At 43.9% G+C, this 144,179-nt stretch overlaps 1 protein-coding gene across 1 annotated transcript; it reads right to left on the bottom strand.

Moving 5' to 3' along the window:
- Positions 1-25,250: 25,250 nt before the first annotated feature.
- LOC137522274 (IgGFc-binding protein-like) lies at positions 25,251-69,746 on the bottom strand. Its single transcript, XM_068242303.1, has 10 exons — positions 69,666-69,746; positions 56,487-57,060; positions 49,529-50,124; positions 44,478-45,054; positions 40,983-41,182; positions 39,298-39,439; positions 35,374-35,720; positions 29,186-29,756; positions 25,351-25,755; positions 25,251-25,267 (listed from the first exon to the last, which is right to left on the bottom strand). Exons 2-10 carry the CDS (start codon positions 57,031-57,033, stop codon positions 25,251-25,253), a joined length of 3,402 nt encoding a protein of 1,133 aa, XP_068098404.1. The 5' UTR covers positions 57,034-57,060; positions 69,666-69,746.
- Positions 69,747-144,179: the final 74,433 nt, after the last annotated feature.

The raw sequence follows: 144,179 nt of genomic DNA, 5'->3' as shown, positions 1-144,179 counted from the left end.
TTCAACTCCCTCCACAAACAAAAGAAAGATTTAGGAGGTGCAGGTCTGGTCTTTTGTCCCCCTCTATTACTACAGTCTTTTGGCGGGTAGCTAGCGGTATTCATATCGCCTGCTACTATTATTTTGTGGGCCTTAAATTTCCTGATCCTCTCTAGTATCTCCGCATAAAACGCCCCATTCTTAATGGAAGGGGCGTAAAGGGAAACAAGCAGAATCTCTTTGCCATATATTTCTCCCAGGATCATTAGTATCCTTCCTTCTTTATCTGTGTATTTGTCTTTCATAATAAATGGAAAGTTTTTATTGATAAGAATAGCTACTCCGTTTTTTTTTTAGTAAATTTTGACTTCTGATAGGTAGATTTTTTATCCGTAATTAAGCAAGTAACCACATTAAAAAACATTTTTCCTATTATAGCTTTAAAATTTATTTTCTCAAAAACTACAAGATCTTTATGAAAAGAAATCCCCCTTGGTCCCTCTGTTCTCTCTAATATACCTACCAAATTTGGTAATTTAAAGTGGGATTCGAAAGTTTGGTCAACCTTGTTAATCGTCATGATTTTCCTGTATAAATCGTCAGAAAGTTTGCAATAATTGTTTAAACAAAATTAGGCAGGTGCATACATTTGGGTATCACAAAAAATAAATTAAATCACTATTTAGTAGATCTCCTTTTGCAGAAATTAAAGCCTCTAAACACTTACTGTAGGTTTCAATGAGAGTCTGGATTCTGGTTGAAGGTATTTTGGACCATTCCTCTTTACAAAACATCTCTAGTTTATTCAGATTTGGTGGCTTCCGAGCATGGACAGCTCTCTTTAACTCACACCATAGATTTTCAATTATATTCAGGTCTGGGGACTGAGATGGCCATTGCAGAATGTTGTACTTGTTCCTCTGCATGAATGCCTTAGTGGATTTTGGGCAGTGTTTAGGGTCGTTGTCTTGTTGAAAGATCCAGCCCCGGCATAGCTTCAGCTTTGTCACTGATTCGTGGACATTGTTCTCCAGAATCTGCTGATATTGAGTGGAATCCAAGTGTCCCTCAACTTTGACAAGATTCCCAGTCCCTGCACTGGCCCCACAGCCCCACAGCATGATAATAACCACCACCATATTTCCTGTAGGTAGCAAGTGTTTTTCTTGGAATGCTGTTTTCTTTTTCCTTCATGCATAACACCCCTTGTTATGCCCAAATAACGAAGAAAAGGCTTCCTCTGTATCACTCTCGCATACAGCATCTCCTTGTGTAAAGTGCACCAAATGGTTGAACGATGCACAGTGACTCCATCTGCAGCAAGATGATGTTTTAGGTCTTTGGTGCTGGTCTGTGGGTTGACTCTGAAAGTTCTCAGCATTCATCGCTTCTGTCTATCTGAGATTTTTCTTGGTCTGCCACTTCAAGCCTTAACTTGAACTGAGCCTGTGGTCCTCCATTTCCTGAATATGTTCCTAACTGTGGAAACAGACAGCTGAAATCTCTGAGAAAGCGTTCTGTATCCTTCCCCTAATCATGATGGTGAACAATCTTTGTCTTTAGGTCATTTGAGAGTTGTTTTGAGACCCCCATGTTGCTACTCTTTAGAGAAAATAAAAAGGAGGGAAACTTACAATTGATCCAAACTTACAATTGATCCCCTTTAATACTTTTTCTCATAATTGGATTCACCTGTGTATGTAGGTCAGGGGTCATTGAGCTTACCAAGCCAAGTTGAGTTCCAATAATTAGTTTTAAAGGTTTTGGAATCAATAAAATGACAACAGTGCCCAAATGTATGCACCTGCCTAATTTTATTTAAACAATTATTGCACACTTTCTGTAAATCCAATAAACTTCATTTCACTTCTCAAATATCACTGTGTGTGTCTCCTATATGATATATTTAAAGAGACTCTGAAGCGAGAATAAATCTCGCTTCAGAGCTCATAGTTAGCAGGGGCATGTGTGCTAAAACGCCGCTATCGCGCGGCTAAACGGGGGTCCCTTCACCCCCAAACCCACCCCCGCAAAACTTGGTCGTAGATTTAGTCGTGATTCATTTCTTCCTGGAGGCAGGGCTAATGGCTGCAGCCCTGCCTCCAGTCACGTCTATCAGCGGTGCATCGCCGCCTCTCCCCCGCCCCTCTCAGTGAAGGAAGACTGAGAGGGGCGAGGGAGAGGCGGAGATACATGCTGACAGATGCGCACGGGGCAGGGCTGCGGCGGTTAGCCCTGCCCCAATGCGGAAGCGCTGCCCGGCTGTACGGAGGGGATTTGGGGGTGAAGGGACCCCCGTTAAGCCGCGGGATAGCGGCGTTTTAGCAGGGGCACACATGCCCCTGCTATCTATGAGGTCTGAAGCGAGATTTATTCTCGCTTCAGACTCTCTTTAATGGTCATTTTTTATCTTAACACCCAACGATTTATAGAGGAAAATCATGACGATTAACAAGGTTGCCCAAACTTTTGCATCCAACTGTACTATTAGTCACTAATAACAATCAGTGTCGCTTGCAAATTTTTTGCCAAAGTCATTTTCGCATTCAAAAATCTTATTTTCAATTCGAGAGCCTTTTCACAAAAATACCAGGACTATGTTTACCAGGACTATTTTTCCACAAAAACATGAAAAATCTATATTTTTACAGTTAAAATATGCGAGAAACGCGAAAACCGCAAAAAATAATAACACTTCTTTTTAATAGAATTTTTACTCGAAATTCAAATTGAACATAATATTTGCGAAAATTAATGCGAAAAGAATATTTGTATTTTTGCTCATCACTGATTATAATAACAATAATAACAAGAATAATAATAACAGATTAAAAAACAAGCAACCATACAAAACCTGATCACTCACACTAGGGCCACCTGCATGAGGCTGAAATTGCAGTGGTTCTAATTTGCTAACCTTTTAGCAGTCTTCCCTTTATTGCCATTTGACTGAGGCAAAGTCTGTCATTTGTTTCTACCTATGAATAGATTTCTTTTTTAATCTATAGTCCACATTTTCTGGCTAATTTCTGATGAACCAAGGGTTTATGGGTAAAAAGTATTAGAGGCAGAGGGGTCAGCAGGACAGCCAGGCAATGTATTGTTCAAAAGGAAAGAAATATCTCTCTCAGTGCAGCTGTGCTTTAGCAATCTATGGAGATGGCTTAGTAAATTGTTCTCAAAGAATACAAATGTATTTATCAAGGTAGCAAATATACAGTGTATTTATTATGCTAAATAAATAATATAAAATATATACTTTATTTAGTAGTATTTTGCATTATTCATCAAACCATTATTTTCTTTAAAGCAAACCTAAATAAAAAAAACTTGCTATAATGAATGTGAAGTACGGATAATGAATGGAACATTAGTAGCAAAGAAATTAGTCTCTTATTTTTATTCTGAGATATATAGCTATATTGCACTATTCTGTCATATTTGCAGTTTAAAAACCATGCTCTGTATTTTAAACTGTAAGGCTGCTTTCACAGTGGGACGTTACAGGCGCACGTTAGAGCAGCCTGTAACGCAGCCCAACTCACAGCAATGAAATATCAATGGGCTGGTCACAGTGCCCACGTTGCGTTACTGTGCGTTCTAGCGGCTTTTAAGCCGCGTTAGACTGTTTGCACATGCTCAGTATGGGTGTTTTTTTTATTTTGTGGGCGGAGAGGAGGCAGGGAGAGGCCGTTACGTAGCCAGGCACGTGGCTGCTTTATATTCACTGCACTTGCAGTGTTTACTTCCAGGAGCGCCAGCTAATTGACTGGCGGGACCACGTGATGTGGAGAGCTCCGCTCACGTGGTCTCCGCAGCGCATCTGACAGAGCAGGCGCACCAAGAGCTGCTTGTAACGCGGCTCTTGGTAGTGTCCTGCTCCAACACCACCAGGCGTTGCGTTAGGGGCACGTTATGCGCCCTATAACATCCCCTAAACACAACGTCCTGGTGGGAAAGTAGCCTAAAACAGAACAGAGCTCTGACAACCCTTTGAGTTTCCCTGCAGTAAAACCTTATCTCAAGCTGTCTCTCACTGTTTCTTGGCGGTTTAAGTGCTTCAGAAAACTGGACTGTGTTCCACCCAGCGGCCGGTACAAGAGCTCAGAGAAACTCATTTGCAATAGATAGCAACTTGAAGTTTCTTAACTCTTCCTGTACTGGAAAACAATATGAGACATTTTTTCTTCGCTACTAATGTTTTGTTTCTTAGCTGTACTACACAGCAGTTGATTTTTGCTTTACTTTTGTTTTAAAGGATACCCGAAGTGTCATGTGACATGATGAGATAGATATATGTATGTACAGTGCCTAGCACACAAATAACTATGCTGTGTTCCTTTTTTTCTTTCTCTGCCTGAAAGAGTTAAATATCAGGTACGTAAGTGGCTGACTCAGTCCTGACTCAGACAGGAAATGACTACAGTGTGACCCTCACTGATAAGAAATTCCCCTTTTTATCTCTTTCTTGCTCTCAGAAGCCATGTTCTGCTAGGAAACTGTTTTATAGTTGGAAATTCTTATCAGTGAGGGTCACACTGTAGCCACTGCTTGTCTTACTCAGAACTGAGTCAGCCACTTACGTCCCTGATATTTCATTCTTTCAGGCAGAGAAAGAAAAAAATGAACACAGCATAGTTATTTGTGTGCTAGGCACTGTACATATACATGTCTGCCTCATCATGTGACATGTCACTTCGGGTATCCTTTAGGTACAACATGTATCTTTTAGTTTGTTGATTTTTTTTTTCATTTACTTACGGCAGTTTCTTTCAGTCCTCCATGGTTGTATGGCAACACCGGCCGCTTGACACGCTGCTACATAGTTCTGAATTACCTGACATAAAACGTTCTGGTCTCCTGAGCTGTAACACATGTCCAACAAACAGCTGTTAAAGTAGTTATCAGGACTGATGATGGCAAAGCAGGGACTTAATGCCTCAGACTTCTTCAAGAATCCACAATACATATTAGACTTGAAAAATTCAATTTTCTTGGGATCACAGGGAGGACATTGTTTGTCGGGACTACCACATCCGTTGTCACAGTCTTCACCGGGAACTTGGACCCTCCAGCCTGATGCGAATGTCACCACATTAGAAGCTGTGGTCTTGTTAGGCAGCAGAAAATCATTTCCCTTAATTCCATTGTAACTGCCACAAAGACCGGCCAACTGCGACATATAATTTCCAGGAACCGTCACCACCAAGCCATAAACTAAATCAAAGCTGACTCGAAGTCCAAAATCTAGATCAAGGATTATCTTGTAGCCATGCTGAGTGGCTGTGATCTTGCCGTTGTCCAAATTCAATGGCAGATTGTACAGAACGCCATTGACCTGGGTAAAAGAGAAAAATAATTAAACTACATTAGTAAAATGTACAGTGATCATCACTTTCTAATAAGCTTCAAATTTGTGCTATCTACAACAGATTTAAAATACTTAAAAACGAACAAACAAACAAACAAAAAAACCTCCATGTGGAGGGACGTGGCATACCCCTGAGTAGCGATAAGCAGAAATGAAACCTATTTGTAATAGTAATTCACAATCGTTGCAGTTGGCCCATGATGCCACTTGACTCAATTGCGTCAGACAACATGGACCCTGGAGAGGCATTTCCGTCCACCCCCCTCCGCCCGCAGCCGCTTCTGGCCCCCTTGCTCCCACAACCGCCCGCTCCTGTTACCTTATGAGCTGACGGCTGCTTCCTCCATTAGTCCCCGCCAGCCCCCCTCTCCTCCGTGCCTGTGATGTCATTAAATCTCTCTTACAGCAGTGCATCTCGTGGCTGCTGTGTAGAGTCAGGAAGCAGGGTTCCCATGGTAAAAGCAATAAATACAGGTCCTTCTAAAAAAATTAGCATATTGTGATACAGTTCATTATTTTCTGTAATGTACTCATAAACATTAGACTTTCATATATTTTAGATTCCTTACACACAACTGAAGTTGTTCAAGCCTTTTATTGTTTTAATATTGATGATTTTGGCATACAGCTCATGAAAACCCAAAATTCCTATCTCAAAAAATTAGCATATTTCATCCGACCAATAAAAGAAAAGTGTTTTTAAAACAAAAAAGGTCAACCTTCAAATAATTATGTTCAGTTATGCACTCAATACTTGGTCGTGAATCCTTTTGCAGAAATGACTGCTTCAATGCGGCGTGGCATGGAGGCAATCAGCCTGTGGCACTGCCAAATGCCAAAATCATCAATATTAAAACAATAAAAGGCTTGATCTACTTCAGTTGTGTGTAATGAATCTAAAATATTTGAAAGTCTAATGTTTATCAGTACATTACAGAAAATAATGAACTTGATCACAATATGCTTATTTTTTGAGAAGGACCTGTATACATCGCCACTACAGGGAGCCACTCTCCTGCTATATACTGCAGCAACTATACTATCTATACTGGGACAACTATACTACCTATACTGTGGGCAGGGACAATTACTCATTGTAAAAGTTATTTTAACCTCCTTGGGGGTAACCCCGTGTGTGACACGGGGTAAGCCGCCGGAGGGTGCCGCTCAGGCCCTGCTGGGCCGATTTACATAATTTACATAATTTTTTCTTTGCTGCTAGCTAGCACTTTGCTAGCTGTGTGTGCATAACAATCGCCACTGCTACCCGCCGATTCGCCGAAATCTGCCGCATCACGCCGCCACTTCCAGACCCCTTACGCTGCCTGGCCAATCAGTGCCAGGCAGCGCTGAGGGGTGGATCGGAACACCCGCTGACGTCACAATTTCGATGACGTTGGTGACATCATCGTGATCGTCGCCATGGCGATAGGGAAGCCCATACAGGGAATCCCGTTCAGAAAGGGATTCCCTGCAGGGTAAAAGCGCTGGCAGCGATCGGAGGGGTGGGAGGGATAGCACTGCACTGCCCCGCTGGCGGATTTCTTGTACCGCCAGGGAGGTTAAATAGAAGATGAAAAATTATCTCCTAGGAGAAAACTCAGGAGAAAAAAATAATTGCGTATAGTGTCTGATGTGGCTGAATAGGGTACTGGTTAATGGCTCTGCATCTGGCAAAGGAGACCAACATTTGAATCTCAGCTTTCCTGCTCAGTAAGCCAGCACCTATTCAGTAAGGATACCTTGGGCAAGACTCCGTAATACTGCTACTGCCTATAGAGTGCACCCAAAGCCAAGGCCATGGGTTTCCCTCTCCATTGGTGGGTATTTGACTTTATTTTCCCCAAGTTACTTTAGCAATGCCCTAATGATTGAGGGCATATTCGGACGTTGCATTGTAATGCAACGTTAACCTTTTGGGGACCATGCAGCATAAATTCTATGCCGCACTTGAGGCTGTCTAAGCCTGATGCAGCGAAGGATTTATGCCACCTGCATTTTCGCTCCTGACGTGATCGTGCGCACTTGAGAGGGGAGATTGAGCTGTCATATGACAGCTGACATCTCCCTTCAGTGATCAGGAGTCATTGTGATTGGTTCCTGATCACATGACACTGGCGGATCATAGTGATCACTGTTGGCAGGGGAAGAAGAGGACGGGGACTCACCTTCCTGACGTTCCACCAGCGATCATCGCTCCCCTCTGCTCTGGTCAGCATCCCCTCTCAGTCTGTGTTAAGTTTCAGGTCCCAGGCTTGATGAAGTCATCAAGCCGTGACCCGGAACTTAACAGCAGTGTGAGTGAGGATGCGGGCCAAAGCGGAGGGTGCTAGATCTGCTCATCACTGGAGCCTGGGAGGTGAGTAAAGGCTGCTGGAAATATGGGGGACACTTGGCTACACTGGGGACACCATGCCAGCTAGCTATACTGGGGATCCAGCTGCCTGACCCCCACATGTGCCCCCCCCACATGTAAAATGGCCTGGTCCTTAAAAGGGGGTAAGGCAGCTGGTCCCAAAAGGGTTAAAGTCGCAATGCAGCATTACAACGCAACACAAAAAAAGAAAAAAGGTGGTAACTCACATTAATGCTGCATTACCGTGGCATACAGTAGATATAGTGGAGCATACAGGCAATGAAAAGTATGCCTCTCTGTATCTGTTTAATGTCTGCGCTTAGAGGTAACACACTGCAAGCAGTGAGTTACCATGATGCAACATTTACAACACTTAGGGCTTGATTCACAAAGCGATGCTAACTGTTAGCACGCCTGTGAAAATCCCCTTAGCACGTCTAAACAAGCTTATCGCGCATAAAACTTTACGCGCGCAAAACTTTATGCACATAAAACTTTACGCGCGTACTGCACAGAGCGCAGGGCGCTCCGCGCGAAGTACCCATTAAAGCCTATGGGACTCAGAGCGCGTAAAACTTTGCGGGCGTAAAACTTTGCGCGCGCAAAGTTAGTGCGCGATCTGATTGAGAAATCCGGTGCTAACCTACTTAGCACCCTGGTTAGCACGTCTAAAGACTTTAGACATGCTAAGTAGGTTAGCACCGCTTTGTGAATCAAGCCCTTAGGGCTCGATTCACAAAGCGGTGATAACCCAGTTAAAGACTTTAGGCGTGATAACCATTTTTATCATGCCTAAACTTTGTTTAGGCATGATAAGTTTAGGCATGATAAGTTTAGGCATGATAAGTTTAGGCATGATAAGTTTAGGCATGATAAGTTTAGATAAGTTTAGATCGCGCGCAAAGTCCCGCACGCAAAGCAGCGCCATTAAACTCTATTCAAAGTGCACCAGACTTTGCTAGCGCAAAACTTTTGATCAGCTGTGCACTGCGGTGCTAACCCAGTTGGTGCTTAAACTTATCACGCCTAAAAACTTATCACGCCTAAACTTATCACACCTAAACTTATCCCACCTAAACTTATCACACTTAAACGTATCATGCCTAAACAGAGTTTAGGCGTGATAAAGGGCTTTTCACTAGCGTGCTAACTGTTAGCACCGCTTTGTGTATCAGGCCCTTAATCTTCGCTGCATCACACTTAACAACATACTGTGACTGTCGCATAGGCTTAACGTTACAGTTTGTTAACCTTCGTTATAATGACTTTATAAAGCAGGAAAATAACGTCCCACTGTGAATGTGACCTGTGTCTTGCATGCAAATGTAGTGCAGTTTTGTATACAGCTTGGAATTTGGTCAAAAGAGACAGCTAAAGCTTTACACACTTTAAATTCAATTTTCACAAAAGTCAGAATAATCAGCTTTCTCGTTAAACATCAGTGTTGCTCGCAAATTTTTGCCAAAGTCATTTTCCCATCAAAAATGGCATTTTTTGATTTAGAGAAAATTTTCATGACATTATATTGTACTGTATTTTTGCAATAAGGTGAACATTTGCGAAAATGCAACCATTTAATTATTTTAACGTGAAAATTTGAGAAAAAGGCAAAAACTCCCAAACTTATTACAAAATGATTTTCGATGGCATTTTCACTCGAAAGTCGAATTGAACATTATTTTCCCTAAAATGAATGCAAAAATAATATCGGCAATTTCCCTCATTGCTGTTAACCATATTGATTTATGATGACTACATTGAAATATTTCAATGAACATTAGTGATAATATTCATATTTGACAAATATGTTTGTTTACATATTATAAGATGCATTTGAATATACCTTGATTTGGTTGGTCAAGTCGTACTGAAGAATTAAGATGTAGCCGTAAACGTCAACTGAAACCATCTTGGTGGTGGCCACTAGTCCACCGGGCAGTTTCTCATTTTTCACGTTGATGGTGAAGGGTATTAGATTAGCATTAGAGGTTACCGTTTTGACAAGTGTATAGGTGCAGGTGCCTTGGAGATCAAAAGCCTGGCCGTCAAAGGAGGTGTAGTGAGATCCACCTAATATAGAGCACTGAGAAGAACCTTTTGGCTGACACGCCCTAACACCAGTAACAACTATGCATTCTTCATTAGGTCCACAGGAGGATGCCTTACACACAACCAAAGTCGTATTTGTGCATTCACACAGCTGACTACATGAGTCATCAAGGAAGAATTTTTCACCAGTTTTATAATATATGCCTTGATAGTTGCAGCCACATTCGGCAATAGGGATACAGTCATCACCACTAAGAATGAAGTTGTCATCACAGACACAGCCCTCGGTGCATATCATGTTACAAAATACTGGTGAAGAAAGAGTGAGGCATGTTGAAGGACATTCAGGTCCACAAATGTCATAGTGCTTATTTACACCACATTTTGCAGCTAAAGGGAAAAGGGAAAGAAAAGAACATGTCAGAACTTTATAATCTTTCAACTGAATGTTGCTCTCCTCCGTGACATCTACTGTACCAAGTACTCATTCTCTAAGATGAAGGATCACACTTTGCAATCCGTAGACTTAGGACTTCTGTTGGGGTCATGACTGCTGAGTGGGACGCCACACTCAGTGGTGCTTAAATAGCCCCAATCATGAATTCGAGAGATCACAAATTTGACTCCGCCTACTTATGAATTGACTTGTGTTCATGATCACGAGTAGAAAGGGATTTTCAACTCGAGTGCGGTTTTGAGTCAAATAACCGCATGTAATCACGAATCACGAGTCGGTATTCGTAATTAAAAACACACTGAATTTAACGGGTAATAGCAAAGCCCCCTTACATGCTAAAAACACCAAATTTGCCAGATATGTTAAGGAGAACAGTGGGAACAAGAGTAAAAAAAAGTATATTCATCTAAAAACATAAGTTTGCATACAGCTTGCAATACATTTTCTAGTTTTTTAATAAATGTATATATTGTGTGCATCATGTATGAAATACTCAGGCAGGTATCACACTTAGAGGAAATCGCATGCATTTTGTCAAAATGCAAAATCGCACAGGGAAATGCAAATAAATGTTTTTCTTTGGACATTAACAGTCAAGCGCTAACCACTACCCACCCACCCACCCGCCCGCCATTTTATAACATCCTGTTGGCCCCTCTTAATGGACCACAGGATGTTTTAAAACATCCTCCGCCACTGCTGCCATGTCCTCACACCACCAACCCCCCCAACCCAACACACACAGTGGATACCCATTGGAACCCAGGGAGACGTGACTGGTGAAAGTGAGGAAGCATTCCCGAACCAATCAAAGTGCCTGTATGGCAAAGATCATGGCTTCAACGAGAAGCCAATGATTTTGCCGTAACAATACTGTAACTGTCTCTGTGCTTGTTCTAAGCACACAGACAGTGAGTGTGAGTACATCTTGTGGTTAAAAAAAACAAAAAAAAACATACAAATATAAAAAGTACACATTTTACACTTTGTAATACAATAATAATAATAATAATAATAATAATTATAATTATAATAATAATAATAATAATATCTCCTTCCTCCCTCCCCTGTCCCCACCAATACAATAATAAATAACAATTTAAAAAGAAGAAGAAAAAAAGACAGCATTAAAAAAAAATAGTTATGTTGGGGACTCCAGTTTTGTTTTGTTTTTCATTTTTTTTTTTTTTTTTACTATGTATGGCATGTTACTGTTATATTGTCATATATGGGCTTGTAATTAGTACCAATAGCGGTTGTCTGACATCCTGCTGATCTTTCTGGCCAGTGGGATCTGAGCACAGCTAAAGCACACCGAGGCCCATATGCTAATAACTTTTTCTCCTGAGTTTTCTCCTAGGTGATATTTTTACATCTTATAAATAAAATGCTTGGTAAACCACCAGCAAGTGATAAAATACTCACAATAATTTTGGTAGTACTTTTTTGTCTACTTTTCGGTAATTTTTCAGTAACAAAGTGCTGAAAACTTATTTGAAAAAGAAGTTGTAAAATTATCTCTTAGGAGAAAATTCAGGAGAAAAACTGAATTGCATAAGGGTCCTAGCGTTAGTCACACAACTGAAAAAAGCATGTCAGATTTTGGCAAAAACATCAGATCTGCATGCTTCTTCTAGGTCTGCGGTGAAAACCCACTTCAGTTTTCAATTTTCAATTTTCTCCGCCAATTCATTCCTCATTAAAGAGGAACTGTCATGAAATTCTTAAAATTTAAAACACATACAAATAGTAAAATATGTTTCCTCCTGAGTAAAATGAGCCATAAGTTACCTTTCTCCCATGTTGCTGTCACTTACAGTAAGTAGTAGAAATCTGACATTACTGACAGGTTTTTTGGCTACGCCATCTCTTCATAGGGGATTCTCAGCATGACCTTTATTCTTTATAAAGACACTGCCTGAAAAATATTTTTTACAAAGATGCTGTGCAGAGGATCCTTAAGTGGAGGGTGCTCAAATTCAAAAAAGGGCCCTCACTCTGAAAAGCACAGTAGTACCAACAAGTGGTGAGGGACATTCCCCTGAACCCCCTTGCCCTGCAGTGATGTGAGGTTTTTACAAAAAAAAACCAAAATATCTGGACACACAAAATTTTGGATGGACGAGGAGGAGTCAACAGCACACTTTTAAGAAAAGATGTGGGTGGGGCTAAAATGTGGCAATTATTATTAAGTATGTATATATAGCGCAGACCTCTTCTGCAGCACTTTGCAGTGTACATAGTCATGTCACTGACTGTCCCTAGAAGAACTCACACTCTAATCCCCACCATAATCATAGTCTAATGTCCTACCATATCATTATGTATTTATACGGCACTAACATCTTCTGCAGCACTTTACACAGTACATAGTCATGTCTCTGACTGTCCTCAGAGGAGCTCACAATCTAATCCTACCATAGTCATAGCTCCCAACTGTCCTTTTTTTGGAGGGACAGTCCCTCATTTATTGTACTTATAAAGCGCCAACATATTACGCAGCCCTGTCCCTCTGTCCCTTTTTCCTCCTCATGCGTCCCTCTTTCAGGACTGTGTCCCTCTTTCTATGTAAATATATATATTTCTCTACTAAAAAGGTGTTTGATTGACTCTAAACCTTATTCCCATCCTTTAAGTTTATATATTACTAATTTTAAAATGTTAATATGAAGGAAAATGAATCAGGATAGAAAGAACCAGTGTGGTTTAAGCTATAAAACACCATATTTTTCTTATGAAATCTTTATGGTATGCGTGACTAGGGTTGAGGTGGGGGCGTGGCCAGGGGTGTGACAGGAGCGTGGCTTAAATGTCCCTCTTTCTCATCTCTAAAAGTTGGGACGTATGCATTGTCTAATGTCCTCTCATAGTATTATTATTTACATAGCGCTGACAACTCTTGCAGCACTTTTCATGTCAGAAAGACTGATTGTTTGATAATTTCCAAACTGCTTCTGATAATTGCATTGTGTTTATCAGCCTTTAGACACCTAGGTAGTGTTGGATGGTAAGTTTGTCTTGTTTTCTGCTACAAGTAGCATTGGTTGTTGCCCTCAAACCTATGACAAATGGAGCCTCTGTGGAACCACGAGCCTTAGCATGCCCTGTCAGATCATCCTGAGGAGTTGCAGCTCATTCAGTTCTAAATATTAACTGTACTCTCAGGAACTGCAAGTCTCAGCATGCTCTGACAGGACTTGCTGGCCCATGTTTCCAGAGGCAGTTAGTATTTGCCTCTTGAGGGTTAAGCATGCTAAAACAAGTGGCTGGAGAGCTGACTGACCCCAGGTCAAGGCTAGTCAGAGGGACATCAGGCTCACATTAGCAGGCTCTCTTCCCTGCATGAATCATGTGTGATCTGTCCCAGTAGAGTCTCCTCTCCCAGCAGCCAGGAGCCCCCACCTTTTGTACTGCCTCAAGTTGTCAACTCACGAGCACGCTGTAAGTAACTTCTACTTACAAAACAGGCACGCAGACTTTAGAGAGGGGAGAGAGGAGGAGGAGGTTCGGGGCAAAGCATGCATGGTTCAGGATGACGTAGGCTGCTGTGTGAATTCCTATACCTGCTATACTGAGCCTCTTCCTGCACGTCAGATCACTTGACTCCAACAGAGAACAGAATCGCTAGGCTGCCACATGTGGAGGGAGGAGATATATAGTTTCAGAGAGAGCTCACAGTGCAACAAATCCAGGGCTGTAAACGAGGAGAAGGGAAAGGCTGGACTTCCGTGCAGTACCAATCAAGTTCTAGAATTCCTTGCTGGCTAAAGAAGAGGGGCTGGCACTTGGTGCCTTAGCTCAAATGTGAACATTTTCTAAGGGTGCATGTGTACTAATGAGGGACAGTAATGGACGGCCTGAACATTACTAATTTATACGGACTGCCAATAGAGAGAAGGGGCCTAGGGTAATTGGTCACAGGGGGGTGCTTGAGCACCCAGAGCACCCCCGTCTGCACGTGCCTGCTGTCCAGCCTCTGTGCTCACCATACACTTTTTTTGGCAGTTGCAACTGCCATTCACTAAGTGCAGTTTGAAAATAAAGAAATCCCTGTGAACCCCCTATGAAGAGATGGGCTAGTCCAAAATCTGTCGGTTTTGACAGATTCTACTACCTACTGTAAGTGACAGCAACATAGGAGAAAAGTAATTTAAGGCTCATTTTACTCTGGAAGAAACGTACTTCTTATTTGCATATGTTTACATATATTTTAAATGTAAACATTTTTGCGACAGAGGTCCTTTAACTCGCATAGAAGACTATCTACGCCCCTGGAGCAATAAGGCAGTGGGCTATATGCAATTTACTTTTTCCACCTGAGTTTTCTCCTAAGTGATATTTTTGTGATGCCCTGTAAACCACCAACAAGCATAGACTCAAAATAATTTTGACAGCACTTTTTCACCTGCTTTTTGGCAGCTTTTTCATTGTAAAGTGCCGAAAAGTTATTTTAAATCAAAGATGAAAAATTATCTCCTAGGAAAAAACTCAGGAGAAAACGTGAATTTGCATATGGGCCGCTGTGTCGTTAGGACAGCCAAGTAACGTGCAATGTACAAAAGCCTCCATATGTCTCACACCTCCGGTTCCCTTTATGTATGGTCAAATGATTGGTGTTGCCTAGGAATGCTCCTGTCATCAACATACCACAGAAGGTGTCTGTCCGCCATGGGTAAATGCCAGCGCCAGCTTCTTGACAAGACAAAGCATAGCTTGATATAGCTTTGCACAGAATGTCATCTTTTTCTCCGAAGATACAAACATCAAACACACAGTCCTTAAAGCGGCTCTCTGGATCCACCACAGTCTGACAATCACGGAAAGGTCCAGTCTTATCTACTATGATACCACAACCAGTTTTACTATTACGATAGTTTTGTTCCAGCTCTGCTCTTTTAGGGCAGGTGAGCTTATCTTCTTCAGAGCAACCAGGTATGATTTGCACATTCCAGCTTTTTCCAAATATGGTTGGATTGGCAGCTACTTTGTTATCCTTGGTGACAAACTCATTTGCTTTATTGCCATCATATTTGCCACACAGACCACAAAGTTGTCCAGCATATGTGCTCGGAACTGTGACAACAATACGACTGTCCCAATTGTAAGACACTCTAAGGCCAAAAATTGTTTCAAGGATAGCCCTGTCGCTTGATCGGAAGATGGACACAATATCTGTACCTTGATTAATAGCCATTGGAAGGTTATACAAAATTCCATTCACCTGAAAGAGAGAAAAGTCAGAAGAAGGAAGCCAGAAGCGTAAGGATCATTGAACTCCCAGTAAGTGTGGGTCATAAGCTTGCACACCTGTATAGTAGTGATGAGCAGAAATTACGAACATGCGTAATTACGCATCGTAATACGCAATTACACATTGTAAATGCAACATTTTGGGGGAATAGCATAATCAATTTCGTAGTTAATTTTTCTTTTTCGTAATTATGCATGAATTTACACGTAATTTTGTGCTAAATTTGGCGATGAATAGCAGAGCCAAAATTGCTACATATGTTAAGAAGATAGTAGGTACAATTTGCAAAAAGAGTAGTTCAAAAAGACCTTGTTGTTTTTGAGAAAATCGATTTTCAAAATACAAAAAAATGGTTTTTAAACTGTAATTTTTCTGGGTTTAAAAACCATTTTTCTTTGCAATTTTAAAATCGATTTTCTCAAAAACGACAAGGTCTTCATGAAATTTTCTTTTTTGACAATAGCATGTACGGGGGCTTTGCTATTTACCGCCAAAGTTGGCACAAAATTACACGTAAGCAATGAGTAAATTAATTTTGTAATTATGAATGATTATACAAAGTCAATTGAATTATGAATTTGTAATGACATGTATGTTTAATTGCAGAAAATTATGCGTAATTTCACGTAATCGTAATTAGCAGATTACGATAATCACTACTGTATAGAGAGACAGGTGTGGTCCTGTTATTAGGTAGATCTCTTCCCTACTACCAGTACAGAACTCTTTTTCAAATTTGAGCCCCACCCCCTTGAGGGTCCCCTGCTCAGTAATATATATATATATATATATAGAGAGAGAGAGTGTGTCTTCTGTTTAGTAATATATATATACTTTTTAATCTTCCTGCTTAATAATAATAATAATAAACTTGTGTAGAAAAGCCAGAAGAGTCTTTTTCTTTAACCCTCCTGGCGGTATAAAAAAATCTGCCAGGAGGGAGCGCAGCAGTTTTGTTTTATTTTTTTTTCCCTATATCATGTAGCGAGCCCAGGGCTCGCTACATGATAGCCGCTGCTCAGCGAAATCCCCCCGCCCTCTTCGATCACCTTCGGCGATCTCCGATCAGGAAATCCCGTTCAAAGAACGGGATTTCCTGGAGGGCTTCCCCCGTCGCCATGGCGACGGGGCGGGATGACGTCACTGATGTCACTGACGTCGGGACGTCATTGGGAGTCCCGGGCCATCCCTCGGCGCTGCCTGGCACTGATTGGCCAGGCAGCGCACGGGGTCTGGGGGGGCATGCGGCGCGACGGATAGCGGCGATCGGCAATCAGTGTGCTGGCGCAGCTAGCAAAGTGCTAGCTGCGTCCAGCAAAAAAAAAATTAAACAAATCGGCCCAGCAGGGCCTGAGCGGCACCCTCCGGCGGCTTACCCCGAACTACGTTCGGGGTTACCGCCAAGGAGGTTATTTATTTATGCACAATCAGTTTTATCACTTTGTGACCGCTGTTCTAATCTGCAACTATGGCAAACATTTTTTAATGGTTTTTACTATGAGCTGATAATACCTGTTTTTCATCATAAACATGGTGACAATAAATGAGATTGTGGCCTCTTCTTCTCTCTGGCCCTTATCTAATGAATCGTTTTCCTGAGTTTTCTCCCAAGAGATACTCCATCATCTTATCTACAAAATAACTTTACAGCACTTAGAAATTGAAAAATTACAGAAAAGTAGGTAGACATTTTTGTGTGTGATTTCTTACTTGGTGGGGCCTTTGAATGTATTTTATTGGTAAAGCTTGAAGTGACCTCATTGGAGAAAACTCAAGAGTGAGATTAATAGGACAACCCCTTTGTTACAATTAGTGAAATCAGCTTTCTGTACTGGAGCATTTTTTTTTATTATCTTTTGCTTTTGGGAGTGTCCTTTCATCTTGCTCACAAATATTTGTCATGTTACAACTCATACTTGGTGCTATAGTGGAAAGTAGTGCCGGGACAAGGTTCCCCAGCAACAGAGGCAGAGATGCCAAGGTGCACCCCCTCACATTGTTCCCACCCCTATATAGGTAGCTATATGGGCTCCTAGTATTATGTAGCCACCTCCCAGTATAAAGTAGCTACCCTCCCCAGTATAGAATAGATAGCCAGATATGCCCCCAGTATTAAGTAGATCCCCTCAGTATAGATAGCTAGATGTGCCGTAGTATAAGGTAGTGCTCCTCCTTGGTATAGTAGCCAAATGTGCCCCCACTATTAGGAAGGCACCCTAAGTATAGATAGCCAGATGTGCTCCAGTATTAGGAAGGCCCCCTCAGTATAGATAACCAGATATGATGCAGTATAAGGTAGTGCCCCTCCCCAATATAGTAGTCAGATGTGCTCACTGTATTAGGTATGTCCCCTTTCCCCTCAGTATAACAAGATGTGTCTTCAGTATTAGGTAACACCCCCAGCATAAACATCCAGATCTGCCCCCCCCCCACCCCAACATTTTTTTTTTTATAAATAGTCAGGTGTGACCCTTTTATTAGGTAGGGTGCCCCCAGTATAGACAGCCAGATGTGACTTTATTAGGTAGATTCCCCCCCCCCCCCAAGGTATAGAGAGACAGGTGTGCCCCTGTTAGGTAGATCTCTCCCCTCCTCTTACTGCCAGTACCGACCCCTTTTTTATATTTGAGCCCCACCCCCTTGAGGATCCTCTGCACAGTTATGTATATAATTTTACTTTTCAATCTACCTGCTTAGTGACTGACACAGTAATTTGTATTAATTCCTTATTTACTCAGTAAAGACTGTTAAATATTTAAGAATATTCTATTTAAGGCTGTGTACCCATTGGGCGATACTTGTGGCAATGTTGCCTGTTACCCCCCGGGGTAATCGTTAAAGGGACACTATCAAACAAGGTGCTCCAAAATGACAATGTACAAATAATGAATAAGTAGCTGTGCAAATATTTTTCTACTTTTCATGTTAAATATCAGAGGCACAAGCTTTAATTCATTGGGCTCGATTCACCAAGCGGTGATAACCCAGTTATCACGCCTAAAAGACTTTAGGCGTGATGACCTTTTCACCACTGAGTTTTCACCGCTTTTTCCTGCTCTTCGCGCGAAGTTACCGCGCGAACGCGCGTTCGCGCGTTCGCGCGTGAGAGCGCGCGCAAAGTCCCATAGGGCTTAATGGGAGCTTCGCGCGAAGCGGGGACGCTGCGCGCGCACAGCGCGCGGTTGCGCGCGCAAAACTTTGCGCGCGGCAACTTCGCGCGAGTTTCTTCTTATCATGCCTAAAGTGACTTTAGGCGTGATAAGGGCCTTTTCACCATGGTGCTAACACTTTGCACCGCTTTGTGAATCGAGCCCATTGTGTGTAGGATTTAGCTCTATCGGAACAAATCATTCTTAAAAGGGGTGTCTGCTTCAAAGTACAGCAAGTGTTGTTGTTTTATTTATTTAATTTTTTTTGTATATCAGACTACAGAGTACTTTTCTCTGAAAGCAAAAAAAAAAAAAAAAAAGCTGTGGTGTTACAGATAATTACAAATATTTATAACTAGTTACATTTCCTCTGCTCTCTTCAGACACTTCAGTCAGAGACACAGGGTACAGGACTTTCTCTCACACACACGGGGTTTACAGATGCACTGTGAGGGAATCCCCTCTCCCCTCATGGCTCACTCTGACATCAGATTAGAGCAGACTTGCTGTCAGTTAAAAGTGAGAGAAATTTGATACAGTAAACAAAAGAGATAAGCAAGTGAAATGTATACATCATCATTTACCAGCACTTCAGGAACTCTCTCAATCCCAGGTTAAAAAAAGATGTTAATTGATAGTTCCTTTAATTGATGGACAGAGTGGTTCTGATCAGAAAGATCAGAGGCGACTAGCACAAAGTATCGCAATCTCTTAAAGTCTTGTTGCACGCGTCGCGTATAGGGATGGTCGGAAATGCCAATTTCCGATTCCGTGGAAATCCGCATTCCGCCATTGCCAATTACCGATTCCGCTTTCTGCTACCAATTTCCGCATTCCAATGCGGAATTTCCACCGGAAATCGTGGAATTTCTGCCCGAATTTAACATTGATTTTCTCAAAAACTATAATGTCTTTTTTTAAAACTTTTTTTTTGCATCTTGTTCACAAGATTCTGTTTAATAAACCCTGAAAATGTGCTGTTTCTAGGACTTATGGGGGATTTGCTATTACCCGTTAAAGTCGGCGGATTTTTACTGTAATGTAAAATGCAGAAAACAGGCAGATGCAGATTTTCAGCATTTTACATTACAGTAAAAATCTGCTGACTTTAGTGGTTAATAGCAAAGCCCCCGTAAGTCCTAGAAACACCACATTTTCAGGGTTTATTAAACTGAATCTTGTGACTAAGATGCAAAAAAAAGTTTTCCAAAATACCTTATAGTTTTTGAGAAAATCGATGTTGAAGTCGGCAGAAATCCGCCTACCGCACTTCCATTACCAATTTCCGCATTCCGATGCGAAATTGCAATTTCCGATCGGAATTTAGGGAATTACATTTCCACCGAATCCGAATTAGCATCCCTAGTCGCGTAACATTGCGCATACCTGACGGACGAAAGATGGAGGAAGATGGATCGGCAGAGCGCTGGATCAGCGCTGGATCCATCTCCCTGCATCGCAAGGTAGCCCATAGCATTAGTGTGCAACTCTGGCAGTTATTCCAGTGGCTCACAGCTGATTGGGAAGCCTTCACTGAAACTGAGCAGATGTTCTGTAGAAAAATAAATGGTGGAGACATTTAACTGGTTCAATTTTAAACAAGGAAGTTGGAAAGTCGTGGAAGTGCAAGCTAACCTTTTGAGGATCGCAGTGTTAAACCCGCTAAAGACCAGACCATTTTTATCAAATTGGGCCACTGCAGGCAGTTTTAAGGCCTCACTGTAGGGCCGCACAATTCAGCACACAAGTGATTTTCCTTCCCCCTTGTCTCCCCACCAACAGAGTGTTCTGCAGGTGGGGTCTGGTCGCTCCCCCAGTGTTTATTTTTTAAATAAATATATATCTTATTATTTTCTAAATAAATGCATCCTTTTTTTTTTTTACATTTTTCTCCCCAGCCCGCCCTCCCTCCCCTCGCCAGCCAGTCCCGTGATCAGCTGTCATAGGCTTCAGCCTATGACAGCCAATCACCCCTGAGCCTTTGGAGGAGACAGCGGCTGTCCCCAGTATATGATTAATTAATCGATAATAATAATCGATAGTGATATAAAATTAATTATTTTTATCTTAAAATCGTAATCCTGAATAGTGTAATGGTTAAGGGCTCCACCTCTGACATAGGAGACCTGGGATCAAATCTTGGTTCTTTCTATTTAGTTGGGAATTCTTGAGCTAGACTCCCTAACACTGCTACAGATTACTGAATGTGCAATATACTATAGTGACTGCCTTCCAAATGCTTTAAAGTGTACCCGAAGTGAAAATAAACTGTAGAGATAAACAATTGTATTTATCCTCCTTCTAAAAATGACCTTTTTTTTTAGATATCCCACGGTTTTATTTTACACTCTCCTAAAGGATTATTAGGAACACCATACTAATACAGTGTTTGAGCCCCTTTCGCCTTCAGAACTGCCTTAATTCTATGTGGCATTGATTCAACAAGGTGATCATTTAGTCAGATCCTACTAATATAATAAATGGGAAAGTTCGGATGTTTGGATGTTTGGATGTTTGTTACTCGATCACGCAAAAATGGCTGAACGGATTTGAATGAAAATTGGCATACACATAGTACATTACCTGGAATAAAGTATAGGATACTTTTTATTCCCATAACCAAAAAGGGGGCGGAGACATATACAAATTTCACTGGAAAATGTAAACTGCAGCCATTCTTACACTGTTAATGGTAGGGTTCTCAAACTTTGCACAGTTGGTCGCTAGGTGACTGGGATTAATATTCAGAAAGGTGGGTGGAGTCTATAAAAGCCAATCAAAATTAACCTATTGATTTTCAAGGGGAATATTTACATTGCTGCCATTCTTGCACTGTTAATGGCACAAGCCTCAAACCTGACACAGTTGATCATTGGGTGACTAGGGTTCAATTTCAGAAAGGGGGTGGAGCCACAAACAGCCAATTAGATTTGTTTCATTTCAATGCAAATTATAGATGAAAAACACCGCAAAGATCACAAACTTGGTAATTGAGTAATTGATTAATTGTGCGTTAGAGTTAGAAAAGTGGGCACAGCCAACACCAGCCAAATACATAAGCTGGCAACGCCGGGTCATAAGTAGGCGGAGACAAATACAAATTTTACTGGGAAAATGTAAACAGCAGCCATTCTTACACTGTTAATAGTAGGGGTCTCAAACTTTGCACAGTTGGTTACTGGGTGACTGGGGTTAATTTTCAGAAAAGTGGGTGGAGCCTACAAAAGGCAATAAAAAATTACTTTTAAAAAATTGGTCATTGGGTGACTGGGGTTCAAATTCAGACAAAGGGGTGGAGCCACAAACAGCCAATCAGATTTGTTTAATCTCAATGCAAATTATTGATGCCAAAGACCGCAAAGCTCACAAACTTGGTTATTGAGTAATTGTGTGTTAGGGTAAGAAATAGTAGGCGGAGCCAACACCAGCCAAATACATACCTGAATAATGTTAGGAAATAAGTGGGTGGAGAAAAATACAAATTTCATTGCGCAAATGTAAACTGCAGCCATTCTTACCCTGTTAATGGTAGAGTCCTCAAACTTTGCACAGTTGGTCACTGGGTGACTGGGATTAATATTCAGAAAAGTGGGTGGAGCCTATAAAAGCCAACCAAAATCCACCTATTGATTTTTAAGGGTAATATTTAATTGCTGCCATTCTTGCACTGTTAATCACCTGTACCTGGTACAGTTGGCTATTGGGTGATTGGGGGTTCAAATTCAGAAAAGGGTTGGAGCCACATCCAATCAGATTAATTTTATTTCATTGCAAATTATTGATGCCAAAGACCGCAAAGCTCACATACTTGGTCATTAAGTAATTGTGTGTTAGGGTTAGGAGAAGTGGGGAGAGCCAACACTAGCCAAATACATACCCGGGCAACACCGGGCGTTGAGGTAGTAAATAATAAATGAAGCCCAAAAGTCTACAAGTGTGCTATTTCAATGGCTTTTATTGTAGCAATGAAATGGCTAAAGATCAAACGTTTAAGACCACCTAGGGTCATTAAAGAGTATCTGAGATGATAAAAAAAAAAACAGAATAAACATATCTGGGGCTTCCTCCAGCCCCCTCAGGCTGATCACCCCCTTGCCATCTTACCAGGCCACCTGGATTCTCTGCTAGACAGCCTGGTAATCCCGTCAGTCGGTGCCAATCGGCACATGTTCAGTCCGGCCGTGTGCACTCCCTCATTGTGCACCTGCGGGGAGGAGCATTCTTGGCCTGCGCATTGGTACTGTGTGGTTGCAGAACTCTCCTGGTGATGGAGGTGTGGCAGGGGTGCTACTGGGTGTGCTCAGTACACGATGACCAGCTGCATTACCGCACTGAATGGTGGAGGATACATGCGGCGTAGGAGGAGAGTGAGGGACCAAGCAACCTGATGATTAATTAATCGATAGTAAAAATGAATTATTTTTATCCTAAAATCTTAATCCTGGATAGTGTAATGGTTAAGGGCTCCACCTCTGACATAGGAGACTTGGGATCAAATCTTGGTTCTTTCTATTTAGTAGGGAATTCTTCAGCTAGACTCCCTAACACTGCTATAGATTACTGAATGTGCTATAGTGGCTGCCTCCCAAATGCTTTAAAGTGAACCCGAAGTGAAAATAAACTGTAGAGATAAACAATTGTATTTATCCTCCTTCTAAAAAATACCTTTTTTTAGACATCCCATGGTTTTATTTTACACTCTCCTAAAGGAACACCATACTAATACAGTGTTTGAGCCCCTTTCGCCTTCAGAACTGCCTTAATTCTACATGGCATTAACTCAACAAAGTGTTGAAAGCATTCTTTAGAAATGTTGGCCCATATTGGTAGGATAGCATCTTGCAGTTGATGGAGATTTGTGGGATGCACATCCAGGGCACGAAGCTCCCGTTTCATCACATTCCAAAGATGCTCTATTGGGTTGAGATCTGGTGACTGTGGGGGCCATTTTAGTACAGTGAACTCGTTGTCATGTTCAAGAAACCAAATTTGAAATGATTCAAGCTTTGTGACATGGTGCATTATCCTGCTGGAAGTAGCCATCAGAGGATAGGTACATGGTGGTCATGAAGGGATGGACATGGTCAGAAACAATGCTTAGGTAGCCCGTGGCATTTAATCGATGCCCAATTGGCACTAAGGGGCCTAAATGTGCCAAGAAAACATCCCCCACACTATTACACTGCCACCACCAGCCTGCAACAAGGCATGATGGATCCATGTTCTCATTCGGTTTATGCCAAATTCTGACTCTGTCGAAACTCATCAGACCAGGCAAAAATTTTTTTAGTCTTCAACTGTCCAATTTTGGTGAGCTCATGCAAATGGTAGCCTCTTTTTTCTATTTGTAGTGGAGATGAATGGTACCCGGTGGGGTCTTCTGCCATTGTAGCCCATCCGCCTAAAGGTTGTGCATAATGTGGCTTCACAAATGCTTTGCTGCATAGCTCGGTTGTAACGAGTGGTTATTTCAGACAATGTTGCTCTTCTATCAGCTTGAATAAGTCGGCCCATTCTCCTCTGACATCTAACATTAACAAGGCATTTTCCCCCGAAGACTGCTGCATATTGGATGTTTTTCCTTTTTCACACCATTCTTTGTAAACCCTAGAAATGGTTGTGCATGAAAATCCCAGTAACTGAGCAGATTGTGAAATACTCAGACCAGCCCGTCTGGCACCAACAACCATGCCACGCTCAAAAATTGCTTAAATCACTTTTCTTTCCCATACTGACATTCAGTTTGGAGTTCAGGAGATTGTCTTGACCAGGACCACACCCCTAAATGCATTCAATCAACTACCATGTGATTGGTTGATCAGATCATTGCATTAATGAGAAATTGAACAGGTGTTCCTAATAATCCTTTAGGTGAGAGTATATTTTAACATTTACAAAGTAGATTGAATGATTTGTTGTCTATGCTCAATAGCAGTCAATTAAGAGTCTCAGGGTTAAAATACATGAACTATGGACCTTGTTCCATCTCCCTCTGTTCTCTGAAGTTGTGTTCTGCCAGGAAAACTTTCATGGCTGTAATTTGCTTCTCAGTGATGCTTATTATATTTCTGATAAGAAACTGTCACTTCCATGCCTAAAAATTATCTTTCAGGCAGCAAAATTAAACAAGTAAACTAGCCTGGTTATATATAGGTTTTGTGCTGTACATACACATGCTTATCTCATCATGTCCCATGTCACCTTGGGTACATTTAACTGCTTGCCGACCGTATGTATTTAAAAATAAATGACTTAAACATTTACCAAAAAAAAAAACATTGGGGGAGCGATCAGACCCCACCAGCAGAGAGCTCTGTTGGTGGGGAGAAAAGAGGGGGTTACTTGTATGCTGTGTTGTGCGGCCCTGCAGCTTGGCCTTAAAGCTGCAGTGGCCCATTTTAGAAAAAAATGGCCTGGTCTTTAGGGGGGTAAAAGTCTGTGGTCCTGAAAAAGGTTAAAGTCCGACAGGAGAAAAGCTCTACACAAATACTGGAAATGTGAAGTTTTTGTTATAATTTTAAAACATTAAAAAACGTACCTGGATTTTGCCTGGCCGTCTCCTACTAATAACTACAGAGATGTTGTATATGGAAACCCGGACTTCAGTAGTGAAAGAAACTACCGTACTACCTCTGTTTTCATTTTGGACATACACCTGAAAATCCACAAGATCTCCAGTCTTGTTACAGAGTCCTGTAAACAGGTAGACACATGTGCCCTGGAAGTCATATGGCACACCATCAAAGGTGTTGTAATGTGGATCTCCAGCTGCTGTGCACATTGCATAGGAGTTGGGGTAGCAGCCTTGGATGCCTTTGGACACTGAGCAGGTCTCGGTCGGCTTACAGCGAGTGTCTTTACAATCCACATTGTTGGTGGCGGGGTTGCAGGTGCACTGCTTTAAACACTTTGTGTCGGCCCAAAATTTCTCATTCGGGGCATAAACTTTTCCTTGAAAGACGCAGCCACAGTTGGCTTTGGGTATACATTTCCCTCCATCCAACACAAATCCATCATTGCACTGACAGCTCTCCACACATCCATCAGGACAAAGTCCTGTAGCGTTGATAGCAGCATCGTTACATGTTGGAGGGCAGGTTTTCCCACAGAGTTTATACTGACTGTTAGCTGGGCACGGCAAAACTGAAAATGAGGGAGGACATGGTAAAACATATAATGATCAGTAGACCTTCAATCGGGATTGCAGTCATAACATTCAATAAAATCATTTCACAATACCTCTTGGTGGTTACAATATAAAGTTGTCTCATGTTGCTTTGACCCAAGGTAAAGTAATCTGTGCAGAATTCACAACAACCACAATACAACAGAGTTAGCGCTGGCAGAAGCCACTTGCTTTTTTGAGGCAGCGTTATACTTTTTATGTCTACCAGTGGTGCTCGGATACCACTTTTAAAATCCGAACAGATCCGGATCCGGATACCCAGATATACGGATTTGGATCTGGATCGGATATCCGTTTTTTCTATCCGGATATCCAAATCCACCCAGATAGCACGGATAATGCGTTCGGATTTCCGTCTGTGCACAGCACACACACACACAGACACATAGCAGCTGCCTGCAGCACACACTGACTGTCATACAATGACATCAATCAAGCTAATTAATGATATAACAATAGTGTAGTGCTAGTGAAGGGGTTAATCACTGAACAGCTTATCACTGTGTACAGCCCTTGCTACTAGGCCCAGCAGCACTGGAGCACACACTCTGACTATCACACTATGACATCAATCAAGCTAATTAATGATTTAACAATAGTGTAGTGATAGTAGTGAAGGGGTTAATCACTGAACAGCTTTAGGTTTATAACTGTGTATAGCCCTTGCTAGGACACCAGCACTGGAGCATGTCTCTCAGTGAGCATTCAGCAAGCTAAGACGATATGTCTCATCATGGCAGCCCTCCTTATTATACAAGAGGGCTGGCCAGTGTTCCTTTCTGTGATTGGGTGCCAGGGTTTAGGCTGGGAGCCCTCTGATTGGCTCAATGAGGTCAGGTGGGGCTGGCCAGCGTTTCCCTCTGTGATTGGTTGCTAGGGCTTCTGCTGGGAGCCCTCTGATTGGCTCCAGGACGTCATCTCCTTAGTTACAGTATTTTGGATCTGGATATACGCAATATCCGCAATATCCCGGGTTATGCGGCCAAATATCCGCAGATAGCGGAATCAGGAATCCAATCCGGATAGCGTAAAAATGTTCGGATATCCGGATTAACCGATATCCGGAATCTGGATGAGCACTCCTGATGTCTACAATTCTATTCAGTGCAGTTTTTACAAGCAAAGTATTGTTAGTCCTATTTTTAAAACAGTACAGGGTGAACAGAGGTGTCTGGCTCAGACTGAGACCTACATTTGCTATTTACTGCTACCCCATTGCCTGATGAAGCAGGGTCATACCAGCAAAACGCGTTCTAAAGAACCTTGGAGGGTATCAATACATTTTCTATGTTTTAAACAATAATACATTTTTGTGTCTGCTTGGAGGAGGTAAGTCCACCACTTCCTCCCCATGTTTTAAAAGTTTAATCTATTTTTACTCTTTTGGTGCCTCTGTTCACCTTGTACCATGCGAGTTACTCCTTTCTTCTGATCTACGGAGATTGACTTCTTAATTCTGAGTGGGGACAAGCTTAATCTCCCCACCTGCATCTACAGTGGTTGCCTGAGTGGTAGCCCTGGCTCGTCAGTATAAGAATACTTATTCTATCATCAATTCATCCTTACCAGTACCTTCTATACTATATCAAGCTTTTTGTGCCATTCTCTATATATTCTTTAAACAGCCTTGCATGCCTCCGATAATATTTTACCCAAAGCACTATCAAACAATGTAGGTGCACTCTAGTAGTGGATAAAAAAGTAAAGTACAAAAGTATTCTAGGGTCTAAAAACAAGCAGTTCATTGTTAACAAAATGCCCCTACTTAGAATTGTGGCTTTTAGGACTTGCTGCCATCATTGTCATCAGTTTTCCATTAAAGAAAATATACTGTATATATAGTAGGAAATACATAAATGTTGAACTTCGCAATGACATTGTGACATTTTCTGTCTTATTAGCTCACCCATTCTTCAATCAACAATACTTTTTATTTTTTTCAAATTGGTGAATTTTTTTAATTTAAAGAGAAACTGTAACCAAGGATTAAACTTCATCCCAATCAGTAGCTGATACCCCCCTTCCCAAGAAATGTAAGAAAGGTAAGAAATCTTTACCTTTTCTCAAATAGATCATCAGGAGGGTTTATATGGCTGATATTATGATGAAAACCCCTCCCACAGTGGGATGTCAGCAACTAAGTACTGACATCCCACTGTGGGAGCCTTATTGCATTGTGGGAAATAACAGCTGTTTCCAACTGCCTAAAAAAAGCAAGCAGCAGCTACCACTGACATCACCTGCCAGCAGTAAAGATGTCTCCTGTGATAAATTTCAGAATGTATATATAAAGTGGACAATTTGGGGGCCCCATAGACGCTAAGGCAGATATCAGCTATTGGGTGCCAATAGCATAAATTTAGGGACCCAATATATAGCGGGCCCATCCAACCGAAATTTTAAATTTTTTAAAATCATTGTTTGTTGAAACTGATGATGAAACGTGTTTTTATGCCATTTAGGTGAGGTAGGGACATGGACGGGGGGACATGGAAGGGGGGGGGGGGGGCAGTTCAGGTTTGGCATCAGGAAGGGGATTTTAAGGTTAGATTTCTGGACTGTAACAATAGCTTGTTACTTACCTAAACTCGTTCCTGTTCTGGCTCTCCTGCAATGGCAGTGGAGGGTAACAATTGATCGTTACCCTACAGCTGCCGAGTCCCATGTAGCTCCATTCTGTTTCCTCCTGCATGGAGGAGGATGCCAGCCTGGCGTACATCCTGGAGCTGGCGTCCTCAGTTGCTTCATGAAGGGGTGTTTAACGTTAGGTGTCAGGAAAGGGGGGGTTTAGGGTTTGGCGCTAGGAAAGGGGTTTTAGGGTTAGGTGTCGGGCTTGGGGGGTTTAGAGTAAGGCTCTAGGAAGGAGGGATTTAAGGTTAGGCAACAGAGGGGGGAGGGTTCTGTGTGATTGTAAGGATAGGTTTAGCTGTAGTAAAATACCGGTAACATTTACCAATGTTTTACTATCGTCATAACCACTGTAAATATGTGTTATTTTTCATTTGGTGCCCAATTCAGCATGGTATTTATCATTTAGACTAAGACTTATATCGGTATCACCCTGCGCCCATTTCTCCTCACGCCGCTATTTCATGCACGCGTTTGGTGAATATCACCTTTTGTATGCACCCTTCAGAATGAATACACTAAAGCCTGGTACACACTTTCAATTTTGATTGGCCAATCACTGGCCTATTTTACCACCTCCATATAGTACTGAGGGTCAGCAGATATTGAGTACTATGAGCAGATTGTGTACGTAAACCCTCATACTACATAGAGGTGGTAAAATTGGTCAGTGATTGGCCAACCCTAACTGCAAGTGTGTACCAGGCATGCCATTTTAAAGGCAAACAATTCAAAAGCATTGCAGCAGTGCATACTTACCACATCCCGACAAGTCTCTCCATTCCTTGATGGTAACATTACTTTTTTGGCAAAGAGTAGCATACGTTGCCAGACTTTGGCATAAAATTTCCTTGGGTCCTCCATTAAGGCACACATCATACACACAGTTGTCAACATACGGTTTGGGGCCTATAATACTATGACACTGACTGAATGGGCCGTCAGGTTTGGAGATTAATCCACATTTGGTTTCGTCTAAATAGATGTTCTGCTGGTCTAATGGGCAGGTCTTGCATACCCCCTTACAATCATCCCAGCAAAACTTGTTTCCATCGTCCACTTTCCAACTTTTGCCAAAGTCGACTGCACTGGCTGCTTGGACTCCAGATGGTGTGGCAAAGTCATCATTAGGATTTTCATTGTAGTAACCGCACATTCCACACAGATTTTGAAAATAGCTGCTGGAGATGTATATCTGTAGCACATATTTCCAGTCGTAGATCACTTTTAAAGTGAAATTAGTTACAACATTCAAGTTGCTACCAGACTGATAAAGCATGACTTGCCCATTGGCCAGGGTGATAGGAAGCCTCTGACGCTGGTTATTAACCTGTAAGAAGAGAGATGATAAAGAAAGTAAAATGTATCTTGTAGAATAGAGCATCTATTTAAACAAGGCCTTATTACACACACATACACACCACACTTACACATGCGCGCACACACAAACAGTCCAAAAGAAAGTGGTGGAATAGCACCTGCCTGCCTTCAGTATAGGTAGGTAGTAGGAAGCTAGCTATAGGTGCTTTCAGTATAGATAGCTAGCTATAGGTGCCTTTAGTATAGGTAGCTAGCTATTGGTGCCTTCAGTATATGTAGCTAGCTATAGGTGCCTTCAGTTTAGGTAGCTAGGTATAGGTGCCTTCAGTATAGGTAGCTAGGTATAGGTGCTTTCTGTTTAGGTAGCTAGCTATCAAGGACCCCAAAGCTCATAAACTTGGTCATTGAGTGGCTGTATGTCAAGGTTACAAAAAGTGGGCAGTGCCAACAACTATTTTTTTTTACATGGCAGGGTTCCCAAACTTGACACAGTTGGACACTGGGTGACTGGGATTAATATTTAGAAATGTAGGTGGAGCCTTCAACAGCCAATCAAAATTCACCTATTGATTTTCAAGGGGAGTTTTTACATTGCTACCATTCTTACACTGTTAATGGCAGAGTCCTCAAACCTGATACAGTTGGTCATTGAGTGACTGGGGTCCAAATTCACTAAAGGCGGAGGAGCCACAAACAGCCAATCAGATTTGTTAGATTGGTTTCAGCCATTATGGTATTGGCAGGGTTCTCACACTTTTCACAGTTGGTTACTGGATGACTGGGATTAATATTCAGGAAAGTGGATGGAGCCTACAGCAGCCAATCAAAATTCACCGCAGCTTGCTGTCTTGTAGGTAGGTGCACTACTGAACAGGTATGCAGGGATTGGTATTATAAATGTGCAGCTGTTACACACACAGGTACCGTGAACAGGTGCAGCGAGTGACTGGTATATAATATAACACTGCTCACTTGCATAACGCTGCATTCCAGCGTGGACGTTTCTCCTTCTAGTGTCTGACGTGACTGCCTGTATAAACAGGAAGTCGCGTCAGAGGCTAGAGAGAGGAACATCCACTCTGGAGTGCACGGAAGGTATGTATCTGCAGCTGCCCTCCGCCTGCATACACAAAGTATTCAATGCTGGAGAGGAGCGCAGAGGGGAGAGACCAAGGCGAGAGAGGGGGGGACTGTCCCCCCTCCTCACCGAAGTGCAGCATGGCTTTCCCCTCATTCTGCGACTTCTCCAACCCCCCAAAATGGCCCCGAGGGGGGGGGGGCTCTTAGTATTTCTGCAGGGGGGCCCAGTGGGACCTTGTTAAGCCCCTGACACTGCTAGCAGTCATGTAGGTAGGTGCACTACTGAACAGGTATGCAGGGATTAGTATTACAAATGTGCAGCTGTCACACACACAGGTACCGTGAACAGGTGCAGCGAGTGACTGGTATATAATATAACACTGCTTGCGGTCACGAAGGTAGGTGCACTACAGAACAGGTATGCAGGGAGGTATTACAGATGTGCAGTTGTCACACACACAGGTACCGTGAACAGGTGCAGTGAGTGACTGGTATACAATATAACACTGCTTGCGGTCACGTAGGTAGGTGCACTACTGAACAGGCATGCAGGGATTGGTATTACAAATGTGCAGCTGTTAAACACACAGGTACCATGAACAGGTGCAGCGAGTGACTGGTATATAATCTATATATATAATAGAGTAAGTGCCTCAACCTTCGAGCAAGAAGAAGAAGTACTTTGCATGAGAAAATGTATGCGTGCTCAATCACCAAGTTTTAGGCTTCTTTTCCACGGACTGTTGAGCTGTGTGCTCAGCAAGCAGTTACCAGGCAGCAGCAAGCAGTTACCAGGCAGCAGCAAGCAGTTACCAGGCAGCAGCAAGCAGTTACCAAGCAGCAGTGAGCAGATACCAGGCAGCAACAAGCAGTTTCCAGGCAGCAGCAAGCTGTTAGCAGGCAGTAGTGAGCAGTTGTAAGAGTTTGAGAGGCATGTTACTGCCTATCAACTGTGCGTGGAAAAGAGGCCTACCCTAGCAAGTCTGGCTTTGCAAATCTGGCCTAATTGGCTATTCATGAGGCAATGCTCATGCAAATATGCATTTGCTTTTGCATGCCAAACTATGCAGGGTCAAAAAACCAATACTGCAAAGCAGTCGCCCTGCTACATGCCAGTGATGAGCGAAAATGCAAAAATTTGTTTCGATAAATTTTTACCGAATTTTCGCCTAATTTCGTTTTGACAGGCAAGTCATTTTCGCATTACTTGCGTATGATTGCGGACATTTTCCACATAAGGGCATTAGCGCCCGCATTCAGAGAAGTTTCTTGCGCATTATTACGGGCATTTTTCCGTATAAACGTCCGCATAGATTGAATTTCCATGCGGATTATTGTGGACATTTTTCCGCATAAGGGCATAAGCATCCGCATACAATGAATTTTCGATGCTGGTCGAAAACGCAAATATTTCTGAAGATTTTCGTGAAAATTCGCCCAAAAACGAAAACGGGATTTTCGAGGCGAAAATTCGCAAGCAACACTGCTACATGCTACATTAGCACTATCCAGGAGCGCCACGGGGAGGATTCCCAATGCCCCCCTTTCATACAACCGGGGGGACCACAGGGTCCCAGGCTCTCTCACTGCCTGGGAACCACAGCGACACCCCGGAGGGGGAGGCGCAGGCGACCCCCCCAAGCGTGGCCAGCGTCGGGGAGAGCCGTCCACACCCACCTCCCAATATTAAAAACAGGCACTTACCTTAACGTCCATTGCGTTCTGCTACATGCGCATTAACTTGGGGGCACCACATGAGAAAGGAGTGAAGCATGGGTCACCCCGAGCTTTAGAGCTCAGGGCTGGCTCACATACAGCACTCCAGAGGGGGGGGGGGGGGGGGGGAGGACAGGTGCAGACAACTCACTCCAGGGCTCACACCACCGGAGCAAGCCATCCACCACCTACCTCCAAAGGATACAAACTGCACAAAATGCTTTCCATGAGAAAATTAATGCGCATGTAGCAGAATGCAATAGACGTTAAGGTAAGTGCCTGTTTTTAATATTGGGAGGTGGGTGCAGACGGCTCTCCCTGGCGCTGGCCACGCTTGGGGGGGGGGTCGCCTGCGGCACCTAGCCTCCCCCTCCGGGGTGCCGCTGTGGTTCCTGCGTTCCCTCCGGTTGTATAAAAAGGGGGCATTGGGAATAGGGATGCTCAAATTCGGCTTCGGGAGATATCCGGATTTTTGCTATCCGGATATCTCCCAGTAATGCTGTGCGGGCTGGGCGGGGGGGGTCAAGCTTACCTCTCTGACGTCTTCTTCGGTCGTCCCTCGGCGCCTCCCACGATGCGCTCCATGCGCGTCACGTGATTACAAACACTTCCTCCTTCAACCCGGAAGGAGGAAGTGTTTGTAATCAGGTGACGGCCGCTTGGACCGCATCGTGGGAGGCGCTGAGGGACGACCGAAGAAGACGTCAGAGAGGTAAGCTTGACCCCCCCGCCCAGCCCGCACAGCATTACTGGGAGATATCCGGATAGCAAAAATCCGGATATCTCCCGAAGCCGAATTTGAGCATCCCTGATTGGGAATCCTCCCTGTGGCGCTCCTGGATAGTGCTAATGTAGCATGTAGCAGTGTTGCTTGCGAATTTTCGCCTAAGTAATTTTCGCATCGAAAATCCTGTATTCGTATTTTGGCGAATTTTCACGAAAATCTTCAGAAATATTTGTGTTTTCGACCAGCATCGAAAATTCATTGTATGCAGATGCTTATGCCCTTATGCGGAAAAATGTGCACAATAATCCGCATGGAAATATAGACTATGAATGTATTTTGTAGGTACTGATCTTTTGCAGGAACGGATCTTTTGCAGATAATGATCTTTTGAATGTGTACAGCAACTTTGTGTGCAGCATCTTGCAAAGATTTCTATCTAATGGGGAGTGCAGCTCAATAGAATAGACTGTGTAGGTGTGGCTCTGATACTACATGGAAGGGGGTAAAATTGGTCTGTGATCTTTCATTTTTCCAAAGACTTTTATCTGATGTGTGTACCCACCTTTATTCTTCTTGCTTCAAGGTTGAGGCACGTACTCTGTTAGATAGATAGAAGATGCGGCGTATGCTACGACGCGGGACGGCTAGTATAACTATATAAGCTTACTAGCCCAACACAAGAGCCTAACTAAGCTTTCCCTATGTCAGGTTCTTTCCCTTCTCTAATTACTGCAGCCACACGATTGAGTGAAAAGGCTGACGCTGTCTGCCTTTTATGGGGGGGGGGGGGGGGGGTTGGAGGGAGTGTAGCCCGATTGGCTACCCTGTGTCTGCTGACTGTGATGTAGAGGGTCAAAGTTGACCCTAATGATGTAGTATAGGGGGCGGTTCGAACTCGCATATAGTTCGCGAGCGAGCCACCTAAAAATAAGTTTGCGTGTGAATCGTTCGGGCCATCTCTAATGCCAAGGACCCCAAAGCTCACAAACTTGGTCATTGAGTGACTGTGTGTCCAGGTTACAAAACGTGGGCAGAGCCAAAAACTAATTTCACTGGGAAAATATAAACGGGAGCCCTTTTTACACTTTTTATGGCAGGGTTCTCAAACTTTGCCCAGATGGTCACTGGGTGACTGAAATTAATATTCAGGGAAGTGGGTGGAGCCTATAATAGCCACTCAAAATTCACCTGTTGATTTTCAAGGGGAATATTTCAATTGCTGCCATTTTTACACTGATAATAGCAGATGACTCAAACCTGCTACAGTTGGTCATTGGGTAACTGGGGTTCAAATGCTGGAGAGGGGCGCAGCCACAAACAGCCAATCTGATTTGTTTAATTTATATGGGAATATGCAACTCATTGATGGCAAACAGCCCAAAGCTCACAAACTTGGTCATTGAGTAATTGTGTGTTAGGGTTAGAAAAAGTGGGCAGAGCCAACACCAGCCACCAGCCAAATACATACAAAGGGCAACACCGGGCCATCAGCTAGTATTGTATATAACCTTTGAAAATATTATTTATAACAATGAAAAAAAAATAAGTATGTTCATAATAACCGTTGTAAAACATTAATAAATATTACTAGCATTTTACTGCAATTAAACCTAACCCTACTCTCACACAGCACCCTCCCTCTATCTATCCCTAACCTTTAGACCCCCCCCCCCCCCCCGGTGGTGACTAACTCTAAGACTCCCCTGGTGGTGCCTAAACCTAAAGCTCCCCTGGTGGTGCCTAATCCTAAATTCCCCCTGGTGGTGCCTAACCCTAAGACCCCTCTGGTGGTGCATAACCCTAAGGCCCCCTAGTAGTGCCACTGCCTAACCCTAAAACAGAGGAGGTGTGAAGGGTATCAGAGGAGGACGGGGGATCGGTGGATGTGCGGATTCGACTGATGCAAAATGGGGTTGTGATTAGAATCCACAAATCTTGAATCCTTTACAAGATTTGAGTGGTTCGTGGATTCGACCGATTCGTCATCCCACCCCTATTTTTTACCATATTTAACGAATTAGAGAAAACATTTCATTTTTTGTGTAATCCCACTTTAATATCTGAAGAAAACTGCTGACACATCAAAAACAGGAAGGCCACTTACCCGTACAAATCCATAATCAAATCTTACAACATATATCACAATGTCATAGAATTTAATGGTCAGATAGCTGACATAGGAGACACGGGTGCTGCCTCGATTCTCATTCGTAGCTTCGATGCTGAAGGGGGTGAGTCCAGTGTCATTGCCACAAGTCTTGACAATAGTGTAAGTACAAGTTCCTTGGAAGTCATAATATTTCCCATCAAAGGTCTTATAATGAGGGTCACCCATTGCATAACAATTGACTTCAGAGATTGGCACACAGATGGCAACTCCCTTGATTATTTGGCATTTTTCTTTGGCACGACATTTTACATTATCACAAGTAGAAATAGGAGCTTGAGTATCTGTAAACAAGATAAAATGTTAAAAAGTAACAATAAGGCATTACGTATTTAGTAAATTATAACACTTTTAAGAAAAAAATTTACCCTCAGCTGCAAGTAGTTACAATTGGAATTTGATCTCTCCACTTTGTCAGCACAGGGATCTCGGCAGTCCTCAGCTAATTTGTAAACACAGGATGTTAACCCTATGTCTGCTGCCATGCAAGCAAGAAGTAGACACACTGCAGATTTATTGCAGGAGGTCTGTGGGCTGTACCAAATAAGTGTTTTTTTTTTCTTTAAAGGTCAATATGCCGTTGCTTATATTTTAGAGTAGAGAGGAAGTTCTGAGTTTAGGTCAGCTTTAAATCTGAAATATTATCATACACATGGCTGGATTTGAAAAAAGGCCCCAAAGGCCATGACCTAGGGCACCAGGCAGCAAGGGGAGGGAAGTAAAATGTACAAATCTGGCCCTCAACTATGGGCCACATGTAAAAATGCATATATGTGCTTTTACAGTGTCTGTTTTTTGAAAATGCCCAACTTGCTGCATGATTTTCAAAAATGCATGTAAAACGCACATAATGGGCTTGATTCACTTACCGGCGCTAAGCCGGTTAGTGTGCCCTAAGTGTTAGTGTGTGCAAACCACGGCGTTAGGTGGTTTGCGGCCACACAGTTGAAATAATTCTGCTCACTGCGCACGCAGCGTGGATAATAGTGCATTGCTGGACCTTAAAAGCCGCACCCGAAGCGACGAAAATGGCGCATCGGGTGCCCGTTAGGGATGGCTGGAAATGCCAATTTCTAAATTCCGCGGTAAATCCGCATTCCGCCATTTCCAAATACCGATTCCACTTTCCGCTACCAATTTCCGCATTCCAATAAAATCGCGGGAATTCCGCCAGATTTTAACATAGATTTTCTCAAAAACTATAAGGTCTTTTTGAAAACTTTTTTTCCATCCTATCAAAATAAAAGCAAGGACCAGTGGCGCTGGGCCTGTTGTATAATATACCAATTTACCACTATTAAGTATACAATATCATTCAATCTGATAAAAATAATTTTCAATTTATTCAAAATGCATATACTATATAATATAACATATAGCAATCAAATGTCACATAAATTAGAACAGTTTAACTAGAACAATTTGTATAGTACAATGATTGTAACACATATATATGTATATATATATATATATATATATATATATATATATATATTCCTTGCGAGCTCTGTGTACCACATTCATATATTCACACTCACACAGACCTTCCAATGTGCATAAAAATTGATCATTATGAAAAAATAAAACAAATAAAAAATCTATATAGAAAGGAGTTTTTTCTTTGTTGTATAAAAAGATAAAAATGAAAAAATTACTTTAATTTGATTGCTATATTTTATATTATATAGTATATGCATTTTGAATAAATTGAAAATTATTTTTATCAGATTGAATGATATTGATTACTTATTAGTGGTAAATTGGTATATTATACAACAGGCCCAGCGCGACTGGTCCTTGCTTTTATTTTGATATATTGTTTTGTATGGGGTGAGTGGGTCCCCCTACTTTACCAGTTTGCAGCAGGGCAAGATAAGACACGTTTATATAATACCTACATAAGCGCCCTCCAACCTTAGAGATCTATTCTATTTTTTTTGCATCCTGTTCAGAACATTCTGTTTAATAAACCCTGGAAATTTGGTCTTTCTAGGACTTACAGGGGCTTTGCTATTAACCGCTAAATTCTGCAGATTTTTACTATAATGTAAAATGCAGAAAATAGGCAGATGCAGATTTTCTGCATTTTACATTACAGTAAAAATCCGCAGATTTTAGCAGTTAATAGCAAAGCCCCCGTAAGTCCTAGAAACACCAAATTTTCATGCTGTATTAAGCTGAAAAGATTTCAAAAAGACCTTATAGTTTTTGAGAAAATCGATGTTAAAGTCGGTTGGAATTTCCACGATTTCCGGCGGAAATTTCGACGATTTCCGGTGGAAAACCGCCTACCGCACTTGCATTACCGATTTCCGCATTCCGATGCGGAAATGCAATTTCCGATCGGAATTTCGGAAATTGCATTTCTGCGGAATCCGAAAGAGCATCCCGTGCCCGTTAGGCAGTGCTATGATGCTCCACTTCGGGGGCACCCGATGTGCCATTTTCATTGCATCGGGTGCGACTTTTCAGGGCCAGGGGGTGCAACATTATCGTAGCACCGCACACTAATATCGGCGCACCTGCGCTGCGCACGCAGTGCATGGGGCCGCGCGCAGAATAGGTTTGCGCACACTAGCGGCCAACAAGGATTGTTTTAAGATTCATTTTGGATAGTGAAGAGAGTAGTTAAAACCTGGTAAAAATTGTAATTGTGAAAAATTGTGCAGAATGTAATGTAATTATAATTATATGCATCATTTTCATGATAACATGTTTTCATAACTACAATTATTTTCGTAATAGTGAATTCATAACTATATACGATTTTACATAACTATGACCAATTAAAAATTGCATGATTATGACTGATTGTACATATATTATAATTCATGTTCATGTAATTGCACCAAACTACAAGTAAACACATATACACACAAATTAACCAGTTAACACAAAATAATGATATGACATTACAAATTATGATAAAATCACGAGTTAGCCAAAAATTCACGAGTTTGCCAAAAATTATGAATTTGCATCATAATTGCAAATTGTGTTGCAAAATTACTCCTATACAAAATTTTGGCTCGTCATCACTAAAGATGTTTATGACAAAGAAAAGGTCAATGACAAATGAACTGTCAGTTAGTTATTAGTCTGCCACAGCCAATAGAGTCAGACCACGAATATGCACAAACATCCGAGATCTGATGGATACTGTATATTTAAGGGCTTGCTGTCTAAAAAAAAAAACCAAAAAATAAAATATAAAAAATAAAAAAAAAATGGTATGATATTGTGGACAAGCGGAAAAGATCTCTAACAACTTTGAAAAAGAAAAAAAAACAAAAAACAAACATTGATTCAAAGAGAAACCACACATGTACAGTACATAACTCTCACACTTTACTAGAGAATTTTTTTCTTAGATATAGGGGAATTATCATTTAAAAACCACTTAGCCACAGGCTAGACATGATTTTCAAACAGATGTGAATTTTAGAATCCCATTGTAATCCCATTGTAAGATCAGACTTTAAACATGTGTAAATGAAAATGTTTAAATTAAGCACATAAACATATGATTGAAGATAAACAGATGTGGCATAACAGTACAATACTCACACACTATGGGCCATATGCAATTCACTTTTTATTCTAGGTGATACATCACATCTTATCAATAAATGACCTTTAAGCCACCAGTAAGCAAGACAATATGCCACAAAATTTTGACAGTCTTTTATCACCTAATTTTTAGTACTTTTTCAATTGCAGAGTGCTAAAAAAGTTATTTTAAACAGAAGATGAAAAACTCTGCTAGGAGAAATAGTGAATTGCATATGGCCCTCTGTGATCTGAAACGATTCTTAAAGTGGTGATTCAGTGTGGGATAATTAGTATAATAATTATTATTACCTATATTGACACAAGCCACAACTCCATTTAATATCTGGCACTTCTCATCGCTCTTGCAGCTGTATGATTGGCAAACCACAACACCATTTGGAGTACATGTGCAGACTTTACTGCAGTCACTGGATAATATTATTTCATTTTGCTAATTTTTAAAAAAATAAAAAGGAGGAAGAGTGGAAAGAGGAAGAGGAGGGGGAGGGGGCACAACAAAAAACGTGGGGACACACAGACACATAAGAGGTAGAAAAAGAGAAGAGAGAGAGAGGCAGAGAGATGGAAAAAAGGTGAGTATAGTGACAGAAGAAAGAGGGAAAAAGAGGGAAAAGAGGGGCTTGGACAAGGAGAAATACAATAAAGAGGAGATAAACAAGGATGGGAGGTTTTAGAGAATGGGAGGGAAAGAAAGAGGGAGAGAGAGAATGAGAGAGAGAGAGCGAGAGAGAGGGAGGGGGGAGAGAGAGAGAGAGAGAGAGAGGGGAGAGAGAGAGAGAGAGAGAGAGAAGAGAGAGAAAGGGGGAGAGAGAGAGAGGGGGGAGAGAGAGAGAGAGAGGGGAGAGAGAGAGAGGGGGGGAGAGAGAGGGGGAGAGAGAGAGAGGCGGGGGGAGAGAGAGAGAGGGGGAGAGAGAGAGAGAGAGTGAGAGAGAGAGAGAGAGAGAGAAGAGAGAGAGAGGGGGGAGAGAGAGAGAGAATGAGAGAGAGAGAGAGAGTGAGAGAGAGAGAGAGAAGAGAGAGAGAGAGAGAGAGAGAGAGGGGAGAGAGAGAGAGGGAGAGAGAGAGAGAAGAGAGAGAGAGAGAGAGAGAGAGAGGGGAGAGAGAGGTTGGAGAGAGAGAGAGAGAGAAGAAAGAGAGAGGGGGGAGAGAGAGAGAGAATGAGTGAGAGAGAGAGAGAGAATGAGAGAGAATGAGAGAGAGATGAGGAGATAAAGAAAGATGTAACGGGAGGAGCAAAGAGGTGTATAGTTATGGTAGAAGATACGAGAAGACAGGGTAAAACATGAAACATGAAAAGGAAGGGGAAAGGAGAGATAGGAGAGATTAATAATACATTTTTAACACAAAACATGTAAATATTAAACTAACAAGTGTGATTTTTCTTTTTTTTACCTTGTGTGTTATTAAAGTGAAACACCAGATATAAAATTGTGGGAATGAAAAGGTAATTATCTTAGCATGACTTTCCCCACTGCTACAAGGTCTCACGGTCTTGTCACAGACTGACAGCCAGCCAGTGTGCTATTGAGTAGAGCTGCAGCTTGTCATGTGAGAACATTACATAAAGCGGAGTAAATTGTCGGGTGTCGAGCGATTATTCCAAATCAGGGGGGGGGGGGTATTTAGTCTACCTCAGGTAGCAAAAAGTCTAAAAGCGGCCCTGAGCAGAGCTTTGGGGGCCCCAAGTACTAACCTTTCCTTCTTCCGATACAGGTGACTATAGTTCAGATCTGATTTTTTTTGTGTGGCTACACGTGATATGGGTGTGAAGATCATAATGGCCACACTTGTTTTAAGGCCCTTGTGAGATGGGCCCCAAGGCTGGGAAAGGCATCAAGGAGGCAAGGAAAGGGGTGTAAACATTGGGGGTGGGGACATCAAACATTTTCCTGGGGGGCCCCGGCACCCAATATATTTTACTGCTCAAAACTGCTCTAAGTCAAAGATATTTATATTACTGTGGTGCGTGTAACCTTATAGTATCTTCCATTGTCGAAGCAACCGCAGTTGTCCACAGTAACGCAGATCTTCCCATTGAAGAAGTAACCATCATCGCAGGTGCACCCTTCAGAACAATAGGCGGGACATCTGGTGGGGTCACTGATCTTGGCACAATGCGTGGTACAGGAACCAGAGCACAGGTTGTACTGACTCAAGGGAGGGCACACAATAGCTGTTTGAAAAGTGCATAAAATAATTGTTTCTGTTATTATCACTTTTGAGGGTTGTCATTTATTCAATTCAAGGTACATCCAAATAATAATAAAAAAAAGGTAAAGTAGCTTTGAATGGACAACCGTTTGTGTTTTAGATAATGGAGCAACTTCTTCAGTTCTGATGAGTTAAGGTGCGTACACACCTTTTGAGGGATGTCACCTGTTGGGGATCAGGACCTGATCTCCTTGGATGACATCGCTGGGCCAGGCTGCACACACGTTTGTCAGCTGTGTAGCTGATGATGCACTGTATTGCTATGAGGGGAAGGGGGGGGGCAATGGAGAGAGGATGAGCGATGTGTGGATGGCGTCACATGGCAGGCAGGAGAGCAGCATGAACAATGGGATTGTAGACATGGTGGGTGAGCAGATCCGCTGGGTGGATCACTCGCGGGTTGGGGCTACATTATAAAACACCTGATTATTGGCTGAGGCAGTTGTTATCGGCCTCCTCAGCCGACTTAAGTCAAGCTTGTGTACAGGCCTTAAAGGACATCCGAGGTGAAAATAAACTGTTGAGAAAAACATGTGCATATATCCTCAGTCTCCTAAACATTACTTTTAAGATATCCCACAGTTTAATTTCATATATAAATCTAGTTTATAGGTTTTTACTGTTTCATTGTCTCTACTCAATGACACCTTCATTGAAATATGCCAGAGCTCAAATCTATGAACAAGTGACCCTTTTTATCTCTTTCCTGCAGTCAGGAGCCATTTACTGACAGGAAAGTGTTTTATGGCTGTAATTATCATCAGTGAGGGTTATGCTATAGTTTAACCCAGTCCGACCTGGTCCTAACCCAGACAGAAACTGTCACTTGCTGTAGCGCTGGCTGTGATGCAGGCTATAAAGTGTACACTGAACATACGATAATTGAGGTCAGATCGTCAACTGAGATCATACACAATGTCAGAGATACAGTATGCGGTACACAGGGACTGAGGCAGAGCAAGGTCAATAACAGACAAGGATCATACACTGGTAATCAGATGGCTAAAGTACAGTAGGCTAAGACAGGTGCGACAACGTTACACAGTCCGAAGTCGTACACATAGGTCAGATGTCAGTCTTATTGAAAGGATCAAACAGGAACGAAGTCAGGGACAGGCCGAGTCATACATAGATATCAGATGGCGGTAATACAGAGGGGCTAGGCAGATTCGAGGTGAAGAGGCAGGCAAAGGTCGATACACAGAACAATATACAATATTACAATAATAGAATACTGACGGACTAGAATTCCCAACAACATGGCGCCGGAGTAGGACGCCTTGGCACACAGGGCTCCGGCTCTGTTAGATTATTTTCCCCATCCCTTTGTCGACGGCCGTTTCGCCCCTAAATCAGGGCTTTCTCTTTTGCTACTATTGAATGGACTATGTTATAATACCGGATGTTGCACCACCCATTGTGTATGGCTCATGGCATATATTGCCATTTGACTGAGGCAAAGTCTGTCATTTGTTTCTACCTATGAATAGATTTTTTTTTAAATCTATAGTCCACATTTTCTGGCTAATTTCTGATGAACCAAGGGTTTATGGGTAAAAAGTATTAGAGGCAGAGGGGTCAGCAGGACAGCCAGGCAATGTATTGTTGAAAAGGAAAGAAATATCTCTCTCAGTGCAGCTGCGCTTTAGCAATCTATGGAGATGGCTTAGTAAATTGGTCACAAAGAATACAAATGTATTTATCAAGGTAGCAAATATACAGTGTATTTATTATGCTAAATAAATAATATAAAATATATACTTTATTTAGTAGTATTTTGCATTATTCATCAAACCATTATTTTCTTTAAAGCAAACCTAAATAAAAAAAACTGCTATAATGAATGTGTAGTACGGATAATGAATGGAACATTAGTAGCAAAGAAATTAGTCTCTTATTTTTATTCTGAGATATATAGCTATATTGCACTATTCTGTCATATTTGCAGTTTAAAAACCATGCTCTGTATTTTAAACTGTAAGGCTGCTTTCACAGCGGGACGTTACAGGCGCACGTTAGAGCAGCCTGTAACGCAGCCCAACTCACAGTAATGAAATATCAATGGGCTGGTCACAGTGCCCACGTTGCGTTACTGTGCGTTCTAGCGGCTTTTAAGCCGCGTTAGACTGTTTGCACATGCTCAGTATGGGTGGTTTTTTTATTTTGTGGGCGGAGAGGAGGCAGGGAGAGGCCGTTACGTAGCCAGGCACATGGCTGCTTTATATTCACTGCACTTGCAGTGTTTACTTCCAGGAGCGCCAGCTGATTGGCTGGCGGGACCACGTGATGTGGAGAGCTCCGCTCACGTGGTCTTCGCAGCGCATCTGACAGAGCAGGTGCACCAAGAGCTGCTTGTAACGCGGCTCTTGGTAGCGTCCTGCTCCAACACCACCAGGCGTTGCGTTAGGGGCACGTTATGCGCCCTATAACATCCCCTAAACACAACGTCCTGGTGGGAAAGTAGCCTAAAACAGAACAGAGCTGACAACCCTTTGAGTTTTCCTGCAGTAAAACCTTATCTCAAGCAGTCTCTCACTGTTTCTTGGCGGTTTAAGTGCTTCAGAAAACTGGACTGTTTTCCACCCAGCGGGTACAAGAGCTCAGAGAAACTCATTTGCAATAGATAGCAACTTGAAGTTTCTTAACTCTTCCTGTACTGGAAAACAATATGAGACATTTTTTCTTCGCTACTAATGTTTTGTTTCTTAGCTGTACTACACAGCAGTTGATTTTTGCTTTACTTTTGCTTTAAAGGATACCCGAAGTGTCATGTGACATGATGAGATAGATATATGTATGTACAGTGCCTAGCACACAAATAACTATGCTGTGTTCCTTTTTTTCTTTCTCTGCCTGAAAGAGTTAAATATCAGGTACGTAAGTGGCTGACTCTGTCCTGACTCAGACAGGAAATGACTACAGTGTGACCCTCACTGATAAGAAATTCCCCTTTTTATCTCTTTCTTGCTCTCAGAAGCCATGTTCTGCTAGGAAACTGTTTTATAGTTGGAATTTCTTATCAGTAAGGGTCACACTGTAGCCACTTCTTGTCTTACTCAGGACTGAGTCAGCCACTTACGTCCCTGATATTTAACTCTTTCAGGCAGAGAAAGAAAAAAATGAACACAGCATAGTTATTTGTGTGCTAGGCACTGTACATATACATGTCTGCCTCATCATGTGACATGTCACTTCGAGTATCCTTTAGGTACAACATGTATCTTTTAGTTTGTTGATTTTTTTTTTCATTTACTTACGGCAGTTTCTTTCAGTCCTCCATGGTTGTATGGCAACACCGGCCGCTTGACACGCTGCTACATAGTTCTGAATTACCTGACATAAAACGTTCTGGTCTCCTGAGCTGTAACACATGTCCAACAAACAGCTGTTAAAGTAGTTATCAGGACTGATGATGGCAAAGCAGGGACTTAATGCCTCAGACTTCTTCAAGAATCCACAATACATATTAGACTTGAAAAAATCAATTTTCTTGGGATCACAGGGAGGACATTGTTTGTCGGGACTACCACATCCGTTGTCACAGTCTTCACCGGGAACTTGGACCCTCCAGCCTGATGCGAATGTCACCACATTAGAAGCTGTGGTCTTGTTAGGCAGCAGAAAATCATTTCCCTTAATTCCATTGTAACTGCCACAAAGACCGGCCAACTGCGACATATAATTTCCAGGAACCGTCACCACCAAGCCATAAACTAAGTCAAAGCTGACTCGAAGTCCAAAATCTAGATCAAGGATTATCTTGTAGCCATGCTGAGTGGCTGTGATCTTGCCGTTGTCTAAATTCAATGGCAGATTGTACAGAACGCCATTGACCTGGGTAAAAGAGAAAAATAAATAAACTACATTAGTAAAATGTACAGTGATCATCACTTTCTAATAAGCTTCAAATTTGTGCTATCTACAACAGATTTAAAATACTTAAAAACGAACAAACAAACAAACAAAAAAACCTCCATGTGGAGGGATGTGGCGTACCCCTGAGTAGCGATAAGCAGAAATGAAACCTATTTGTAATAGTAATTCACAATCGTTGCAGTTTGCCCATGATGCCACTTGACTCAATTGCGTCAGACAACATGGGCCCTGGAGAGGCATTTCCGTCCACCCCCCTCCGCCCGCAGCCGCTTCTGGCCTCCTTGCCCCCGCACCCGCCCGCTCCTGTTACCTTATGAGCTGACGGCTGCTTCCTCCATTTGTCCCCGCCAGCCCCCCTCTCCTCCGTGCCTGTGATGTCATTAAATCTCTCTTACAGCAGTGCATCTCGTGGCTGCTGTGTAGAGTCAGGAAACAGGGTTCCCATGGTAAAAGCAATAAATACAGGTCCTTCTAAAAAAATTAGCATATTGTGATACAGTTCATTATTTTCTGTAATGTACTCATAAACATTAGACTTTCATATATTTTAGATTCATTACACACAACTGAAGTAGTTCAAGCCTTTTATTGTTTTAATATTGATGATTTTGGCATACAGCTCATGAAAACACAAAATTCCTATCTCAAAAAATTAGCATATTTTATCCGACCAATAAAAGAAAAGTGTTTTTAAAACAAAAAAGTCAACCTTTAAATAAATATGTTCAGTTATGCACTCAATACTTGGTCGGGAATCCTTTTGCAGAAATGACTGCTTCAATGCGGTGTGACATGGAGGCAATCAGCCTGTGGCACTGCTCAGGTGTTATGGAGGCCCAGGATGCTTCGATAGCGGCCTTAAGCTCATCCAGAGTGTTGAGTCTTGCGTCTCTCAACTTTCTCTTCACAATATCCCACAGATTCTCTATGGGGTTCAGGTCAGGAGAGTTGGCAGGCCAATTGAGCACAGTAATACCATGGTCAGTAAACCATTTACCAGTGGTTTTGGCACTGTGAGCAGGTGCCAGGTCGTGGTGAAAAATGAAATCTTCATCTCCATAAAGCTTTTCAGCAGATGGACGCATGAAGTGCTCCAAAATCTCCTGATAGCTAGCTGCATATTGACCCTGCCCTTGATAAAACACAGTGGACCAACACCAGCAGCTAAAATGGCACCCCAGACCATCAATGACTGTGGGTACTTGACACTGGACTTCAGGCATTTTGGCATTTCCCTCTCCCCAGTCTACCTCCAGACTCTGGCACCTTGATTTCCGAATGACATGCAAAAGTTGCTTTCATCTGAAAATAAGTACTTTGGACCACTGAGCAACAGTCCAGTGCTGCTTCTCTGTAGCCCAGGTCAGGCGCTTCTGCCACTGTTTCTGGTTCAAAAGTGGCCTGAGCTGGGGAATGCGGCACCTGTAGCCCATTTCCGGCACACGCCTGTACACGGTGGCTCTGGATGTTTCTACTCCAGACTCAGTCCACTGCTTCCGCAGGTCCCCCAGGGTCTGGGATCGGTCCTTCTCCACAATCTTCCTCAGGGTCCCTCTTCTCATTGTGCAGCGTTTTCTGCCACACTTTTTCCTTCCCACAGACTTCCCACTGAGGTGTCTTGATACAGCACTCTGGGAACAGCCTATTCGTTCAGAAATTTCTTTCTGTGTCTTACCCTCTTGCTTGACGGTGTCAATGATGGCCTTCTGGACAGCAGTCGGATCGGCAGTCTTACCCATGATTGCGGTTTTGAGCAATGAACCAGGCTGGGAGTTTTTAAAAGCCTCAGGAATCGTTTGCAGGTGTTCAGAGTTAATTAGTTGATTCAGACAATAGCTCGCTTAGAGAACCTTTTGATGATATGCTAATTTTTGGGGTTTTCATGAGCTGTATGCCAAAATCATCAATATTAAAACAATAAAAGGCTTGATCTACTTCAGTTGTGTGTAATGAATCTAAAATATTTGAAAGTCTAATGTTTATCAGTACATTACAGAAAATAATGAACTTCATCACAATATGCACATTTTTTGAGAAGGACCTGTATACATTGCCACTACAGGGAGCCACTCTCCTGCTATATACTGCAGCAACTATACTATCTATACTGGAACAACTATACTACCTATACTGTGGGCAGGAACAATTACTCATTGTAAAAGTTATTTTAACCTTCTTGGCGGTAACCCCGTGTGTGAAACAGGGTAAGCCGTCGGAGGGTGCCGCTCAGGCCCTGCTGGGCCGATTTACATAATTTTTTTTTGCTACACGCAGCTAGCACTTTGCTAGCTGTGTGTGCATAACAATCACCACTGCTACCCGCCGATTTGCCGCTATCCGCCGCGTCGCGCCGCTCCCCCCCGACCCCTTACGCTACCTGGCTGATGTCACAATGTCGATGACGTCGGTGACATCATCGTGATTGTCGCCATGGCAATGGGGAAGCCCATACAGGGAATCCCGTTCAGCGCTGGCGGCGATCGGAGGGGTGGGAGGGATAGCGAATGGAGGGGGGAAGCATGTAGCTTTTTTTTTTAAAGTGCTGCGCTGCACCGCTGGCGGATTTATTGTACCGCCAGGGAGGTTAAATAGAAGATGAAAAATTATCTCCTAGGAGAAAACTCAGGAGAAAAAAATAATTGCGTATAGTGTCTGATGTGGCTGAATAGGGTACTGGTTAATGGCTCTGCCTCTGGCACAGAAAACCAGGGTTTGAATCTCAGCTTTCCTGCTCAGTAAGCCAGCACCTATTCAGTATGGATACCTTGGGCAAGACTCCGTAATACTGCTACTGCCTATAGAGTGCACCCGAGGCCAAGGCCATGGGTTTCCCTCTCCATTGGTGGGTATTTGACTTTATTTTCCCCAAGTTGCTTTAGCAACGCCCTAATGATTGAGGGCATATTCACAGTGGGACGTTAAGTTGTAATGCAACGTTAACCTTTTGGAGACTATGCAGCATAAATTCTATGCCGCACTTGAGGCTGCCTAAGTCTGATGCAGCGAAGGATTTATGCCACCTGCATTTTCGCTCCCGACATGATCGTGCACACTTGAGAGGGGAGATTAAGCTGTCATATGACAGCTGACATCTCCCTTCAGTGATCAGGAGCCATTGCGATTGGCTCCTGATCACATGACACTGGCAGATCGTAGTGATCACTGTTGGCAGCGGCGGTCTGAGGGGAAGAAGAGGACAGGGACTTACTTAACTGACATTCCACCAGCGATCGTCGCTCCCCTCTGCTCTGGTCACCATCCCCTCTCAGTCTGTGTTAGGTGTCAGGTCCCAGGCTTGATGAAGTCATCAAGCCGTGACCCGGAACTTAACAGCAGTGTGAGCGAGGATGCGGGCCTAAGCGGAGGGTGCTAGATCTGCTCATCACTGGAGCCTGGGAGGTGAGTAAAGGCTGCTGGCAATATGGGGGACACTTGGCTACACTGGGGACACCATGCCCAGCTAGCTATACTGGGGATCCAGCTGCCTGACCCCTCAAATGTGCCCCCCCCCGCATGTAAAATGGCCTGGTCCTTAAAGGGGGGTAAGGCAGCTGGTCCCAAAAGGGTTAAAGTCGCAATGCAGCATTACAACGCAACGCAAAAACAAAAAAAAGGTGGTAACGCACATTAATGCTGCATTACCGTGGCATACAGTAGAGTGGAGCATACAGGCAATGAAAAGTATGCCTCTCTGTATCTGTTTAACGTCTTCGTTTAGAGGTAACACACTGCAAGCAGTGAGTTACCATGATGCAACATTTACAACACTTAATCTTCGCTGCATCACACCTAACATCATACTGTGACTGTCGCATAGGTTTAACGTTACAGTTTGTTAACCTTCGTTATAATGACTTTATAAAGCAGGAAAATAAGGTCCCACTGTGAATGTGACCTGTGTCTTGCATGCAAATGTAGTGCAGTTTTGTATACAGCTTGGAATTTAGTCAAAAGAGACAGCTAAAGCTTTACACACTTTAAATTCAATTTTCACAAAAGTCAGAATAATCAGCTTTCTCGTTAAACATCAGTGTTGCTCGCAAATTTTAGCCAAAGTCATTTTCGCATCAAAAATGGCATTTTTTGATTTAGAGAACATTTTCATGACATTATATTGTACTGTATTTTTGCAATAAGGTGAAAATTTGCGAAAATGCAACCATTTGATTATTTTAACGTGAAAATTTGAGAAAAAGGCAAAAACTCCCAAACTTATTACAAAATGATTTTCGATGGCATTTTCACTCGAAAGTCGAATTGAACATTATTTTCCCTAAAATGAATGCAAAAATAATATCGGCAATTTCCCTCATTGCTGTTAACCATATTGATGTATGATGAGTACATTGAAATATTTCAATGAACATTAGTGATAATATTCATATTTGACAAATATGTTCATTTACATTTTATAAGCTGCATTTGAATATACCTTGATTTGGTTGGTCAAGTCGTACTGAAGAATTAAGATGTAGCCGTAAACGTCAACTGAGACCATCTTGGTGGTGGCCACTAGTCCACCGGGCAGTTTCTCATTTTTCACGTTGATGGTGAAAGGTATTAGATTAGCATTAGAGGTTACCGTTTTGACAAGTGTATAGGTGCAGGTGCCTTGGAGATCAAAAGCCTGGCCATCAAAGGAGGTGTAGTGAGATCCACCTAATATAGAGCACTGAGAAGAACCTTTTGGCTGACACGCCCTAACACCAGTAACAACTTTGCATTCTTCATTAGGTCCACAGGAGGATGCCTTACACACAACCAAAGTCGTATTTGTGCATTCACACAGCTGACTACATGAGTCATCAAGGAAGAATTTTTCACCAGTTTTATAATATATGCCTTGATAGTTGCAGCCACATTCGGCAATAGGGATACAGTCATCACCACTAAGAATGAAGTTATCATCACAGACACAGCCCTCGGTGCATATCATGTTACAAAATACTGGTGAAGAAAGAGTGAGGCATGTTGAAGGACATTCAGGTCCACAAATGTCATAGTGCTTATTTACACCACATTTTGCAGCTAAAGGGAAAAGGTAAAGAAAAGAACATGTCAGAACTTTATAATCTTTCAACTGAATGTTGCTCTCCTCCGTAACATCTACCGTACCAAGTACTCATTCTCTAAGATGAAGGATCACACTTTGCAATCCGTAGACTTAGGACTTCTGTTGGGGTCATGACTGCTGAGTGGGACGCCACACTCATTGATGCTTAAATAGCCCCAATCATGAATTCGAGTGATCACAAATTTGACTCCGCCTACTTATGAATTGACTTGTGGTCACGATCACAAGTAGAAAGGGATATCCAACTCGAGTGCAGTTTTGAGTCAAATAACCGCATGTAATCACGAATCACGAGTCGGTATTCGTAGTTAAAAACCCACTGAATTTAACGGGTAATAGCAAAGCCCCCTTACATGCTAAAACACCAAATTTGCCAGATATGTTAAGGAGAACAGTGGGAACAAGAGTAAAAAAAAGTATATTCATCTAAAAACATAAGTTTGCATACAACTTGCAATACATTTGCTAGTTTTTTAATAAATGTATATATTGGCTATCATTCATAAAGAGGCTGTCGGTAAGGGGAATCAGTGCGGGAAAACACCGCTGGCGGTATTTTAGACTTCTGGGTGGGCATTCACAGAAAAGTATCCATGTGCGGTAGCACTGCGGAGATTCCCCGAACTAGGCTGGCGATAGGCAGGCGGTAGGCAGGTGGAGACACGGAAGCTGCAGAGTTGATACATTTCTCCGTGTTCCGCTCTGCTGCAGCTGCCTGGGAGGTCTGTGTGTCTCCATTCACTTGCATTGGTATCGCCACATCAGAGGGAGCGGGACTTCCCGACCTGACACCGCTTGCGGTGTTCTTCATGAATGAACATTTTGCTACATTTGTTCCGATAATCACCGCACAAGGCGGTGATTTATCACTCTGCTCGTTAGTGTCATTTTTTCATGCGGAAAGAGCCTTTATGAATGCTGACTTTGCCGAGTGGTCGGTAAAGTCAGCTGTTTTTAGCATTTCCGCATGCGGAAATGCTTTATGAATGATAGCCATTGTGTGCATCATGTATGAAATACTCAGGCAGGAAATCGCATGCATTTTGTCGAAATGCAAAATCGCATGGGGAAATGCAAATAAATGTTTTTCTTTGGACATTAACAGTCAAGTGTTAACCACTACCCACCCGCCATTTTATAACATCCCGTTGGTTCCTCTTAATGGACCACAGGATGTTTTAAAACATCCTCTGCCGCTGCTGCCATGTCCTCACAACACCAACCCCCCCACCCCCACACACACAGTGGATACCCATTGGAACCCGGGGAGACGTGATTGGTGAAAGGGAGGAAGCATTCCCTGAACCAATCAAAGTGCCTGTATGACAAAGATCATGGCTTCAACGAGAAGCCAATGATCTTTGCCGTAACAATACTGTAACTGTCTCTGTGCTTGTTCTAAGCACACAGACAGTGAGTGAGAGGACATCGTGTGGTAAAAAAAAAAACATACAAAAGTAAAAAGTACACATTTCACACTTTGAAATACAATAATAATAATAATAATAATAATAATAATAATAATAATAATAATAATAATATCTCCCCCCCCATCCCCTGTCCCCACCAATACAATAATAAATAACAATTTAAACGAAAAGAAAAAAAAAAGACAGCATTAAAAAGAAAATGTTATGTTGGGGACTCCAGTTTTGTTTTGTTTTTCTTTTTTTTTTTTTTACTATGTATTAGTATTAGTAATTTTTTGTCTACTTTTCGGTAATTTTCAGTAACAAAGTGCTGAAAACTTATTTGAAAACTCAGGAGAAAAAGTGAATTGCATAAAGGTCCTAGCATTAAGTCCCACAACTGAAAAAAGCATGTCAGATTTTGGCAAAAACATCAGATCTGCGTGCTTCTTCTAGGTCTACGGTGAAAACCCACTTCAATCAGGACCAGAACAATTTTTTCCGCCAATTCATTCCTCATTAAAGAGGAACTGTCATGGAAATCTTAAAATTTAAAACACATACAAATAGGAAAATACGTTTCCTCCTGAGTAAAATGAGCCATAAATTACTTTTCTCCTATGTTGCTGTCACTTACAGTAAGTAGTAGAAATGTGACATTACTGACAGGTTTTTTGGCTACTCCATCTCTTCATAGGGGATTCTCAGCATGACCTTTATTCTTTATAAAGACACTGCCTGAAAAATATTTTTTACAAAGATGCTGTGCAGAGGATCCTTAAGTGGAGGGTGCTCAAATAAAAAAAAAGGGCCCTCCCTCTGAAAAGCACAGTAGTACCAACAAGTGGTGGGGGACATTTATGATCTTCCCACCCCGGTCATCCCTGGACCTCCCAGATGTGCAGGTCACTGTTAACCACACTACTATTCACCCTACCTCTCAAGCCCGCTGTCTGGGTGTCACCCTGGACTCTGCACTCTCCTTCACTCCCCACATCCAAAACCTCACAAAGTCCTGCAACTTCCACCTTCGTAACATCTGTAAGATTCGCCCTTTCCTGACCCCTGCCACCACCAAACTCCTCATCCATGCCCTCATAATTTCCCGCCTCGACTACTGCAATGCCCTTCTGTCTGGACTCCCTAAGACCCGAATAGCCCCACTGCAGTCCATCATGAATGCGGCTGCCAGAATTATCCACTCCTCCCATCGCTCCACCAGGGCGGCTCCCCTCCGTGAATCCCTCCACTGGCTTCCTATCCAGTCCAGAATCAGATTCAAGATATTGTGTCTGACCTACAAATCCATACACAAAACCTGTCCAACCTACATTTCTGATCTTACTCAGAGATACACACCAAGCCGCTCACTCCGCTCCTCCAATGAACTTCGCCTGACCGTCCCCAGGATCACCCAGTCCCATGCACGCCTCCAAGACTTCTCAAGAGCCGCTCCGACACTATGGAACTCCCTACCTCCACCCATTAGGGCAGCCCCCTCCTTCAACACCTTCAAGAAGGCCCTCAAAACTCACCTTTTCACTCTTGCCTACCACCCCTCACAATTGCTCTAAACCCACAGCCGAACTCTGGTCCCCTACCTCTCGTGTCCCTACCTCTCCCTCTAGATTGTAAGCCTTTGGGCAGGGTCCTCACTCCTTTTGTGTCCTACCTGATCATGCACCTCTATTACTGTGCACCCATGCTATGCATTTGAGTGAACCTAACTTGCCTAACTCCATGCTCCCATCCAGTGACTGACTAAGCATTACCTTGTACTCATACTGTGCTGTGTGATCTGGTTTTCTTGTATTCCTGTATTGTCATATTGCTGTTTGTCACCCCTAAATATTGTCTGTAACCTAAATTAATGTTCAGCGCTGCGTAATATGTTGGCGCTTTATAAATACAATAAATAAATAAATAAATTCCCCTGAACCCCCTTGCCCTGCAGTGACGTGAGGTTTTTACAAAAAGCCCCAAAATATCTGGACACACAAACTTTTGGATGGACGAGGTGGAGTCAGCAGCACACTTTTAAGAAAAGATGTGGGTGGGGCTAAAATGTGGCAATTATTATTAAGTATGTATATATAGCACAGACCTCTTCTGCAGCACTTTGCAGTGTACATAGTCATGTCACTGACTGTCCCTAGAAGAACTCACACTCTAATCCCTACCGTAATCATAGTCTAATTTCCTACCATATCATTATGTATTTATACGGCACTGACATCTTCTGCAGCACTGTACAGAGTACATAGTCATGTCTCTGACTGTCCTCAGAGGAGCTCACCATCTAATCCTACCATAGTCATAGCTCCCAACTGTCCCTTTTTTGGAGGGACAGTCCCTCTTATTAATTTATTGTACTTATAAAGTGCCAACATATTACGCAGCCCTGTCCCTCTGTCCCTTTTTTCTCCTCATTTGTCCCTCTTTCAGGACTGTGTCCCTCTTTCTATGTAAATATATATATTTCTCTACTAAGAAGGTGTTTGATTGACTCTAAACTTTATTCCCATCCTTTAAATTTATATATTACTAATTTTAAAATGTTAATATGAAGGAAAATGAATCAGGATAGAAAGAAACAGTGTTGTTTGAGCTATAAAACAACATATTTTTCTTATTAAATCTTTATGGTATGCGTGACTAGGGTTGTGTTGGGTTGTGGCCAGGGGCGTGGCAGGGTTGTGACAGGGGCGTGGCTTAAATGTCCCTCTTTCTCATCTCTAAAAGTTGGGAGGTATGCATAGTCATTGTCTAATGTCCTCCCATAGTATTATTATTTACATAGCGCTGACAGCTCTTGCAGCACTTTTCATGTCAGAAAGACTGATTGTTTATTCATTTCCAAACTGCTTCTGATAATTACATTGTGTTTATCAGCCTTTAGACACCTAGGTAGTGTTGAATGGGAAGTTTGTCTTGTTTTCTGCTACAAGTAGCATTGGTTGTTGCCCTCAAACCTAAGACAAATGGAGCCTCTGTGGAACCATGAGCCTCAGCATGCCCTGTCAGATCATCCTGAGGAGTTGCAGCTCATTCAGTTCTAAATATTAACTGTACTCTCAGGAACTGCAAGTCTCAGCATGCTCTGACAGGACTTGCTGGCCCATGTTTCCAGAGGCATAGTTAGTATTTGCCTCTTAAAGTGGACCCAAATTAAAAATACAAGATTTCAGAAATAAAATCTATTTTCTCAATTATAATAATAAATAGCAGCCTTTTTTCAGCTGCATGATGACAAATATAAAATATTTTACATTTATTGGAGGAACCCCTCCCTTCTTTTCAAATTGCCGGGATTTTTCCGGCAAGCTGGTGGAGTAGATGGTGTCTGGCAATGGAGGAATTGCTAATGGCTGCCCCCAGTAGAACCCTAGTTATGAAAAGAGAAGGGTGAAAAGCATGCACTGAAATGATCATAGGTTTGAAGAAGTGTTTATTTATCTTTGTATGTGTCAGAGTGGTGCAACTAAATATCTTTAATTAAAAAAATGTTTGGTTTGGGTCCGCTTTAAGGGTTAAGAATGCTAAAACAAGTGGCTGGAGAGTTGACTGACCCCAGGTCAAGGCTAGTCAGAGGGACATCAGGCTCACATTAGCAGGCTCTCTTCCCTGCATGAATCATGTGTGATCTGTCCCAGTAGAGTCTCCTCTCCCAGCAGCCAGGAGCCCCCACCTTCTGTACTGCAACAAGTTTTCAACTCACAAGCACGCTGTAAGTAACTTCTACTTACAAAACATTCACGCAGACTCCAGTGAGGGGAGAGAGGAGGAGGGGGTTCGGGGCACAGCATGCATGGTTCAGGATGACGTAGGCTGCTGTGTGAATTCCTATACCTGCTATGAGCCTCTTCCTGCACTTCAGTTTACTTGACTCCAACAGAGAACAGAATCGCTAGGCTGCCACACGTGAAGCAAGGAGATATATAGTTTCAGAGAGAGCTCACGGTGCAACAAATCCAGGGCTGTAAATGAGGAGAAGGGGAAGGCTGGGCTTCCGTGCAGTACCAATCAAGATCTAGGATTCCTTGCTGGCTAAAGAAAAGGGGCTGGCACTCGGTGCCTTAGCTTAAATGTGAACATTTTCTAAGGGTGCATGTGTACTAATGAGGGACAGGAATGGATTCCCTGAACATTACTAATTTATACGGAATGCCAATAGAGAGAAGGGGCCTATGGTAATTGGTCACAGGGGGGTGCTTGAGCACCCAGAGCACCCTCCTCTGCACGTGCCTGCTGTCCAGCCTCTGTGCTCACCATACACTTTTTTGGGCAGTTGCAACTGCCATTCACTAAGTGCATTTTGAAAATAAAGAAATCCCTGTGAACCCTCTATGAAGAGATGGGCTAGTCCAAAATCTGTCGGTTCTGTCAGATTTCTACTACCTACTGTAAGTGACAGCAACATAGGAGAAAAGTAATTTAAGGCTCATTTTACTCTGGAAGAAACATACTTCTCTTTTGTATATGTTTTTTGCGACAGAGGTCCTTTAACTTGCATAGAAGACTATCTACGCCCCTGGAGCAATAAGGCAGTGGGCTATATGCAATTTACTTTTTCCACCTGAGTTTTCTCCTAAGTGATATTTTTGCGATGCCCTGTAAACCACCAACAAGCACAGACTCAAAATAATTTTGACAGCACTTTTTCACCTGCTTTTTGGTAGCTTTTTCATTGTAAAGTGCCAAAAAGTTATTTTAAATCAAAGATGAAAAGTTATCTCCTAGGAGAAAACTCAGGAGAAAACGTGAATTTGCATATGGGCCACTGTGTCGTTAGGACAGCCAAGTAACGTGCAATGTACAAAAGCCTCCATATGTCTCACACCTCCGGTTCCCTTTATGTATGGTCAAATGATTGGTGTTGCCTAGGAATGCTCCTGTCATCAACATACCACAGAAGGTGTCTGTCCGCCATGGGTAAATGCCAGCGCCAGCTTCTTGACAAGACAAAGCATAGCTTGATATAGCTTTGCACAGAATGTCATCTTTTTCTCCGAAGATACAAACATCAAACACACAGTCCTTAAAGCGACTCTCTGGATCCACCACAGTCTGACATTCACGGAAAGGTCCAGTCTTATCTACTATGATACCACAACCAGTTTTACTATTACGATAGTTTTGTTCCAGCTCTGCTCTTTTAGGGCAGGTGAGCTTATCTTCTTCAGAGCAACCAGGTATGATTTGCACATTCCAGCTTTTTCCAAATATGGTTGGATTGGCAGCTACTTTGTTATCCTTGGTGACAAACTCATTTGCTTTATTGCCATCATATTTGCCGCATAGACCACAAAGTTGTCCAGCATATGTGCTCGGAACTGTGACAACAATACGACTGTCCCAATTGTAAGACACTCTAAGGCCAAAAATTGTTTCAAGGATAGCCCTGTCGCTTGATCGGAAGATGGACACAATATCTGTACCTTGATTAATAGCCATTGGAAGGTTATACAAAATTCCATTCACCTGAAAGAGAGAAAAGTCAGAAGAAGGAAGCCAGAAGCGTAAGGATCATTGAACTCCCAGTAAGTGTGGGTCATAAGCTTGCACACCTATATAGTAGTGATGATCAGAAATTACGAACATGCGTAATTACGCATCGTAATACGCAATTACACATTGTAAATGCAAAATTTTGGGGGAATAGCATAATCGATTTCATAGTTAATTTTTCTTTTTCGTAATTATGCATGAATTTATGCGTAATTTTGTGCTAAATTTGGCGATAAATAGCAGAGCCAAAATGGCTACATATGTTAAGAAGACAGTAGGTACAATTTGCAAAAAAGAGTAGTTCAAAAAGACCTTGTTGTTTTTGAGAAAATCGATTTTCAAAATACAAAAAAATGGTTTTTAAACTGTAATTTTTCTGGGTTTAAAAACCATTTTTCTTTGCAATTTTAAAATCGATTTTCTCAAAAACGACAAGGTCTTTATGAAATTTTCTTTTTTGACAATAGCATGTACGGGGGCTTTGCTATTTACCGCCAAAGTTGGCACAAAATTACACGTAAGCAATGAGTAAATTAATTTTGTAATTATGAATGATTATACAAAGTCAATTGAATTATGAATTTGTAATGACATGTATGTTTAATTGCAGAAAATTATGCGTAATTTCACGTAATCGTAATTAGCAGATTACGATAATCACTACTGTATAGAGAGACAGGTGTGGTCCTGTTATTAGGTAGATCTCTTCCCTACTACCAGTACAGAACTCTTTTTCAAATTTGAGCCCCACCCCCTTGAGGGTCCCCTGCTCAGTAATATATATATATATATAGAGAGAGAGAGAGTGTGTCTTCTGTTTAGTAATATATATATACTTTTTAATCTTCCTGCTTAATAATAATAATAATAATAAACTTGTGTAGAAAAGCCAGAAGAGTCTTTTTCTCCTGGCGGTATAAAAAAATCTGCCAGGAGGGAGCGCAGCAGTATTGTTTTATTTTTTTTTTCCCTATATCATGTAGCGAGCCCAGGGCTCGCTACATGATAGCCGCTACTCAGCGGCATCCCCCCGCCCTCTTCGATCGCCTTCGGCGATCTCCGATCAGGAAATCCCGTTCAAAGAACGGGATTTCCTGGAGGGCTTCCCCCGTCGCCATGGCGACGGGGCGGGATGACGTCACCGATGTCACTGACGTCGGGACGTCATTGGGAGTCCCGGGCCACCCCTCGGCGCTGCCTGGCACTGATTGGCCAGGCAGCGCACGGGGTCTGGGGGGGGCGTGCGGCGCGACGGATAGCGGCGATCGTGCGCGGGGCGGCGGCAATCAGTGTGCTGGCGCAGCTAGCAAAGTGCTAGCTGCGTCCAGCCAAAAAAAAATTAAACAAATCGGCCCAGCAGGGCCTGAGCGGCACCCTCCGGCGGCTTACCCCGAACTACGTTCGGGGTTACCGCCAAGGAGGTTATTTATTTATGCACAATCAGTTTTATCACTTTGTGACCGCTGTTCTAATCTGCAAATATGGCAAACATTTTTTAATGGTTTTTACTATGAGCTGATAATACCTGTTTTTCATCATAAACATGGTGACAATAAATGAGATTGTGGCCTCTTCTTCTCTCTGGCCCTTATCTAATGAATCGTTCTCCTGAGTTTTCTCCCAAGAGATACTCCATCATCTTATCTAAAAAATTACTTTCCAGCACTTAGAAATTGAAAAATTACAGAAAAGTAGGTAGACATTTTTGTGTGTGATTTCTTACTTGGTGGGGCCTTTGAATGTATTTTATTGGTAAAGCTTGAAGTGATCTCATTGGAGAAAACTCAAGAGTCAGATTAATAGGACAACCCCTTTGTTCCAATTAGTGAAATCAGCTTTCTGTACTGGAGGATTTTTTTTATTCAATATCTTTTGCTTTTGGGAGTGTCCTTTCATCTTGCTCACAAATATTTGTCATGTTACAACTCATACATGGTGCTATAGTGGAAAGTAGTGTCAGGACAAGGTTCCCCAGCAACAGAGGCAGAGATGCCAAGGTGCACCCCCTCACATTGTTCCCACCCCTATATAGGTAGCTATATGGGCTCCTAGTATTATGTAGCCACCTTCCAGTATAAAGTAGCTCCCCTCCCCAGTATAGAATAGATAGCCAGATATGCCCCCAGTATTAAGTAGATCCCCTCAGTATAGATAGCTAGATGTGCCGTAGTATAAGGTAGTGCCCCTCCCCGGTATAGTAGCCAAATGTGCCCCCACTATTAGGAAGGCACCCTAAGTATAGATAGCCAGATGTGCTCCAGTATTAGAAAGGCCCCCTCAGTCTAGATAACCATATATGATGCAGTATAAGGTAGTGCCCCTCCCCAATATAGTAGACCGATGTGCTCACTGTATTAGGTATGTCCCCTTTCCCCTCAGTATAACAAGATGTGCCTTCAGTATTAGGTAACACCCCCAGCATAAACATCCAGATCTGCCCCCCCCCCCCAAACAATTATAAATAGCCAGGTGCGACCCTTTTATTAGGTAGGGTGCCCCCAGTATAGACAGCCAGATGTGACTTTTATAGGTAGATCCCCCCCCCCAAGGTATAGAGAGACAGGTGTGCCCCTGTTATTAGGTAGATCCCTCCCCTCCTCTTACTGCCAGTACCGACCCCTTTTTTAAATTTGAGCCCCACCCCCTTGAGGATCCTCTGCACAGTTATATATATAATTTTACTTTACAATCTACCTGCTTAGTGACTGACACAGTAATTTGTATTAATTCCTTATTTACTCAGTAAAGACTGTTAAATATTTAAAAATATTCTATTTAAGGCTGTGTACCCATTGGGCGATACTTGTGGCAATGTTGCCTGTTACCCCCCCGGGGTAATCGTTAAAGGGACACTATCAAACAAGGTGCTCCAAAATGACAATGTACAAATAATAATGAATAAGAAGCTGTGCAAATATTTTTCTACTTTTCATGTTAAATATCAGAGGCACAAGCTTTAATTTATGCGTACGTTAAAAAGGGGCGCTGGGAAAAAAGGGCGCCGGGTTTTTAACGATAAGCATGGATAACGTTTAAAAAAATATTGTACTGTTTTTCGTTTAAAATTAATGTTTTTTAAAGTTATAAATCATTAAATAATGTGCATTAAATCGGCAATTGTAAAAACGTTAATCTTTCGTTTAAATAGTGAAACGTATAATAACGTTAAAAAAAAAAAATTACTAAGTAACCCTCCCTGTACCTACCCCTAACCCCTAGACCCCCCTGTTGATGCCTAAACCTAAGACCCCCCCTGTTGGTGCCTAAGTAACCCTCCCTGTACCTACCCCTAACCCCTAGACCCCCCTGTTAGTGCCTAAACCTAAGACCCCCCTGTTGGTGCCTAAACCTAAGACCCCCCTGTTGGTGCCTAAACCTAAGACCCCCCTGTTGGTGCCTAAACCTAAGACCCCCCTGTTGGTGCCTAAACCTAAGACCCCCCTGTTGGTGCCTAAACCTAAGACCCCCCTTTTGGTGCCTAAACCTAAGACCCCCTGTTGGTGCCTAAACCTAAGACCCCCCTGTTGGTGCCTAAACCTAAGACCCCCCTGTTGGTTTTTTCGTTTAAAAATAATGTAAAAAAAAAACTGTACTGTTTTTCGTTTAAAAGTAATGTTTGAAAAAAAATATTGTACTGTTTTTCGTTTAAAAATAAAATTTAAAAATGTATAAATCATTAAATAATGTGTAATCATGAGAAACAGTAATAAAACATTAAGTGTCCGGGCGCCGCTTTTAAAACGTTATTTTTCTCCGGCGCCCTTTTTTCCTATCGGGCGCCCATTAAACGATATTTATTATAGGAGTGAATGGCGGCGCCCGATTTGTCCACTAGCCTCAGGCGCCCGAATTTACTGTTTCCTAATTTATTGTGTGTAGGATTTAGCTCTATTGGAACAAATCATTCTTAAAAGGGGTGTCTGCTTCAATGCATAGCCAGTGTTGTTGTTTTATTTATTTATTTATTTTTGCATATCAGACTACAGAGTATTTTTCTCTGCAAGCAAAAGAAAAAAAATGAAAAGCTGTGGTGTCAGGTGTTACAGACAATTACAAATATGTATAACAAGTTACATTTCCTCTGCTCTCTTCAGACACTTCAGTCAGAGACACACTGTACAGGACTTACTATCACACACACGGGGTTTACAGATGCACTGTGAGGGAATCCCCTCTCCCCTCATGGCTCACTCTGCCATCAGATTAGAGCAGACTTGCCATCAGTTCAGAGTGAGAGGAATTTGATACAGTAAACAAAAGAGATAAGCAAATGAAATGTATATGTTACGGCCAGAACCCGAAGTTTGGCCACTTCTAGTTCTGGCCGGCCACTTCGGGTTCTGGCCGGCCAATGCGCGAAGTGGCCGCTGCGCTGCGGCCAATGTTAGAAATGGAATGATTCCTCTGAGGTTAATGTATCTTCTGGCCGCAGCGCAGCGGCCAAACGTATAACAACTTATAAGCTCGGCGGGGACATGCGTGTCCCCGGGAGTCGTTCGTGGCGCCAGGGCAGCAGAGCGGGGAGGCTGCAGACATTGCTTCTGCCAGCACCCGCTCTGCAAGAACAGCAGGATCCCCCTGCCGCGACGAACGACTCCGGGGGGACACGCGTGTCCCCGCCGGCGGCCCATAGGAGAGCGAGAGAGGCGGGGGGGGGGGGGGGAGAGAGAGGCAGAAAAAAAAAGCCGGCGGCTTGAATTGTTACATTGCCGCCGGCTGAATTGCAATAAATTCACTAAGTTGTTATACGTTTGGCCGCTGCGCTGCGGCCAGAAGATACATTAACCTCAGAGGAATCATTCCATTTCTAACATTGGCCGCAGCGCAGCGGCCACTTTGCGCATTGGCCGGCCAGAACCCGAAGTGGCCGGCCAGAACTAGAAGTGGCCAAACTTCGGGTTCTGGCCGTAACATATACATCATCATTTACCAGCACTTCAGGAACTCTCTCAATCCCAGGTTAAAAAAAAAAGATGTTAATTGATAGTGTTCCTTTAATTGATGGACACGGTGGTTCGGATCAGAAAGATCAGAGGCGACTAGCACAAAGTATCGCAATCTCTTAAAGTCTTGTTGTGCCCGTCGCGTAACATCGCGCATACCTGCCGGACGAAAGATGGAGGAAGATGGATTGGCAGAGCGCTGGATCAGCGCTGGATCCATCTCCCTGCATCGCAAGGTGAGCCCATAGCATTCGTGTGCAACTCTGGCAGTTATTTCAGCAGCTCACAGCTGATTGTGAAACCTTCACTAAAACTGAGCAGATGTTCTGTAGAAAAATAAATGGTGGAGACATTTAACTGGTTCAATTTTAAACAAGGAAGTTGGAAAGTCGTGGAAGTGCAAGCTAAGCTCTTGGGGATGGCAGTGTTAAACCCCCTAAAGACCAGACCATTTTTATCAAATTGGGCCACTGCAGCTTTAAGGCCTCGCTGTAGGGCCGAACAACTCAGCACACAAGTGATTTCCCCTCCCCCTTTTCTCCCCACCAACAGAGCTTTCTGCATGTGGGGTCTGGTCGCTCCCCTAGTGTTTATTTTTTTTTAAATAAATATATATCTTATTATTTTCTAAATAAATGCATCCTTTTTTTTTTACATTTTTCTGCCAGCCAGTCCTGTGATCAGCTGTCATAGGCTTCAGCCGATCACCCCTGAGCCTTTGGAGGAGACAGCGGCTGTCCCCAGTACAGCGCTGCCTTAGATCGCAGCGCTGTACAGGTTAATTAGACAGCAAAACCGCTACCTAACAGTCTCCTAGCGAAGATCACCACTTGGAGACTGAAGGGTTGCGTGCGCATCGGCGCGTGCAATCTCCTGTAAACCACGCCCCAAGGACCTTCCACCGATCGGCATTAGGTGCTCCTGGGGCTTCCACCATGTCCATGCCCATCAGCATGACACGGTCGGCTAGTGGTTAAACAAGCATGTTCCTTGCTACCAGATTTTCATCAAGTGTTACACATTAAGACCAAAACATTAGGATGCAACTAGTGGACTGTCTCCTTGATTTATTTGTTAGAACATTTAGTCAGATAACTAATAAATGAAGCACAAAGGTCTACAAGTGTGCTATTTCAATGGCTTTTATTGTAGCAATGAAATGGCTACAGATCTAACGTTTAAGACCACCTAGGGTCATTAAAGAGTATCTAAGATGATAAAAAAAATAAAAAATAAATAAACATACCTGAGTCTTCCTCCAGCCCCTCAGGCTGATCGCCCCCTTGCCGTCTTCCCAGGCCGCCTGGATTCTCTGCTAGGCAGCTTGGTAATCCCATCAGTCGGTACCGTGTGCACTCCCTCATTGTGCACCTGCCGGGAGGAGCATTCTTGGCCTGCGCATTGGTACTGTGCAGGTGTAGAACTCTCCCGGTGATGGAGGTGTGGCAGGGGTGCTACTGGGTGTGCTCAGTACACGATGACCAGCAGAATTACCGCACTGAATGGTGGAGGACACATGCGGCGTAGGAGGAGAGCGAGGGATCAAGCAACCTGATCATTAATTAATTGATAGTAATAATTATTTTTATCCTAAAATCTTAATCCTTAGACTTGGGATCAAATCTTGGTTCTTTCTATTTAGTAGGGAATTCTTGAGCTAGACTCCCTAAAACTGCTACAGATCACTGAATATGCTATAGTGGCTGCCTCCCAAACGCTTTAAAGTGAACCCGAAGTGAAAATAAACTGTAGAGTTAAACAATTGTATTTATCCTCCCACGGTTTTATTTTACACTCTCCTAAAGGATTATTAGGAACACCATACTAATACAGTGTTTGACCCCTTTTCGCCTTCAGAACTGCCTTAAGTCTACGTGTCATTGATTCAACAAGGTGCTGAAAGCATTCTTTAGAAATGTTGGACTATATTGATAGGATAGCATCTTGCAGTTGATGGAGATTTGTGGGATGCACATCCAGGGCACGGAGTTCCCGTTCCATCACATGCCAAAGATGCTCTATTGGGTTGAGATCTGGTGACTGTGGGGGCCATTTTAGTACAGTGAACTCATTGTCAATGTTCAAGAAACCAAATTTAAAATGATTCGAGCTTTGTGACATGGTGCATTATCCTGCTGGAAGTAGCCATCAGGGGATGGGTACATGGTGGTCATGAAGGGATGGACATGGTCAGAAACAATGCTCAGAAATAAAACATCCCCCGCACCATTACACCACCACCACCAGCCTGCAACAAGGCATGATGGATCCATGTTCTCATTCTGTTTATGCCAAATTCTGACTCTGTCGAGACTCATCAGACCAGGCAACATTTTTTTTAGTCGTCAACTGTCCAATTTTGGTGAGCTCATGCAAATTGTAGCCTCTTTTTCCTATTTGTAGTGGAGATGAGTGGTACTCGGGGGGGGGGGGGGTGTCTCCTGCTGTTGTAGCCCATCCGCCTCAAGGTTGTGCATGTTGTGGCTTCACAAATGCTTTGCTGCATACCTTGGTTGTAACGAGTGGTTATTTCAGTCAACCTTGCTCTTTTATCAGCTTTAATCAGTCGGCCCATTCTCCTCTGACCTCTAGCATCAACAAGGCATTTTCACCCACAGGACTGCCACATACTGGTTGTTTTTCCCTTTTCACACCATTATTTGTACACCCTCGAAATGGTTGTGCGTGAAAATCCCAGTAACTGAGCAGATTGTGAAATACTCAGACCGGCCCGTCTACCACCAACAACCATGCCACGCTCAAAAATTGCTTAAATCACTTTTCTTTCCCATTCTGACATTCAGTTTGGAGTTCAGCAGATAGTCTTGACCAGGACCACACCCCTAAATGCATTGAAGCAACTGCCATGTGGTTGATTAGATAATTGCATTAATGAGAAATTGAACAGGTGTTCCTAATAATCCTTTAGGTGAGAGTATATTTTAACATTTACAAAGTAGATTGAATGATTTGTTGTCTATGCTCATTGCTCAATGGCAGTCAATTAAGTGTCTCAGAGTTAAAATAAATGAACTGTTGACCTTTTTCCATCTCCCTCTGTTCTCAGGTGTTGTATTCTGCTAGAAAAACTTCCATGGCTGTAATTTGTTTCTCAGTGATGTTTACTATATTCCCGATAAGAAGCTGTCACTTCCATGCCTAAAAAAAACCCTTTCAGGCAGCAAAATAAAACAAGTAAACTAGCCTGGTTATTTATAGGTTTTGCGTTGTACATACACATGCTTATCTCATCATGTCCCATGTCACCTCTGGTACATTTAACTGCTTGCCGACCGCGTTACCCCGATAGGCGTGGCCACGGTGGCAGCAGCAGCACCGCCTAACGCCAAACGGTGTAAAGTTCTGGGTCTTCAGTTTGTAGGAGATTGCGCACAGGCTGCGCGTGCATCTCCTGCTTGATAGGTGGAGCAGAGCTCAGCCTTCAGTCTCCCATCGGCGATCGGTGCTCGGAGACTGTGACACGGCTGTCCCCTCCAGAGGCTCAGGGGTGATCGGCTGTCATAGGCTGGAGCTTATAACAGCTGATCACAGGGATTGCCTGGCGGGGGGAGGGAGGGCTGGGGACAAAATAGTAAAAAAAAAAAAAATAGACAAATGTATTTAAAAATAAATGACTTAAATATTTACCAATAAAAAATAATTGGTGGGGAGAAAAGGGAGGATTACTTGTGTGCTGTGTTGTGCGGCCCTGCAGCTTGGCCTTAAAGGGATACTGTAGGGGGGTCGGGGGAAAATGAGTTGAACTTACCCGGGGCTTCTAATGGTCCCCCGCAGACATCCTGTGCCCGCGCAGCCGCTCACCGATGCTCCGCCCCCACCTCCGGTTCACTTCTGGAATTTCTGACTTTAAAGTCTGAAAACCACTGCGCCTGCATTGCCGTGTCCTCGATCCCGCTGATGTCATCAAGAGCGCACAGCGCAGGCCCAGTATGGTCTGTGTCTGCGCAGTACGCTCCTGGTGACATCAGCGGGAGTGAGGACATGGCAATGCAGGCGCAGTGGTTTTCAGACTTTAAAGTCAGAAATTCCAGAAGTGAACCGGAGGCGGGGCCGGAGCATCGGTGAGTGGCTGCGCAGGCACAGGATGCCTGCGGGGGACCATTAGAAGCCCCGGGTAACTTCAACTCATTTTCCCCTGACCCCCCTACAGTATCCCTTTAAAGCTGCAGTAGCCCATTTAAAAAAAAAATGAGAGGCAGAGAAAGTCTGGCACTATTGTTTATTTGTGCAGCAAGTGTCAAAAAACGTGATGCGACAAATGCATATGGAATGCAGAATGTGCAAAAGGATAAACATCAAAACATACGCATCACAGTGACGTTTTAGCTGTACCTGGGTGGAAGGGAGATTGCTGGTGTGGACGCCAAAAGGTGCACGGTCCTTACGACTGTTTCGCAAGGCGGCTGCCAAGCTTCATCTGAGGTGTGCACGGGTGTCCGGGACAACAGCGGAACTTAAGTAAGCGTCAATCCAAAGACGCACTTCGTAACGCTGTAGAGACCCACCCACCATCGGTCACGGAAAGTCTTTCCAGATACCTGGACCACATCCTCCGACCACTTTTGTCTCACCTCCCATCGCACCTTGGTGACACCATTGATGTCCTTGGTGGCATTGGGTCCTCATCGTGGTGCATGGGGGACCTGATGGTGACCATTGACATCACCAGCCTTTACAGCAGGATTCCACATCTTGATGGTATCTGTGCCGTGAAGATGTATTTGGACAGGGACAACAAGAACGCTTCCTACAATGCCTATGTGTGTGAATGTTTGGAGTTTGTCCTTACACACAATGCTTTTTTGTTTGGGGACTCATGGTACCAGCAGGTCTCGGGCACCGCGATGGGGATCCCTGTCTCATGCACTTATGCAAATTTGTTTTTGGGTGCCTGGGAGGAACTTTATATCCATTCTGCTAACAATCCCTATAGGTCAGTTTTGAGGATGTGGTCCAGGTATGTGGACGACGTCCTGATCTTTTGGTCGGGAGGTGTACTACTCCTTGAACGGTTTTTGGAGTATCTCAATCAGAATGATGTTAACATGCATTTTACCATGGATTGGTCAGAAAAAAAAACATTTGCTTTCTTGACCTTGAATTGGTTATTACACCTGAAGGTGTTATGACCAGAGGCTACCGTAAATCTACGGCCTCCAATACTATTTTACATTCCAACAGTTATCACCCACGGCATGTTACGGAATCTCTTCCTTTTGGCCAATTCCTGCGGTTACGCAGGAATAATACCAATTTGGAAGACTTTCTAAACCAGGCCTAAGACCTCAAACAAAGACTTCTTGCTAGGGGGTACAATGAAATCGCCCTGGACCGAGCCATCAGAAAAGCCACTATGAGAGATAGGTCAGAGTTGATTAAAAGGAATAAGCAGAGCAGGCCCACTAACAACTCAGGAGTGTTCTCTTTTGAATTCTCCCCGATGGCTAAACAAATTAAGTGGGCATTCAGAAAGAACTGGTCACTTCTACTTGAACACCCAGTTCTGAAGAAGGGCCTACCTCCCCAACCACTGATAGCTTTTAAAAGAGCACCTACTATCGGTGACGCTCTGGTTCAAAGTGACTTTCGCAAAAATCCACAGCGCACTTGGCTGAGTGAATTTGCATCCACAGGCAATCATCGTTGTGGCTTTTCTAAAGCTTGCCAATTTATGAAAACAGGCAGATCTTTTCAGTTGGGTCCTGTACACTGTAATGTTCCATTTTTTGCAACATGCAGGACCAGATATGTGGTTTATGCACTCTGGTGTCCATGCCAACGTTTTTACGTTGGTAAAACGACCAGGATGGTCAAGGAACGCATTTTAGAGCATGTGCGTCTACTACCAAAGGGCAAAGGCTGCCCAAGGATAGTCAAATATATGTCGGCCGTCCACCAAAATGATCCTAATCTCTTGTCTTTTGCATGCATTGATGTCTGCAAGACCCCTCGTAGAGGTGGAGACAAGAAAAAACTGTTGCTCAGACAAGAAGCGCATTGGATTTTGCGTACTAATGCCATGGGTGCGTTTGGTCTGAACGACTATGTAGACCTTGCATGCTTCTTGGACCCTTAGGCTTCTTTCCCCTACTTAGTTATGCCCTCTTGTAGCCACTTCTTGTTGCCCATTTGTTTACATCATGGCTATTCTCTTTTTTATTTAGATTCTAGCTTTTTATATGGCTTTTTGTAGCCCGACCCGTATGGGATTTTTTAATATTTTCTATATAATAAAATTTGTAATTTTCAACTACCATGATGTAACTTGTTCCTCTCCGTATGCTTATGATGACTGGCTGGTGTTATGACATTTCACCTCTCTCTCGGGTCACCTCTATAGTGTACCTTTCACGTTTTCTTTTTCCTTTCCCTCACTGATATTCTCCCCCCCCCCCTTTGCCTTTCACCTTATCCGCACTCATAGGTACACTCAGCCCACTTCCCATTCCCTCTTTATTTTGTGATCCCGTGTTATGCTCCATTGCTGCATTTAGCTAATAATCCCCAGTGTGTGAGAATACTCCACACTTGCTGCATTGTTCCAGGCTCATGCCCGCTGTGGTCTTCCATGCTTCCCTTACCACGTTGTTTATGTGGGCAGGACTGCTCGGCTTACCATGGCTTATGACTGTCTCTTGCTAGGTTATTGCAGCTTTATTAATGGCTCGAGTGTTGAGACGCTCAGCTATTGGCCGCTGTTCACAACGTCTTCTATGACGTATGCACGCAACCTCTTCCCTGTAGCTGGCTACCTCCCACCTCGAGCCCCATTGAAGCAATATGCTGGACCAATCACTTAGCGAGGGTGGGTCTCTACAGCGTTACGGAAGTGCGTCTTTGGATTGATGCTTACTTAAAGGACTTACGAGCTGAAATAAAATAAAAAAGTCAATTACCTTAGTGCACTATTAGAGCTCTGTGTAGACAATCTGTAGTGCACAGAATGACCTGTAATGATAATAGGATTAAGATAACAGAGGGTCTGGAAAGTACAAGGGAGGCACAGATCGTCTACACAGAGCTCTAATAGTGCACTAAGGTAATAAACTTTTTTTTTTATTTCAGCTCGTAAGTCCTTTAAGTTCCGCTGCTGTCCCGGACACCCGTGCACACCTCAGATGAAGCTTGGCACCCGCCTTGCGAAACGGTCGTAAGGACCGTGCACCTTTTGGCGCCCACACGAGCTACCTCTCTTCCACCCAGGTAAAGCTAAAACGTCACTGTGATGCGTATGTTTTGGTGTTTATCCTTTTGCACATTCTGCATTCCATATGCATTTGCCACATCGCGTTTTTTGACACTTGCTACACAAATAAACAATAGTGCCAGACTTTCTCTGCCTCTCATTTTTGTTTGCATATACCTTGCTTGTTGTCTTGAGCACATGGTTTTATTGGGTGTACCTATATTCATGCCAGTTAATTGCAGCTTTCCCCGAGTGCCTGCCAGCTCTCCCATTAGTATTAGAAAAAAATGGCCTGGTCTTTAGGGGGGGGGGGGGGGGTTAAAAGCCTGTGGTCCTGAAAAAGGTTAAAGTCCGACAGGAGAAAAGCTCTACACAAATACTAGAAATGTGAATTTTTTTTATCATTTTAAAACATTAAAAAAACGTACCTGGATTTTGCCTGGCCGTCTCCTACTAATAACTACAGAGATGTTGTATATGGAAACCCGGACTTCAGTAGTGAAAGAAACTACCGTACTACCTCTGTTTTCATTTTGGACATACACCTGAAAATCCACAAGATCTCCAGTCTTGTTACAGAGTCCTGTAAACAGGTAGACACATGTGCCCTGGAAGTCATATGGCACACCATCAAAGGTGTTGTAATGTGGATCTCCAGCTGCTGTGCACGTTGCATAGGAGTTGGGGTAGCAGCCTTGGATGCCTTTGGACACTGAGCAGGTCTCGGTTGGCTTACAGCGAGTGTCTTTACAATCCACATTGTTGGTGGCAGGGTTGCAGGTGCACTGCTTTAAACACTTTGTGTCTGCCCAAAATTTCTCATTCGGGGCATAAACTTTTCCTTGAAAGACGCAGCCACAGTTGGCTTTGGGTATACATTTCCCTCCATCCAAAACAAATCCATCATTGCACTGACAGCTCTCCACACATCCATCAGGACAGAGTCCTGTAGCGTTGATAGCAGCATCGTTACATGTTGGAGGGCAGGTTTTCCCACAGAGTTTATACTGACTGTTAGCTGGGCACGGCAAAACTGAAAATGAGGGAGGACATGGTAAAACATATAATGATCAGTAGACCTTCAATCGGGATTGCAGTCATAACATTCAATAAAATCATTTCACAATACCTCTTGGTGGTTACAATATAAAGTTTTCTCATGTTGCTTTGACCCAAGGTAATGTAATCTGTGCAGAATTCACAACAACCACAATACAACAGAGTTAGCGCTGGCAGAAGCCACTTGCTTTTTTAAGTCAGCGTTATACTTTTTATGTCTACCAGTGGTGCTCGGATACCACTTTTAAAATCCGAATTGATCCAGATCTGGATACCCAGATACCCAGATATGGATCGGATATCCGAATCTGAACGTTCCAATATCCGCGTTCAATCCGAAATCCGAACGCATTATCCGGGCTATCCGGGTGGATTTGGATATCCGGTTAGAAAAAACGGAAGTGCTTTAATTTTTTTTAGGGTAAATGAGGCATATAGCATCATTATTTTTTAAAGGGGAACACTAATTGATGATGTGGGGATGTAAAATCCCCCCCCCCCCCCAAAAAAAAAATTGGCTGTGAATTAACATTAGGCCTAGGTTCCAGACAGCCCACATTGTGTCCAAAGTAACTGGGACATGACAGTTTTCAGCCAAGACACCTCCAAAAAATTACACAGCAATTGTGTTTTGGGTTAAAAATAGGTGGTATCAGTGGCCTGTGGCACCCTGGCCTGGCGGTGGAAGCTGCACCAGCAGCAGGAGCAGGGCAATGCAGCAGAAGCAGGTGTAACTTGTGCCAGGAGCATGCCGGACGTGGCACGTGGCAATTGGCACTTAGCTCATGTCACTTGGCACTTGGCACGTGTCACTTGGCACTTGACAGGTGTCACGTGGCACTTGGCACGTGTCACTTGCCATGTGGCAAGTTCCACGTGACACGTGGCAAGTGCCACGTGCCAAGTGCCACGAGACATGTGCCAAGTGCCACGAGACACGTGCCAAGTGCCTCATGACACGTGCCAAGAGCTACATGACACGTGGCAAGTACCACGTGACGCGTGCCAAGTGCTGAGTGACAGTCAGACAGCACAGGAGAAGACACTAGTGCACACTAACTGTCACACTGGCACTGCTCACAGCACAGCAGTTCTGTAGAAAGTGAACACAGTAGTACTACTACTCTAACAACTACTAGCACACTGACTGCAGTACTACAGTACTAACTACATAATAACACAGTAATCCTCCTACCCCCTAATCCCTTCCCTTCCCTAACCTTACCTATACCTAAGGCTAATAGCTGGCCAGCAGGCAGCACCTGGCCTGGTCTGTGCACAGCACAGCACACACACACACACAGACACATAGCAGCTGCGTGCAGCTCGCACTGACTGTCATACAATGACATCAATCAAGCGAATTAACGATTAATAGTGTAGTGATAGTGAAGGGGTTAATCACTAAACAGCTTATCACTGTGTACAGCCCCTCGCTACTAGGCCCAGCAGCACTGGAGCACACACTCTGACTATCACACTATGACATCAATCAAGCTAATTAATGATTTAACAATAGTGTAGTGATAGTAGTGAAGGGGTTAATCACTGAACAGCTTTAGGTTTATAACTGTATAGGCCCTTGCTAGGCCACCAGCACTGGAGCATGTCTCTCAGTGAGCATTCAGCAAGCTAAGACGATATGTCTCTTCATGGCAGCCCTCCTTATTATATAAACAGGGGGGATGGCCAGTGTTCCTTTCTGTGATTGGGTGCCAGGGTTTAGGCTGGGAGCCCTCTGATTGGCTCAATGAGGTCAGGTGGGGCTGGCCAGGGTTTCCCTCTGTGATTGGTTGCTAGGGCTTCTGCTGGGAGCCCTCTGATTGGCTCCAGAATGTCATCTCCTTAGTTACAGTATTTTGGATCCGGATATCCGCAATATCCATGGATATCCGGGTTATGCGGCCAAATATCCACACATAGCTCTCCGGATTTCTAAAGAAATCCGATTCGGATAGCGTAAAAATGTTCTGATGTCCGGGTTAACCGGATATTCGGGATCCGGATGAGCATCCCTGATGTCTACACTTCTATTCAGTGCAGTTTTTACAAGCAAAGTATTGTTAGTCCTATTTTTAAAACAGTACAAGGTGAACAGAGGTGCTTGACTCAGACTGAGACCTACATTTGCTATATACTCCTACCCCATTGCCTGGTGAAGCAGGGTCATACCAGCGAAACGCGTTCTAAAGAACCTTAGAGGTTTTCAATAAATGTTCTATGTTTTAAACAATAATACATTTTGTGTCTGCTTGGAGGAGGTAAGTCCACCACTTCCTCCCCATGTTTTAAAAGTTTAAACTATTTTTACTCTTTTGGTGCCTCTGTTCACCTTGTACCATGCGAGTTACCCCTTTCTTCTGATCTATGGAGATTGACTTCTTAATTCTGAGTCGGGACAAGTTTAATCTCCCCACCTGCATCTACAGTGGTTGCCTGAGTGGTAGCCCTGGCTCGTCAGTATAAGAATACTTATTCTATCAACAATTCATCCTTACCAGTACCTTCTACACTATATCAAGCTTTTTGTGCCATTTTCTATATATTCTTTAAACAGCCTTGCATGGCTTCGAAAATATTTTACCCAAAGCACTATCAAACAATGTAGGTGCACTCTAGTAGTGGCTAAAAAAAGTAAAGTACAAAAGTATTCTAGGGTCTAAAAACTGCAGTTCATTGTTACCAAAATGCCCCTACTTAGAAATGTGGCTTTAAGAACTTGATGCCATCATTGCCATCAGTTTTCCATAAAAAAAAATATACAGGTCCTTCTCCAAAAATTAGCATATTGTGATAAAGTTCATTATTTTCTGTATTGTACTGATAAACATTAAACTTTCATATATGTTAGATTTATTACACACAACTGAAATAGTTCAAGCCTTTTATTGTTTTATTATTGATGATTTTGGCATACAGCTCACGAAAACCCAAAATTCCTATCTCAAAAAATTAGCATATTTCATCCGACCAATAATAGAAAAGTGTTTTTAAAACAAAAAAAATCAACCTTCAAATAATTATGTCCAGTTATGCACTCAATACTTGGTCGGGAATCCTTTTGCAGATATGACTGCTTCAATGCGGCGTGGCATGGAGGCAATCAGCCTGTGGCACTGCTCAGGTGTTATGGAGGCCCAGGATGCTTCGATAGCGGCCTTAAGCTCATCCAGAGTGTTGGGTCTTGCGTCTCTCAACCTTCTGTTCACAATATCCCACAGATTCTCTATGGGGTTCAGGTCAGGAGAGTTGGCAGGCCAATTGAGCACAGTAATACCATGGTCAGTAAACCATTTACCAGTGGTTTTGGCACTGTGAGCAGGTGCCAGGTCTTGCTGAAAAATGAAATCTTCATCTCCATAAAGCTTTTCAGCAGATGGAAGCATGAAGTGCTCCAAAATATCCTGATAGCTATCTGCATTGACCCTGCCCTTGATAAAACACAGTGGACCAATACCAGCAGCTAAAATGTCACCCCAGACCATCACTGACTGTGGGCACTTGACACTGGCCTTCAGGCATTTTGGCATTTCCCTCTCCCCAGTCTTCTTCCAGACGCTGGCACCTTGATTTATGAATGACGTGCAAAAGTTGCTTTCATCCGAAAAAAGTACTTTGGACCACTGAGCAACAGTTCAGTGCTGCTTCTCTGTAGCCCAGGTCAGGTGCTTCTGCTGCTGTTTCTGGTTCAAAAGTGGCTTGACCTGGGGAATGTGGCACCTGTAGCCCATTTCCTGCACACACCTGTACACGGTGGCTCTGAATGTTTCTACTCCAGACTCAGTCCACTGCTTCCGCAGGTCCCCCAAGGTCTGGAATCGGTCCTTCTCCACAATCTTCCTCAGGGTCCAGTCAACTCTTCTCGTTGTGCAGCGTTTTCTGCCACACTTTTTCCTTCCCACAGACTTCCCACTGAGGTGCCTTGATACAGCACTCTGGGAACAGCCTATTCATTCAGAAATTTCTTTCTGTGTCTTACCCTCTTGCTTGACGGTGTCAAGATGGCCTTCTGGACAGCAGTCAGGTCGGCAGTCTTACCCATGATTGCGGTTTTGAGTAATGAACCAGGCTGGGAGTTTTTAAAAGCCTCAGGAATCTTTTGCAGGTGTTTAGTGTTAATTCATTGATTAAGATGATTAGGTTAATAGCTCGTTTAGAGAACATTTTCATGATATGCTAATTTTTTGAGATAGGAATTTTGGGTTTTCATGAGCTGTATGCGAAAATCATCAATATTAAAACAATAAAAGGCTTGAACTACTTCAGTTGTGTGTAATGGATCTAAAATATATGAAAGTCTAATGTTTATCAGTACATTACAGAAAATAATGAACTTGATCACAATATGCTATTTTTTGAGAAGGACCTGTATATATAGTAGGAAATACATACATTTTGAACTCTGCAATGACATTGTGACATTTTTTGGCTTATTAGCTCACCCATCCTTCAATCTACAATACTTTTTATTTTTTTTCAAATTGGTGAATTTTTTTAAATTCAAAGAGAAACTGTAACCAAGAATTAAACTTCATCCCAATCAGTAGCTGATACCCCACTTCCCAAGAAATGTAAGAAAGGTAAGAAATCTTTACCTTTTCTCAAATAGATCAGGAGGGTTTATATGGCTGATATTGTGATGAAAACCCCTCCCACAGTGTGATGTCAGCAGCTACTGTAAGTACTGACATCCCACTGTGGGAACCTTATTGCATTGTGGGAAATAACAGCTGTTTCCAACTGCCAAAAAAAGCAAGCAGCAGCTACCACTGACATCACCTGCCAGCAGTAAAGATGTCTCCTGTGATAAATTTCAGAATGTAATGTAAAATGGACAATTTGGGGGCCCCATAGGCACTAAGGCAGATATCAGCTATTGGGTGCCAATAGCATAAATTTAGGGACCCAATATATAGCGGGCCCATCCAACCGAAATTTTACATTTTTTAAAATCATTGTTTGTTGAAACTGATGATGAAACGTGTTTTTATGCCATTTAGGTGAGGTAGGGACATGGAAGGGGGGACATGGAAGGAGGGGTGGGGGCAGTTAAGGTTTGTCATCAGGAAGGGGATTTTAAGGTTAGGTTTCTGGACTGTAACAATAGCTCGTTACTTACCTAAACTCGTTCCTGTTCTGGCTCTCCTGCAATGGCAGCGGAGGGTAACAATTGATCATTACCCTACAGCTGCCGAGTCCCACGTAGCTCCATTCTGTTTCCTACCGCATGGAGGAGGATGCCAGCCTGGCGTACTTCCTGGAGCTGGCGTCCTCAGTTGCTTCATGAAGGGGTGTTTAACGTTAGGCGTCAGGGAAGGGGGGTTTAGGGTTTGGCGCTAGGAAGGGGGTTTTAGGGTTAGGTGTCGGGCTTGGGAGGTTCAGGGTTAGGCTCTAGGAAGGAGGGATTTAAGGTTAGGCAACAGAGGGGGGAGGGTTCTGTGTGAGAGTAAGGCTAGGATTACTAGTAAAATACCGGTAACATTTACCAATGTTTTACTATCGCCATAACCACTGTAAATATGTGTTATTTTTCATTGGTGCCCAATTCAGCATGGTATTTATCATTTAGACTAAAGGGATACTGTAGGGAGGTCGGGGAAAAATGAGTTTAAGTTACCCGGGGCTTCTAATGCTCCCCCGCAGACATCCTGTGCCCACGCAGCCACTCACCGATGCTCTGGCATCGCCTCCTGTTTACTTCTGGAATTTCAGACTTTAAAGTCTGAAAACCACTGCGCCTGCGTTGCCGTGTCCTCGCTTCCCTTGATGTCACCAGGAACGCACGGTGCAGGCACAGACCATACTGGGCCTGCGCAGTACGCTCCTGGTGCCATCAGCAGGAGCGAGGACACGGCAACGCAGGCGCAGTGGTTTTCAGACTTTACAGTCTGAAATTCCATAAGTTAACAGGAGGCGGGGCCAGAGCATTGGGGAGTGGCTGGGTGGGCACAGGATGTCTGTGGGGGACCACTAGAAGCCCTGGGTAACTTCAACTCATTTTCCCCCGACCCCCTTACAGCATCCCTCTAAGACTTATATCGGTATCACCCTGCGCCCATTTTTCCTCACGCCAATATTTCATGCACGCTTTTGGTGAATATCGCCTTTTGTATGCACCCTTCAGAATGAATACACTAAAGCCTGGTACACACTTTCAATTTTGGTACACTGAAGTAGGAAATTGCACCCGGCACCCGGCTGTTTATCTTGAGGGTTGGCCTCTCTGCAGGTGCTTGTATACGTAATGACAATGCTTCACTTAATCCACACACTCCTCCATAGGCTGTAAAGGTCATAACATGAGATGTGCAGCAAGTACAGTAGTGCAGAGCACAACTAAAGGACATACAGCACACAAGGAGATAACTGTGCACCTGTCTCTTTAAGACCTTTTATTCAGTCGACAGCATACAGCCACGAATACAACAGTTTGACAAGTAGTAAAGATGCATCAAACCTGGGTGGTGGAGGGTATCTTGGTGAGCTGGGAAGGGTGACCAGGGGGTGAACAGGACGGCAGTGTCCTGCACGTGAGCAAGCGCCAGTTCCGGCGTGAAACGGCTGTAGTGATGTCCTGTTCACCCCCTGGTCACCCTTCCCAGCTCACCAAGACACCCTCCACCACCCAGGTTTGATGCATCTTTACTACTTGTCAAACTGTTGTATTCGTGGCTGTATGCTGTCGACTGAATAAAAGGTCTTAAAGAGACAGGTGCACAGTTATCGCCTTGTGTGCTGTATACACTTTCAATTTTGATTGGACAATCACTGACCTATTTTACCACCTCCATATAGTTCTGAGGGTCAGCAGATTGTGTACGTAAACCCTCATACTACATAGAGGTGGTAAAATTCAGTGATTGGCCAACCCTAACTGCAAGTGTGTACCAGGCATGCCATTTTAAAGGCTAAAAATGCAAAAGCATTGCAGCAGTGCATACTTACCACATCCCGACAAGTCTCTCCATTCCTTGATGGTAACATTACTTTTTTGGCAAAGAGTAGCATACGTTGCCAAACTTTGGCATAAAATTTCCTTGGGTCCTCCATTTAGGCACACATCATACACACAGTTGTCAACATACGGTTTGGGGCCTATAATGCTATGACACTGACTGAATGGGCCGTCAGGTTTGGAGATTAATCCACATTTGGTTTCGTCTAAATAGATGTTCTGCTGGTCTAATGGGCAGGTCTTGCATACCCCCTTACAATCATCCCAGCAAAACTTGTTTCCATCGTCCACTTTCCAACTTTTGCCAAAGTCGACTGCACTGGCTGCTTGGACTCCGGATGGTGTGGCAAAGTCATCATTAGGATTTTCATTGTAGTAACCGCACATTCCACACAGATTTTGAAAATAGCTGCTGGAGATGTATATCTGTAGCACATATTTCCAGTCGTAGATCACTTTTAAAGTGAAATTAGTTACAACATTCAAGTTGCTGCCAGACTGATAAAGCCTGACTTGCCCATTGGCCAGGGTGATAGGAAGCCTCTGACGCTGGTTATTAACCTGTAAGAAGAGAGATGATAAAGAAAGTAAAATGTATCTTGTAGAATAGATCATCTATTTGAACAAGGCCCTATTACACACACATACACACCACCCTTACACATACACGCACACACAAACAGTCCAAAAGAAAGTGGGGGAATAGCACCTGCCTGCCTTCAGTATAGGTAGGTAGTAAGATAGTAGGAAGCTAGCTATAGGTGCTTTCAGTATAGATAGCTAGCTATAGGTGCCTTCAGTTTAGGTAGCTAGCTATTGGTGCCTTCAGTATAGGTAGCTAGGTATAGGTGCCTTCAGTATAGGCAGCTAGGTATAGATGCATTCAGTATAGGTAGCTAGCTATCAAGGACCCCAAAGATCATAAACTTGGTCATTGAGTGACTGTATGTCAAGGTTAGAAAAAGTGGGCAGTGCCAACAACTAAATTTTTTTTACAAGGCAGGGTTCCCAAACTTGACACAGTTGGCCACTGGGTGACTGGGAGTAATATTCAGAAATGTGGGTGGATCCTTCAACAGCCAATCAAAATTCACCTATTGATTTTCAAGGGGAATTTTTACATTGCTACCATTCTTACACTGTTAATGGCAGAGTCCTCAAACCTGATACAGTTGGTCATTGAGTGACTAGGGTCCACAATCACTAAAGGCGGAGGAGCTACAAACAGCCAATCAGATTTGTTAGATTGGTTTCCGCCATTATGTTATTGGCAGGGTTCTCACACTTTACACAGTTGGTTACTGGATGACTGGGATTAATATTCAGGAAAGTGGGTGGAGCCTACAGCAGCCAATCAAAATTCCCTGCTGCTTGCGGTCACGTAGGTAGGTGCACTACTGAACAGGTATGCAGGGATTGGTATTATAAATGTGCAGCTGTTACACACACAGGTACCGTGAACAGGTGCAGCGAGTGACTGGTATATAATATAACACTGCTCACTTGCGTAACGCTGCATTCCAGCATGGACGTTTCTACTTCTAGTGTCTGATGGCTCTTCCTGTATAAACAGGAAGTCGCGTCAGAGGTTAGAGAGAGGAACATCCACGCTGGAGCGCACAGAAGGTATGTATTTGCAGCTGCCCTCTGCCTGCATACACAAAGTATTCAACGCTGGAGGGGAGCGCAGAGGGGAGAGACCAAGGCGAGAGAGGGGGGGACCAAGTGCAGCATGGCTTTCCCCTCATTCTGCGACCCCTCCAACCCCCCAAAATGGCCCCAAACGGGCCCCGAGGGGAGGGGGGGCCTCTTCATATTTCTGCAGGGGGGCCCGGTGGGACCTTGTTAAGCCCCTGACACTGCTTGCAGTCACATAGATCGGTATTACAAATGTGCAGCTGTCACACACACAGGTACCGTGAACAGGTGCAGCGAGTGACTAGTATATAATATAACACTGCTTGCGGTCACGTAGGTAGGTGCACTACTGAACAGGTATGCAGGGATTGGCATTACAAATGTGCAGCTGTCACACACAGGTATCGTGAACAGGTGCAGCGAGTGACTGGTATATAATATAACACTGCTTGCGGTCACGTAGGTAGGTGCACTACTGAACAGGCATGCAGGGATTGGTATTACAAATGTGCAGCTGTCACAAACACAGGTAGTCACTGAATGTGCTGGGCCTGGCAGTGGCACAGTAGAAATTACCAAGGGGCCAAGGTCCAGAAGATGTGACTGACAGACAGGGCTGTATATGCAACACAAGTGTCTGTGGGACACACACGCACAAAAAAAAAATAGATCACAAGAACAACATTAGCTTTCAAAAGAGCTGTTGAGGATGAGGAGTGCTTTTTAGCAAGAAATATCAGCTAGAAGGAGCAAGCTAACTAGCCCAACACAAGAGCCTAACTAAGCTTTCCCTGTGTCAGGTTCTTTCCCTTCTCTAATTACTGCAGCCACACGATTGAGTGAAAAGGCTGATGCTGTCTGCCTTTTATAGAGGGGGGGGGGCTCCAGGAGGGAGTGTAGCCTGATTGGCTACCCTGTGTCTGCTGACTGTGATGTAGAGGGTCAATGTTGACACTAATGATGTAGTATAGGGGGCGGGTCGAACTCGCATATAGTTCGCGAGCGAACCACCGAAAAATAAGTTTGCGTGTAAATCGTTCGGCCCATCTCTAATGCCAAGGACCCCAAAGCTCACAAACTTGGTCATTGAGTGACTGTGTGTCCAGGTTACAAAACGTGGGCAGAGCCAAAAACTAATTTCACTGGGAAAATATAAACTGGAGCCCTTTTTACACTTTTTATGGCAGGGTTCTCAAACTTTGCCCAGATGGTCACTGGGTGACTGAAATTAATATTCAGGGAAGTGGGTGGAACCTATAATAGTCACTCAAAATTCACCTGTGTATTTTCAAGGGGAATATTTAAATTGCTGCCATTTTTACACTGTTAGTAGCAGATGCCTCAAACCTGCTACAGTTGGTAATTGGGTAACTGGGGTCCAATGCTGGAGAGGGGCACAGCCACAAACAGCCAATCTGATTTGTTTAATTTATATGGGAATATGCAACTCATTGATGCCAAACAGCCCAAAGCTTACAAATTTGGTCATTGAGTAATTGTGTGTTAGGGTTAGAAAAAGTGGGCAGAGCCAACACCAGCCACCAGCCAAATACATACCCGGGCAACCACGGGTCATCAGCTAGTGTTGTATATAACCTTTGAAAATATTATTTATAACAATGAAAAAAAAAATAAGTATGTTCATAATAACCGTTGTAAAACATTAATAAATATTACTAGCATTTTACTACAATTAAACCTAACCCTACTCTCACACAGAACCCTCCCTCTACCTATTCCTAACCCTTAGACCCCCCCCCCCCCGGTGGTAACTAACTCTAAGACCCCCCTGGTAGTGCCTAAACCTAAAGCTCCCCAGGTGGTGCCTAACCCTAAATTCCCCCTGGTGGTGCCTGACCCTAAGATCCCCTGGTGGTGTCTAACCCTAAGACTCCTCTGGTGGTGCATAACCCTAAGGCCCCCCTAGTAGTGCCACTGCCTAACCCTAAAACAGAGGAGTTATGGAGAGTATCGGAGGAGGACGGGGGAGCGGCGGATGTATGGGGACACAGCATCGTGATTCCTCGGATTCGACTGACGCAAAATGGGGTTGTGATTAGAATCCACAAATCTTGAATCCTTTACAAGATTTGAGGGGTTTGTGGATTCGGCCGATTCGTCATCCCACCCCTATTTTTTACCATATTTAACGAATTAGAGCAAACATTTCATTTTTTTGTGTAAACCCACTTTAAGATCTGAAGAAAACTGCTGACACATCAAAAACAGGGAAGGCCACTTACCCGTACAAATCCATAATCAAATCTCACAACATATATCACAATGTCATAGAATTTAATGGTCAGATAGCTGACATAGGAGACACGGGTGCTGCCTCGATTCTCATTCGTAGCTTCGATGCTGAAAGGGGTGAGTCCAGTGTCATTGCCACAAGTCTTGACAATAGTGTAAGTACAAGTTCCTTGGAAGTCATAATATTTCCCATCAAAGGTCTTATAATGAGGGTCACCCATTGCATAACAATTGACTTCAGAGATTGGCACACAGATGGCAACTCCCTTGATTATTTGGCATTTTTCTTTGGCACGACATTTTACATTATCACAAGGAGTAATAGGACCTTGGGTATCTGTAAACAAAATAAAATGTTAAAAACCAACAATAAGGCATTACGTATTTAGTAAATTATAACACTTTTTAAGAAAAAAATTTACCCTCAGCTGCAAGTAGTTACAATTGGAATTTGATCTCTCCACTTTGTCAGCACAGGGATCTCGGCAGTCCTCAGCTAATTTGTAAACACAGGATGTTAACCCTATGTCTGCTGCCATGCAAGCAAGAAGTAGACATACTGCAGATTTATTGCAGGAGGTCTGTGGGTTGTACCAAATAAATGCTTTTTTTTCCTTTAAAGGTCAATATGCTGTTGCTTATCCTTTAGAGTAGAGAGGAAGTTCTGAGTTTAGGTCAGCTTTAAATCTGAAATATTATCATACACATGGCCAGATTTGAGAAAAGGCTGTAAGGGCCAAGACCTAGGGCACCAGGCAGCAAGGGGAGGGAAGTGGGCTGGCATACTCAGGCAGTTAAACTGCCAAACGTGAAATACAGTGGTCACAGACCCGGTCCGTGGCTGCCCTGCTTCCACAGGGCAGAGTAGACAAGCACAGTAAAGGATAGGGGAAGCACAGGACAGAGGAGCATAGGATGGGGGTGCTCAACACCAGGGGAGACTCAGTGGGCGGGGTTAACAGTTGGCCTTCGGCAGTAAAATGTACAAATCTGGCCCTCAACTATGGACCACATGTAAAAATGCATATATGTGCTTTTACAGTGTGCGTTTTTTGAAAATGCCCAACTTGCTGCATGATTTTCAAAAAAAAAACCCGCACATAATGTATCTTAATGGAGACGCAGATAAATGCATGTTTACATGTGTTTTTGATGCACTTTTTTATTAAAAAAAAACATGATACAGTATTTTTTTCCCATTGATAGAGGGAAGATAATAAAATATGCATCTGATCAGTGAGGGATCTGTTGCTTGCCCATACACTGCAGACCGATTTTTGATGGATTTCAGCATCAGTAGTCAGCCTAGCACTGCCACCTCTGCCACCACCTGTTCCCCCGGTTCCTCTGCTCTCCTGTCTCCGGCATGACTTCTGGCTGTCACTGCCATGTCCACCGTTACCATGATAGCCTGTACCATATGGCACCAGGGATGAGTGTAACATCTGTGTTGGGAGCCCTGTAGTTATTGAAGTGACATGACATGGTGGAAGCCCAGAATTTTTCAAGGTGGACAGGCGTTATTTTAAAACACTGCACATGGGCACAGGGGGAGGTTTTACACCCGGAGGACACCAACCAGGCATCCTTCAGGTACATCAGTCATTTTGATATCAAACGCCATTGCCACTCCACACCTGATCGAACACTTGCGGCCAAGATTTTCCAGCATGTCTGAATGATCTGTCGGGCTGAAATCGGTCAAAACACTGATTGAGAAGACATGTGGCGGCATCGATTTTCCTCTCATTCCATACAATTATGGAATCGGAAGGTAGACTGGTCCACAAAATCACCTAATATATTGGGCACCTACACTCATCAACCTCAGACGTGCCATGCCATGTTATATTCTAGTTCTACTTACAAACGCTGAGGGTTTTCGGATTGATAAATAACAAGCGATAACTCAGTACACTAGATGGGCCTAGCAATGATGTGACGGTGCATACAGCGTGAGGAAGTGTGGATTGGTTGGTGGCTAAAAGTGGGTGGAGTTAGAGTAGGGACTATCCCGCTGAATTTGGGTGAAGTAGCCTAGTAGATAAGAAGATGCCAAACCACCCCACAACCTAAATTGACAGGACCCTATGTCTGTAAGAAAGCTGGATACAGGTAAACAGCCTGATGCCAGGTTCCCTCTGTTTGGCATGTCTGGGGCAGTGTCTAAAGTGGTTTACATCTGTTATTGCCTGCATGTTATACTGTACTGCACCTGATATTAAAACAAAATGGTTGACTGATGTGGACTTTTGTAATAAGTAGCAGTAAGGGGTCGTTCGCACTAGAGGTGTTTTAGTAATTTTTCAAAATCGTCCTGAAAGCGCTTACACCATGAATCTCTATGAGATAGTTCACCTCTGAGCAGTTCATTTCCGATACGCTCAGAAAAGCGGTGCCTGGGACATTTTTGAGGTGATTTTGCCTCAATGGAAGGTATAGGAAAAATCGCAAATGCTCACAAAATCGCTTTGTGCAGCGATTGCGTGAGCGTTTAAGAATAAATACATTGGGCCTGATTCACAAAGTGGTGCAAAGTGTTTGCATGCCAGTGAAAAGCCCTTTATCACGCCTAAACTCAGTTTAGGCATGATAAGAAGAAACTCACGCAAATTTTCCACGCGCAAAGTTTTGCGCGCGCAATCGCGTGGGCTCGTGCGCAGTGCCCATCAAGCCCTATGGGACTTTGCGCGCGTGCGTGCGCGTTTGCACTTTGCGCACGATAATCAGCACAAATCGGTGCTAACTCAGCGGTGCAAAGCTTATCATGCCTAAAGTCTTTTAGGCATGATAACTGAGTTATCACCGCTTTGTGAATCGAGCCCATTGTATTTACTTATTTCCGGATCAAAGAGTTTACTTCCTGACTAACGTCAGGAAGTGAAAAACCGCAAACGCTTTGCAAAACCGCTTAGAAAAGCAGTTAAAAAAATACAGCGTGCAGGTAATCGCCGGGAATCGGATAAAATTAGCCACAAAACTCGCCCAACGCGGACGGTCACGCAAACGGAACGCAATGTGAATAAGGCCTGAGACACATACAGTATAATTCAAGGAAAGTGCCTGAAAGTGTCATAGAAGATTCATTAAAAGTAATGGTGGGATTTTACCTGGTGCCCAGTTTTGGACTGGGAGCTGGAAGAGCTGTAAAAATCCACTTGCTGGCCAAGCAGCAGTAATCAGGTATTGCTGCTCACAGTGAAGACTTGCTGCAGGTTTCTATTAGGAGTGATATCACGTGATTACTGCTGCTTGGCCAGCAGGTGGATTTCCTCAGTTTTTCCACCTTCCAGTCCGACACTGCTGGTGCCTATCACTTCATATGATGCAATTTTCATGCAAGTACTATATTCTACGGGGGAAGAGGCACAGGGTTCCTAAACATTCTACCTAATCAAAAACACAGAAAAGGTTTTTTGCACACCATATGCAAAGCAAGAATATACCTTATTCTAGTATAGGGGTGCTGGTACAAAACATTCTCCTATCTCTCTTTACTGACAGTAGTCAGTGTTGATCGGATACCTCATTATCCTATTCGAGTTTGGTCGAACTTGGATAGTAAACTATCCGAATTCACTCGAAGTTCGATATTCGAGTTAATCGAATATCCGATTCGAACTCGGATATCCGACGTCACTATCCGAGTCTGTATTCGAGTAAAATATTCGAGCTGGCCTTAAATAGCTTTTAAAACTTGTATTGGAGGTCAATGATGCATGAAACCACCTTTTTTATGAAGAAAAACATCAAGTGATTATGTGGTGATGTAGTAGTTATAAAAAAGGTATCAAAAATAGTAAATGAACTTCATGAAAAGTGTTTGCATGAGAAGGTGTGTCCAAAATGGTTGTAAGTTGGAAGTCTTCATTTACGTCGTCTTCATCTTCTTCTTCTATATCTTCTTTTTCTTCTTCTTCTATATAAAAACAGGGAACACCAAGAGCCCCAATAGTGTAATTCGTACTGGACAAGGTGGCAATAAGTTTGTGTTGCTAGATACTCACAAGTCAGGGTCACCAGCAGGCAACCACTGTAAAGGCAGGTGGGGAGATTGTCCTGACCCCACTCAGGATTAAGAAGTCGCTCTCTGTAGACAGGAAGAAAGGGTAGCAACCCTCCACCAAGGGTGGACTTAAAATTGTATACAATGAACAGAGGCGCCAAAAGTATAAGATTAGATTAAATGAGCTTAAAAACCAACTTAAATGGCAAAATTGAAGGAGGAAGTGGTGGTCTTACCTCCCTCAAGCAGACACGACAACGACTGCGATTCAGACAGTCAAACACATTTATTAGGAACTCCAAAAAAAAATGCAACACGTTTCGCAGGTTCAACCCTGCTTCATCAGGCAATATAGGGAGGAGTATCAAACAATCTGCACAAGGATTCAAAAATTCACAGAGGCGCTTAATTTGAATCCTTGTGCAGATTGTTTGATACTCCTCCCTATACTGCCTGATGAAGCGGGGTTGAACCTGCGAAACGCGTTGCATTTCTTTTTGGCGTTCCTAATAAATGTGTTTGACTGTCTGAATCGCAGTCGTTGTTGTGTCTGCTTGAGGGAGGTAAGACCACCACTTCCTCCTTCAATTTTGCCATTTAAGTTGATTTTTAAGCTCATTTAATCTAATCTTATACTTTTGGCGCCTCTGTTCATTGTATACAATTCTTCTTCTATATCTTCTTCTACTCTAATCTTCTTCATCTTCTACTTCTTGTATCTTCTTCAATTATCTTTTTCTTCTTCTACATCTTCTTCTTCATCTTTTATATCTTCTTCTTCTATATCTTCTTCTTCTTCTTCTGTATCTTCTTCTTCTTCTTCTATATCTTCTTCTTCTTAGTCTTCTTCTATATCTTCTTCTTCGTCGTCTTCTTCTTCTTCATCTTCTTCTATATCTTCTTCTTTGTCGTCTTCTTCTTCTTCTATATCTTCTTCTTTTTCTTCTATATCTTCTTCTTCTTTGTTTTCTTCTTCTATATCGTCTTCTTCTTCTTTTATATCTTCTTCTATATCTTCTTCTTCTTCTTCTTCTTCTTCTTCTTCTTCTTCTTCTTCTTCTTCTTCTTCTTCTCCTTCTTCTCCTTCTTCTTCTATATCTTCTTCTATATCTTCTTCTACTATATCTTCTTCTTCTATATCTTCTTCTTCTATATCTTCTTCTTCTATATCTTCGTCTTCTATATCTTCGTCTTCTATATCTTCGTCTTCTATATCTTCGTCTTCTGTATCTTCGTCTTCTATATCTTCGTCTTCTTTCTTCTTCTTCTTCTTCCTCTTCTTCTCTATCATTATATTATGTGTCTTGGTTTTCCTTTCTTTTGTAATATTTTTTTTACTTCATTTGTAGAAATATTTTATTTTAATAACACCATAGTTGTATTTGTGTTGATGGCATAATAGGTACTAGTGGCACATTGCAAGCCACAGCGCCTTTTTCTGTGTACCCTGACGGTGGTAAAACACAGACATAAGGAGGAGGAAGTAGTTGCAGCTATTGTAGTCTCGTAAAAGCTGGTAGGAGAGTGGGTGGCAGCAGAAAATAGTTCTTCTTCTGTTCTCCCTGGCAGTGGTAGCAGCACACAGACAGCAGAAGCTCAATGCAGCTACAGGAGAAGGAGTAGTGTGTGTCAGGCAGTGTGATATGACTGACATAATAGGCCCTGGTTCTTAGCGGTGGTACCAGGGCCGTAAATTAACATCATGAGGTTCCAGACAGCGGTCATGAAGCCCACATTGTGTCCAATACACAATTGGGACAGCACAGTTTTCAACCTGGACACTTCTAAAATAATTTAATTTTTTTTTTCAAAATAATGCAGCTATTTTTTAGCATAAATAGCTGGTGGCACATGGGCAGCAGCACCTTGTAATGTGTTCCCTGGGAGTGGAAACATACAGACAGCAGGAGGAAATACAGCAGCAGGCAGCATGAGGAGGATGAGTGTGTGGCAGACTGGCAGCAGGCAGCAGGCAGGAGGGCAGACAGCGAGACATAATAGGCCTTGGGTCCTAGCGGTGGTACCAGGGCCGTAAATAAACACCATGAGGTTCCAGACAGCGGTCGTGAAGCCCACATTGTGTCCAATACACAATTGGGACAGCACAGTTTTCAACCCAGACACCTCTTAAATAACTTAATTATTTTTTAAAATAATGCAGCTATTTTTGAGCGTAAATAGCTGGTGGAGCATGGGCAGCAGCATCTTGTAATGTGTTCCCTGGCAGTGGAAACATACAGACAGCAGGAGGAAATACAGCAGCAGGCAGCGTGAGGAGGATGAGTGTGTGGCAGACTGGCAGCAGGCAGCAGGCAGGAGGGCAGGCAGCGAGACATAATAGGCCCTGGGTCCTAGCGGTGGTACCAGGGCCGTAAATAAACACCATGAGGATCCAGACAGCGGTCGTGAAGCCCACATTGTGTCCAATACACAATTGGGACAGCACAATTTTCAACCCGGACACCTCTAAAATAATTTAATTTTTTTTTTCAAAATAATGCAGCTATTTTTTAGCGTAAATAGCTGGTGGCACATGGGCAGCAGCACCTTGTAATGTGTTCCCTGGCAGTGGAGACACAGACAGCATGAAGAAATACAGCAGCAGCAGCAGGTGTAATGTGTGTGTGGCTGTGTGCCACTTCATGTCCCCCTCTCGCCGACAACAGGGGCCAGGAATTCGCCTTCCACCCTGTGAGAAAATGCGGAAAAGCCGCCGCGTGTGCTCAGAACAAGGCGGCTGATTCCGCATCCAACGTGGCGGTTTGCACGCGTAGGCCTACGTCTGCCAGTACAGCTGAACGCGGAGAAACCGCCACATGCCCTGATAGCGGTGCGGCTGGTTCCGCGTCCAGCGCGGCGGGTGGTACGCGGAACATGTCTGGTGTGGCTGGGACTGATAGTCCACACAGGTTCAGAAGGACGCGCGCACGCACTGAGAGGCAGAACTTTTATGACAGCCAGAAGGGAGTCAGCTGACCAAGCCGGTCAGCTGACGATTCAACCAGTTCCCATTGGTCCAGAACTTAGGGGAGGTGCTGGAGAGCGCTGGGCTATATATACTGGGTGCTGGGCATTCGCTGGTTGTCTGCCGTTGCGATCACTACGTGGAAGCACTCAGACCTTATTGTCAGAATCTGTGTTATCATTCTGTTATACTTCAGACTAGTTCCAGGGTGTTGATGATCAAGGACCTCACACCCAAGATTAGGGACTTGTGTTTTCATTCTGTTATTCTTCAGACTAGTTCCATGGTGTTGATGATCAAGAACCTCACACCCAAGATTAGGGACTTGTGTTATCATTCTGTTATACTTCAGACTAGTTCCAGGGGGTTGATGATCACGGAGCTCACACCCAAGACTAGGCATTGTTTATTATCTGTTATGACTTTCTGCTTTCCTGACCACTCTTCAGTTCACTGATTCGGTACTTCACTATATCTGATACTCTGTTGCCAAACCCTGCTTGCCTTAGGATTACCGAATCATCCTCCTGTCTTTGTACTTTGTATGTCCGTGTGTTGCCGACCTGGCTTGTCTGACCTTGAGAGCTATCTCCTCAGTTAAGAGATAGATCACAGACCAGTCAGTGGCATCCTCCTATTGGTGTCACTCACACTCTGGTCCTTCCTCTCCCAGTCTGACTCCTCCCTGCGGGAGATTCTCAGGCTGCTGATAGGTACTCATACTCTAGCAGTATTCCTTACTGCCTTTGTACCTGTCCTCCTGATATTGTTCTCAAAGTATTACTGTTGCACCAAACACTAATATCTCTCAGGTGTCCAGAGGTTAGTAGTATATCTGATTATCGGTGATACTGCAGATCATCAATAATCAGGTATATATCTGTATTTTTGGTGATACTGCAGATCACCAATAATCAGATCCTCTCTGTGTTACACCAATCGTTACACACCCAAGCCTGGTTCAGTTTGAGAAACTTCAGTCTGTCCACAGACTTGTGAGACAGACGAGATCCCTTCTCAGTGATGACTCCACCGGCTGCACTGAAGCAACGCTCTGACAGTACGCTGGAAGCGAGCTTGTGCAGTACGCCCTGGAAGTGCTCTCCTGCCCCCCACAGGAGAGCACTTCCAGGGCGTACTGCGCAAGCTCGCTCCAGATCGGCAGGTGCTTGACCCAATACTCCATGGGATCAACAGGGGCCACGCTGTCAAGCCTGCTGAGGGACCCCATGTAGTCAGCCATCATGCGGGTCAAGCGCTGTCTGTGACTGGATAAGGATACTGCTGCAGGCACCTCCTCTCTAGTCCCTGGCAGCTCTACACTCATGTAGAGCTTGTTGGTCAGAGACAGCAGGTCTGTGGTGCGCGTGTGCTTGCTGCTGGTGGATGCAGGCACCTGATGCTGCCTCTGTGCTGGCTGGACAGTGGGGGTGGATGGCTGAGGGAAGGCTTCCTCCAAGCGCTCAACAAGGGACAGCTGCAAATCCCTCATTTGTTGCGCACGGTCTCCTCCTGCAGGCAGGAACTGGCTGAGCTTCCCCTTCAGACGTGGGTCCAGCATCATGCAGATCCAGATGTCCTCCCTCTGCTTCATCTGGATGACCCTTGGGTCCTTGCACAGGCACCTCAGCATGTGCGCTGCCATTGGGAAGAGTCTGGCCACGTCTGCTGGCACATCATCGGCAGCCCCAGAGCCGACAGTGTTGTCCTCCTCATCCTCTCTCCACCTCATCCTCTCTCCACCCCCGCACCACTCCAGCTGCGCTCTGCTGCTCCCCCTCATCAGCAGCAAGGTCAGGAACCTCCACCAACTCCAAGCCCTCCTCCTCAGAGGTGGCCTGTGAAGCTGCCTGCAGCTCTTGCTGGTCCAAGTCTGCCGCTCCCTCTTCCAGCAGTGCATACAGGGCCCTGTCCAGCACACACCATGGGGACCCACTTGCACACCATTGCATGGTCCCTGCTTACCATGTTGGTGGCCTGCAGGAAGGGTGCCAGCACTGAGTACTCCTGCTGCATGTGCCCCCAGTCCTCCATGGAGATGATGGACGGGAGGTTGGTGGCGGCACGCCCAGTTGCAGTGATGGCAGGAACTGTTGCTCGTGCAACGTACTGGCTGACAGCCTGCCTCTGTTCAACCAGACGCTCCAACATCGCCAGGGTGGAGTTCCGGTGTTGTGGCAGGTGCAGCTCCTTCTGCACCTCTTCCAGGCTCGCTACGGCTGCAGCCGAGTGCCAGAAATGACGCACAACCTTCCTTGCCACCTCAAGGAGTCGGTCCATCCCCTGGTAGGTCCGCAGGAACTTTTGGACTACCAGGTTCAGGATGTGCGCCAGGCAGGGGATGTGGGTCAGGTCTCCCCTGCTGATTGCATCAACCAGGTTTGCCCCATTGCCGGACACCACCTCTCCGACTCTGAGGCCTCTGGGGGTCAGCCAATTCATCTCCTGCTCTCGGAGTTTGGCCAGGACATGGTTCGCCGTCAGTTTGGTCTTCTCCAGGCTGACCAATTCCAGCAGCGCTTGGCAGTGGCGGGGCTTCACACTGCTGCTGAGGCGGGGGGTTTGGGCTGGTGTGCCAGAGGATGAAAGCAGATCAGAGGAACCAGCTGCAATTCCGCTGACCCTGCATGGTGGCACCACCCACTGCGTTGTTGCTGCTGCTTCTGCTCTGACAGTGCCCGATGCTGCTCCCCCCTCCTCACCCCCTTCCACCAAGCTGACCCAATGCGCGGTGAAGGACAGATAGCGGCCTGTCCCAAACCGCTGCTCCACGAGTCCATGGTGACGTGGACCCGTTGACCCACCGCGTGATCCAGCCCTCTCCCGACATTGGCCATCACAGAGCGGTGAAGTGCAGGGATGGCCGTGCGTGCAAAAAAAGTCGGCTGGGGATTAGCCAATCGGGGGCTGCACACATCAGGAGCGCACGCATGTCACTCCCCTCCTGCACAAGGGAATAAGGCAAGAGTTGGGAGCACATGGCCCATGCCAGCAAGCCGTTCAGCTGACGCACGCAACAGCTGCTGGGAGGCAGAACCCTGACCACCCCCTGGAAGGTGTCACTGAGCAGGGTCTGGCGACGCCTTTTGCTGGCATGGGAATCACTGGAGGGAGCAGAGGAGGCCACTGAGAACTGGCTGCCAGAACAGGCCTCAGTGGTGCTCTCCTTCTCTCTGCTGAGCTGCTGGTGGCACTGGTTGCAGGTGGCATACTTGCACTCCACATATGGCAGGGTGAAAAAATTCCAAATTGGGGAGGTGAAGTTACCCCTTCAGCTGGAAGGTGCTGCTGCCGCTGGTCTCCCTGTGGTGGTTGGGGGGGGGGGGGGTTCTTGGTGCGACTGGTGGCACTGGCAGAACTCTCCGCCTCCGAATAAGCACGCTGTGTGGCCTGCATACCACGCCCACTTCTGATCCTGCCTATGTCTGCGATGCTGATCCTTCTAGCAAGGCCCGCAGACGCATCCTCCTCCTCCTCCTCAGAGCTGATGACATCCCCAGGATCTGCCACCCAGTCTCTTTCCTTCACCCTGTCATCATCATCCTCCCACTCCGCAAACATGTCCTGCTGGGATGACCCCACAAACTCCCCTTCTGCATGCATGGGCTGATGGACACTCACCACTGTCTGACTGTCCAAAGCATCATCCCCCAAAGTGCCCATCAGCATTTCTTCCTCCTCCATTGTCAATTCTGCCGCAACAGCACTCCATACCCTTGCTGTGCTTGGGGATAAGAAGGTGCTGAGTGACAGGGTGCTGGTGTTGCCCGCTGGGGCTGGAGAACTGCACTCCTCCTCCTCCTCCCCAGGCAGTGCTGGGCGGCTGCTGCTGCTCTTGCGAACAGGAGTGGTGGCAGGGGTGGAGGACTCGGTTCCAGAGCTAATAGTGGCTTGCTCATCCACTATCAGTTCCACCACAGAGTCTGCGTCCTTCTCCTCAATAGGACGGCTACGACCTGGTGGTGGGAGGAACATCTGCGCCACACGCTGCTGCTGCTGTCTCTCTGCAGCATGACTCCCAGCTGTTGGGCGGCAAAGGCGTCCATGGCCAGTGGCTGATGGCGGAATAGCCACTGGTGCAGACGCAGAACTGCAAATGGTGGTGGGGGTGGCGCGGCTGCCACGACCTCCTCTCTTGCCGATGCCCTTGCTGCCCCTGCCCAAACCGCGGCTGCCAGTGCCAGACATCGTATATTTTTAATATTATACAAATAAAATAAAAAAGTTATGTATGTAAAGGCGGGTGGGACAAGTGGGGTACTTTAATGGGGTGGGACTGGTGGTGGTGGTGGGTGTGTGAGGTGACAGACAGGTGTACTCTACAGCAGAGATTGGTGTAGCGCTAACGAGAGAGTGCACAGTGCACACACAAAGACCCTAGCTGACGCTGACTGACGGTGTCCCTATACACAGACTACAGCACAGTACAATTTAGCAAATACACAATACAAGTAATATAAACAATAGGACGGGTGTAGCACTAACGAGAGAGTGCGGACAGCGCAGACGTGCACTGCGCACACAAAGACCCTAGGTAACGCGGTGACGGGCGGTCCCTATACACAGACTAGAGTACACTACAGTACTAACTAAACAATAGAAGAATCTAGCTAAACAATACAACAGGTGTACCTAGATTACAGAGAGCAGATACAGGACAGGTATAGCAGTAAAGCTGGGCCTTGCTAAATACAAAATAGTACAAATCTATATAACACAGAAGTAGTAGTAAAGTAGAGTAGGACAGGTGAGAGCACAGGTAACTAGAGACCAGGGCACAGAGCATGGCAGGCTGCCTTGCCTAGGCACAGGGCCTAGCTGCTGCAGCTGCAGCAGCACCAGTGACAGTCTCCCTCCCTAGTCCCTAATCACACAACCTAAACTGCCTAAAATACAATCTATCTACAATACAAAGCAATACAGGTGAATATCAAGTGTTGGAGTGTAAACACGCTTGGTGTATTGAGCAATAAATGCACTACTTGCACAGACAAAAGGCACTGGAGCAGTCTCTCAGTACAGTCAGTCAGTAATTTGCAACCAGGACGAGGCAACATGGCGCCCGCTTTTTATAGAGGGGGGCTCGGCCAGGCTCCCCCTCTGTGATTGGCTGCAGTCAGAGGGCTGGGAGCCCTCTGATTTGCTTGTGAGGACTCGAGGTGACGTCTGACGTGATGCTATCCGAGCTGATGACGCTATCCGAGCTTGGATAGCTAGGATATCTCCGGATAGCTGATTGCTATCTGAGTGCGCTCGGATAGCACAGCCCGGATAGCTAATACTATTCGAGCTCGGTATTCAAGCTCGAATAGTAAAAAAAGAGCTAGGATATCCGAGTATCTCGGATATCCTAGCTCGGATGAGCATCACTGTTCGGCTGTTCCCATCAACCCAAATTATATATCTGTGTTAATACTAATGACATAACATCAACATAATAGAGGGTAAAAACATATGAAAACATTCTTACCATTAATGCATATGGCAGGGCAGCTGAAAGCTGATACTGATAATAAATCATAACCAGACGACAGCAGGAGGAAGGGAGAAATCAGACTGAAATCTACTTGTGGATCATCACTTCCTAACTCTATTTTTATGCTGGAGTAATTTCCTCCTACCACGTCAGTCCAGCGTGCACCAGAAAGTGGGGCATTGTCCAAGAGCAATTTTGAGGTATCAGACGTTTTGGCAAGCACTGTTCCATAATTTTTAAATCCTTCTATAATTAATATTCTGTAGTATAGACAATAGCTGTTAACTGGTGGAACAATAAAAAAATAGTAGTTTTCGGTTATTAGGAGCAACGATTGAGGGCCCATATATGCCACTTGAATTCCAGCATTGGCCTGAATATAAAACACTGATGTAGATGGCACATCAAACTTCCATACCTCGGAAGCAGCGAGAGTCTTTGAAATACCATTTGGTGATTTATCTGTGACAGCTTTAAGTGTTGTAGTCTGAGATGCCACCACATAAACTGTAGTGGGTGTAATAGATGTGACAGGAGGTGTGACATAAAACGTTGCGCCCCAACTAGAAACTGGTTTCAGCTGCTTGTAGACATGATTGCATTTCAGAATGTTCCCTAGGCATGTGTTACCACTCAGCACAGCCACAGGTTTCTGAGACACCACTCTGGTACCAGAAAGGTCATCTTTACTTTGTAATTGCACAGCTGTATAGGAGGGCAAATTAAATTTTAATAGATCTCCAGGCTTGTATGTCTTTCCCTGGTAGGTGATTGAACCCTTTAGAGAGATTTGAAGATCAGTTGAATCACTTGTACTTATCACCACAAATTCCTGAAGTCCAAAACTTCCTTCTACGTAAGGCGTTACTATGTAGTACTCTGTACCAAGTTCACTCACGGGGGACACAATGGTGGCATCAGCACTTCCTAGTAGATAATTTAAGCTCATTACCGATATGTCTTTGTCAGACTTGATAATGATCACATTATTTGATATTTTTGTTCCTGACACCTCGATAGCTTTCTTTAAAGGAAACTTAAAAGGACTTGAAGTTTTTGGGATCGTAAAGTTGTAAATCTCAGTATTAATCCGGATAGTGACACTTGTGTTAGCACTGAAAGTGCTTATGTATAGATTTTTGGCTACAGTGATAGCAAGGAGTTTGCCATTCTCCATTAACACTGTTACAAACTCTCGCCCGAGTGATCCCGCATTGCAGCATCCTGGAATAAAAAACAAGGAAACAAAGTAATATGGTTATTTTAAGACAAAAAAAAGGGATTAATGCTGAATGCTGTTAGCCAAGCGCAATGCTAGTCAGCTCACAAGATAAGAAACATTTAAAGAGGTCCCGGTAGTGATATAAATATGTAAGTCCAATACTATGTACAACCTGGAAGAAAATAGGTTTCCTTAAATTCTCTTTATCCTCTTGCTTTTGCTTAGTCATGCTGATTACTTTCATGAGAGAGTGTTAGCAGAGAGGCTATACAGACAGCATGACTCATCAGAAGGGAGGGGACAAAGAAAGTGTTAGCAGAGATGCTATACAGACAGTATGACTCATCAGAAGGGAGGGGATAAAGAGGGTGTTGGCAGAGATGTGGGGCAGACAGCATGACTCATCAGAAAGGAGGGGGTGAAGAGAGTGTTAGCAGACAAACTGCACAGACAGCATGACTCATCAGAAGGGAGGGGATGGAGACAGTGTTAACAGAGAGGTGGGGCAGATAGCATAACTTATAAGAAGGGAGGGATGAGGAGGGAATAAGCAGAGTGGCGGGGCAGACAGCATGACTCATCAGAAAGGAGGGGGCGAAGAGTGTGTTAGCAAAGAAGTTACTCAGACAACATGACTCATCAGAATGGAGGGGATGGAGAGAGTGTTAGCAAAGTGGTGGATCAGACAGCATGACTCATCAGAAAAGAGGGGCTGAAGAGAGTTTTAGCAGAGAGGTGGGGCAGACAGCATGGCCCATATGCAATTAACTTTTTCTCTTGCGTTTTCACCTAGGTGATATTTTCACAACATATCATAAAATGTCTTTTAAGCCACCAGCAAGCTAAAAAATACTCAAAAATAAATTTAATAGTACTTTTTCACCAACTTTTGGGTACTTTTTCAATGGTAAAGTGCTGAAAATTTAATTTAAAGAGAAGATGAAAATTATCTCCTAGGAGATAACTCAGATGAAAAAGTTACTTGCATATGGGCCCATGACTCATCAGAAGAGAGGGGATGAAGAGAGTGTGAGCAGAGAGGTGTGGGGCAGACAGCATGACTCATCAGAAGGGAGGGGATGATGAGAGTGTGAGCAGAGAGGTGGGGCAGACAGCATGACTCATCAGAAGGGAGGGGATGATGAGAGTGTGAGCAGAGAGGTGGGGCAGACAGCATGACTCATCAGACGGGAGGGGGTGAAGAGAGTGTTAGCAGAGAGGTGGGGCAGACAGCATGACTCATCAGAAGGGAGGGGATGAAGAGAGTGTGAGCAGAGAGGTGGGGCAGAAAGCATGACTCATCAGAAGGAAGGGGGTGAAGAGAGTGTAAGCAGAGAGGTGGGGCAGACAGTATGACTCTTCAGAAGGGAGGGGATGAAAAGAGTGTGAGCAGAGAGGTTGGGCAGACAGTATGACTCATCAGAAGGGAGGGGATGAAGAGAGTGTTAGCAGAGAGGTGGGGCAGACAGCATGAGTCATCGGAAGGGAGGGGATGAAGAGAGTTTGAGCAGAGAGGTGGGGCAGAAAGCATGACTCATCAGAAGGAAGGGGGTGAAGAGAGTGTAAGCAGAGAGGTGGGGCAGACAGTATGACTCTTCAGAAGGGAGGGGATGAAAAGAGTGTGAGCAGAGAGGTTGGGCAGACAGTATGACTCATCAGAAGGGAGGGGATGAAGAGAGTGTGAGCAGAGAGGTGGGGCAGAAAGCATGACTCATCAGAAGGAAGGGGGTGAAGAGAGTGTAAGCAGAGAGGTGGGGCAGACAGTATGACTCTTCAGAAGGGAGGGGATGAAAAGAGTGTGAGCAGAGAGGTTGGGCAGACAGTATGACTCATCAGAAGGGAGGGGATGAAGAGAGTGTTAGCAGAGAGGTGGGGCAGACAGCATGAGTCATCGGAAGGGAGGGGATGAAGAGAGTTTGAGCAGAGAGGTGGGGCAGAAAGCATGACTCATCAGAAGGAAGGGGGTAAAGAGAGTGTGAGCAGAGAGGTGGGGCAGACAGCATGGGCTCGATTCTCAAAGAGGTGATAACCCAGTTATCACGCCTTAAAGACTTTAGGCATGATAACCATTGCATCACGCTGGTGAAAAGCCCCTTATCACGCCTAAACTCAGTTTAGGCATGATAAGTTTAGGCGTGATAAGTTTAGGCGTGATAAGTTTAGATAAGTTTAGATCGCGTGCAAAGTCTTATGCGACATTCTATGCGACATTTCGCGTGCACCAGACTTTGCTAGCGCAAAACTTTTGATCAGCTGTGCACTGCAGTGCTAACCCAGTTGGTGCTATAGTTATCACACCTAAACTTATCACGCCTAAACTTATCATGCCTAAACTGAGTTTAGGTGTGATAAGGGGCTTTTCACCAGCGTGCTAACTGTTAGCATGATTTTGTGAATCCAGCCCATTGGGCAGCACATTGAACACATTTTATAAGTGGTCAGATACTTGTAAAAAACTCATAAAAGAATAACGTTATGTTAAATCCAAGCACACCATTGTGTTTCTTGTGAAATTCCCAATAAATTTGATGTGTCACATGACCCTCTTCCTATTGAAAAAACAAAACTTGTGTTCAAAATGGCAGACTTCAAAATGGCCACCATGGTCACCACCCATCTTCAAAAGTCCCCCCCCCCCCTCTCACATATACTAATGTGCCACAAACAGGAAGTTAATATCACCAACCATTCCCATTTTATTAAGGTGTATCCATATAAATGGCACACCCTGTACATTGACAAAGTTACACATTGCAACCTAACACCTTAGATTGTAATCCTTTGGCAGGGTCCCCCCTAGTGTATTCTACATGATCATGCTCTCCTTTCCTATGACTGCATCATACTTGTTTTACAGGACCTAACTAACCAGTCCAAATCGCATGATCATGTATCTTGTACCCTGTTTGTCTTTTATAGCTTTGTTCTATGTTATATAACCTGGTGATGTCTGTCATCCTTGTATCATTGTATGTATTTATTGTCCAGTGCTGCGTAATATGTTGACGCTATATAAATACAATACATTTTAATAATAAAGTTACCTATGCTTTGTTCTACTGGTCATCTTCACTACTGTGGTTGGCTGCTGCTTAAACCCACTAGGTAAGCTCAGTTCTATCTCTCTGGAGGCAAAGAAGGTACTCCCCTGGTTTCGTAGAAGTGTGTGTGTGTGTGTTAACTTTAAAGACAGCAAAAAAGGATGAAGTTCCGCACAAAATCCTAAGTTCAATCGAGTCCCAACTTTATTGATACAGGTAAAAGCCATACAGTCAAGGAGCTGACATGTTTCGGGTTCACAGGTCCTTAATCATAGCACAAGTTCATGTTAAAAAGGCACAGTGAATATAAGGTCTAAATACCACCCCCAACACAGGTGAATTAGATCACAACCTCTTTGGTTCACACCCAAGAGTGGAGGGAGGCGTGGAATCAATAGTATTCCCCTCAAGGATTAAAACCAAAATAACGCATATGAAAAAGATACAAACAACACATAATACAGCAAATGCACAAGTTGATTGGAAGAGCATATGTATGAATGGTAATACAGCACAAAGAGACCGGTCGGCCAAAAACCTGAAAATTAGACAAAAAAATTCAGGTAATGAAATTTAAATCCCATCTAGTGTTTAGTCCATGCGGTATGCGTGTCCCCAATTGGAAGATCCAAAAAGGCTTCCCTGGTGAGTAACAATTTCTTCCAATCGCCACCTCTCAGTAGTCTCGGGATACGTTTGATCCCTTGGAAGGAAAAAGAGGACATGTTGCCCGCATGAACTTGTTTAAAATGATGGGCCACATTAGATATACCAGTTGTGAGCCACCCTGCCCCTCTATAATGTTCCGAGATGCGTCCCCTTAGATGACGAGTAGTACACCCCACATATTGGACATGACACAGTGAGCAAGATACTAAATACACAACATATTTGGTGTGGCAATTAATGTACTGCCTCATCAAAAATCTCTTGTCATTATGGAAAGAAACAATGGATTTAGTGATATGATGGACATCACAGTACTGGCACGTAGCCATGCCTCATCTATATGAGCCCACTGTGTTAAGCCAACACAGGCAGTGGGATACAGAAGTAAATAAACTGGGAGACAGGATATTGCCCAGAGTAGGGGCACATCTACTCACGAACTTAGTGCCTTTCTTGAGCACCTGTCGGATTTGATCGTCCGCATATAAGATAGGCAGAGAATTCCTAACAATGGACACAACCTGGCTATACTCGGAACTAAAAGCTGTCACAAAGACCGTACCATCGGCTAAGTGACTATTGGTGGTCGGTGAGGAGGAAGCAAGGAGCTGCTCCCTACTCCTATCCAGGGCCAGCCTCCTACCCCTCAAAACCATCCTCTCCAAAAGTCAGCATTCAACGGTGTCCATTTCTCTATGCAAAGCATCCTCGCTAGAGCAATTCTGACAAGCCCTAATAAATTCACCAACCGGTACTGCCCGGATAGTGTGGCGAGGATGGCAGCTATTGGCCCTGAGCGTGGTATTTCCGCTACAGGGGTTGCGATAGGTGGAAGAGGACACCGTGCCCAGGTCAAAATTCCCTGCCAAGGTGACATCCAGGTAACTAATTTTAGACCGAGCCCACTGGGAAGTGAACTGCAAATTGAGAGAATTGCAGTTAAAAGGAATCTGTAATCTAAAATTCTTACAACAAAAGATATACCCTTCTATTTATTATGTTCTCCTGGGTCCCTCTGTGCTGTTTCTGCCACTCCCTGCTGAAATGTTGACTTGTAATTGCCATTTTTATGCAGTGTTTACAAACAAAAGACATAGCAAGTGATAGGCTGAGAGGAGCTCAGTGTGTGAGTCATACAGAGTATGCAGGGGGCCTGGAGAGGGTGTGCATAGCTTCTATCCAATCACAAGCAGCACAGCACATTCCAGCTTGACTGCCTCAGCCTGACAGACCCGACATAGGAGAGAAGATTAGATCATATAACAGAGATAATACAGCCACTGTGCTACTGGGAAAGGCTGCAGTTAGACAGAGCACATTAGAACAGGTATAGGAACTTATAGGATAGAAGAAATAAGGATGAACATTTTGTTACAGAGTCTCTTTAAGATAGTCAACGAACCTCGAGGCCTCGTCGGCATGCTGTCCTAGACGTCAATATATCTGCCATACCATACAATATGGTGGGAAAAAACATTCTGATCAAAAACAAGTGGAGCTCCTCCAACCAACCCATATACAGGTTGGCGAGAGAGGGAGAGAATTTTGCACCGATTGATGCTCCACAACGCTGTAAAACATATGCTGAATCAAAAAGAAATTAATTAATTGTGGGCAAGCAGATATTGGACAGCAAGCCCAACAATGGTCCGAAGGTCTGCCAAAAATTACGTATACCTGGTCAAGTGATATTCTATAGCCTGGAGGGCCAGGTGGTGGGGGATGCAAGAATATAGAGATTTCACATCAATAGTAAGCCAACTATATCTCTCCAACCACCTGAAATCCCTCAAGCTAATTAAAACGTGCTTCGTATCACGTATAAAGCCAAGTAACTGTCTCACCAAAGGCTGCAAGTGTAGGTCCACCAATCACCCAGGCATTCCTCCAGAAAGCCAATCCCAGCCACAATTGGCCTGCCCTCTGGGGAAAAGCCCGGCTTATGAATCTTGGGATGATGGTGAAAAACGGGTACAATCGGACATGGAACAGCCAAGTATTGAACTAATCTTGGAGAGAGGACGCCAGTACTTTCACCAAATGAAAGTAAGGAAAAAAGTCTCCTTTTAAATGCAGAAGGAAACATGTGTGTGGTGGGACCTTACTAGCCTCAAATAGTATGTAGCTGATGATATTATACCACGGGGCCTACGTATTAAGAAGGTACCCACCACCATCTATTCCAATGAATTTGTAATTGGATGGAATGCAATATTGTCTGATTGTTCTATTAAATTCATGAAACTAATCATTGTTTATGAGGAACAACGGTTGGTAGATTTAGGTGCACAGGTGTCTGAGATTAAAGGGACTCTAACGGAATTTGATACTTTTACAGCTTCATGATGAGCTTAATCAAAGACTTAAAGATAATACGATAAGCTGGAGTCCATTATCACAGACACTAAGCGGGTTAAATATCTCCATGATGTAGAGGATTACAAGAAGCGTTTGGTTTATGAATGGGGTCATTGGGAGAGTACACCCAACTTGGTGACCCAAGTCCCCCAGACAGTTACCTCGTCAGCCAAAACCCAGGCCAACCAAAAAGGTGACCTTTAGTTCTCTTGAGACTTTCGACTCTCAAACTGAGTGGTCGGATGTCTCGGATCATGGACACCAAGGTGCCTCTGGTGTCAGAATTCTATCGGTTTTATTTATGCAGGAAAAGCTGTCATATGTGTATGTATATATAAACATTAATAATCAATACAGTCCTTCTAAAGAAAGAAATACAGTAATTATTGTTAAAACCTATAATAGAATCTATTACTTTGAATTACATTTAATGCTGGATTCTGTCAGTGATAGTTAGAGAAAGTAAAACCTTTATAAGATTGTTTTAACTTGTAAGCTAGAAGATTGTTGATGTACTTGTTACAAGGCCGTTACAGACAGCAAGAATATAATGCCATGTTTTGACTATGAAACAATTCTGTAATGTCAATACTGAACTTTGTAAGGTTGTCCCATACTCAGGACAAATGATGCCACCTGGCGGTTTCATAGTCTTATAAAATGAATATTATTAATAGATTGTTATTTATGATCAGATAGTGACCTCTTGCGGTGGAAGTTATTATATTTCTTTTATAAGAAAGGAAAATAAATAGAACATGATTGTATATTATTAAGATTTAATATGCAATTATTTCTTATATAATTAATTGTTTTAAGAAGAATTATATAAGCTTTATATTTGAATAAGTATATTAGAAGCCCTGTATGCTTCAATAAGCCTTAAATTGCTGAAGGCTCTTACAGGTCCGTGTACAGTGTGATAGTGTCAATTCGACCAAGTTTATGTCTGGGAAAGTACCAAGACATTCCAACCTAATTAGCAGAGAACACTTTATCAGAAATGCATCATAAATGACATTGTTTAGTCTCCATGTCTTGGGAAAAAAGTCAACCAGCTGGTGACGTCCATTTTTAATTAACTGCATCAGAAATGACCTGGTTATAATGTGTAAACATTGCAAACCTATGTAGATTCTCACAGTTAAGATAATTAAGGCATTCAAAACAAAAAAGTGTTATGGGAATTTTAAATGTCAAAGATAGCGAGCTACGCATGGAAGCTTTAGCCAATCAGAACCTGGGCTTCAGGGAAAGTCCAGATTAGGCAGCTATATTGCCTCCAACCCCTACAAAAGTAGGAGCTGAAAGCTCATAGTTTGCAGAAGCCCAACAATCTCCTGAGAAGACACATGAGGCAGAAGCTACCTTCCCACACGTGGTTCTAGATGCTGAAGAGATGACAGAGAAGGGGTAATATGCTTAATATTCTGGTGATTTACTTTAATAATTTTTCAGCATTAAGTTTTGTTAAGATGTTAACAAGAAGTTTTTGTAGAAGCTATTTTTTATGCTATTTCTTTAAGGAGATTACTACAAGTTTTACACAGCTACTAGATACACAGCTATTGATACAGATGAGACTACTTTTGATCTTATTCTACATAAAACAACTGTTATATTCTTTTTTTTTTTAATGTACTTGGAAGATTGATGAACACTTGGCTATAAAGGCCTTGATAAAATGGAATACTGTTAGAAGGAAACACTACTTGGAACTGTTACATAGTTACATAGTTACATAGTTATTTTGGTTGAAAAAAGACATACGTCCATCGAGTTCAACCAGTATAAAGTACAACACCAGCCTGCTCCCTCACATATCCCTGTTGATCCAGAGGAAGGCGAAAAAACCCTTACAAGGCATGGTCCAATTAGCCCCTAAAGGGAAAAATTCCTTCCCGACTCCAGATGGCAATCAGATAAAATCCCTGGATCAACATCATTAGGCATTACCTAGTAATTGTAGCCATGGATGTCTTTCAACGCAAGGAAAGCATCTAAGCCCCCTTTAAATGCAGGTATAGAGTTTGCCATAACGACTTCCTGTGGCAATGCATTCCACATCTTAATCACTCTTACTGTAAAGAACCCTTTCCTAAATAAATGGCTAAAACATTTTTCCTCCATGCGCAGATCATGTCCTCTAGTCCTTTGAGAAGGCCTAGGGACAAAAAGCTCATCCGCCAAGGTATTATATTGCCCTCTGATGTATTTATACATGTTAATTAGATCCCCTCTAAGGCGTCTTTTCTCTAGACTAAATAAACCCAGTTTATCTAACCTTTCTCGATAAGTGAGACCTTCCATCCCACGCATCAATTTTGTTGCTCGTCTCTGCACCTGCTCTAAAACTGCAATATCTTTTTTGTAATGTGGTGCCCAGAACTGAATTCCATATTCCAGATGTGGCCTTACTAGAGAGTTAAACAGGGGCAATATTATGCTAGCATCTCGAGTTTTTATTTCCCTTTTAATGCATCCCAAAATTTTGTTAGCTTTAGCTGCAGCTGCTTGGCATTGAGTACGATTATTTAACTTGTTGTCAATGAGTACTCCTAAGTCCTTCTCCAAGTTTGATGTCCCCAACTGTATCCCATTTATTTTGTATGGTGCTAGACCATTAGTACGTCCAAAATGCATGACCTTACATTTGTCAACATTGAATTTCATCTGCCATGTATGTGCCCATATAGCCATCCTATCCAGATCCTGTTGCAATATGACACTATCTTCCTGAGAGTTAATGATTCTGCACAATTTTGTATCATCTGCAAAAATAGCAACATTGCTCACTACTGCATCTACTAGGTCATTAATAAATAAATTGAAGAGCACTGGACCCAGAACAGACCCCTGTGGGACCCCACTGCTAACAGTCTCCCATTTTGAGTATGATCCATTGACCACAACTCTTTGTTTTCTGTCCATTAGCCAGTTCCCTATCCATGAACACAGACTCTTCCCCAGTCCTTGCATCCTCAACTTCTCATATTTTGTATATATGCTGTATGATAAGCAAATACAATGTTTTATATAAAATCGTATACTGAGTGCTCTGATTCATTTCAAGGTATACCGTCAATCTATAATTACTGTTATAGAGGGTTCAGACCCCACTATGCCGGATTTAAATAATAGCAACGCTTTAAAGGCTGGTCCTTTACTGAGTTAGCAATCATAAAAAAGGCAAGAACCGCTCAGGTTTTTGACACTGGGGGTGTGCCGGTTCCCTCTATTCCCACTATTCCCATTGTACCACCAAAAAAAAGCCACATTCCACCTCCCCGTTCTTATTACAAGAAACCAAGGAAATACAACAAAAGAAAAGGAAGGTTCACACCAGACGAGTGGGTCTGAAGCATTGAAAGGTCCCTGGGAGCCCCTCTGTCCCTCATTTTTCACACTCAGTGGTGAACCTTTCTGCCACCATTCTTTCGACAGAGGAGATTGCTGTTCTTTCCCAAGGTCTTTCCTTTGCTCCAACCCACCACTTTGACCTCTTTGGTACTATCTGAGATGTCAATAGATTTGTCAGATCGGTCATTCTTAGAAAACATTTTTCTGAAGCAGACAATGTGGAGGAAAGGCGGTCGGAGACAAGGAAGAAAGGGTTGCCTGACATACAGACCTTTAGGGACATCAAGTCTCTTCTACATTTGTAGCAATTGCTCATGGAGATTGTGCCCATAGTGTCTGTGGAAAATGTCAAGTCTGTCCCTATCCACAATGCGGCCTTCTATCCTACCTCCGCCCGCACCCCTTCAGTTGATGCATTTCCGGACACATTAGAACGACAGCTGTTTGAGTTGTCCTCTTCCGCCCCCAAAATATGGGGGGTTCCAATTTGTCTGCTATGGAGAGACGGGCCCTGACCACCCTTAGGCAGAATTCCCGGATTGTTGTACGGGGTGCTGACAAGGGTGGGGCGGTGGTCGTCCTTGATGCCGAGATTTATAGGAATGAGGCCCTTAGCTTCAGGACCCAGACACATATCATCAGTTACCAAGCGATCCCACTGAGGAATTTAAAAGGAGACTTTTTTCCTTACTTTCGTTTGGTGAAAGTACTGGCGTCCTCTCTCCAAGATTAGCTCAATACTTGGCTGTTCCATGTCCGATTGTACCCGTTTTTCACCATCTTCCCAAGATTCATAAGCCAGGCTTTCCCCAGAGGGCAGGCCAATTGTGGCTGGGATTGGCTCTCTGGGGGAACACCTGGGTGTTTGGGTGGACCTACACTTGCATCCCCCACCACCTGGCCCTCCAGGCTATAGAATATCACTTGGCTAGGTATACGTCATTTTTTGGCAGACCTTTGGACCCTCGTCGGGCTTGCTGTCCAATATCTGCTTGCCCACAATTATTTTCTTTTTGATTCAGCATATTTCTTACAGCATTGTGGAGCATCAATGGGTGCAAAATTCTCTCCCTCTCTCGCCAACCTGTATATGGGTTGGTGGGAGGAGCTGCACTTGTTTTCTGATCAGAATGTTTTTTTCCACCATATTGTATGGTGTGGCAGATATATTGACGACTTATTGGTCATCTGGGACGGCACGCCCGACGAGACCTCGAGGTTCGTCGACTGTCTTAACTGCAATTCTCTCAATTTGCAGTTTAAAAATAGTTACCTGGATGTCACCTTGGCAGGGAATTTTGACCTGGGCACGGTGTCCTCTTCCAAGTTCCACCTATTGCAACCCCTGTAGCAGAAATACCACACTCAGGGCCAATAGCTGCCATCCTCACCACACTATCCGGGCAGTACCGGTTGGTGAATTTATTAGGGCTTGTTGGAATTGCTCTAGCGAGGATGCTTTGCATAGGGAAATGGACACTGTTAAATGCCAGCTTTTGGAGCGTGGCTATCCTCATTGGATGGTTTTGAGGGGTAGGAGGCTGGCCCTGGATAGGAGTAGGGAGCAGCTCCATGCTTCCTCCTCACCATCCACCAATAGTCACTTAGTCGATGGTACGGTCTTTGTGACAGCTTTTAGTTCCGAGTATAGCCAGGTTGTGTCCATTGTTAGGAATTCTCTGCCTATCTTATATGCGGACGATCAAATCCGACAGGTGCTCAAGAAGGGCACAAAGTTTGTGAGTAGACGTGCTCCTACTCTGGGCAATATCCTGTCTCCCAGTTTATTTACTTCTGTATCCCACTGCCCGTGTTGGCTTAACACAGTGGGCTCATATAGATGAGGCATGGCTACGTGCCAGTACTGTGATGTCCATCATATCACTAAATCCATTGTTTCTTTCCGTAATGACAAGAGATTTTTGATGAGGCAGTACATTAATTGCCACGCCAAATATGTTGTGTATTTAGTATCTTGCTCACTGTGTCATGTCCACTATGTGGGGTGTACTACTCGTCATCTAAGGGAATGCATCTCGGAACATTATAGAGGGTCAGGGTGGCTCACAACTGGTATATCTAATGTGGCCCATCATTTTAAACAAGTTCATGCGGGCAACATGTCCTCTTTTTCCTTCCAAGGGATCAAACGTATCCCGAGACTACTGAGAGGAGGTGACTGGAAGAAATTGTTACTCACCAGGGAAGCCTTTTGGATCTTCCAATTGGGGACATGCATACCGCATGGACTAAACACTAGATGGGATTTACATTTCATTACCTGAATTCCTCCGTCTAATTTTCAGGTTTTTGGCCAACCGGTCTCTTTGTGCTGTATTACCATTCATACATATGCTCTTCCAATCAAATTTTGCATTTGCTGTATTATGTGTTGTTCGTATCTTTTTCATATGCGTTATCCACTCTTGGGTGTGGACCAAAGAGAGTGTGATCTGATTCACCTGTGTTGATTTAGACCTTATATTCACTGTGTCTTTTTAACATGAACTTGTGCTATGATGAAGGACCTACAGTGGCTTGCAAAAGTATTTGGTCCCCTTGAAGTTTTCCTCATTTTGTCATATTACTGCCACAAACATGAATCAATTTTATTGGAATTCTACGTGAAAGATCAACACAAAGTGGTGTACACGTGGGAAGTGGAACAAAAATCATTCATGATTCCAAACATAATTTACAAAAAAATAACTGCAAATTAGGGTATGCGTAATTATTTAGCCCCCTTTGGTCTGAGTGCAGTTAGTTGCCCATAGACATTGCCGGATGAGTGCTAATGACTAAAAAGAGTGCACCTGTGTGTAATGTCAGTACAAATACAGCTGCTCTGTGATGGCCTCAGAGGTTGTCTAGGAGAATATTGGGAGCAACAACACCATGAAGTCCAAAGAACACAACAGACAGGTCAGGGATAAAGTTGTTTAGAAATTTAAAACAGGCTTAGGCTACAAAAAGATTGCCAAAGCCCTGCCAAAGCACTGTTCAAGCGATCATTGAGAAATGAAGTATGGCACAACTGTAAACCTACCAAGACAAGGCCGTCTACCTAAACTCACAGGCCAAACAAGGAGAGCGCTGATCAGAAATGCAGTCAAGAGGCTCATGGCCCATGGTGACTCTGGACGAGCTGCAGAGATCTACAGCTCAGGTGGGGGAATCTGTCCATAGGACAACTATTAGTCGTGCACTGTACAAAGTTGGCCTTTATGGAAGAGTGGCAAGAAGAAAGCATTCTTTGTTAGCAGAAAAGCTTAAGAAGTCCCGTTTGCAGTTTGCCACAAGCCATGTGGGGGACACAGCAAACATGTGGAAGAAGGTGCTCTGGTCAAATGAGACCAAAATGGAAGTTATTGGCCAAAATGCAAAACACTATGTGTGGCGGAAAACTAACATTGCACATCCCTCTGAACACGCCATCCCCGCTGTTAAATATGGTGGTGGCAGCTTCATGCTCTGGGGTGCTTCTCTTCAGCAGGGACAGGGAAGCTGGTCAGAATTGATGGGAAGAAGAATGGAGCCAAATGCAGAGCAATCTTGGAAGAAAAACTCTTGGAGTCTGCAAAAGACTTGAGACTGGGGCGGAGGTTCACCTTCCAGCAGGACAACAACCCTAAACATGAAGCCAGGGCAACAATGGAATGGTTTAAAACAAAACATATTCATGTGTTAGAATGGCCCAGTCAAAGTCCAGATCTAAATCCAGTCGAGAATCTGTGACAAGATCTGAAAACTGCTGTTCACAAACGCTGTCCATCTAATCTGACTGAGCTGGAGCTGTTTTGCAAAGAAGAATGGGCAAGGATTTCAGTCTCTAGATGTGCAAAGCTGGTAGAGACATACCCTAAAAGACTGGCAGCTGTAATTTCAGCAAAAGGTGGTTCTACAAAGTATTGACTTAGGGGGCTGAATAATTACGCACACCCCACTTTGCATTTATTTATTTGTAAAAAAAATGTTTGGAATCATGTATGATTTTCGTTCCACTTCTCACGTGTACACCACTTTGTATTGGTCTTTCACATGGAATTCCAATAAAATTGATTCATGTTTGTGGCAGTAATATGACAAAATGTGGAAGACCTCAAGGGGGCCAAATACTTTTGCAAGCCACTGTATGAGTCCGAAACATGTCAGCTCCTTGACTGTATGGCTTTTACCTGTATCAATAAAGTTGGGACTCAATTGAACTTAGGATTTTGTGCGGAACTTCGTTCTTTTTTGCTGCATGTATGGGTCAAGTCGCCTAGTTTCAGCACCATCCTGGTGTCGGAGGAGTAGAGGAATTCACCTATTTGCTTCAACTTTAAAGAACAAAGGATGCCGGCAAGACCTCAGGATCAACTTGATCTGCATATCACATACACGCTCATAGATACACACATACTAAACTTACCAGAAAAGATAGCCAGCGACACCCATAGCTGCAGAATACTGGGCATCCTCAAACTTAAAAAAAAAGAACATTAGACAATAAGTGTGAAATATAAAATTCAAAAAAAAAAATCACAGCTGAAGACTAACAACTCCAAAACCATAAATATGAATATGATCTCAGCTTCCAGTGTGGAGTGCTGGGGAATAGGATGCTCATTCAGATTCTGCAGAAATTCAATTTCCGCAATTCCAATCGGAAATTGCATTTCCGCAATTCCGATCGGAAATTGCATTTCCGCATCGGAATGCGGAAATCTGTAATACAAATGGATTTTCGCGGATTTCTGCCGGAAATCTCGGAAATTTCCACCAACTTTAACATCAATTTTATCAAAAAGTACAAGGTCTTTTTGAAAACTTTTTTTTTGCATCTTGTTCACAAGATTCAGTTTAATAAACCCTTAAAATTGGTGTTTCTAGGACTTATGGGGGCTTTGCTATTAACCGCTAAAGTTGGCGGATTTTTACAGTAATGTAAAATGCAGAAAATCTGCATTTTCCGATATGCGGCAATTTGAAGACGATCAGAAGGCTCAGAATGAATAAACCAATCAGAGAATGGGGATTTAGGCAGAAATTTCTGCTTTCTCTGATTGGCCCTCATACTACACGGTGGTAAAATTGGGCAGTCATTGGCCAATCAAAATTGAATGTGTCTACTAGGTGTAACACCGCCACCCTGAACGACCTCTATACCTTAGAGCAGTGTTCCTCAGCCCTGTCCTCAAGGCCCACCGATATTGCATGTTTTGCAGGAAACCACACACAATCACAATTAGTGTCTCAGCAGAGCTGAATAACTACCTCTGTGGATTTCTACAAAACATGCACTGTTGGTGGGCCTTGAGGACAGGGTTGAGGAACACTGCCTTAGAATGCATACACACATCCAATTTTGTGTGTGTCAGTGTTATCCAGCCACTAACTCTACTTCCTGTTTCCTGCATGTTGTGTAATTACATGCGAGATGCATAGATCAGGAGCATAGAGAGAGGCCAGCTGTTGAAGAGCATGGACACAACAGAATCAGTGAATCCCGCAAGCCACAGGGCTGCACTCTACTGTGCAAAGGGATGCAGGAGGGGGAGCCATGTAGAAGGAGGGAGGAATGATGTTGGGTACCACTAGATCTCCAGACCACCAGACAAGCTATACAGGGATGTGAGGGGGGGGGCAGCACAAGAACAGGGATGTCATATGGGGGGTACCGCTAGCGCGCCACCCCCTCAACACCCCACAACCACCTTGGGTCAGGGAAGGGGGTTACTGTAAATAATCAGCACCAAATATCAAATAACCTAGGTATGCTACTGGATGTCACTGACTCACACCTTCCCCACAGTCCATGCCCCTAGAAAATTACAGCATTCCACTGTTCATTCACCCACCCACAACCTAAGGCCTCGTTCCTACTATAGGCGCCAGGGGTGCTCAGATACCCCTTTTCAAAATCCGGATTGATCCGGATCCAGATACCCAGATATCCGGATCCAGGTCGGATATCCGGATTTGTGTATTTTGGTATCCAACCCAGATTGGATATCCGACCCCACTATCTGGGATATCCGGGCAAATTCGGATATCTGGATAGAAAACCCAGAAGTGCCCTTTTTTTTGCTTAAAAACGTTTTTTAGGGTCAATGAGGCATGTAGAATCATTATTTTTTAAAGGGGAACACTAATTGATGATGTGGGGACTTAAAATCCCCACTCCCCCCAAAAAATGGCTGTCAATTAACATCAGGCCTAGGTTCCAGACAGCGGCCATGCAGCCCACATTGTGTCCAAAGTCCCAAGTGCCATGTGCAAAGTTCAAAGTGCCACGTGCAAAGCGCAAAGTGCAAAGAGACACGTGGAAAGGGCAAAGTGCCACGTGCAAAGTGCCATGTGCAAATATGCGCAAAGTGCAAAGTGCCATGGGCAAAGTGTGAAGTGCAAAGTGCCACGTGCAAAGTGGCAAGTGCCAAATGCAAAGTGCCACGTGCAAAGTGCCAAGTGCCAAGTGCAAAGTGCCATGTGCAAACACGTGCCAAGTGCAAAGTACCAAGTGCAAAGTGTGCCAAGTGCCAAGTGCAAAGTGCAAAGTGCAATGTGCCACGTGCAAAGTGCCATGTGCAAACATGTGCAAAGTGCAAAGTGTCACATGCAAAGTGCCATGTGCAAAGTACCAAGTGCCAAGTGCAAAGTGCAAAGTGCCATGTGCAAACACGTGCCAAGTGCAAAGTACCAAGTGCAAAGTGTGCCAAGTGCAAAGTGCCAAGTGCAAAGTGCAATGTGCCACGTGCAAAGTGCCACGTGCAAACACGTGCAAAGTGCCACGTGCAAAGTGGCACGTGGCACTTTGCACATGGCAATTTTCCCGTGGCCCTTTGCACGTGGCACTTTGCACGTGTTTGCACATGGCACTTCGCACTTTGCACTTGGCACTTTGCATGTGGCACTTTGCATGTGGTACTGTGCACTTTGCACGTGTTTGCACATAGCACTTGGCACTTTGCACTTGTTTGCATGTGGCAATTTGCACTTTGCACGTGTTCCTATTCCCTAATCCCTAACCTAAACTGTAGCTAGCTAAGGCTAATAGCTGGCCAGCAGGCAGCAGTTGGCCTGGTCTGTGCACAGAACACAAACAGACACATAGCAGCTGCAGCAGCCCTGAGCACACACTCTGCCACTGTGACTGTCACATAATGAAATCAAGCAAATTAACGATATAACAATATAACAATAGTGTAGTAATAGTGAAGGGGTTAATCACTTAACAGCTTAGGTTTATCACTGTGTACAGCCCTTTGTAGGCCAGCAGCACTGGAGCATGTCTCTCAGTGAGCATTCACAAGCAAGGGACGATATGTATCATCATGGCAGCCCTCCTTATTATACAGGGGGGGCTGGCTAGTGTTCCTTTCTGTGATTGGGTGCCAGGGTTTAGGCTGGAAGCCCTCTGATTGTCTCAATGAGGTCAGGTGGGCTTACCAGGGTTCCCCTCTGTGATTGGTTGTTGGGGCTTCTGCTGGGAGCCTTCTGATTGGCTCCCAGGACGTCCTGGACCTCTGACAGTATTTCAATGGTTAAATATCCATGGATAGCTATCAGGGGATTTGCCCAGGTATCTGGAATCTGGATCAGAGGTCGGATAGCTGAAAAAAGGTCAGATATCCGGGTTACCCGGATATCCGGAATCCGGATGAGCACCCCTGATAGGCACTGCCGTGCTCATTTTGGCAGCGAGTATAGTGTGCACTATGCAAGAACGGTAAAAGGGCATAGACAGTCCTTCTACCATTTCCATCATTTGTGCTGCGCAGCAGTGCGATGCGCTATCTCACTGCTGCATGCATTTTTCGGAAATCGCAACGCTGACACATTCACTGTAATGAACGGGATCAGCAGCCCAGATGGCATCCCGTTGCGTTAACGATCGCAGAGCCATCTGCATTAATTGATGTAAATGAGACCTTAGCCTACCCTTCTGTGCTATGGAAAAGTAGCAGTTGGATAACCACTTTCAGGGTCGGAGTGGGACACTGGGGGCCCACCAAAAAATGTCAACCTGAGGCCCACACATCCCATGATTGCGGTGAAAAAAGGGCGTGACCATGCACCGGAAGGTGGGCGTGGTCATGATGTATTATGGACAGGGCCAAATGTACATGATCTTAGCAGCATTGTAATTCAGAGACACTGCTGCCCAGCAAAACTTTGCATAGAGTCCCCTCCTTCAATATAAAGGAATGTCCTACTTTGCAGAGGTTGCGACCGTAGAGGTTGCGACTGCATCGGGGCCCATGGGCCATAGGGGCCCAGACGGGCCCTCCCTCAACTATAGTATTACCTCTCTATTGGTCCTTTGCTCATAATAATCACTTCTATAGATACTTTGAACAGTGGTAATCATTAACGAGCTATTTCCCATCCCCTTCTTGCACCTCTGACACTGTAGTTGCCATTGGCAGGTTTTGGTGCGTCGTATCAATTGTTATGTATAGAGCGCTTGGGGAGCCCCATTGTAAAATTTGCATCGAGGCCCACAGCTCCTTAGCTATGCCACTGTTCTCAGCATGAGTGATTACAGCGTTGAGAAGAACATTTTTGTGCTGCAGGCAGCAATTGGAGCTCTGTCAGACAAGGAGGGGGGGGGGAGGTCCCACCAGAGACCTGGAGGGGGAGGGCCCACCGAGGGAAAAAAACTGTACTACTCTGTCCCAGTCCGACCCTGACCACTTTCCACAAATCCTGGCTGGAAACAGTAACTTTCTAGTAAATTGTTTTAGTGCAAGACTCACTAAGGGCTTGTTTCCACTATACGCAGATTGGATGCAGAATGGATACAGAAAAACTGACTTCCCTGAATGCCTATGGGAAAATCTGCATCAGAAAAATCGCGTTTAGTGGAAACAGGCCCATAGGCATTCATTGGAGTCAGTTTTTCTGCATCCATTCTGCATCCAATCTGTGTGTAGTGGAAACAGGCCCTAACAGTTGCATACTGATGGGGTTGCAGCCGGTGGGGGCTGTCACAGGCAACAGGAAGAGAGGGCTGCCACCAGGGCCGGGATGAGGCAGCGTTTAAAGGGGCATTATGGCTAATATTGCTGAATTTAGTTTATAAAATAATTAATATGTACAAGAGGTACAAGTTATAGATCTAGTGAGTTAAATGGTGTGTTAGAGGACACATTGCTGCAGCTGGTGGAGAATGGGGATACACAATTAAGCGACAGAGTTCAGAAGAGCTCATTGACAAACTGCCGTTCTGGCTAGAAAGATCCCTTCACTGTGATAAGAAGTTACACGCTGCTTGCGATGTGTTGTTTAATCACTGTAGCGTATCTGGCTGAGTCCGCCCCTCCTTTCCCTCACACAGACTGTGCATGTGTCCTCCGCAGAACCAGAGACTCAGCCAGAGACGCTGCAGAGATTAAACTACACATTGCTGGCAAGCAGCTTCCTTCTAGCTAGAACGGCAGTTGCTCTGGTCCTCCCCCCACATGGTTAACAAGCTCTTCTGAACTCCGTCCCTTACTTGTGTATTCCCATACCCCCCATGCCCCTTTAAGAACCTACCTCATGAACCAGTGGGGCTGAGAGGCTGCAATTCGCCATGGTGGTATAACTGGAGATACCACCTGCAGCATTATTGAATAGGAAATATGTCAGCACAGCAGGGCAGGGCGATCTGACACAGCACTTCCTCAAAAAGGCTGTCATAAATTGCTCACAGAATATCTTCTCATGGGATGCTGGGGAGGATGTCACTCCCTGCCCAGAAGGCTAAGTGCACAAGCCTTAAAGTGAACCCGAGGTGAGAGTGATACAGAGGCTGCCATATTTGTTTTCTTTTAAACAATACCAGTTGCCTGGCAGCCTTGTTAATCTATTTGGCTGCAGTAGTGTCTGAAGTACACCAAAAACAAGCATGCAGCTAACCTTGTCAAATCTGACAATAATGTCAGAAACAACTGATCCTGCTACATGCTTGTTGAGGGACTACAGCTGAAAGTATTAGAGGGAGAGGATCAGCAGGACAGCCAGGCAACTGGTATTGCTTAAAGGGACACTTAAGTCAAACAAAAAAAATGAGGTTTACTCACCTGGGGCTTCCAATAGCCCCCTGCAGCTGTCCGGTGCCCTCGCCGTCTCCCAGCCACTTCCTGTTTCGGTGACAGGAGCTGACAGGCTGGGGACGCGAGTGATTCTTCGCGTTCCTGGCCACAATAGCGCCATCTATGCTGCTATAGCATATATCATATACCATATAGCAGCATAGAGGGTGCTAATGTGTCTGGGAACGCGAAGAATCACTCGCGTCCCCAGCCTGTCAGCTCCTGTCACCGAAACAGGAAGTGGCTGTCGGCGGGGCCAGGAGGATCGGAGGAAGACGGTGAGGGTACCGGACAGCTGCAGGGGGCTATTGGAAGCCCTAGGTGAGTAAAACTCATTTTTTTTGTTTGACTTAAGTGTCCCTTTAAAAGGAAATAAATACGGCAGTCTCCATATAAATCTCACCTTGGGTTCACTTATACAGTGTCATCAGGTGGGAGGGGCTTGCACCTTACAGGTGAAATACAAGGAAATGCTGGACTTTAATGCCAGAAATACCAGGTTCGCCATGATAAAGTGAACATAAGCTACCCACTGGTGGTGAGTTTTTTTTTTAGCTTACAGTTCCTTCTATCTGAATAAATTTGCATAACATTTAAAACTTTACTCTGTTACATACAGTACTCAGTTGATATATCCACATCAATAGCAGTTTCTGCTTGAGTTTTCTATTGGTCAGTACTTTGTGAGTATAATGACCAATGGAAATCCCTAGAGCAAATTCCAATACTTGTGCTAGTGATTCACTGTATTCTCGCTGTATTGCTGTATTAGCAGTATACCTGGCAAATAAACCTATTATTTTCTGTAAGAAAATAAAACAGTAATTAAAAGAATGATGTAGCCCCCCCACACCTCTTTAAGCCCCTATCGCTCATATGGCTCATCCCCACTTCCGGTACCCAGGAGGCGGTGGGAGTAATTACCCCAATCCCTGTGGGTGAAGGTCCCAGGGAATCAGCTTATGGTGGAATCTGGGAGCTCCTGTAAGATCAAGGGGTCTCCACGCCAATATCATCAAGACCTTGATTAACCTCCTTGGCGGTAACCCCGAGCTGAGCTCGGGGCAAGCCGCCGCAAAGGATATCTCAGCCCCTGGTGGGGCGATTTTCATTCTGTAAAGTGCTAGCCGAACGTACAGCTTGATCGGCACCGCTGTGCGATGATCAGCCGCACGCAGCGGCAGAAGAGGCCCCCCCGCCAGAGCCCTGTGCGGCCCGGACCAATCACTCCCGGGCAGCGCAAAGGGCTGGATCTGATGTGTCTGACATCAGGACGTCGGCTGACGTCCATGACGTCATTCTGATTGTAGCCATGGCGACAGGAGAAGCCAAACAGGAGATCGCGTTCTATGCACAATCTCCTGTTTGCTGTTGTTGCTGGCGGTGATCGGACTAGAGGGACACATGCGCCCTTTAGTGTCCCTCTAGGAAAAAAAAATAACCGCCTAGGAGGTTAAAGAGCACCCAGACAAGTGTCCATGCCTGTCACACTTCCATTGCTAACTGCTAGAATCTTCCCTTCACAGGGAAGATTTCAGTAGCTTATGCCCATATATGGGCAGGGACTTAATCAATATGGATCCCCCTTTTAATGCAATGCTAGGGCTGGGGTCATACAAACTAGTATCTTAACCCTCCTGGCGGTTTGGCAAAATCCGCCAGGGGGCAGCAAATACGTTTTTTTAAAAAAAAAAAAAATTTTCATGTAGCGAGACGAGGTCTCGCTACATGATAGCCGCTGCTGAGCGGCATCCCCCCAGCCCCTCCGATCGCCGCCGGCGATCGGAGATCAGGAGATCCCGTTCAAAGAACGGGATCTCCTGGAGGGCTTCCCCCGTCGCCATGGCGACAGGGCAGGATGACGTCACCGACGTCATGGACATCGTGACGTCAAAGGGGACTCCGATCCACCCCACGGCGCTGCCTGGCACTGATTGGCCAGGCAGCGCACGGGGTCTGGGGGGGGGGGCGGCTGCGGCGGCGCGTATAGCGGCAGATCGGCGGGTAGCGTCGGCGATCGGGCACTGCACGCAGCTAGCAAAGTGCTAGCTGCGTGCAGCAAAAAAAAATTATGCAAATCGGCCCAGCGGGGCCTGAGCGGTGCCTCCCGGCGGCATAGCCCGAGCTCAGCTCGGGCTTACCGCCAGGAAGGTTAATGTGAATGAAGGGTCCAGGGGACCATGGCAGCAGGGAAGGTCATTGTCCATATATGGATATGGGCTGCTGAAAGCCTCCATATGGAAGGAGGATTCCAGAAGTTAGGCCCCGTTCACACTGCACGCGTTTCCAGCCGCGTTTTGGAAACGCGTGCAGGTGGCCGACACGCACAAAATCAGACATTGCATAGAGTGCAATGTCTGATGTTCACACTGCATGCGTTCCGGACCTGTGCGGTCCGGGAACACATGCTGCACGCATTTTTTGTAAAAACACGTGGCTGTCCCATTCACTTTTCAGTGATGGGATCAGCCACGCAACGCACACAAACGCGGATGGCGTGTGTTCGCATGCGTTGCGTTCCGCATGCGTGGCCATCCGCGTTTGTGATGTGAACGGGGCCTTAGTGATGAAAGTACACATGTGGACACTATCACACTAATCAGAAGTGCTCTTCAATCAGGTTTACAGAAAATTGCAGTGGAATCAATAATTAAAAGTAACTATTCATAATTAATTAAGATTAATAAACTATTTTTTGTTTTACTGACTGGTGTTCTTTTTTAACTTAAAGTTAAAATCTGTATTGTTAAAATCGCTCAAAAGTAAACATACCAGTGCGTTAGGGGACATCTCCTATTACCCTCTGTCACAATTTCGCCGCTCCTCGCCGCATTAAAAGTGGTTAAAAACAGTTTTAAAAAGTTTGTTTGTAAACAAACAAAATGGCCACCAAAACAGGAAGTAGGTTGATGTACAGTATGTCCACACATAGAAAATACACCCATACATAAGCAGGCTGTATACAGCATTCCTTTTGAATCTCAAGAGATCATTTGTGTGTTTCTTTCCCCCATGCACTGAAGTTTCAGGCTGCTCTTTTCTTCCTGCAAACAGCTTTGCCCTTGTTTGTAATTCCTCAGTATGTGAAAGCCCAGCCAGCTCAGAGGACGATTTATCCAGCTGATTAGAGCAGCTTCTCTCTTCTCTCTTATCTAAATAACACACAGGCAGTGTGCATAGAGGGGCCAGGAAGGGTGAGTTCATAGCAGAACCACAACACTGAAGAACTTGGCAGCCTTCCAGACACAGGCCGACAAGTCTGACAGGGGAAAGATACATTGATTTATTACAGAGACTGTCATAGTAGAAAGTGCTGCAGTTAGCCAGAACACATTAGAATAGCTTTTGGAACTTGTAGGATGATAAAAAACAGGATGCAATTTTTGTTACGGAGTCTCTTTAAAGAGAATCTGTACTCTAAAATTCTTATAATAAAAAGCGTACCATTCTATTCATTATGTTCCCCTGGCCCCCTCTGTGCTGTTTCTACCACTCCCTGCTGCAATCCTGGCTTGTAATTAACAGTTTTAGGCAGTGTTTACAAACAAAAGACATGGCTGCTAACAGCATGTGATAGGCTGAGAGTAGCTCAGTGTGTGAGTCATACAGAGCTTGGATGGGGCCTGGAGAGGGTGTGTATAGCTTCTATCCTATCACAAGCAGACTAGCACATTCCAGCCTGGGTGCCTGAGCCCGACAGAGCCGACAGAGGAAAGAAGATTAGATTATATAACAGAGATAACACAGTCACTGTACAACTAGGAAAGGCTGCAGTAAGCCAGAGCACATTAGAACAGGTATAGGAACTTATAGAATAGAAGAAATAAGGCTGAAAATGTTGTTTCAGAGCCTCTTTAACCCTTTGTGGAAATGAGTAATGGCTACAAAGGTACCACGTTTCACCTGGGGGGAATTCCTGTTGGTATGTCACGGTATCGGTAATTAGCATTTTTGGAAATCAGATTTACAACGTAATCAAAAATCGATATTTCCAACAATACCTTAATACATAGTCTCTAAAAAAAAAAAAATCAGTTACTGTAACGATCGGTGTAACAGATAGGATCTGATTACCGGCGATCTGCAGTATCACCGAGAATGCAGATATATACCCGATTATAGATGATCTGCAGTATCACCGATAATCAGATATATCTCTAACCTCTGGACACCTGAGTAATATATGAGTGTTTGGTGCAACAGTAATACTTTGAGGAGAGCACCCTTACAGTGGGTGCGAGGCAGAAGGAGGTACTGCCCTGAGAACAGATTCCTTCCAAAGGCCTGAGGCTCCCCAAGGGGCGGAGCCAGGCTGAGAGCAGGAAGGATAAGAGAGTGAGTGACACCAAGGAGAAGTGTCACTGACAGGTCTGTGAACTATTTCCCAACAGGAGGAAATAGTTCTCGAGGTCGGACAGGCCAGGTCGGCAACAGACTGACAGATTAGGTACAGAGACATGAGACAGATGCGGAACCCTAAGACTAGCCGAGTTTGGCAACAGAGTTTCAGGTCATAACAAATAATCAACAATTCCTAGACTAAGGTGTGAGTTCCGTGATCATCAACACCTTGGAAACTGGTCTAGATAATAACACAATGATAACAGAAATTTCCTAGACTAAGGTGTGAGCTCCGTGATCATCAACACCTTGGAAACTGGTCTATTATAACACAGATACTGACAGGGTCTGAGTGCTACCACATAGTGATCGCAACGCCAGACACCAGGGGAATGACCAGCACCCAGTATATATACATCAGCTCTCACTTGCGCCTCCCCTAAGTTCTGGACCAATGAGAACTGACAGAATTGTCAGCTGACCGGCCTGGTCAGCTGACACCCTTCTGGCTGTCATAAATGCTCTGCCTCTCCGCGCGCACACGCGTCCTTCTGAACCAGTGTAGACTATCAGTCCCAGCCACACCAGACATGTGTTGTAATGCCTCTGCTGTTTTGAATGCGGAATCCGCCGCAGCGCTGTCTGAGCGTGCGGCGTTCTCTCCGCATTCAGCAGTACTGAAAGAGGTAGGCCTATGCGTGCAACCCGCCGCGTCGGATGTGGATTCCGCCGCCCTGTTCTCTGGGCATGCAGCGGTTTCTCCGCTTTCCATCAGGCCAGTGAATACAGGTCCCTGCGCGCAAGTTGCCGTGTTGAACGCGGAATCAGCCGCCTGACTCTGAGTACTTGCGACGGCTTTTCCGCGTTTTCTCACAGTTACATACAAAAATAATTTTTATCGAAGAATCAGTTAACCGTACTCTTAACCACTTCACTGGAGACTATTTTGATTACTGATTCCAGAAGTTAGTGATGAGAGTACGACAAGTGAGCACATTAATCGGAGGTGCTCTTTAGTCAGGTTTAGAGAGAATTGCAACAGAACCATTAATTAAAAGTAAATATTCATGGTTAATTAAAACTTATAAACTATTTTTTGTTTACTAACTGATGTTCTTTTTTTAGTTACCCCTTTGTGGAAATGAGTAAATGGCTACAAAGGTATCCCTAAGCATGTTTCCCCTGGGGGGATAACCATCGGTATGCCATGGTATTGGTAACTGGCATTTTCAGAAATCATATTTACAATGGAATCAGAAATCAGCATTTCCCACCATCCCTAAATACATAGTCATGAACATTCCCATATTAGTGATGAGAGTGCGACAAGTGTGAACGCTAATCGGAGGTGCTCTTCAATCAGGTTTAGAGGGAAGTCCCATAGATTCATTAATTAAAAGTAAGTATTATTAATTAAATGAGACTTATAAACTATTTTTGTGTATTGACTAAAGTCCTTTTTTGTCTACTTAACCATTTGTGGAAGTAAGTAATGGTTACACAGGTACAGGGTTACACAGGTACAGGGATACCCTACATCTGTTTCACCTGGGGGGATAGACTTCTGAAGGCCCCCCTTTGTCTTAAATCAGTATAAAACCCTGACATAATAATTAATAAAAACATGTTTTCCTACTTTTTATATGCCATACTGTTATCATAGTTGCTTTTGTGCATAAGTATTATTATTCATTTAGAAATTATACGTTCCCAAAGTACACTTTTTTTGCTCTGAAAGCTGACTTTGCATTGTATTCATAACTGCTTTATTCATCTTCTAATGTAAGCAGAAATGCTTTCTGATGCTTTCTGATTGTCTTACTGTCTTCAGGAGAGTTTGCAGTGTAAGAGAAGGTTTTGTTTACATTTCTCACTTGATACAATTAAACACAAGATAACATTATCTCTAGTTCGGATTCCTCCAGCTTTACCTGCAGGGGAGCTTCTAATGCTCGTGTTTAACCCTTTGAATGCTGTTCTATAAAAAAAATGCTGGTTGTATATAATATGCTGTAAATAGTCTATTAGAGCAAAAAAGAAATGCTGGGTTTCATTCCGCTTTAAAAGTGCTCCCAGATTTCAACATAAGCCTCTTCCAGGACCTACAACCACAGGCATAGGGGTATTTACCTCCACATCCTTCTGGACACCGGAGGATGTAGGATTAAATACCCTCCAGGAAAAGGGCTTTAAGGGAGAGGGGCAGGCTTCACCACCACTCTCTTCCAGACAGGGATGCCCATTTCGGATTCTGCAGAAATAAAATTTCCACATTTCTAAACAGAAATTGCATGTTTGATTGGAATCTGCAAAATAAAAATTGTATTTCTGTGGAAATCCGATTTACCACAACCACTAATTTTAGCCCAATCACAGAACTCAGAAGCATTGCATAAATCAGAGAAGGCAGAATTTTTCAGCGAAAGTTAGATTACCGCCATCATTTTAGACCAATCACAAGACTCGAAAACTACAGAGTATTCCTTAAAGCGGAATATAACCCTGCATTTTAACCTTGCTCTAAAACATTATTTACAGCATATTATATGCAACCAGCATTTTTTTTTTACTAGACCAGCATTGGAAGGGTTACACACAGAGCTTTAAAGTTCCTAGATATGACGCAGCCGAAGTTTAGATAGATACATTTAAGCAAAACAAAATGTAACAAGTGTGGAATGTGACTCACTCTTTCTGACTGTGCAGGAGCTGGAAGACAGCCAAAGAGTGTGTAACATTCCTCACTTGTTACATTTTGCTTACTTAAATGTATCTATCTAAACTTCGGCTGCGGGGAGCAGTTCTCTCCACGGAACTTTAAAGCTCTGTGTATAACCCTTCCAATGCTGGTCTAGTAAAAAAAATACTGGTTGCATATAATATGCTGTAAATAATGTTTTAGAGCAAAGTTGAAATGCAGGGTTATATTCCGCTTTAATCTTGTGATTGGCCTAAAATTTCTGTGGTATTCCAAATACTGCGGTAAAATTCTGCAGTCTCTGATTGGTCCAATACTTCTGAATCAATTCGGAAGTATTTAGCCAATCAGAGAATGCAAAAAAAATTAGCAAAAAAGACACCTTGGAAATCTGAAAATCAGAAAATTGGAAATCGTAATATCCACAGAATCGGAAAATGATATTTCCAACCATCCCTACTTCCAAAGCCCCTATATCATACAATACAATATAATACAATAACATTTCTATAGCACTTTTCTCCCATAGGACTCAAAGCCCTTAGGCTCTCTCAGATTCAGTAATTGGTAGTAGGATGAAGTATTCACACAACAAAAGTTATATTTCTGCAAATGCCAAACTGAACAGGTGGGTTTTCAGTCTAGATTTAAACACGTTCATGTGGACCATTTGGGCTAGTATAGCTCAGGGTGTGGAGCCACCAACAATACGAGCTCCAAATTCTGGCTATACCAGCCTGCATGGGTAGCAAAGGTTTAAAGTGGATTGTGGGTGGCAATTTTTGAAAACTTCTTTTTTATTGCTGCAAATAATATATTTATATACTGTATTTTTTGGACTATAAGACTCGCTTTTTCTCCCCCAAAAGTTGAGGGGAAAAGTCGCCACGTCTTATAGTCCAAATGCAGGGAGTTCCTGACTTGTGAATGCCTGCCAATACCAACCTCCAACCCGCCGCAATGTTGGGGACTCCCTGTACTGTGCCCATGCAGAGGAGGACACAGTGGTCAAACAGAGGACACAAAGGGGCATAGAGGGGGACACCAGGGGGACAGAGGAGAACACAGGGATACACAAGAGGTACAAGGGGACATGAGGTACAAAGGGGGCATAATCCACAAGATGCCCCTTCACCATGGATGCACCAGGTTTAGTTTATATTTTTCCCCTGGTTTTTGTCCTCTAAACCTAGGTCCATCTTATAATCAGGAGCGTCTTATAGTCCGAAAAAAAAAAAAAAAAAAAATATATATATATATATATATATATATATATATATATATATATATATATATATATATATATATATATATAGCCAGAAGTCCTTATACATTAGTATTGTTAGTATTGTGGCTGCACAGTGACAAGACCATTAAAACATGCCCTGGGGTTTCACTGCTATTGTTGGGGACATATGTACAGCTATAATACTGAGGGCTAAGATCTGTTAATGTCATGTAACCACATTTATGAAACATTTGTCCTACAATACCTTTAACATTGATTTTCTTAAACTAATTTTTTTTTCCACTTGTTCCCACTTTGCTCCTCAACAAACCTGGTAAAGTTGGTGACCACACATATTAGAGCATTGCTATGAATTGCAGAATTTGGTGCCGTTGACTTCAATGTAAAATGCTAAATCTTATTTTATATACAAAATCCATTGTTTGGTATTTTACCAAGCAGTCTGCAGGCTTTCATTAATGTTGTCGCCTCAGATTTCACCTTGGTGATGCTGTCAAACTTGTCAATAAAATGACTGTAAAGTAAAATAAATGCTCAAATAATTTTGATAGTACCTTTTCAGCTACTTTTGGTACTTTTTTCTATTGCAAAATAATGAAATGTTATGTAAATAGAAGATGGAAAAAAAAGTTAATTGCACATGGGACTGCTTCTTTGCCTATATATATATATTCTACTTATCTTTCTGACTCCCTTATTCAATTCACTTTTTGTCCTAAATTTTCTTCTACAAAATCATGTTTCCTCTTCTTTTTAAAATAACTTTTCAACACTCTACAATTTAAATAATACCAAAAATTGTAGAAAAACGACTGTCAAAAACTATTCTGAGCATTTTCTTGCTTGCTGGTGGCTCAAAAGGCATTTTTTTAATAAGGTGTGAAAATATCACCAAGGAAAAAAACTCAGGAAAAAGTAAATTACATGTTGGAACTTTTTCTCCTGAGTTCTTCCTAGGAGATAATGTTTCATCTTCTCTTTAAAAAATAATTTTTCAGCACTTTGCAAGTGAAAAAATACCAAAAAGTAGGTGAAAAAGTACTGTCAAAATTATTTTAGTATACTTTCATTTGCTGGTGGTTAAAAAAGCATTTTATTGACAAGGGCCCATATGCAATTAACATTTTTTTCCCGAGTTACCCACTAGGAGATCATTTTCATATTCTATTTAAAACAACTTTTTCGCATTTTAAAATCAAAAAAGTATCAAAATGTTGGTGAAAGAAACTACTAGCAATTTTTTTTTGTATTTTCTTCTTGCATCCTGGGGGTTTAAAAAGCATGTTGTGAGAAGGTGTCAAAATATGACCTAGGTGAAAACTCAGGAAAAAAAAAGTAAATTGCCTATGGGTACAGGTCCCATATGCAATTAACTTTATGCCCTGAGTTATCTCCTAGATAATATTTTAACATCTTGTCAATAAAATGCATTTAAACCCACCAGCAAGCAAGAAAATTCTCAAGATAATTCTAATATTGCTTTTTCTATCTACTTTTTTTGGTACATTTTGATTTGCAAAGTACTGAAAAGTTATTCTAAAGAGAAGATGACAATTGATCTCCTAGGAGAAAACTTGGGAGAAAAAGGGAATTGCATATGGGCACTGGTGGCTTAAAAGGCATTAGAATTTTATCTCCAAAGTTTTCTTCTAGAATATATACATATTTGTTATTATTCTTTTCTGTTTTAACTACATTTTCATCTACCTGCTTTGAAAAAAGTACTAAAACGTAGGTGAAAAAATACTGTCAAGGTTATTCAGACTATTTTATTCTTTCTAAAAAGAAGAAGAAAGAGTATTTCCTACTAGAAAGCTGAAGAGAAAAACAAAATGCGTATGGGCCCTAGGCTGATATGCAACTAACTCTTTTTTTCTGCTAAATTTTCTCCTAGGAGATATTTTTTAATCTTTTATTTAAAATAACTTTTCCTGTCTCGCGGGGATGTCACACGCTGAACCATGTGGGCAAAACGTCGACAAAGCATTTAACACCTCCTTAACCTCCTTGCCGGTTATCCCGAGCTCAGCTCGGGGTAACCTGCGCAGGAGGATATCTCAGGCCCCGCTGGGCCGATTTGCATAATTTTTTTTTTGTTACAAGCAGCTAGCACTTTGCTAGCGCTTGTAACTTTCGATCGCCGCCGCTCGCCGCCGATCTGCCGCAATCCGCCGCGCCGAGTCGCTCCCCCCCGCCCCAGAGCCCTGCGCTGCCTGGCCAATCAGTGCCAGGCAGCGTTGAGGGGCGGATCGGGATTCCCTATGACGTCCCGACGTCCATGACGTCGGTGACGTCATCCCGCCCCGTCGCCATGGCGACCGGGGAAGCCCTGCAGGAAATCCCGTTCTCAACGGGATTCCCTGCATACTCTGATCGCCGAAGGCGATCGGAGTGGGTGGGGGGATGCCGCCGCTTAGCGGCTATCTCGCTACATGATTTTAAAAAAAAAAAAATTAAAAAAATGTGTGGCGCTGCCTCCTTGCCGGATTTTTTAGACCGGCAAGGAGGTTAAAGCTGCTTTTACAATAAGGAATAAAGGTCAAACAAAACGCTGGTGCACACATCGAACGGTTGAACCATAATGACCGACCAGTATATCAATACGGCACAAAGCGCTCAGCTAAGGGGAAAACAAAGATCAGCATTTTAGAACTGAAAAAGTACCATAAAGCAGGTGGTAAAGTACTATAAAAAAAATTTTTGAGTATTTTCTTGCTTGCTGGTGGCTTAAAGGGCATTTCATTGACAATTTTTAAAATCACTTAGGAGCAAACTGAGGAGAAAAAGTTAATTGCATATGGGCCCTAGTCTGAAATAATGTTAGGACTTCTGACGTTGATATCTTTTGAAGTGAATTGGAGTGTTAGAGAAACTCTCCTTTAGGTATAATTATTCTATTACCGTAGGAAACAGTGACAAAGACGAATAGAACTAAAACATATTTTGAGTCTGACTGTGTGCTTAAATACAACATTTAGCTTTACCTGAAATGCTGCAGAACTTAATCACGTGAAATTGTTACTTACTTAACACCTTGAGTTCTTCAAATACTAAATGTAAATACTTTCCAGAATTTAAGAGGAACACTTTGTTTAATACTTACGCAAAGTCTGCCCAGGATGCAGATATTCAACAGAAGAGCAGGCCAAGCTTTTTATGCACTCATGCAGACAACTAAACACCTAAATCAAAATCAGGGGCAGTACACTGTGCTGGTATCAAATGATAGGAAAGAGGTGTGGAGGCAGAAAATGTCTAATCAGAAATTTTTTTTTCAACCTTATTATATTTTGGCTGTGTGATGTTCCTTAAAGAGGAACGTTACAGAATAGAACTTAATGAAAATAATTGCTTTTATTCTACAATATTAGTTTATAAATTGATTAGGCCGTGTTTGCTGATTGCAAAATCTTCCCTCACCCTGATTTACATCCTTAACCACTTCAGGACTCAGCCTTTACCCCCCCAGAAGGACCAGCGCTGATTTAGAAGATCTGTGCGGGGTGGGCTCTGCAGCCCCCAGCCCAGATCAAATAACAGGCAGAGCGACCAGATCGCCCCCCACCCCTTTTTTCCCCATTAGGGGGATGATGTGCTGGGGGGGCTGATCGTTCCTGCATGCGTGTGGGTGGCGGGGGCACCTCAAAGCCCCCTCCACCGCAGGATTCCCCCTCTCCCTCTCCTCCCTCCCTGCCCCGGAGATCGGCGGCTGCACAGGAACGGATCTGTCCTGTGCAGCCTCTAACAGGCTCCTGCCTGTCATGTGACAGCGATCCCCGGCCGCTGATTGGCCGGGAATCGCTGATCTAGTACAACGCTGCTACTGTTAGCAGCGTTGTACAAATGTAAACAAAGCGGATTATTTCCGCTTGTGTTTACACTTAGACTGCGAGCCGCGATCGGCGGCCCGCAGGCTATTCACGGAGCCCCCCGCTGTGAATTGACAGGAAGCAGCCGCTCGCGCGAGCGGCTGTTTCCTGATTAATTGGTCCTGCAGCTACCACTTTGCTGACGTGCGTTATGAGTGCGCAGTCTGCAAGTGGTTAAACAGGACATAGATTCTACATCCTAATTGGTGGTGCTGTAGGTTTTAGCATGTAGAATCTACCTCTCCCATTAAAAAAGGCAGCCTGCCACCGCGCTTGCATGCATGCGCCCATGCGCGCTCCAGTGCATGCACGTGATCATGGACGCTCGTGCACATGATCCTGCATGCTCCTGTATGTGCACGGTCCTGTGCAAAAGTGAATGAGGCCTGGGACCCATTAGGTATCCCTGTAGTGCTTTAAAATTGCCACAGCCCTGTGTGCAGCGATTCCTAGTGTGATTGTGTTCGCAATTCCCCGACACTTCAAAGCACTGTAAAGAAAGCTGTACAGCGCCTTCGAATTAGTTATACACTTTTTATTAAATAAAGCTCTATATATTGTAAGTAGGAACAAATAATATTGTTTTAGCTGAACAAAGGGGTTTAGAGGTGCATATTGGTAGATAAAACTGGGTTAAAAACAACTTAATTTTTCTGTTAACAATGGCTTCCTTCTTGCTACTCTTCCATAAAGGACAACTTTGTGCTGTGCACGACTAATAGTTCTCCTATGGACAGATTCTCCCACCTGAGCTGTAGATCTCTGCAGCTCGTCCAGAGTCACCATGGGCCTCTTGACTGCATTTCTGATCAGCGCTCTCCTTGGTCGGCCTGTGAGTTTAGGTGGACGGCCTTGTCTTGGTAGGTTTACAGTTGTGCCATACTCCTTCCATTTCTGAATGATCTCTTGAACAGTGCTCAGTGGGATGTTCAAGGCTTTGGAAATCTTTTTGTAGCCTAAGCCTGCTTTACATGTCTCACTAACTTTATTCCTGACCTGTCTGGTGTGTTCTTTGGACTTCATGGTGTTGTTGCTCCCAATATTCTCTCAGACAACCTATGAGGCCATGACAGAGCAGCTGTATTTGTACTGACATTAGATTACACACAGGTGCACTCTATTTAGTCATTAGCACTCATCAGGCAATGTCTATGGGCAACTGACTGCACTCAGACCAAAGGGGGCTAAATAATTATGCACACCCCACTTTGCAGTTATTTATTTTTAAAAAAATGTTTGGAATCATGTATGATTTTCGTTCCACTTCTCACATGTACACCACTTTGTATTGGTCTTTCACATGGAATTCCCATAAAATTGATTCATGTTTGTGGCAGTAATATGACAAATTGTGGAAAATTTCAAGGGGGCTGAATGTACAGCAGACTATTGGTCAAGACACAAAACATTTATATAGAGCTTTTCTCCTGGCGGCCTCAAAACCCTTGAGCTGCAGCCACTAGCAGGGGTGCTCGGATACCCCTTTTCAAAATCCGAATTGATTCGGATCCGGATACCCAGATATCCGGATCCGAATCGGATATCCGAATCCGAAATTTTTGGTATCCGGGTACATGCGGCTATCCGAACACATTATCCGGGATATCCGGACGGATTCGGATATCCGAATAGAAAACCGTAAGTAGCCAATAAAGTGCTTCTAAAATGTTTTTTTAGGGTAAATGAGGCATGTAGCATCATGTTTTTTTTTTTTAAAGGGAAACACTAATTGATTATGTGGGGACTTAAAATCCCCCCCCCCCCCACACACACACACACACAAAAATGACTCTAAATTAACATCAGGACTAGGTTCCAGACAGCGGTCGTGCAGCTCACATTGTGTCCAAAGTCCAATCGAACAACTGGGACATGGCAGTTTTCATGCTGGACACCTCCAAATAATTACGCAGCAATTGTGTGTTGGGTTAAATATAGGTGGTATCAGTGGCCTGTGGCACCCTGGCGGTGGGAGCTGCACAGGCAGCAGGAGCAGGGCAATGCAGCAGCAGCAGGTGTAAAATCTGCCAGGAGCATGCCGGACATGGCACGTGGCACTTGGCATGTGGCACTTGGCATGTGGCACGTGGCACTTGGCACATGGCACATGGCACTTGCTCCGCCCCTCCGACGTAGCTCCACCCTACGCGTTTCGTCAGAGATCTGACTCATCAAGGGCGGAGCTACGTCGGACGCTATTGGCTGATATGGAAGTGCCAGTACAATCACTCAGGACGCGGAGATTTGAGGCGACAACGACAATCAGTGGAGTGGTCACCCGGGGACCCAACACTGTATTATACGCTGTTAACAAGTCTTCAAAGTGTGAGTGCATTCTGGCTTTTTAATTTTTTAAAATAAATGGTTTTACACTATAGAGTTTTCTTAGCCCTGCAGTTTATTTGACTAAGAAGTGGAGAGTGGATTGTGGATCTGGTTCAGTGACCCCCGTTTGCTATTAATCTTGCCTCCGGAGATCTAAGGAGGTTTGCTGGGTGAGTGCGGACACAGAGGGGGTGTGTCAAGGTGCTCACCAGCGGTGTAGTAGTGGCTAAAAACTCTCACGGGTTTTGGCATAGAATAACGGTGGTGGTGAATATTGACATTCCAAATGGAGTTACACTATATGCCTTTTTTTGTGTTTTTATCTACATGTCGTGTTGATCTTAAGCGGAGTCCCTACAAGAAGAATTTTGGTGTTCTGTCGTGATATAGATAAAGAGACTTCTATTAAATTTGAATGGACACTTATCCGGTTTGACTGCCGACTATTGAGATCTGGAGCGCTGCTTTTTGGGGGTTTCATTTAGGTTGATCTTGCATCGAATATTTAAGTGCGCACCACGCTAGTAGATATCTAACCGTGTTGAAATTCCAGAAGCGCAGTGATTTTAGAAATGTGTATCTTTTGTAGCATTGCAGATAAAAGTCTAGTAAAAGAAATAGTACAAATAAACTTTAAAAGAGACTCTGTAACAAAATGTTCATCCTTATTTATTCTATCCTATAAGTGCATCCTTTCCTAATTGCACTGTGTCTGTATTATCTCTGTTATATGATCTAATCTTCTCTCTTCTGTCGGCACAGTCAGGCTGAAGGCCCATACACACGTTGGATTTCCGCGAACGACGGGTCGTTTGAACGTCCCGTCGTTCCGTCGTTCGCCCGCTAAATCGGGCGTGTGTACAGGCTGTCGTTCGCTTGATAAGGGTGAGTTTGAGTGATCCGCCCGGCGGATCGCTCAAACTCGTTTAGTTTGTTTATAAACACTGCCTAAAACTGGCAATTACAAGCCAGGATTGCAGCAGAGAGTGGCAGAAACAGCACAGAGGGGCCCAGGAGAGCATAATAAATAGAATGGTATGCTTTTTATTGTAAAAATTTTAGAGTACAGATTCTCTTTAAGTTGCTAAAATACAATAAAAGAATGTTACTGCAGTGTACAGTACCTGATACATTTGTATCTAGTTGCAATGAAACAGACCCATATTTCATTGTTTAATGTTCCTGAACTGTTTGATATACTGAACTGAAATGACCATGTAGAGATTTTGAAACAATACACTTGGGCTTTGTGTCAGAATATGGTCACCTTCGCGAGGTGAGAAGCATGACAAAGACACAGCTGCGCAAACACAAGATTAACACGTGGAATAGTCATGTGGTGGAAGATGGATATGATGTGAGGACTGCCTAATTTAAACAATAAAGTCAAAAATCTTATAACTTACTTAGTAAAAAACTAGCAAATATGTGCTTGTTTGCCACGGTAAAAGTTGCATTCACTGAGTCACTGGGAAAGGGGGATGTAAGAATTGTTGTAATGTTTGGGGAGGGGGAATTTTGGTAGTATGGAGTTGTCTCCCATTAAATTTTAAGTACCCTAAAATGGTGGCAAAGGACAGAGAAAAGATTTAGTTCATAATATCTAGCAGATGTGTGGCCATCGAATGCTGGCTCCAGCTCATAGGTAGTTTATGTATCCAGTACTTTATCCAGCCACTGCTCCTAGTTCATTTAAAGTGTAGGAAAAGTACACTTTTTACTGTACTCTTCCCTGAAAAGTACATTGCCATGTGTCTGGCTGTCTGCTGACTCCAGGGTGAGAGATCAAACTTTGGCTCCATTATAATGTATAGGCGGTGGGTCGGACACGTCATGTGTTCCCCTGAGGGTGTGAATGTGAATACCCGTTGTTCGCCATGACCCATTTGCCGACCAAACAGTTTGGGCCATCCTTAATGAAAAGTCAAAGATGGCTCCACAGGAAAGATTAGGGAGGTCGCAAGTACCTTGGCCAGCACCGCCAGATGCCAGCAATCGGGATCCTTAGCAGCGTCAGCCGCGAAGAACTGGGTCATCACTGCCTCCCTCTGCTCCCGCCCCATGTCTCCTTATCGATGACAGATGGTTGCCAAGTGTGACTGGTGGCACCATAATATAGCAGCCTCGGCTCTTGGCTTTCGGACATTATCTCCCCCCCCCCCCCATATCCTTTCAGAACCTGTATGAGCCAAAACCAATTTCAGGTACAACCTCCTTTTTGTACTAGGCAAAATAAATGATTCCGATTCTGAATAGCCCATATTGTTTGCAGTAGAAACGAACAGCTGAAGGGTGACCCTTTGCCGGGAACCGTTTGTCATTGATGACAGTGATAGATAGACTTTTAACTATGACTAAGGGCAGATCGTAAGCCCGACACGCGTCAGTTGAACCTTGTGGTTTTACTGCCATTGCCATATGTAATTTTTTAATTAAGAACGTTTTTCAACCAGTGCTTAGTTTGCGGATCCTTCTGTGTTCACATGTGGATTGGCCTGGCTTTCCTGATCCTGCACCTACCGGCTTGAATTGTGGGGGTTGAGCGTTTTGAACTTTCCATTTGTAGTGCACCAGCTAGAGACCCCCAATAGTCCTTTTGAGGACTCTTCCTGACCACATAGGCTATATATATATTGTGTTATATCGCTAGATGCAGAGTGTACCAGCTAGGGAACCTCCCAGGACTTATCCAGACCACATGATTTTGTGTACTGACATTGATCCTCCTGTGTGCTGTTGCTGTACTGATATTTTGCTATTACTGATATTTTGTAGTGTGTGGCTGGCTACGTCACCGTTCTAGCCCACTGTCGCTGTGCATAAGTGATTAAGTGTCACTGTCCTTCTCACAGCGTTACCCCTGTTACCTAACTCTGCATTTCCACCTGTCATAACAGACAGTCAATGTGCGTTTAAATTAATAATAATAATAATTTATAGTGCCCTGCACCTTTACGCTCCTACTTGATTGTTGCAACCTTACAAAGAGCTGAAGCAAGAGTGAAGAGGTTTGTAGATAAAAAAGAGAATCCATAATTTCAAGTTCGAGATCAAAACTGAAATGTCCTTCAAAGAAACTGGGGTCCAAATTAATTAGTCCTTTCCTCATCTGTAAGAAGAATAATCCAGTGGCTTTAAAATTGGAATTATTAGCTTATCTCCAAATTCATTCAGTATTTCATGCATCCTGCTTTAAAGTGAACCTGAACTGAAAATTGAAAGTTAAAAAAAACACGTCATACTTACCTCCTGTGTAGTCTACTCATCAATCTCTTTCTTCTCTCCGAGTCCTGTGTCCTGTTTGTCCACTGTGATTCTCCTCATAATAGCTTCCCAATCAGCACACTGTTAAACTGTAATATCGCCCACTTGAGCCATAGGGAAACATGGACATTCATCTGTAACTGACAGTAGCTGATACATAACTGACAGCAACTGGTATATTTCAGTTCTGACAAAATATTGTCAGAACTGGAAAGGATCACTGTAAGAAGAAAATGGTGAGCCTCTGAGAGGAACTGACGGTGAAGTAGTATGAAGTAGTAAGTATGTAATATTAATGACGGAGTGTAGCAGGTTTGAGGCCTCTGCCATTAACAGTGTAAGAATGGCAGCAGTTTCAATATTCCTATTGAATATCAATAGGTGAATTTTGATTGGCTGTTGTATGCTCCACCCACTTTTCTGAATATTAATCCCAGTCACCAAATTATCTACTGTATCAAGTTTGAGAACCCTGCCATTAACAGTGTAAGAATGACTGCAGTTTATATTTCCCCATGTAAAAAGTTAGTTGTTTTTGGCTCCGCCCACTGTTTCCAACTTTGACATACAGTCACTCAATGACCAAGTTTATGAGCTTTGGAGTATTTGGCATCAATTAGTTGCATTTTCACATTGAAAATAAACAAATCTGATTGGCTGTTTGTATCCCGCCCCCTTTCAGAATTTAAACTCCAGTCTCCCAGCGACTGACTGTAGCAGATTTGAGGTCTCGTCCATTATGAGTGTAAGAATGGCAGCAATGTAAATATTCCCCTTTAAAATCAATAGGTGAATTTTGATTGGCTGTTGTAGGCTCCACTCACTTTCCTGAATATCAATCCCAGCCATCCAGTGACCAACTGTGTCAAGTTTGAGAACCCTGCCAATAACAGAATGGCTGAAATAAATCTAACAAATCCGATTGGCTGTTTGTGGCCCCACCCTCTTTAGTGAATTTGGACCCCAGTCACCCAATGACTGACTGTGTCAAGTTTGAGGCCTCTGCCATTAACCGTGTAAGAATGGCAGCAGTTTCAATATTCCCCTTGAAAATCAATAGGTGAATTTTCATTGGCTCTTGTAGGCTCCACCTACTTTTCCAAATATGAATCCCAGTCACCCAGTGACCAACTGTGTCAAGTTTGAGAACCCTGCCATTAACAGTGTAAGAATAGCTACAGTTTATATTTGCCTATGTAAAAAGTTAGTTGTTTTTGGCTAAACCCACTTTTTATAACCTTGATATACAGTCACTCAATGACCAAGTTTATGAGTTATGGGGTCTTTGGCATTAATAACTTGCATTTTACCATTGAAATTAAACAAATCTGATTGTCTGTATTGGGCCCGCTCCCTTTTCAGAATTTAAACCTCAGTCTCCAAATGACTGACTGTACCAGATTTAAGGCCTCTGCCATTAAGAGAGTATGAATGGGAGCAATGTAAATATTCCCCTTGAAAAACAAAAGGTGAATTTTGATTGGCTGCTGTAGGCTTCACCCACTTTCCTGAATATTAGTCCCAGTCACCCAGTGGCCAACTATGTCAAGTTTGAGAACACTGCCAATAACAGAATGGCTGAAATCAATCTAACAAATCTGATTGGCTGTTTGTGGCTCCACCCCCTTTAGTGAATTTGGACCCCAGTCAGTCAATGACTGACTGTATCAGGTTTGAGGCCTCTGCCATTAACAGTGTAAGAATGGTAGCAATGTAAATATGCCCCTTGAAAATCAATAGGTGAATTTTGATTGGCTGTTGTAGGCTCCACCCACTTTCTTAATATTAATCCCAGTGACCAAGTGGCCAACTGTGTCAAGTTTGGGAACCCTGCCATTAACAGTGTAAGAATGGTTGCAGTTTATATTTGCCTTGTAAAAAATGTAGTTGTTGGCGCCGCCCAGTTTATGAGCTTTGGGCTCCTTGGTAACAATAATTTGTATATACCCATTGAAATTAAACAAATATGATTGGCTGTTTGTGGTCCCTCCCCCTTTCTTAATTTGAACTCCAGTCACCCAGTGACCAACTGTACAAGGTTTGAGGCCTCTGCTATTAACAATGTAAGAATGGTAGCTATTTAAATATTCCCCTTGAAAATCAACAGGTAAATTGTGATTGGCTGTTGTAGACTTAATCCATTCTCCTGAATATTAACCACTCTACCCCCGCCCGTACAAATTTCTCCGTCCCTTTTTCCATCCTTTAACCCCCAGGGACGGAGAAATCCGTACTTTGCGCACTCCCGCCGCTGCCCGCGCTCCCGCTCGTAAACACGCCGCCCGCCGCTAGTAAACACACCGCCGCCCGCTCGCCCGGAGATCAATGAACGGTAAAATCCATTCCAGTTCGTTGATCTAAGCCCCGCAATGATCCGCTGCTCTCCTATGGGCAGCGCGATCATTGTGAAAAAAAACTCACGTGTCCAGCCTCCTTATACTTCCTCCGAGCGTCCGGAAGGACGCTTGGAGGTCGCATTAGACAAAAAGTTACTGTTGCCATCTTGTGGCCAAATAGTAAAACTACACCCTAAAAAATTTTCAAACACAAATGAATTAGTTATACACAAAAAATTAACTCATGACCTCCCACACTCCCCATTTTTTTTTTTTTGTAATGAAAAAAAAATAAAAAAATGTTCAATTAAAAAAAATACATAAATAGTTACCTTAGGGACTGAACTTTTTAAATATTTATGTCAGGAGGGTACAACACTGTTACTTTATAAACTATGGGCTTGTAATTAGGGATGGACGCAAAACTGAAAAAAATGCACCTTTATTTCCAAATAAAATATTGGCACCAAACATTGTGATAGGGACATAATTTAAATGGTTTTATAACCAGGACAAAAGGACAAATCAATTTCATGGGTTTTAATTACAGTAGCATGCATTATTTAAAAACTATAATGGCCAAAAACTGAAAAATAATTAATTTTTTCCCACATTTTTCCTATTTTCCCATTAAAACACATTTAGAATAAAATAATTTTTGGCATAATGTCCCACCTAAAGAAAGCCTAATTTGTGGCGGAAAAAACAAAATATAGTTCATTTCATTGTGTCAAGTAAAAATAAAGTTATAGACGAATGAATGGAAGGAGCGCTGAAAGGTGAAAATTGCTCTGGTGCTCAGGGGGTAAAACCCCTCAGTGGTGAAGTGGTTAATTCCAGTCATCCAGTGACCAACTGTGCAAAGTTTGAGAACCCTGCCAGTAACAGTGTAAGAATGTCTGCAGTTTATAGCAGTGAAATTAGTTTTTTGTTCCTTTTTGTAACCTTGACAGACAGTCACTCACTCAATGACCAATTTTGTGAGCTTGAAAATGTGTGAATGGAAGCAGTTTATCCACCAAGGAAATCTTAATAAATGTTTGTGGATCTGCCCCTTTAGCTAATTTGGATTCCAGTCACCCAATGACCGACTGTAGCAAGTTTGAAGCCTCTTCCATTAACAGTGTAAGAATAGCAGCAGTTTAAATATTCCCCTTGAAAATCATTAGGTGAATTTTGATTGGCTGTTGAAGGCTCCACCCACTTTATTGAATATTAATCTCATTTACCCAGTGATAAAGTGTGGCAAGTTTGAGAACCCTGCGATTAACAGTGTAAGAATGGCTGCAGTTTACATTTTCCCATTTAAAAATGAATGACTGAAATTTGATTGGCTGTGTTATGCTCCACCCACTTTCCCTGGATTTGTAACCTCGGTCACCAAGTGACCAACTGTGCCATGTGTGGGGACTCTGGCTCAATTACTGTGAGAATGGCAGCCTTTTACATTTTTTCCATTGACATGAATGGGTGAAATCTGAATTGCTGTTTGTAGCTCCGCCCAGGTGTGCAGGGGGGACGCAAGACCCCCAGAACATATCATCCCAGGTAGTAAGGGATCTGTATGCCAAGTTTCATTCAAATTGGTTAAGGCGTCTTTGACACACACACACTTTGCATATATTCAGCAGTGATGCACTGGGAGACATCTCAAGCTCACTCCGACCTAGTGTTGGGCGAACATCTAGATGTTCGGGTTCGGGCCGAACAGGCCGAACATGGCCGCGATGTTCGGGTGTTCGACCCGAACTCCGAACATAATGGAAGTCAATGGGGACCCGAACTTTTGTGCTTTGTAAAGCCTCCTTATATGCTACATACCCCAAATTTACAGGGTATGTGCACCTTGGGAGTGGGTACAAGAGGAAAAAAAAATTTAGCAAAAAGAGCTTATAGTTTTTGAGAAAATCGATTTTAAAGTTTCAAAGGGAAAACTGTCTTTTAAATGCGGGAAATGTCTGTTTTCTTTGCACAGGTAACATGCTTTTTGTCGGCATGCAGTCATAAATGTAATACATATAAGAGGTTCCAGGAAAAGGGACCGGTAATGCTAACCCAGCAGCAGCACACGTGATGGAACAGGAGGAGGGTGGCGCAGGAGGAGAAGGCCACGCTTTGAGACACAACAACCCAGGCCTTGCATGAGGACAAGAAGCGTGCGGATAGCATGCTTTGTACCACCATGCAGTCATAAATGTAATAAAGATAAGTGGTTCAATAAACAGGGACCACGCGGCAACGCTAACCCAGCAGCAGCACACGTGATGGAACAGGAGGAGGCGCAGGAGGAGAAGGCCACGCTTTGTGAGACACAACAACCCAGGCCTTGCATGAGGACAAAAAGCGTGCGGATAGCATGCTTTGTACCGCCATGTAGTCATAAATGTAATAAAGATAAGAGGTTCAATAAACAGGGACCACGCGGCAACGCTAACCCAGCAGCAGCAGCAGCAGCAGCACACGTGATGGAACAGGAGGAGGCGCAGGAGGAGAAGGCCACGCTTTGTGAGACACAACAACCCAGGCCTTGCATGAGGACAAAAAGCGTGCGGATAGCATGCTTTGTACCGCCATGTAGTCATAAATGTAATAAAGATAAGAGGTTCAATAAACAGGGACCACGCGGCAACGGTAACCCAGCAGCAGCAGCAGCAGCAGCAGCACACGTGATGGAACAGGAGGAGGCGCAGGAGGAGAAGGCCACGCTTTGTGAGACACAACAACCCAGGCCTTGCATGAGGACAAAAAGCGTGCGGATAGCATGCTTTGTACCGCCATGTAGTCATAAATGTAATAAAGATAAGAGGTTCAATAAACAGGGACCACGCGGCAACGGTAACCCAGCAGCAGCAGCAGCAGCACACGTGATGGAACAGGAGGAGGCGCAGGAGGAGAAGGCCACGCTTTGTGAGACACAACAACCCAGGCCTTGCATGAGGACAAAAAGCGTGCGGATAGCATGCTTTGTACCGCCATGTAGTCATAAATGTAATAAAGATAAGAGGTTCAATAAACAGGGACCACGCGGCAACGGTAACCCAGCAGCAGCAGCAGCACACGTGATGGAACAGGAGGAGGCGCAGGAGGAGAAGGCCACGCTTTGTGAGACACAACAACCCAGGCCTTGCATGAGGACAAAAAGCGTGCGGATAGCATGCTTTGTACCGCCATGTAGTCATAAATGTAATAAAGATAAGAGGTTCAATAAACAGGGACCACGCGGCAACGGTAACCCAGCAGCAGCAGCAGCACACGTGATGGAACAGGAGGAGGCGCAGGAGGAGAAGGCCACGCTTTGTGAGACACAACAACCCAGGCCTTGCATGAGGACAAAAAGCGTGCGGATATAGCAGCAATGCTTTTTGCCGCCATGCAGTCATAAATGTAATACAGATGAGAGGTTCAATAAACAGGGACCGGAAACGCTAAACCATCCCAGATGTTCATCGGTCATGTTACTTGGTTGGGGTCCAGGAGTGTTGCGTAGTCGTTTCCAATCCAGGATTGATTCATTTTAATTTGAGTCAGACGGTCTGCATTTTCTGTGGAGAGGCGGATACGCCGATCTGTGATGATGCCTCCGGCAGCACTGAAACAGCGTTCCGACATAACGCTGGCTGCCGGGCAAGCCAGCACCTCTATTGCGTACATTGCCAGTTCGTGCCAGGTGTCTAGCTTCATGCCCGGTTTCAGGTCCAGCGGTGCCAGCCACAAATCCGTCTGTTCCTTTATTCCCCTCCAAATTTCCTCCCCTGTGTGCTGCTTATCCCCAAGGCAGATCAGCTTCAGCAACGCTTGCTGACGCATGCCAACAGCTGTGCTGCACTGCTTCCACGATCCTACTGCTGCTGGTGCTGGGTTAGCATTTCCGGATGAGGTACAGCTTTGAGATGCGTTGGAGGAGAAGGAGTCAGAGAGGTAGGTGCTGCTGTTGTTATCCAGCTGTTTGCGGCGTGGGCAACACCCGCGCCGTAGCAGGTGAGGAATCGCTGCCAGGCTCCACAAGGTTCACCCAGTGCGCGGTAAGGGAGATGTATCGACCCTGGCCGAACGCACTCGTCCAGGTGTCAGTGGTGAGGTGAACCTTGCAGGCAACGGCATTCTTCAAGCTTCGGGTTATTTAGCTGACCACGTGCTCATGCAACTCAGGCACTGCAGAGCGCGCAAAGTGGTAGCGGCTGGGAACCACGTAACGTGGGATGGCCACTGACATCATGCCCTTGAAGCTGTTTGTCTCCACCACTCGATATGGCAGCATTTCGCAGGCCAGAAGCTTGGCTATGCTGGCTGGCTGTTACTGCCACGGCCCGGGGGTCATTTGCTGGCAATTTCCTCTTGTGCTCAAACATCTCAGAAACAGACAACTCAACCGTAGCGCTGCACACCGAAGGGCTGTTGGTTGTTGTGTTTGATGAACACTGGGAGACCTCAAGAGCACTAGTCCGGAAAGTGACAGTGTCAGCATCGTCTGATGTTTGTGAATGTTGTGAACCACGCAATGGCTGGGCTACTGCTGCTGCTGAGGCGGGTCTGGTGGTGAGTCTGGTGAACCCAAGGGAGGCAGTGTTGCTGGTGGTACCCTGTCCTGCCGCGTTTGCCCACAGAGTGGGATGTTTGGATAGAATGTGGCGGCTCATGCTGGTGGTGGAGAGGTTGTTAATACTTTTCCCCCTGCTCAGGCGGGTCTTGCACACCTTGCAAATCGCCATGGTAACATCCTCAGTGCAGTCTTCAAAGAAAGCCCAGACTTTAACTGGCTGAGGACTCGGACCTCGTGCGTGATGTGCTGGTGCTGCTTAACCCACTGCTGGACGCTTGAGAGGTCATCCAAGTAATTATCTGGTCCTGTTCTTTTGGATCTGTGAGGGTTGTTGTCCTGGACAACATGGGCAGTATTGAGTGGGTTTTCTTGGGTGCTCCCCTGTGGCCTGTACGTGAACCGTCAGGGGAAACACCTCTTCCCTTGCCCCTCCCTCTTTCACCGGATTTCTTCCTCATTTCACTTATCCTTAAAGTACACGCTGACTGGCAGCAGTACAGTGGCAGTACAGAAATGCTATACAGTGGTGGGTGAGCGGTGTACCACTATTGTCAGCAGTGACACAGAGCACAATGCTATACAGTGGCGGGTGAGCGGTGTACTACTGTTCCCAGCAGACACAGAGTGGAAGTAAACACAATGCTATATAGTGTGGCTGAGCCGTGTACACAGAGTGGCATTAAACACAATGCTATATAGTCTGCTATATAGTCACCCCGAACAGGGTGATGTTCTGCAGAACCCGAACAGTGGCAAACACTGTTCGCCCAACACTACTGGGAGGGAACGCAGATTTTAGTACCTAAACACACGATACAACATGTTTTCCGGGGTCGGACTCTGAGGCACATACAGATGGTCCCGATCATCATCCTCATCATACAACTCTTCTCCTGAGTCTGACCCACCCACCACCTCTGCCACCCCAACATCCCCAGACACAGACCCCTCATCGTCCTCAACATTAACTTGGGATGCTGGCCTGAGCCAGACCTCCTCCTCCACATCAGGCCCCATCATCTCCTCAATGGCAGCCCTCATTAATCGCTCTGGCGACGGACTGATGGACACAACGTTCTCCTCCGGGGAGGGCTGCTGCTGACCACTGGCTGCTGGGGTGGATGTTATAGCTTGCGTGGGGCGTTGGCTGTTGCTGTTGTTGGGAGTGCTGCTCACAGCGGAGGTCTCTGGGGAACTCATGTTGAGCTCATATAGTGGTTGACGGTGAGTGGAGTATTACTGATCCCAGCAATATACACACTGACTGGCAGAGTACGCAATGCTATATAGTGTGGCTGAGCGGTGTACACAGAGTGGCAGTAAACACAATGCTATATAGTCTGGCTGAGCGAGCGGTGTACTACTGTTCCCAGCAGAATCAGAGTGGCAGTAAACAATGGTATATAGTCTGGCTGAGCGGTGTACATAGAGTGTCAGTAAACAATGGTATATAGTCTGGCTGAGCGAGCGGTGTACTACTGTTCCCAGCAGAATCAGAGTGGCAGTAAACAATGGTATATAGTCTGGCTGAGCGGTGTACATAGAGTGTCAGTAAACAATGGTATATAGTCTGGCTGAGCGAGCGGTGTACTACTGTTCCCAGCAGAATCAGAGTGGCAGTAAACAATGGTATATAGTCTGGCTGAGCGGTGTACACAGAGTGTCAGTAAACAATGGTATATAGTCTGGCTGAGCGGTGTACACACAATGCTATATAGTCTGCTATATAGTGTCAGTAAACAATGGTATATAGTCTGGCTGAGCGGTGTACACAGAGTGTCAGTAAACAATGGTATATAGTCTGGCTGAGCGAGCGGTGTACTACTGTTCCCAGCAGAATCAGAGTGGCAGTAAACAATGGTATATAGTCTGGCTGAGCGGTGTACACAGAGTGTCAGTAAACAATGGTATATAGTCTGGCTGAGCGGTGTACACACAATGCTATATAGTCTGCTATATAGTGTCAGTAAACAATGGTATATAGTCTGGCTGAGCGAGCGGTGTACTACTGTTCCCAGCAGAATCAGAGTGGCAGTAAACAATGGTATATAGTCTGGCTGAGCGGTGTACACAGAGTGTCAGTAAACAATGGTATATAGTGTGGCTGAGTGGTGTACACAGAGTGTCAGTAAACAATGGTATATAGTCTGGCTGAGCGGTGTACACAGAGTGTCAGTAAACAATGGTATATAGTCTGGCTGAGCGAGCGGTGTACTACTGTTCCCAGCAGAATCAGAGTGGCAGTAAACAATGGTATATAGTCTGGCTGAGCGGTGTACACAGAGTGTCAGTAAACAATGGTATATAGTGTGGCTGAGTGGTGTACACAGAGTGTCAGTAAACAATGGTATATAGTCTGGCTGAGCGGTGTACACAGAGTGGCAGTAAACACAATGCTATATACTCTGGCTGAGCGAGCGGTGTACTACTGTTCCCAGCAGACACAGAACAGTAAACAGAATGCTATATAGTGTGGCTGAGCGAGCGGTGTACCACTATTCCCAGCAGACACAGAACAGTGAACAGAATGCTATATAGTGTGGCTGAGCGAGCGGTGTACCACTATTCCCAGCAGACACAGAACAGTAAACAGAATGCTATATAGTGTGGCTGAGCGAGCGGTGTACCACTATTCCCAGCAGACACAGAACAGTGAACAGAATGCTATATAGTGTGGCTGAGCGAGCGGTGTACCACTATTCCCAGCAGACACAGAACAGTGAACAGAATGCTATATAGTGTGGATGAGCGAGCGGTGTACCACTATTCCCAGCAGACACAGAACAGTAAACAGAATGCTATATAGTGTGGCTGAGCGAGCGGTGTACCACTATTCCCAGCAGACACAGAACAGTGAACAGAATGCTATATAGTGTGGCTGAGCGAGCGGTGTACCACTATTCCCAGCAGACACAGAACAGTGAACAGAATGCTATATAGTGTGGCTGAGCGAGCGGTGTACTACTGTTCCCAGCAGACACAGAACAGTACACAGAATGCTATATAGTGTGGCTGAACGAGCGGTGTACTACTGTTCCCAGCAGACACAGAACAGTACACAGAATGCTATATAGTGTGGCTGAACGAGCGGTGTACCACTATTCCAAGCAGACACAGAACAGTGAACAGAATGCTATATAGTGTGGCTGAGCGAGCGGTGTACCACTATTCCCAGCAGACACAGAGTGGCAGTAAACAGAATGCTATATAGTGTGGCTGAGCGAGGTACACAGAGTGGCAGTAAACAGAATGCTATATAGTGTGGCTGTGCAAGCGGTGTACTACTATTCCCAGCAGACACAGAGTGGCAGTAAACAGAATGCTATATAGTGTGGCTGAGCGAGGTACACAGAGTGGCAGTAAACAGAATGCTGAGCGAGCGGTGTACTACTATTCCCAGCAGCGACACACAATGACTGGGGGGGACCCTGGCTAGCGTGGCTGGAGCGCGAACTACCCTGCCTGCCTACCCAAAGCTAAACCCACAGACAAATGGCGGAGATATGACGTGGTTCGGGTATTTATTTACCCGAACCACGTGACAGTTCGGCCAATCAGAGCGCGTTCGGGTCCGAACCACGTGACCCGTTCGGCCAATCACAGCGCTAGCCGAACGTTCGGGGAACGTTCGGCCATGCGCTCTTAGTTCGGCCATATGGCCGAACGGTTTGGCCGAGCACCGTCAGGTGTTCGGCCGAACTCGAACATCACCCGAACAGGGTGATGTTCTGCAGAACCCGAACAGTGGCGAACACTGTTCGCCCAACACTACTCCGACCTGAATTATCGCAAATTCTTTCTGTTTTAAGAAAGCAAACTTTAGTTTTTCTTAGCAATTTAGTAAGGGGGCTTTTAGGACCATTGTAGTCCCTTACACACTCCAATGAGTTCTGGTTCACCATGAGCTTGCTGGTTAGTCTGTACTACACATACATACAATTTTATATCCTCTATAATAAAACCCCTGTGTCCCTGAGGCACGCTGTCCCTGTGTAGCTGGGTCCGTGCTTTTTGCTACTGTGCATGTGTGCAGCACGGACCCAGCCTTACAGAGACAGGGGGACGGGGCCAGGGAGCCGAGCGGGCGGCCGGGTGTGTGTGCGGCGAAAAACACAGACCTAGAGCCTGTTTTTAAACTGGCTTAGGTCCGCTAATATATAGATATAGATAAATATCCTTTGTCAGTAAAAAATAATGTGAAAGGTTGGCAACTGCTACGGGGCCCCATAAGTTATCAGTATGCCCCTGCCGTCATCCCTTGCGGGATGTACTGGTGCAGACCTGTTTTCACTTACACTCTGGGAGCGCCTGCATCAATCACAGGTGTTGAGATCAACAGGACACTGACAAATGGTCTAGGCTACCGTATGTCACCTTTTTCCATGGCCTATACCATGGCCTATACTACAGTGCCAGCAACTAACATGTCATGAAAGTTAAAAAATGCAAAATTTGCCAATTTAATTGTGATGAAAAATAATTTTAAATTTTAATATACAATGGGCTTGATTCACAAAACAGTGCTAATTGTTCGCACGCTTGTGAAAAGTTCCCCTGAGTTTAGGCGTGATAAAATCAACTCGCGCTCAAAGTCCTGCGCACAAAAATGCACGCACAGCACGGTGCGTCCGATGCACCTATAAGGTTGCATGGGGTGAAACTTTAATGTCGCACCCCATGCGACCTTATAGGTGCATTGGATGCGACATTAAAGTCGCATCGTGGTGCGATATTTTGAGCGCACCGCGCTGTGCACGCGCAAACTTTTGCGTGCAGGACTTTGTGCGCGATCTTATTGTCAAAACGGTGCTTATCTACTTAGCACCCTGCTTATCACTCCCAAAGGTGCCAAGTAGGTTAGCACGGCTTTGTGAATCAAGCCCAATGTGTGATACTGTATTTCAGGTCTCTCATACAGTGGATGATATTCAAATGTTACGCTATGCATGCCTCTTTTTTCAGGTTTATGTAACAGTGCCTGCAATTAACCTGTCATTAAAGTGAAATTTAAAGAATACACATTGATTGAATGAAATACAAATTTTAGGCACAGTGGCTGCACATAACTATTTTAAGACAGGTAAACATGGCAGACATTCTAAAGACATTTATTAGAAAAACATAGAAACTACCATATGTTTCAGACTATAAGCTGTAACTAGGTTTAGAGGACAAAATCAGGGGAAAAATATACTGTATATACTAAACCTGGTGCATTCATGGTGAAGGGGCATCTTGTGGATTATGCCCCCTTTGTATT

Source organism: Hyperolius riggenbachi, chromosome 6 (genome assembly GCF_040937935.1).
Source record: "Hyperolius riggenbachi isolate aHypRig1 chromosome 6, aHypRig1.pri, whole genome shotgun sequence".
Taxonomy (NCBI): Eukaryota; Metazoa; Chordata; class Amphibia; order Anura; family Hyperoliidae; genus Hyperolius; species Hyperolius riggenbachi.
The sequence above is the reverse complement of the archived record's forward strand: the minus strand, read 5'-3'. Positions and strand labels throughout refer to the sequence as shown.

Excerpts from the sequence above, each read along its gene's own strand:
- LOC137522274 (XM_068242303.1), bottom strand. The coding sequence starts at position 57,033 with ATGGCTATTAATCAAGGTACAGATATTGTGTCCATCTTCCGATCAAGC. Across the intron at positions 39,440-40,982 it reads ACAATGGAAGATACTATAAG|CAAAATGAAATAATATTATC; the intron begins GTTACACGCACC and ends TTTAAAAATTAG. Across the intron at positions 35,721-39,297 it reads TGTGGCTTGTGTCAATATAG|ATACTCAAGCTCCTATTTCT; the intron begins GTAATAATAATT and ends TCTTGTTTACAG.